This window comes from Chanodichthys erythropterus, chromosome 12 (assembly GCF_024489055.1).
Source record: "Chanodichthys erythropterus isolate Z2021 chromosome 12, ASM2448905v1, whole genome shotgun sequence".
In the NCBI taxonomy this organism is placed as follows: domain Eukaryota; kingdom Metazoa; phylum Chordata; class Actinopteri; order Cypriniformes; family Xenocyprididae; genus Chanodichthys; species Chanodichthys erythropterus.
In genome coordinates this window covers 1,249,846-1,391,017 of record NC_090232.1, presented here as the reverse complement: position 1 = coordinate 1,391,017, position 141,172 = coordinate 1,249,846, and the positions used below count along the sequence as shown (strand labels likewise).

Sequence of the window (141,172 nt, the reverse complement as noted above, 5' to 3'; positions counted from 1 at the left end):
TTTCTTTCGAATTTCTCACAGTCCTCTAGGGCTGTGAGTCAAACAGGCCCAGCGAGTTTCGTTCCGATCGGCCTCTGTTCATTGGTCGATGATGGTCGCGTTTTTCTAAATGCACCAATGTCCTCAAAGGCAGTCTTGGCACCTCGGACAAAGACACTGTCCACGTCCTTTTTCACGCGACCACAGAATGAGCTCTTACATATGTGTGCCAAGTTTGGGGAAAATATCTCATTCCGTTCAGGAATTATAGCTATTTTAGTAAAAGTGGCTCCACCCACTTTAAATGTTTTGCCGTGAATCGAAAATTAAACTTTTTTTTGATAATTACTGACAATCAGAAACTATTGACTAGTTGGCAATAGTAGTTTTTTTTTTTTTCAAAAAATCCAAAATACCTTACAATTTCGGCATGCATTTTGTCCAAGGATTCCAACGATATATAAGACACTTGAGTCTACGCCTAATGGTTTAGGAATTATGAGTGAACTTTTGAGTGCTGTAGCGCCCCCATCAGGCCGATTGGGGTGAGTCTTGGTGACGTTGTAGACGGTGTAAGTTTCAAGTCTCTACGACTTACGGTTTGGTCTGCCCAATCACTTCTAGGGCAGAATGCTGATATTTGGAAACTTTAACAATAATAATAGAGTTTCAGCACTTGAACCCCTAATAATGTATTGGTAATTTTCTGCCAGGACATTATCCAGTAATTTTACGGAAATATCTGTTAATCCTTAAACTCAACACAACACTGTAAAAAAAATATATGACTAATAAGTTATGACAATATATGTTTTTACTTGACCATGTTAAAATAAGTTAAGCTCTCTCTCTCTTTTTTTTCCTTTTTTTTTAACGTCGGTTTAATGTCATTTAAGTTGACATTATGCACAATTTTTTTTAATTATATTTTTAACCCAACAACTGGCTTTGTCCAATTTCCAATTTTTATTACAGTGTATAGGCTTTTATTTTTAAGTATGGGCTTTAATGCAATATTTTTTTTATTTTATTTTTTTCTGAAGAAATCTGGTGTATTTAAGAAACATGTTGGGTTGGTTCAACCAAAATTTGGGTAAAATATGAACAAATCCTACCGTTGGCTTCAAATTTTAATAAAATAAATTCTACATATTTTACTCAAATTTGGGTTAAAACTTCTTAACTTTCTTTCTTTCTTAAGTAGTTTTAACACCAGTTTCCACTGTGTTGGTAATGCAAATAAACGAATTTCCTGTGGTGTCTCTTGAAAAATAAGCCTAGCAAGTGGCTTGCAGTTTCTACAAGACATGCAAATTGTAAAACTTAAGTGGCTGAAGATCACATGCAAACAAAAATATGCACCTCAATAATTAAAACCCACCCTAGTTAATGTTAAAAGGACCTCAAGCAATAATTACGAGCTTGATGTTGGCAAACTTTACTACCCTACTTTTCCATTTCTGGTGTAGATCTAGCCTGAATGACAGTGATAGTAAATGAAGTGATTTATTTGTGTTGCTCTATTCTGTTCGGTTAAAACAGGATGTGTCGCAGTCGGTTTTCATGTACACCTTTAATGCTGAGAATATTACAGGCCGTCAGCGCCCTCTAGTGTTCACTACCGAACACACACGTGCACAAAGTTACCCCCAGAAATACATTTTTAACGTCGCTGTCATGTCATTAATCAGGGGTACCGTAAGACTTGGTACAGTTGGAACAGAAGGACAGCTGAAACTAACTTTCGTGTGGATCGTGAGTCCTCTCTCGTGATTTATGCTCCACACGTGCAGTAATTTTCCATGCTCAAAAATGATGCAATGTGTGGGGCAATAATCGCGCGCAAGGAGGAAATAAGGTGTTTTAACTGTCTCTCTGTTCCAACTGTGCGCTCATCCTGCAAGTTTGTGTTAAAAACTGTCTTGTTTCCGGTTTATATTGGAACCGAAAGTGATGAATTAATAAAAAATGAATTTGACTCACCGTCTACGAGTAATAAAACCCAAAAAAGGAAAGTATTGTTCCTCATACTGGTGTCGCTTCAGACCGCATCTACTGCAGCAGTGATACTGATGATGATGATGATGATGATCGGCTCGTATCGAACCTTGCACGTCACGTGATTTCTTGAGAAAGCGGGTGTGTCACTGCATAGAATTTCAGAGTGTTCAAAGGTGAACCTCAACTGAAAAGATTAAAATAATAATATAAATCATAATATAAAACGTTTGTTTAGTAAGTATGATCATTAAAATAGTTATTTATTTAAAGTATTGATTAATGGGGAGAGCATCTCTTTTAAACAATCATGCTAATACATGTATTAAAATTAGACACAAAAAAAAATGGGAATATTAAATAATGACTAAAATATTTTACATCCACATAAATGCGAGATGCGAAACTGAGCCGCGACACCAGCAGATGTTGCTCGTTCACGTACAACAACAATCACGCGCACCTCACGGAAGCGTGCAGACTGAGTTTTTTTTCTGCTTGGCTCACAGCAAATTATCTACACTTAATATTTAAGATAATGAAACGTTAAACACGCGATTCTGTCATGTTTTTCAGACATTAAAGCCGTGCGGATCTCAAACGGTTGAAGAAAATGATTCCCGCGCTTGTTTTTTTCTACTTATGTTTTTTTCCTCTGGTTGGTGAGTTTTAAATGTATTTATGGCTTCAGTTTGAGTACATATTAGATAGGCTATTGTAATAAAAATAACGTTTACGTTAGACATTTACATTTAATTTTTACCTCAGAGACTGATATAGAAGTGCCAGTGATGGCGGGAGATTCCTTCACTCTCCGCACCGGTCTGACTGAAATTCCGAGCGATGGTGATATCGAGTGGTGGTTTGGGTCGAGCAGAACCTTGATAACCAAAATAGCGAAGGGGGAAATTAAATATGGTATTGATAAGAGATTCACAGAAAGTCTGCATATCGAAAGACAAACTGGAGATCTCACTATCACAAACGTCAGTGATGAACACAATGGAGTTTATGAACTAAATATCAATGATGTATTCGCCAACAAATTCAGTGTCACTGTTTATGGTGAGTATAGTACTAAATCGTTTTCTTGGGTTTGTTTATTTTTTGTTTACCTAGCTTATTTACTGTATCTTCAGCTCCTCTACCTGTTCCTGTCATCACCAAATACTCTCCTCAATGTTCATCATCATCTTCATCAGCGTCCAAAAGTGTGCTGTTGTGTTCAGTGTTGGATGTGAGTCACGTGACTCTCTCCTGGTACAAAGGAAGCAGTTTATTGTCCAACATCAGCGTGTCTGATTTCAGCATCAGCATCTCTTTACCTCTGGAGGTGGAACATCAGGATAAAAACACCTACAGATGTGTGCTGAACAATCCCATCAGCAACAAGACTCAACATCTGGACATCAGTGGACTCTGTCAGACACGCTCAGGTAGTGGTGATACCTACTCACTTTCTTTTCAACAAAACTTTCGTTTTTTACACAAGTGACCATTTCTTTCTACAGACAGTGACCATGACTGGACCGAAGCCGTAATCCGATTGGTCATCGCTGCAGTGATGGGCGTGGCTGCAGTTGCTGCTGTTGTTGTACTGGTTTATGACATCAGGTCCAGAAGAATTGAACTGGAGTGGAAAATTAAGTTCATCAAACAGTAATAAAACAGGAATAAACAATCTCTCTTTCATTTGTTTTAACATTTTATCACAGAGAATATCAGTGTTCATAATGATAATTGTGCATTACTTAATTTTAGATTCTGATACTAATCCATTATAAGTGACAACATTTAATAAAAGTCGTAAAATAATCCTTTGCAGTGCCATTTTGTCTTATAAGCAGTCTGTAACAGCGCTCGTCACGTCAAACGTCAATGTTTGAGATGACCAATTAAATCAAATAAGGTGGACTAGACTCTAAAAATGCTGGGTTAAAACTTAAAATCAACCATTTATGGGTTATTTATTTGGACAGACATAAAAACCCATTTGCTGAGTTGTTTTCTGATGGGCCAGTCAACCTGAGATTAAAGATTTTTCATTTAAAATAATAAATATACACTCTAAAATCTGTTATATGTGATCCTGGAGCACAAAACCGGTCATAAGTCACACGGGTATATTTGTAGCAATAGCCAACATTACATTGTATGGGTCAAAATTATCGATTTTTTTTTAAGCCAAAAATCATTAGGATATCAAGTAAAGATCATGTTCCAAGAAGATATTTTGTTAATTTCCAACAGTAAATATATCAAATATTTATTTTTGTGAGTGGATATGCATTGTTAAGGACTTCATTTAGATGATTTTAAAGGCGATTTTCTCAATATTTTGCTTTTTTTGCACCCTCAGATTCCAGATTTTCAAATGGACGTATCTTGGCCAAATATTGTCATATCCTAACAAACCATATTAATGGAAAGCATTTTAAAAAATTGCCCCTTTTAACTGACTGGTTTTGTGGTCTAGGGTATTTAGTAAATGTTTTAGGATGTAAGCAGCAAGAGCAGCCAATGGGAATCTGTGGAAAGAAAACTGGTAAAAACTGCCTCAGATAATACTGAAGAGAAAAAATAACAACTCTACCAGTTTTAGCTGTGTGTTCAAAGGTAAAAGCACTAAAAATTAGTCATAGCCTTTCTTTGGAAATAAACAATAAACACAGGTTACTCCTTGGAGGTGTTATTCAAAGTCAATGAATAAAAACATGGATGCGAAACTGAGGCACGACATTAGTATTTCAGCTGTTTTGCTCTTATCAGCGCAATGATTGACTGAGGAGTTTTCACATTGGATAGGTATATCAGGGAATTAATCATTTGTATTGACAGTAAAAATGACCGAGCTGCTAAGTTACAGAACTCAGCACCTGGGTAAAAATATCAAAAAATAACCCAATAAAATTACCAAACAGGTTGAACCCAGCAAAATAGTTTTATTGTTTGGTCACTAGGGGGCGCTCCAGCGTCAAATCTGAGGTCAAAAACCGTGTGAATGCAGTGTAATAAAAATACTATGTAGTTTCATATGTTTTTAAACAAAAACCGTAGATATAGATAGATGGTTCACTCCTATTACATGTGAATGGGAGAAACTGCAATGCACAATATGGCAGAATAGGTTCCGCCTTCTAAGTAAAAGAGCCAATCGCTGATTGGTAAAGTCATTGCATCACTGCAGCTGCTATTAGAAGCTCCGGTTACCATAGAAACCTGAGACAAGCGCTTAGGACTGCACATGCACATTGGCTGGTCTAGCCTGAAAAATGCTTTTTTAACATTATTTGAGCATAAGAAACAACATTTATGGGACAGTTCTTGTCGGATTTTATTATTTAATTGTGAGTTCGGCTAGCGGTTTTTGAGATTCCCCCATTCAAATAGGTCAGACTTTAGTTGCGTTCCAAATGACGCACTATGCACTTATACACTATGTACTTACGCACTATGAACTCATCCATGTAGAGCGTGAATTGTATAAGGTTATTTTGTCATTTAACATCAATACCCCCTCCCCCTCCACTACATAATTAAAGCTGCGACAGTTGAGTGCATGAAGTGTCCATCATTCCACACTTTGTTTTTTCCGTTAATTTAGTGCATCATCCGGGTATTTAAAGTGCACTTTTTCTTTTTGGAATTTTCAGTGTGAACGCACATCATAGAATAGTGCATAAGTATGCAAATTGGGAAACATCAATTGCAAATATGTGCAGTTGCAATATGCCAAGTAACAGACTTCCTCAAAAGGGACTTTGTTACAAATCATAATATAATAAGACACAACAAAAAATAATAAAACTGTACGATAGTGTTGTTGTCCCCCCAGAAATGAACAATAAAAAATAGTGTGCAGAATATCTGGCCTGAGTGATGAATTCAATATTAATAGGCAATGAATACACCATCCGAACGCTAAAAGCTCACTAAATGCTTGATAACAACGTTAAGGGTCACTTTGAGTCTGCTGAGATACTGTCATCATACGTCTCTACAGGATGTGGTCTTGTTGAGAGGTTTTGTTAATGCTATTGTTGCCTAGCCAGGGTCTATAACTGCAATGAACAGATGCTGAAATTAGGAACCAAGACAATCTGCAGATTTCGATAGAGAACAGATTTACTTTTAAGATGACTTACATACAGTGAATGTTAATCTTTAAACAATTCTAAACATGGTTTGTTTGGACTATTGGAATTTAAAGTGGGAAAAAAGAGAAATGAGAAGCAAAATAAAGAACCGAAAAAATACAACACCACAAACGATTACAAAATAAATGTCTGGTGTGGGTTGCCATGTTTCCACATCAAAACCCGCCCAACTGTTACTTAAAACTCTCCCAATCGCATTTTAGCTTTTTGGTGGATTTCCCTCAGGTAAAATTCGCATTCCAGGGGCTAAATATCATCCCAGCTAACACACGACGTAACAGTTACGTAATGTATTCGTACTTTTTGGTAATGTCATGACTTACTAACTGACAACGTAACTACGACGTCGCATGCCAGTAATTTCATTACCTTCAGATTACCATCTCACAACGTCGTCAGTACGTTCTCCTAACGTTATAAGATTACCCAGAACGTTCCAGATACGTCCTCTATTCGTAATATATTGGTAATTCCATGACTTAATAGTAACGTAACTACAACGTTGTATGCCCGTAATAATATTACCATCAAATTACCATATCACAACGTCGTCAGTACGTTCTCCAAACGTTACAAGATTACCAAGGACGTTCCAGATACGTCCTCTATTCGTAATATAATGGTCATTCCATGACTTACTGGCAACGTAGCAGCAACGTCATGTGCTCGTAATTTCATTACCATCATTTACACATTCTTTATATGTTATTATTACCAGAATTTGCAATATAAAACGTGTAATTAAATGTCAGACACAAGACTGAAATGTCCCCTTAAGAAAAAAATGTTTCTTTTCACCAAATCAGAGTATGGATGACTGCTTTTTATATATAGTGACGTGACATACAGCGCGCGCCTCCACAAATGTAGTGCGCGCGTGCCCACAGTATGTTGATAAGAGTGTAAAGTTAATTTTTCTGAGAGGAGAATTTATTTTTCCGAGGTGACAACGAATAAATGGCTTTTATAAAAATGTATAAAGTTAACTTTAGAAAGACGCAAAACCTTTTTTTATTGTTATGTTTACGTTAGTGCAGGTGGCGTTAGAGTTGCCATGGCAACCGGGAAAACATTCAAGCTGCTGGAGAGGACAGCGTCGACGTTTCTCCGTGTTTCTCGTCAGTTTTATAGCAATAAAGTTCAACAACTGCGTCAGATTGGTTAAGTAACATTACCCACAGTCTACTTTAAGTACTTTTGTTAATATTTTTACCTTTGTGATTTCCTTGATCGTCTGAAATATATGTTATGCAAAATGTTACGTTAGCATAGCATATGTTTTTAATGATACTGAGAGCAAAACGTCTTGAATGGTTTTATTTTATGTTTCGCTGTAGGCTATATGTTTTTATTTATAGTTTGAGTGTATTTCATTATTTTTATTTGGAGTTTTGTTCATGTTCTGTGTGTTTTTCAAAATAAATGAATTGAATTCATTTCGAGTCTGCATTCATCGTTCACAGCTGTTGGAATAGCCTTTACATTAGTTTGGGCAAATGAGGACATAAATTAGGTTAAACTACTGCATGTCCGCCCATAGAAAAATAAATAAATATAAGAATTACCAACTGATGACCAACACACAACTATTGATACACAACGTTGCCACGACGTCGCAGTTACTAACTGGCAACGTCACAAAGTTACGTTGTGGCGACGTATAGGCACCTTTCACTTTTCCGGTTGCCGCCACGACGAAAGTTTGGTCACCAAATTACGTTGCAGTTACGTAACAGTCACGTATTTTGGTTAGCTGGGATGTTATTTAGGGTTTATTCAACCCGCGGACTTGGCAACACTGGCTATCATTGAATCTCAAGATATGACTCCCCATCAAACCAGCTCAAAATAAAACAATCAAATAATACTGTTATTATTCTCATGCAAAAAATGTCTTGTTTCCACTAGCAGCTCAGTGTCCGAGTCAAACCGAAACCGCGGCTGCGGTCTGAGTTTAACTCAGGTTAGTTTAGTCAAGGTTGCAACCTTTAGTGGCTGAGTGACCCAAATGAACGTGGTTTCTCTTGAGTGGACAGCGTCTTGCTCCTGTTTACAACTGCATGTGTGGTTGACTGCAAATGGCATTATTTTGCTTTAAGTCACATTTCCGCAGATTCACTGTAAACATAATGCAGTGACTAGCAACTGACATCTGATTTGTGCATCCTTGCAGGGCTCTTATTTCTCTCAGATATATAGGCTATATCAAAATATATTGCCTAACACAGCTACAGTAGATCGAACCAAACAAACAAACAAACGCTGCAACATTCTGAGGAGGAGAAAACAACAACAACACAGCAACTTGTTTTAGTTGTGTTCAAAAATAGTCGGCATAGGTTTTTTAATGGAAACAAGCGATAAACACAGGAGTTTACTGTTTTGGGATGATATTCAAAGTTAAGGAATAAAGACCAGGATGCGAAACTGAAATACGACATCAGTATTTCAGCTCGCTCTTATCAGCGCGATGCGCGTGCATGTACACATCCGCGCGAAGCGAGCAGATGAAGGAGTCTTCCGATTGGCTGAGGAGTTTTTCCCCCCAGTTTGGCTTCAAACCGCAAGTTATCTCCAAATATTGTGTTTAAGATCATGAAACAATATAAAACACGCGACACCGTCGTGTTTCAGTAAATCAACCTGGATTCCATTCGACGGATTTACCTCAGAGCGTTGAAGAAAATGATTCGCGCTGTTTTGTGCTGTTTATGTTGTTTTCTTCTGGATGGTGAGTTGCGAATGATGTGTACAGGATCATTCAGGTGATTTTGATTGTTTTTTATGTTTATGTAATGTTCTTCAGGAGTGTTTGGCGTTGAGACAGATGAGATAGAAGTGGCAGTGATGGAGGGAGATTCCTTCACTCTCCGCGCCGGTCTGACTGAGATTCAGCGCGATGATGAGGTCGAGTGGCGGTTTGGATCGAGCAGAACTCGTATAATCCGAATAGCGGCGGGAAACGTTACTAGATATGATGACGATAAATTTAGAGAAAGATTGAAGCTCGAAAGAGAAACTGGAGATCTCACCATCGCAAACGTCAGTAATGATCACAATGGAGTCTATCAGCTGAGCATCATTATCAAGAATAAGAAAACAATCAAGCGATTCGCTGTTACCGTTTATGGTGAGTCTTCACTTGTGTTGTAATTAACACTATACTAATTATTTTTAGTTTATGTTTGATTGTCTTAAAGGATTAGTTCACTTTCAAATTAAATTTTCCTGATAATTTACTCAGCCTCATGTCATCCAAGATGTTCATGTCTTTCTTTCTTCAGTCGAAAAGAAATTTAAGGGTTAGTTCATCCAAAAATTCTGTTATTAATTACTCACCCTCGTGCCGTTTTACACCCGTAAGACCTTCGTTAGTCTTCGGAACGCAAACTGAGATATTTTCGATGAAATCCGATGGCTCAGTGAGGCCTAAATAGCCAGCAATGACATTTCCTCTCTCAAGATCCATTAATGTACTAAAACATATTTAAATCAGTTCATGTGAGTACAGTGGTTCAATAATAATATTATAAAGCCACGAGAATATTTTTGGTGCGCCAAAAAGAACAAAATAACGACTTATTTAGTGATGGCCGATTTCAAAACACTGCTTCATGAAGCTTCGGAGCACAAATGAATCAGTGTATCGAATCATGATTCGGATCGCGTGTCAAAATGCTGGAATCACGTGACTTTGGCGCTCCGAACTGCGGATTCGACACAAAAGATTCATAACGCTCCGAAGCTTCATGAAGCAGTGTTTTGAAATGTTTCGAACTTTTTTTTGGCGCATATATATTAATATTGAACCACTGTACTCACATGAACTGATTTAAATATGTTTTTAGTACATTAATGAATCTTGAGAGACGAAATGTCATTGCTGGCTATGCAGGCCTCACAGAGCCATCGGATTTCATCAAAAATATCTCAGTTTGCGTTCTGAAGATTACTGAAGGTCTTACAGGTGTGGAATGGCATGAGCGGGAGTAATAAATTACAGAATTTTCATTTTGGGGTGAACTAACCCTTTAAGGTTTTTGATGAAAACATTCCAGGATTATTCTCCTTATAGTGGACTTCAATTGCCTCCAAACGGTTGAAGGTCAAAATCACAATTTCACTGCAACTTCAAAGAGCTTAAAACGATACCAGACAAGGAATAAGAGTCTTATCTAGCAAAAAGATCAGTATCAATCAAGTGTATATGCTTTATAAACACAAAATATCGCTTTCTGTGTTCTTCAAAAAGCTTATGTCCTACACCTTTCCTATTCTATTTATGGAAAAAAACGGAACTGGCGCTGCGTTCATTCCGTAAGTAGAATAGGAAAGGCGTAGGACTTACAGCGTAAGCTTTTTGAAGAATACGGAAAGCGGAAGTACGTTCAAGGTGATCATTTGTGTTTATAAAGCATATACAGTTTTTTTCAAAAATGACCAATCGTTTCACTAGATAAGACTCTTATTCCTCGTCTGGTATCTTTTAAAGCCACTTGAAGCTGCACTGAAACTGTAATTTTGACCTTCAACCGTTTGGAGGCCATTGAAGTCCACTATATGGAGAAAAATCCTGGAATGTTTTCATCAAAAACCTTAACTTCTTTTCGATTGAAGAAAGAAGGACATGAACGTCTTGGATGACATGGGGGTGAGTAAATTATCAGGAAAATTTAATTCTGAAGTGAACTAATCCTTTAAATTTCTTGTGATGTATAGCTACTTTGCCCACTCCTGTGATCTTCAGTGACCCTTCACAATGTTCTGAAAGATCAAGGATTGTCCTGTGTTCAGTGCTGAATGTGAGTCATGTGACTCTCTCCTGGTACAAAGAAAACGGTTCATTGTCCAACATCAGTGTGTCTGATCTCAGCATCAGCATCTCTCTACCTCTGGAGGTGGAACATCAGGATAGAAACACCTACATATGTGTGATCAACAATCCCATCAGCAACAAGACTCAACAACTGGACATCAGTGGACTCTGTCAGACACGCTCAGGTACACTGGATCCAGTTTGGTGGATTTTTGTGAATTTGTGTTATGCAAATTTTTAGTGCTAAATTTATTGTTTTCCCTCAGACTGCGACCTTTGTTTTGACACCACTGAAGCTGTGATCCGATTGGTCGTCACTGTTCTGATGGGCGTGGCTGCTGTAGCTGCTGCTGTTCTCCTGATTAATGACATCAGAAGAGCTGGAAGAACACATAAAATCAAACAGCGATGTACCTGATACTGTATAGCAATAATAAACAGTAACTGACTTTTTAAACTTTTTTTATTTTTCACACTTTTCTTCTAAAAAATGGGAAGAAACATATATATATATATATATATATATATATATATATATATATATATTAGAAATATCTATATTGGTGAATTCAATGTTATATTCTGATGCCTTTTAGGTTAGAGTTAAGTGAGGTATATGGAACTAATCAGTTACTCATAATAATAATGAAACATTGTCCTGTCTAATCCTAAAACATTGTCTAAAAAAAGTTTTTATGCAGTTTATTTTGGTCTTACTAATGGAAATTACTCTGCATCTTTAAGACCAAAAAAGGCATTCAGGCCATAAGAACCCTTGTGATAAATTAGTGACTGGAAAAGATAAGAGATGCAAGTAAAAGAAAGCAACATATGTATTAATTTTTATTCTCATTTATATATATCATGCTCAATTACAACAGCTGGACGAATATTATTTTCAATATTAATCAGTGTTTTTACTTTATTGCTGAAATGACCAGTACAGAGTCCCTCTGAATTCTGCTCACATTTAGGATTTCATGTTTATATCTGATCAAGTAATAAAGGGAAAAACAGAAAACACTGTCAAGACAATTGTGTTTATGGTTTTCACATTTGTCTAGTTTTTAGGCAGAAGACTGAAAGCTGCATTAGGCATGACATGTTTTTCTCACTGCAGAACTATTTCTATAAAGCTGCTCTGAAACAAAGCACATTTTATATATGATTATGGGTCAAAGACATTTAGATGTCCGCATCAATAGAAATGTACAAAAGTGATGTTATATACATAAAAAGCACATTAAATGCAAGTAAAACGTCTACTTTTATGGTTTCAAATAAGTTTTGGGAGAATAAAATGTGACCATGAGCCACAAAACCAGTCATAAGGGTCAATTTTTTTAAATTGATATTTATACATCATATGAATCTAAGGGTGCAATTGAGAAAATCGTCTTTAAAGTTGATCAAATTAAGTCCTTAGCAATGCATATCCACTCACAAATATATATATATATATATATATATATATTTTTTTATATATATATATATATATGTACAGTTGGAAATTTACAAAATATCTTCATGGAACATGATCTTAATATTCTAATGATTTTTGGCATAAACGAAAAATCAATCATTTTGACCCTTACAATGTATTGTTGGCTATTGCTACAAATATACCCGTGTGATTTATGACTGGTTTTGTGCTCCAGGGTCACAAATGTCAAAATGTGGGTGAAATAATGTTCCATTATCATTCAGTGTAACACTTATATTTATGTAAAAATCAAACAACATACTTATTCTGATCTGTGCATATTAAAATACAGCTATGGAAAAAATTAAGAGACCACTTAACATTGATTTCTGAACTTGGAGTGGTCTCTTAATTTTTTCCATAGCTGTATATAAAAGAATAAGTGAGCATACTAAATTGTATCGCATTTGAAATGAGTAAAAAATTCTTGCTGACAAATTGGTAAAGTCTAGGATAGTGGCAAAGTTTAAAAATGTAAAATGTTAAAGTAAATGTTTGGAACAACAGAGATACAGCAAGACATTAGGCACCATAAACAACCACCAGATGGCATTATAATCACTTACGAAACATTTAAGTGTCCATTATTACAGTATTTGTTTTCATATTTTCATTCTGTGGATTATTATTCTCTGTATGTCAGCAGAGTTTGAGATGTTGATATATTCCTTATTTGCATTCCTGTAACGGACAGCTGAACATCATCACCTAGTGACCTGATGCCACATCATCATATTCATCTGCGTGCGGCGGGGTCGTCTGCTCTCTCCTCTTCTGATACGATCTTCTGGATCTGATGTCATAAACCAGAACAGCAACAGTAGCCACGCCCACCAGAGCAGAGGCAGCCAATCGGATGACAGTTTCGGTAAAACCACAACAGTGCATGCGGCCTGAGGAAAGACAAGAAGCCACTGAAAAAAGTTCAAGATCAGAATGTTTGATACAGTTCTAGTGTCAGAACTTGTGTACCTGAACATGGCGGACAGAGCTGAGAGATGTCCAGATGTTTGGTCTGGTTGGTGAATGAATTGTTGATCACACATCTGTAGGTGTTTCTATCCTGATATTCCACCTCCAGAGGAAGAGAGAGATTGATACTGAGATCAGATGCACTGATGCCGGACAATAAACCGGTTCCTTTGTACCAGGAGAGAGTCACGTGACTCACATTCACAGCTGAACACAACAGTGAACAATTCTGGCCTGATGATGATGATGAACACTGAGGAGAGTCTCTGCTGATGACAGGAATCGGCAGAGGAGCTGGAAAACATGAGTGAATGGAGAAAAACCTTATTAAGAATATAGTTTACAATGACATAAAATTATCCCATGATTTACTCTCCCTCAAGCTATCCTACGTGTATATGACTGTCTATATGTATATGATTTCTTCTTTTAAAAGAACACAATCTGAGATATTTTTTAAAAATATCCTTCATTTTCAAGGTTTATAATGGTTGTGAATGGCTGCCCAAGTTTTAAAACAACAACAAAAAAAATGCATCCATCCATAATCAAAGTAATCCATACAGCTCCAGGGGGTTAATAAAAAAAAATAAAAAAAAATTAAAACTTTATTTTAAGATACTTAAACGTATTTAAAACTTTATAAACTCAAATAATTAGCTTCCGGCGGAGAACCGTACGCATACGGCGCAACTCAACTCAAATGAGTAATCAATGTTGCCAAGTTCATGGTTTTCCTGCGGAAAATTAGGCTACTTTAACACTGTTGTCGCAGCTTTTTTTTCATGTCCGCGGGTTGAAGCGACACCAAATAACGTGATATTTACCCCCTGGAATGCAAATTTTACCAGGGAACCCTGCCAAAAATGGGGATTTTACCTCCCTGAACGTGATTTTTACCGGTAGACCCCCCCCTGAAACTCAATTGGGCTAGTTTTGAGTAGAAATTAGGCAGGTTTTGTTGTGAAAACCTGGCAACCCTGTGATCCTCTGACGTGATGTATGACGTAGGATGCAGGAGTATTGTAATAGACGCGTCTCGTGGTTCAAATAAATAGGGCTGAACAACAAACTCAAGCTCCTCTTCTCTTATATCGAAATCCTCTGACATTTCTCTTTAAAATTTCTCATTTTAGACTTCTAATTCGTGACCGGTGTTTTGATTTGCTCTCTCCTCCAAGCTTCCGTGTTCATCATTGCATTCGGGTCAAACATTGCTCTTCCGCCCAAATTGAGCAGGAACCTGCTGAAAACCAGTTTTATACTGAGTCAGGCCCAATTGTTTTTAATCCTTTTCTGCTCAAAAATATAAATAAATAAATGAATAAATAGATTGAGTTGTACAGTATGCGTACGGTCGTCCGCCGGAAGCTAGTTATCTGAACTTATAAAGTTTTAAATATTGATATTTTTCTTACAAAAATGCATCACTTTGCTTAAAAGGCCTTTATTAATCCACTGGAAGATGGATGCTTTTTTTTTCTTTCTTTTTTTTATGTCAAAATACCATTATAAACCTTGGACGACTAATATATTTTAAAAATATCTCAGATTGTGTTCGTCTAAAAGTCACGTACACCTAGAATGGCTTGAGGGTGAGTAAATCATGGGATAATTTTCATTCTCTTTTTTCTCTCTTTATTGTTAGTGGCATTACTGTAAATAAAGTTGCATGCTAAATATGAGCAAATATACATACTGTTGTACCTGGACATGGATGACAGAGTCCACTGATGTCCAGATGTTGCGTCTGGTTGCTGATGGGATTGTTCAGCACACATCTGTAGGTGTTTCTATCCTGATATTCCACCTCCAGAGGTAGAGCGAGACTGATGCTGAGATCAGACGCACTGATGCCGGACAATAAACTGCTTCCTTTGTACCAGGAGAGAGTCACGTGACTCACATTCACGGCTGAACACAACAGTGAACATTCAGACACTGATGACCCTGATGATGAAGAGCACTGTTTAGAGTCTCTGCTGATGACAGGAACAGGCAGACGAGCTGGAAAATCAAGTTAGAATAAACTAAATAATGCTAAATAAGTGTTTAATTGTGCACAGTACAAATAAAACAATACGAAGAACACACCATAGACAGAAACTGTGAATGTCTCGTACGACTGATGTCCCGTATCACTGATGATCTGAAGCTGATAGCGTCCAGCATGCTCAGTTCTGATGTTTGTGATGGTCAGAGATCCAGTGCTGTAGTCCAGCTCCAGTCTGCCTGTGAATCTCCCATCAGCACCATCAAATGTTTTAAAGACTCCGGCTTCCATCTTGATTTCAGCAATGAGAGCCTCTTGATCTCCAAACAACCAAAGTAGCTCCTTATCTCTCTGCGGCTCAATGTTTAGAGTAACAGAATCTCCCTCTGTTACCCTTTTGATTTCACCTGTTACACCAAACACACCTGGAAAACAGATTTTGGTCCAAACTGGTCATTATCTAAGCTAGTAGACCAGTAATAAACCACTTTAAGGTGGTTTTTGTGAAATATCAAATAGCTATTGGCAAGTTTGGACCTGGTCGATAAACAGTATCTGTATTCTTTACCACAGGTTTTTCTTATTTCTCCAACATAAATAACTTGTAACCTAAAAACACGAATAACTTACCAAACTGGAGTTCATAACACAAACAGAACCAAAGAAATGCATTCATTTTCTTTGACTGAGAGGTCGCTTGACGTTTCTGGAAAATGACCGCAATAACGAATTTCCTAAAACTTTGCGGAAGATGGTTTCCGTGGGTTTATTAAGATATTGAATCTATTATAGTACCTAATTTAAAACCTATTTGGATTAAAAAAAAAACAAATCTTGAAGCTTCGTGATCTGTAGCGAAATAACGAACTTCGAAAGTCTCGAGTCGGATAAAATGAATTTTCTGCGCGCCTCCGCGAGTGTGCGCGTGCCTGTGATCGCGCTTTATATAGCTACTAGGCTACAAAAAGTCATCATATCAAGACTTACCCGTACAGAAGACGTCTTAGTGTTTTTCTTGTGAAAAATGGTTCCACTGAATGCATTATTTCCCCCTCTACAAGTTCAGGTTCAAGTCATAACGAAACCTGATGTGGTCCGAGTCCTTTAGATCTGGAAAGAAATGTGGTTTTGGTCTGATAGATGGACAAACATCAAGAGTTTCTGTGAGCCTATAGCATGAACCACACAGAGTAACAAATACTATAGTGTTAAATGGGTCAAAGGCAAATGAAGACGTCGAAAATAAAGTCTATAATCAATAGTGAACTTCATTTGCTGATTAGTTTAAGGTTTGAGTTGTGTGAGATGTGTAATGTGGCATTTTGTGAAACCGACTCATGATTTAACATTACACAGTGAAAACTGCAGAACTCTGTTGTTGTAATGATGTGAATTTGAGTTTCTCACAGATATTGACAGACAAAAACAGGATATCATGTCCTTTTCTTGGGGATTTTATGATTTAACATGTGAATCCAAACTAATCTTGCCATAAATGATTTTTAAGAGATTTACTAACCTTTACACACAGTCATGAGGGTCTACAGGGGTCCTATCTGTGATGTCATATCCTTTTTTGAGGTTGTCTCATTACAAAAGAATAGCTTCCTGTATTGTTTATACCACAGTGACTCTCGGGCAACAGACTGCTTGAGAAGTAAATACTAACATCAAAACTACAGGTGTGTCTGTTGATTTCAGAACATTTTCAGCTGTAGACTAAAATAAACATTCATTGTAATGGTTTTCCAATGGGTTTTGTTATATGGGGCATTGACAAAATATGCCAAAGTAGGCCTATTTTATTTTGAACATATTATAAATGGGTTTTTATTTATAATTTTTTAATATATATATATATATTATTGCATTTTAAGATTAAAGGGAGGCTTCCAATTTTATTAAAGATATAATTAGGAATAAAAAAACATAATTTCTAATTTCCAATTTATTTTAAACACATTAATAGTGTTATGAACATTTACCACTTCTAGTCCCTCATCACTTCTTCAGTTGGAAATCACTGATTTGATTATGAGACCTGTTTTTACATATAAATTCGAGGAAATTTTTATTGGCAGATTTAGCAGTACAATCATTCACATATAAAGAAAGTGAAGGATACACACAAAACGAGAAAGACCTTCCGCTATAGAGAGGAGATCTTGTCTGTTGTCTGGTTATTTTTTGTTAAATGAAAACCTAAATACTTTATTTGTGTCTTTGATTGAAAATCCTTCAAAAACCCTTCAACAATTTAAACATTGTAAAATGAATAATGGTCTTTATGTGTTAGTGCAGTTAACCAGGCCACTTAATTTACATTATATTTATTAAAAAACAAACAAACAAACAAAACCCATCAAATTCACATTAAATGATTGTGTCTGACATTCAGCTTGCTGTAGCTGATTATGTCCAGTTCACAGGTCTCTACTAAATCAAATGACAGTGATGGAGCGCCACCTAGTGGCTGTTAAGCTGTAATATCATGATATGGAAAAATAAAAAAGTACTACTGTTCCTATTAACTCAACAAAAAGTTTGCTTAATTAATCAGGTTTGTTGCCTTTATAAGCAAATGAAACATGTCCTTCATTCTTCTGCTATCTGGACAGTTATTCCACCCATCAGATCAAACCACACAGATGTAAATAACACAAAAGGTTTCGACTCATAATCTGAGCTGCTAGTGTATCACATCAATTCTGCTATTCGATTGATAAAAGTGTAGAACAGAAAAATACAAGCTCACTAAAACTATTAAAAGTCACCAATTTCCTCTGAAAGAGTCATTTCAGGGGTGCATCAGACGCAATCGCTTATAAAATCACTCTATGGCATAGATAATTATTATTTAGTTTGGCGTTTAGAGCCATGTATTTTCAGATCAATCAAAATCATATGCATATACAATCAATAAATGCCAAATAATCTGTTAATAAACAGCAGTGCAAATACAGAAAATCTTAATGCATGTTTTATTTTTGGGTTTACACCAGCAAACTTCAGCAGACATATCTGGAACTAACCCTTCTGCTCATTTCATACTGACGGGCTGATTTTACTCTGTGAGCCTGACGGTGATTTCTGCTCTCTTCTGTTCTGATCAGCTCACTTCTTGTGGATCTGATGTCATAAACCAGAAAAGCAACAGTAGCCACGCCAACCAGAGCAGAGAGAGCCAATCGGATCACAGTCTCATTGAAACCACAACAGTGGATGTTGTCTGAAAAAAAGAAAATGTGCATTTAGTCGTTATTTTTTTTTTGTTCTTGCGCACAAAAAGTATTCTCGTCTCTTCATAACATTAAGGTTGAACCACTGCAGTCACATGACTGTTTTAACGAACTCTTTAGTTCCTTTCTGGACCTTGAAAGTGTTGAAATCTCTCAGATTTCATCAAAAATATCTTAGTTTGTGTTCTGAAGATGAATATATATACAAGTTTGTAGGGATGCACTGGTATGACAATTTTGGTCGATACGATAACCGATAATTATTTATATTTGAAAGCCGATAACCGATATATTGGTTGATAACTCTAAATCAAATTTTTTTATTTATTTTGAGAGCCTGATTACAAAAACGAAAGTCTCAAATTTTTAGCCGATACATATAATGCTTTATATTTGAAAGACGATAACCGATATATTGGCCCATAAATCTCAATTTTTACATAATTTTTGAGAGCCTGATTACAAAAACAAAAGTCTCACATTTTTAGCCGATAACCGATAATTCTTTATATTTGAAAGCCGATAACCGATATATATTGGCCGATAAATCAAAATTTTTGTTATAATTTTTGGAAGCCTGATTACAAAAACAAAAGTCTCACATTTTTAGCCGATAACCGATAATTCCTTATATTTGAAAGCCGATAACCGATATATATTGGCCGATAAATCAAAATTTTTGTTATAATTTTTGGAAGCCTGATTACAAAAACAAAAGTCTCACATTTTTAGCCGATAACCGATAATTCTTTATATTTGAAAGCCGATAACCGATATATATTGGCCGATAAATCAAAATTTTTGTTATAATTTTTGGAAGCCTGATTACAAAAACAAAAGTCTCACATTTTTAGCCGATAACCGATAATTCTTTATATTTGAAAGCCGATAACCGATATATATTGGCCGATAAATCAAAATTTTTGTTATAATTTTTGGAAGCCTGATTACAAAAACAAAAGTCTCACATTTTTAGCCGATAACCGATAATTCTTTATATTTGAAAGCCGATAACCGATATATATTGGCCAATAAATCAAAATTTTTGTTATAATTTTTGGAAGCCTGATTACAAAAACAAAAGTCTCACATTTTTAGCCGATAACCGATAATTCTTTATATTTGAAAGCCGATAACCGATATATATTGGCCAATAAATCAAAATTTTTGTTATAATTTTTGGAAGCCTGATTACAAAAACAAAAGTCTCACATTTTTAGCCGATAACCGATAATTATTTATATTTGAAAGCCGATAACCGATATATTGGTTGATAACTCTAAATCAAATTTTTTTATTTATTTTGAGAGCCTGATTACAAAAACGAAAGTCTCAAATTTTTAGCCGATACATATAATGCTTTATATTTGAAAGACGATAACCGATATATTGGCCCATAAATCTCAATTTTTACATAATTTTTGAGAGCCTGATTACAAAAACAAAAGTCTCACATTTTTAGCCGATAACCGATAATTCTTTATATTTGAAAGATGATAACCGATATATTGGCCGATAAATCAAAATACATTTTTTGTTATCATTTTTGAAAGCCTGATTACAAAAACAAAAGTCTAAAATCTTTAGCCGATAACTGATAATTCTTTATATTTGAAAGCCAATAACCGATGTATTTGCCGATAAATCTAAATTTTTATGCAATTCATTGCAGATCAATTATAATTCAGAAATGGAAAATATTCCCCAGAAGCCTTTTGTGTCATGTATGAATTATCAATCAGAGGACAGAAGGCATGAATTAGATTGTGTACGACAGGTTTTCAGCAAAGTTTTGGTTGTATTGATTATTTATAGGCCCTAGAATATTGCATATTAAATATGATCCATAATATATCCATAAACAAGCATTATACTTATTGTTCAACAGAATTATGAGAGAATAAATGTTTTAAAAATGTGGCTATAATGATGTAACACAAGTTGCTAAATAAGCATTCTGCTTTCAACTGACCAAACTGGTGACATATACTCAGGGATACAAACATTTATAGACAGATTATGAAAAATGTAAAATTTAAATTCATAAACTAAACAACAACTTTGTAAACACGCATGTCCCCTACAAATATTGTAAATATGTGAAATATATCAACTTTTATTTGAAGGTGAGTATTTCCTACTACAGATGGCTATGCTGTTTTTAAATGCTGCCCGTGAGCTAAACAAAGACTGTATGAACGAAGTTACCAGATATTCAGAACAAACTCTTTCAACATGAAAGCGAGAAATGAGATCTACACTTTCCCTGCCTCTCAAATATTGCAGTGTGTTATTGTGTGATTCTTTCTCCTATTACTTTTTTAGCCTCAAGCTCTAAAGCAAACTCACGCTCGCGCTCATCTGCGGTCAGATGTCTGTTCCAGTGAAATCACAAAAGAGAAAAACAAAACAAATGCACTTAAGTGCACAATCTTTCTTTCTCTGTGAATGCATGAGCTGATCAAATGTAAACCTTGAATGCAATGTTAAGATGCTTTGGATAAAACAACCTGCCAAATGCATATAAAAATCTTGCTATTTTAATTGTTTTATGTGATTGATTGTTTAACACCCATCAGCAGTTACATAAAGCAACACCTTTGAATGTGTTTCATGTGTGGTTTCCATTCTCACTTCAGTCTGACTTTCAGTTTTACAAAAATAAATATCACACTTACTGAACACATTTATCAGAGTATCATATCATGAGTGAAGCACCTGAACATGGCTGATGGAGTTTAGTAATGTTGGCATCCTCAGTTTGGTTGATGGTTAAATTATTCACCGCACAGCTGGACGACAAAAAAATGGTGCTTGATGATCTTTCTGGTGATGAAGTACTTTGTGGCGGCGATTCTGATAATGACGGAAACTGTGATGTTAGTCTCATAACACACATTTAGGATCTTCATTTATCCATATCTTAAAGAAATGGAGCAAGAGCAAAAACATTTCAATATATTATTTCTGACTCACCGTTGACTGTAAGATTGAATCTCATGTAACTGGTGTCTTTGCTGATAACTGTTACTGTATAAAGTCCAGAGTCTGTGGTTCTGGTGTTTGTGACGGTCAGAGATCCGGTCTGATCCAGCTTCAGTCTGTCTCTGAATCTCCCATCAGGACCGTCGTATGTCGAGTTGGTTTGTGTGAGTCTGTTGACTTCAGCGATTCTTGTGTTTCCAAACTTCCACATTATCAACAAATATTTCTGTACTTCAGTGTTTAAAGTGACAGAATCTCCCTCCATCACTGACACTGTCTTCACTGCATCTGTCACATCTGCAGAGGAAACGGAACATATTTTGGACAGACTAAAAAAAAAAAAGTTTGTTATTGATAAACAAACCTATAGTTATCAGTTATTGATTCGTATTATGCCTTTTTTTTTCACGAATCGATAGAGATGAATGTCAATAAAAGTTCCATGTAATTTTTCTCAAGCACTCAGATCTGAAAAATAAACAATTAGACTGATTTAAAACCTGCATATGAATTTCTCAGCAGGTCAAAAAAAACATTAATAAATTACATTTGTAAAGTTATTAAAGAAATTAACTTCTTAGAAGGCACGTTGTAACTTAAACACACTCATAACTCTTACCATATAGACGCCACATGCACACAAAGAACAAAATAAAAGTGTTAATCATAATCCTTGAACGTTTGTCAACCTCTTTTAATCACGCAGAACCTAAAAACATCCTGTTCTTTGTCACTGCATGCCGCCAAATGCATACAGGGTCTCTAGTAGGCGTTATTGAGAACGACATCAGGGGATTTCATGATTTGATGACTTTAATACGTTTTCTTAAGTAGCTTAAAATAGAAATGTACGATAGTGACGTAGCTACTGAGTAGGGGCAATGCTTACAGGTTGGGAAACGCCATGGAAATTGAAACTGGATTGTGCCCAGCTTCCAGGTTTTCAAAACATAATCCGATCAATACTCAAAACTAGGTGCATGCATGGGCACGAACGTGACCGCGACAGTCGATCATGAAAATGATGATCGCTCTGACTAATCAAAACACACACTTGAGCCATTACAGGAAATACGTCATGTACTGTCAGACAGTAGACATGTGCAAAGACATTTTGACAGGGCATGGTGAGGCTCTGGGATGACAAACACTAAGGAGATTCAGCGGAACACAAATCCCATTCATAATCTTTATTAAATTAATTTTCTTTACAGCGCATCATAAACATACGGAACATGTTACTGCTCTTCCTGATCTTCATAAACGGTGAGTTTAACTTAACTTTCGGTTTTTCGGTTTAACTTTTAATGATCATCTCTACGTTAAAGGCATGGAAATTGACACGGAAGAATTAACGTTTATGAATAATGAGGCAAACGGCTGTTTTTATATGCTATATGATCTTGGTAAAATCGCATTTTTACTCAGTAACTTGCTAGAAAGTTGAGGTGTTTACATTCAGACGACCAGTTCATGACAGAAAAAGAGCATTGCTGTATATACACGTAGTTTCTCTGTTTTATTTATTTTTCTTTGTAGAATTTGTTCATTTCAAGGTCTAGCAAATTTTACCATAAAGTTGACTTTATTCCTGAACATCATTAGACGACCTGTGGCTTAGAGGAGGGTTTTTCCTTTGATGCTTTCGATGCCAAACACGATGATAAAAAGTTTTCCCCGCCTGTTTTCTTAGTAAACAGCGCGTCTTGGCAATTTTCCAGAGACAGTCTCTTAAAGTAGTCAATGAATTATCAGTGCCTCTCCCTTCCTATGCTCCCTTCATGTTTGGCATAACGTGGCACGCCCATCTCAAATCTTCCTAGTTGTAAACATGACATCAGAGAGCATTCATGTGCATTTTTTTTTTACCTATGACCTAGTTATTTAAAGACACAGCTTGACTTGATATGGGATGATTTTAGTATCATAATGATTAATAAATGCGTGTAAAATTATCCTTGAACTTTATAACTGTTGCAGATGTTTTACTATCCACAAACAAATGTGCAAAATTCAGAATTAAATGAATGTGCAGCAGTTTGTACAAATAGAGACATTTTTGTGAATACAAATGCTTTCATTTGTATTTGTGTATCATAATTTGTTCATGCAACAAGAAAGATTTGCCATTGTGGATCAGGAGACACACATGCATTCAATTGACTTGTTTCTGAGTCGATCATATTTGATTCATTTGGATTTTGAGACTTACTTTTTGTGGTTTTCAAGCATTTCACAACCCACACACAAACAACCACCAATGAATAAGCCTGGCGCTCATTATTAATGTGTGCACAACTACCAAATGTGCAAAACTACATTAATACTTTACAACTTGTGTGTGCAAAATCCAGATTTGCCTATATACATACAAATAGAGACATAGTTGTTAATACAAAATCAAAGTTTACAAACTCTATTTAAACTGTAGGTCAGAATTTGTGCGTACAACAAGTAAGATGTGCGTTTGTATATCCGGTGACGTGTGCATCTGAGTCAATCCTGTTTGATTAATTTGGATTTAACACTTTCATTTTGCCGGTTTAGCCTAGAACGATCCACACATAGCTGAAGGCCAACGTATACTTTGTTTTTTACATGCACAGTCGAACGCAGTGTTTTTAAAGTATACTTCACTTGACTCGTATGCGTACACAGGTGTTCGACGCATGTGCAGTTTTGAGCAATCTCTCGCCACGAGTTACAAGCCCAAAAATGAACAAAAAACATTAAATGCGCATGTGTGACCATGCGTGGTTACAAAAATCGGACATTTCTGATGACAAAATTTGCGTACGCTGACCCTTGCGTATGCGTAAAAAGTGAAGTAGCTATACTTTGTGCTTTAGAAAACCTGCTAACACTAGATGGCGGCATAGCCTGCTGAAACAGACAACAGCACCATAATCAAGCGTTCTTCCCCATATAAGATGCTTAAAGTGGCTTAAGAAAGTGATTTTGAAGCAACAAATTCAGTACACACCTTATTAATGAAACATAGCTTACCTTGTACAGACAAGCAGAAGAATGTGAACTGACTGGCTTCAGTTGAATCTGTCTGCAGAAGTTAGCGTGGTATAACTAACACTGTTTCTGCTTGTTCTCCAGGTGTGTCTGGTGAATCTGAGACGGTGTCAGTGATGGAGGGAGATTCTGTCACTCTAAACTCTGACCTCACCGAAATAATGAACAAAGATACGATACTGTGGATGTTTGGACCTAAAGACTCTCTCATAGCTCAAGTAGGGAGAACGGACGATTTGACCAAATTTTTAGTCCCCGATGTCTTGGCATTCAGAGGCAGAGTACAAGTGAACAAAGATACTGGATCTCTGACCATCAGAAACACCAGAATCAGACACTCGGGACAGTATAAACTCACCATCTCTAGAGAACAGACAAGGATCAAGATATTCAATGTCACTGTCCAAGGTGAGGTTTAGAATGTTTCTTGCTGTTTTGTTTTAGTAATTGTGGGTATTCAGGTTTCATGATTTCAAGTGTAAACCCTGAGTTAAAGGACTTTGGATTGATAAACATCATGTTTTTATGTAAAAGGCATTTATTGAGTTTCAAGATTCATGAACTTGAGAAATGTATTTCCATTCTGCTTGTTTTCCAGTTGTGGATGGTGAGACGGACGGAGTGAAGTCGGAGTCAGTATCAGTGACAGAAGGACAGTCCGTAACTCTACACGCCGATTCTGAAGCACACAAAGATGCTCTGATGTTGTGGAGGTTTGGAGATAAAGGCATCCTCCTGGCTAAAATCGATTTAGAAACAAAAAATACTTCATTGAATGAAGATGATGAGAGATTCAAAGACAGACTTGAGCTGGATAATCAGACCGGATCTCTGACCATCACGAACACCAGAACTGAACACGCTGGACTGTATGAAGTACAGATGAGAGGCAGCGAGAGCTCACAGCGATTCCTTCTCTCTGTCAACGGTGAGTTGATGAAAAAGCAAGACTTTCAATATTATGACATGTATATTTGAGTATTGACTGACACCATCACTGTCTCTCTTTAGCTGATCCAGATCTTTCTCCGGGTGCTATAGCAGGGATATGTGTTGGTGTTGTTTTTGTTGCTGTTCTGCTTCTGGTTGCAGTTGTGATTTACTATCGACGCAGAATCTCCAAATTACAACAAATAGGTAAGTATTATATACTTTTAACAGGATTTCCATTTCCTTTATTTAGATAGACAGATTTTATTAAGGCTTCAATTCTTAGTCTGTGTTTTGCATATGTATTTTTTTTCTTTCAAAAATGTGTGTGAGACTCATGAAGATATTTTTAATGTCAAATCAAAATAACCCTCATTTCTCCACCCCAAAGCTGAAGCGTATGAAGAGGTGAAAATATCAGCGATGGAGGGAGAATCTCCAACTCTGTTCACTGGACTTACTGAACCACATGATGAAAACATACAGTGGTGTTATGAAGATGAGTCCAATCTCATCGCTGAAGTAAGTGAAGAGAAGAGTAGCACATATGATGGAGCTGATGGGAGATTCAGAAGCAAACTGAGGCTTTATGATTCTGGAAATCTCACCATCAGTAACATAAGGACCATTCACTCTGGACACTATTTACTCAAGATCAGCGGCAATAAAAGAACCGAATGCAAGAGACTCTTTCTGAACGTTGATGGTGAGTAGATCATTGATGATCATTTACTCAAAGTGCACAAAATTAAACCAAATATAAATAACTTGAATTACTTTAATTATTGTAATCAGTGTTATGCAACAGAAAACAATGCATGAGCTGGAATCATAGAGCTAGTGTGTGGTTTGAAATTCAGATTTATTTTGGTTAAATTTAGGTGATGTCATCCTCTGCTCTGTACAAAAGAGGAATAGGGCCAAGCGATAATAATAAAACAAAAACATCTCAAGGTTAAAGTCATTATAATGCAAGATTTACTTCATTAAACTGAGAATAAAGTCATGTTTTAAGAAAAAAAAACGTAAAATTTAGAATAAAATCATTAATTTTCGAGAAAAGTCTGTATGTTTTGAGAAAAAAGAAAATGTTGAGAATAAAGTCGTGTTTCAGGGAAAAACAAACGTTACATTTTGAGAAAGTCGCAATAAAATGTTGAGGATAAAGCCGTGTTTCGAGAAAAAACTTTTTAAATTTAGAGAAGAAAGTCGTAGTTTCCAGAAAAAAATTTGAGAGAAAAGTAGTTTTGAGAAAACTCATGAAATTGAGAAAAAAAGTTGAAAAAAAAAGATGAATAAATGCATAAAATGTTTAGAATAAAGTCATGGTCTTAGAAATTTAAAGAAAAAGCCGAAATAAAATGTTGAGAATAAAGTTGTGTTCTGAGAAAAAACTTGGTAAATTTAGAGAAAAAAGTCAGTTTCCAGAAAAACCTCATGAAATTTCAAGTAAAAAAGTTGAAAAAAAATTGAGAATAAACATTAAATTTTGAGAATAAAGTTGTTGCGTTTCAAGAAAAAATGTGTTAAATTTTCAGAAAAGTCATTTTGAGAAAAAAATCATGAAATTGAGAACAAAAGTTGAAAAAATTTTGCATTAAATTTTGAGAATAAAGTCATGCTTCGAGAAACTTCAAGAAAAAGCTGAAATAAAATGTTGAGAATAAAGTTGTTTTGAGAAAAAAAAATTATGAAATTTCAAGTAAAAGTTGAAAAAAATGTGAGAATAAACATTAAATTTAGAGAATAAAGTTGTTGCATTTCAAGAAAAAAACGTGTTAAATTTTCAGAGAAGTCGTTTTGAGAAAAAAATCATGAAATTGAGAACAAAAGTTGAAAAAATTTTGCATTAAATTTTGAGAATAAAGTCGTGCTTCGAGAAACTTCAAGAAACTTCAAGAAAAAGCCGAAATAAAATGTTGAGAATAAAGTTGTGTTCCGAGAAAAATAATCATGAAATTTCAAGAAAAAAAGTTGGTAAAAAAAATGTTGAGAATAAATTTATGTTTATCTGTCTGTTTCCATTTGCACATTTACAGTAAAACACATCAACGCCCCTTTTTTCATTCTTGAAGTGAACTTGTTGCCTTTATGGAGATTTGATTCACTGTTTTGCACTGATGCAAAATGTAATAGTAATGTTTATTCTTGACATTTTATACTTTTTTTTCTCAAAATGTTACGATTTTTTTTTTCTCGAAACAACTTTATTCTCAAAATTTAGTTTATTCTCAACATTGTATTTTGACTTTTTCTCTCTAAATTTAACGAGTTTAATCTCGCATTATAATGACTTTAATACCGAGATGATTTTATTTCTGTATTACTGTTTGGCCCTAATCCTCTTCCATAGCTCATCTATCAGACTTCTTTGATATTATTTTTTTCAGCTTTATTCTCGACTCAGAGAAATATCAAAAAATGTCTTTATTAAAGTAAAACGCCTATTGTTATTCTCGTCAATTCACTACAATAGCTATTAACCCAGTTTGACATTATATTTTCTACATTAGCTATTGTAATATCTTCAATGTTCTTTGAATAGTTCTTGGCCTGAAAACTGCAGATTTCTTGCTACTGCTTCAAAATACAACTCTGAATATCTTTAACACATTTGATTTCATGTATTCTGTCTTCTCCATTTGTGTTTTTCTGTGTGCTGCTGTGACATGAAGTAAAGAAAGTGGAAGTGGCGGTGGGAGATCCCGTCCTTCTCAAGAATGATGCTGAAATTCAGACGCGTTCTCTGTTGCTCTGGACGTTTGGAGCTGAAAACAGTCTCATTGTTACAAATGCTACAAGCAAAGATCAAACTGATGAGAGATTCACAGGCCGAGTGGAGCTGGACGAGAATACTGGATCTCTGACGGTCAGAAACATCAGAACCACAGACTCTGGACATTATAAACTACAGATCATCAACAGGGAACAGACCACATTCAGGAGATTCAATGTGACCATCACTGGTGAGTAGAACAACATTACTATAATGGCTTTATATTTATATATATGACCAAAATAGTTCATGAATCTGAAAAGGCGATCTTAGATGATTAAAGGATTAGTTCACTTTCAAATAAATTTTTCCTGATAATTTACTCTCCTCCATGTCATCCAAGATGTTCATGTCTTTCTTTCTTCAGTCTTAAAGAAATTAAGGTTTTTGAGGAAAACATTCCAGGATTTTTCTCCATATAGTGGACTTCACTGGGGTTCAACGGGTTGAAGGTCCAAATGTCAGTTTCAGTGCAGCTTCAAAGAGCTCTACATGATCCCAGACGAGGAATAAGAGTCTTATCTGGAGAAACCATCTGACATTTTCTAAACAAAAATAAAAATGATATACTTTTTAACCACAAATGCTCATCCTGCACTGCTCTATGATGCGCCACGCATTACGTGATCATGTTGGAAAGATCACATGTGTAAACACTGGATTGGTACTTCCGCCTACATCAAAGCGAACATGTAAAGACTAAGTCAAACGCCCTTTACAAACGATTTTGAAGTTGGAGGAGAAAATGAGATGTTTCACCCTATTGCGGTACTTCTTTCCAACATGATTACGTCATGCGTGGAGCATCACAGAGCAGTGCAAGACGAGCATTTGTGATTAAAAAGTATATAATGTTTATTTTTTTAGAAAATGTCTGATGGTTTCTCTAGATTAGACTCTTATTCCTCGTCTGGGATCATGTAGAGCTCTTTGAAGCTGCACTGAAACTGACATTTGGACCTTCAACCCGTTGAACCCCAGTGAAGTCCACTATATGGAGAAAATCCTGGAATGTTTTCCTCAAAAACCTTCATTTCTTTTCCAATGAAGAAAGAAAGACATGAACATCTTGGATATCATGGGGGTGAGTAAATTATCTGGAAATTTTCATTTGAAAGTGAACCAATCCTTTAAATCCCATTGTATGTCCAGTGAATATTTAGGGCCCGAGCACCGATGGTGTGAGGACCCTATTGGAATTGCTCAGCCAATTCTTCTTATTCTCCAAAATGAATCACATTTTTGAGGACCTAAACGTTCTCAAAAACTCATGAAACTTTGCACATGCGTCGGATGTGGTGAAAATTTACATCTGATATGGGTTTCAGAATTAGGTGTGGCAAAATGGCTCGATAGCGCCACCTACAAAATTTCAATTAAGCGCCCTTCGTGCTACGTTTCACGTACAGTTATGAAATTCGGTAGACAGATGTAACAGCCCAATACCTACAAAAAAGCCCCTGGGTGCAAAGTTTGTAAACCCAACAGGAAGTGAGATATTTTGAATTTTCTCTACAAAATTTTGGCAGTTTTTGCCATTTCCACATGTTTTACTTTAACGAACTCCTCCTAGAGCTTTAATCAGATCAACATCATATTTGGTCAGTCTAATCTAAAGGCCTTTGAGACGTTAAATTGCGAAGATCTAGAGTTTTCGCTGAAGGGCGTGTTCGTGGCGGCCTGGCAAAGTTCGATGGTTTGCCATGAAACAGGAAGTTGTTGTAACCCGGGCATACAATGTCTGATCTGCCCCAAACTTCACAATGTTTTATTAGAGTCCTGACCTGAAGACATCTATATGACAATATTCAGTTACAGTCATAGCGCCACCTGGGGGCAACAGGAAATGACATGTTTTACACTGTGATTAACTCCTCATAGAGATTTAACCAGAAGCACATCATATATGGCCAGTCTAATCTTAAGGCCTTTGAGATGTTAAATTGCAAAGATCTTGAGTTTTCGTTGAAGGGCGTGTCCGTGGTGACCGCCAAATCTGATGTTTCGCCATGTAAGGTGAATCACTTTTTTGAGGGCCGAAACATACTCGAAAACTCATGAAACTTTGTAGATGCGTCAGAAGTGGTGAAAATTTACGTCTGATATGGGTTTCAGAATTAAGTGTGGCAAAATGGCTCGATAGCGCCACCTAAAAAATTTCAACGAAGTGCCCCTGACACTACGTTTCATGTACAGGTATGAAATTTGGTACAAACATCTAACAGCCCTATACCTACAAAAAAGTCTCTTGGAGTGAAATCTGAAAACCAACAGGAAGTCAGATATTTAGAATTTTCTTTGCAAAATTTGTGCAGTTTTTGCCATTTCCAGACGTTGTACTTTAACAAACTCCTCCTAGAGCTTTAATCAGATCAACATCATATTTGGTCAGTCTAATCTAAAGGCCTTTGAGACATTAAATTGCGGAGATCTAGAGTTTTCGCTGAAGGGCGTGTCCGTGGCGGCATGACAAAGTTTGATGTTTCGCCATGAAACAGGAAGTTGTTGTAACTCGGGCATACAATGTCTTATCTGCCCCAAACTTCACATGTTTTATTAGAGTCCTGACCTGAAGACATCTATATGACAATATTCAGTTACAGTCATAGCGCCACCTGGGGGCAACAGGAAATGACATGTTTTACACTGTGATTAACTCCTCATAGAGATTAAACCAGAAGCACATCATATATGGCCAGTCTAATCTTAAGGCCTTTGAGATGTTAAATTGCAAAGATCTTGAGTTTTTGTTGAAGGGCGTGTCCGTGGCGGACTGACAAAGTCTGATGTTTCGCCATGAAAGAGGAAGCTGTTGTAACTCAGGCATATTATGTCTGATCTGCACCAAACTTCACATGTGTGATAAGAGTCCTGGCCTAAAGACATCTATATGACAATATTCAGTTAGCTATAGCGCCACCTGTTGGCAGCAGGAAGTGTGGCACTTTTACATGATTTTGCCATAATTCTCCTGTATTTACTCGCTTACATGCATGTCGCCCACTTTTCACTGTTTTCCTGAGGCCAACAGGTGGCGGTGAGCCCGGGTGCGAGGGCCCTTTCATCGCTGCTTGCAGCTTTAATTGCAGTTGTTTCTCTGCATTTAATTGGTCAGATAATAATCATTGCTGTTTATATTATGAGTTTCTTCTTATTATATATTTAAAAGAATAAGAATAATTTTTCAGAATGTGTTTTATATGTGTTACATTAGGAAAAATGTCATTACAGCAAAATAAATCCCAACAGTTTTCACACATTCTGTGAGCATGTCTGTCAATCTCTAAAACTGAAAAAAAAAACATCCTAAGAGTTTAGTAATTGATCAATCCAGAAGCCTTAAGATCATTTTTTGTGAGGAACAGACTCAGATTTAAATTTTCATTAACTGATAATCGTCTCCTCTATCTACTTTCTCTGTTGTTTTTTTAAGGAAAAACATCTCTTGAGATTCATATTGCAAAAATATTTTATAGCAAAACTGTTTCTTCTCTTTATCTCTTTTAAATTTCTGTCTCTATTTTCTTTCAGAATCCTCAGGAAACACCGTGAATGATTCAGTGACTGAAATAGACCTGCTGTTGAAAGACAATGTGAATGGAGAGAGCCATCAGACGAGCTCCCTTTAATGAGATTAGACACGCCCACCAGTGTCAATCAGTGACATCATCAACACATTTCTGCTTTTATCAAAGTGAGAAATGAAGCCTTGTCTGCTGAGTTGTTAAACTTCTGTGTAAAAACACTTTGTTTTTATATGAAAAGGGAAACAAGTTGGTGAAATGCATAATTCATTTTCTATGATCAAGTAGGTGGAAGTAAACAGAACTAAAGACAGCGGCGTGTTTAAAGCTACGTTTTCGCCATATCGTAATTACAGTAACTACGAGATTCTGCCTCGTAAAAAGCGTTCACGTCCTCATTGAGCTTGTAATTACAGTTTGTAAGATATGTGCCATAGAAACGCATAATTCCCAGTCCAAGGATGGGAAGAGCTCCCGAATATAACCTCACGTGTTGTCATCTCAATATTACGGTAATTACACGGTGGCGTAACCAGACACTAATGTCACAGCTGAAGAGGTACTTGAAATAAACTACGGTGCTACAATTACCAATAGGTATGAAATGATTACCGGTTTCATGATAAATTATTATTAAATTTCCCCACGTTTAGTATTATTCTTTCATTTTTTAATTATTATTAAAACTGTATTCGATTACCGCGATTTGAACAACTCGTGATAAATAAATACTGTCCAGCATTATTAAGCTACAGTCTCATGCATGCGCACAGAGCGGTTTCGTTCTGCGTGAGAACATGGCAGAAAGCTGAGAGGTTTTAAAAGTGTGATAAGAGAAATTATATGAAATTATATGAATTAATTATATGAATGTACCTCTGAAGGTTCTGTCTGTCTTCAGAAAAGTTTCGATGGCATTTTGTTTTCATCTTCACTCCATGTATTGCCTGTAGTGTTTATAATCGCAGTGCTTCTTTGTTTGAATTACGGAGGTTCACGTTACAAGAAACGGCTCTATTTCTGCGTTTCCATGAGCGCCACCCAGTGTCAGATTTAGTTTTTCTCTGGCCAAAAAACAGACAGTATTTGCATGAACAACTAAACATTTTAACAACTAATTGTTGTTATATAGCTCAACACGTTTAGGCTTATTGTTTGATTTTTTGCGAGTACCGTGCTTTACCATGCCTCAGAGAAAAACACTATTTAGTGAAGTAGCTAACATAGCATAATCAGATGCAGCTTTATTTTTATTAACATCACTACAGCATTTTCTCCATCATACAATATGTTTTAAAATGAATTGCATGTCATTTATCAACACAATCATCCAGCATTTAATCTGATATTGTAAAATGGATCTATCTTACTGCAGTGTGTAACAGTGTCTCACAGCAGCCGCCGGGCGAACGCACAGAGTAACGTTATAACATAATTTTCAACACTCTCAAATGTATCTAATATGATAAACAGAGCTGTGTTACCTCATACTCATGACCGGAAAAGCGGAAGCGGCGCCAGCGACTGTGTCATAATAAAAGTCCCGCTGCTCGTGAGGCGTGTTGATCAATCACTCCAGCTCCTCGTTCAGCTCCACAACACTCGCTCCTGCTCTGCTTCACACTACAGTAACGTTAATAATCACATCCATGAACATGATTTCTTCCCGAGTCCAATCCCTATTCTTTTGCACCGTCTGTTGAGGTGGAGATCACATGTCCCAGGATTCCGCGCTCAAACTTGCTGTCATCAAGCTACGCCTTTGTTTTGAATAGACCTCTAGCGGACAGAAATCTTACATGCTGCACCTTTAAATGTAAGGTTTACCGTTTTATGAAATGTTTTTCAAAGTTTTATTTGAACGTTTTGTATGTTATTAGATAATAGTTGTCAGTCATGTTGTCATTTGTAAATCAGGATGTTTTTAGTGTTTTTTACAAATAGGATGTACTTTTATTTGTTGTTTGTTTATTTTAAATGTAAAACTTGGTGAAATTATTTACATGTCAGTACTTTTTGAAGAATTCCAGCACATTTTAACAATACTGTGATAACATTGATAATTGTGATTTAAGAAATTTACATACTGTTTCATGTCTAACTAGATAAAAAATTTTGAGGACAAACTTTAAGTTGGCTTGAAAAAGCATAGCCAGAAAGTTTGAAGAAGTTTTAAAAGTTTGAAGTTTGAAAGTTTAAGTTTTATTAGATAGATAGATAGATTGGTAGTTGTCACAGATGGATACTATGGAGTTTTTATAGAGTTATTAGCATGTTCTTAGCCCACTTTAGCACTTAGCTAATCACTATTAGCATGTAGATATTCACTGCTAGCATGTTGGAAGTCCAGATTGCTAGCATGAGTCAAAAGAGCCAACCGCCATGTCTCTACGATGTACTGATGCAGAGATATAGATTTTGCAAAACTGTTGCTAGGGTACTCTGTTTGGTTCCTAGGGAGTGGCTTGGCAGCTACCAGTGATGATACTCGAAAGGCTGCTTGACAATATAAACCAACCCCCATGTCTGGACGATGTTCTGATGCAGAGATACAGATTTTGCAAAATGGTTACTAGGGTACTGTTTGGTTGCTAGGGAGTGACTTGCCAGCTACCAATGATGATACTCCAAAGGCTGCTTGACAATATAAACCAACCCCCATGTCTGTATGATGTTCTGATGCAGAGATATAGATTTTGCAAAATGGTTGCTAGGGCACTCTGTTTGGTTGCTATGGTGTTGCTATGCAGTTGCTAGGGTACTCGGGGTGGTTGCTAAGGTGTTGCTATGCGGTTGCTAGGGTACTCGGGGTGGTTACTAGGGTGTTGCTATGCGGTTGCTAGGGTACTCGGGGTGGTTGCTAGGGTGTTGCTATGCGGTTGCTAGGGTACTCGGGGTGGTTGCTAGGGTGTTGCTATGCGGTTGCTAGGGTACTCGGGGTGGTTGCTATGCGGTTGCTAGGGTACTCGGGGTGGTTGCTAAGGTGTTGCTATGCGGTTGCTAGGGTACTCGGGGTGGTTGCTAGGGTGTTGCTATGCGGTTGCTAGGGTACTCGGGTGCTAGGGTGGTTGCTAAGGTGTTGCTATGCGGTTGCTTGGGTACTCGGGGTGGTTGCTAGGGTGTTGCTATGCGGTTGCTAGGGTACTCGGGGTGGTTGCAAGGGTGTTGCTAGGGTAATCGGGGTGGTTGCTAAGGTTTATCTATGCGGTTGCTAGGGTACTCGGGGTGGTTGCTAGGGTGTTGCTATGGGGTTGCTAGGGTACTCGGGTGGTTGCTAAGGTGTTGCTATGCGGTTGCTAGGGTACTCGGGGTGGTTGCTAGGGTGTTGCTATGCGGTTGCTAGGGTACTCGGGTGGTTGCTAGGGTGTTGCTATGCGGTTACTAGGGTACTCGGGGTGGTTGCCATGGTGTTGCTATGTGGTTGCTATTGTATCCAGGCTGTACACTGTAAGACTGATGAACACATTATAACTGTATTTGCTGCACTTTAACACTCTGTTTAATTCAGTTTAATTTATAAAACAAAAACACATTTAAAACTATTTATTCTAAAAAGTAAAAAGTATTCTCACCACAGACAATAACAATGAATGTCGCACTTGAGGCTCCAGTGCTGTGATCGAGCCGTAGTTCATAAACTCCAGAGTCTGTGATTCTCGTGTTCTTGATGGTCAGAGATCCAGTCTGATGATTCAGCTCCAGTCTGTCTCTGAATCTATCATGTTTACCATATGAGATCTTATTTCCATAAATTTTAGCAATGATTGAGAATGAATCTCCAAACCACCACTGCATTCGTTTAAATTTCTCTCTTAAACGAGGGCCTAGAGTGACAGAATCTCCCTCCTTCACTGACACTGACTCTCTCTTCACTCCATCTTCATCAGCTCCAAACACTGCAGAACAAACACAAACATCAATCCGAGATTAAACTCAGAAACACTGCTGCTGATGTTACTGTACAGATGTTACTCTGATCATAATCTACTCTGATAAACTCACATGCAGAACAGTCAAAGTAATATGAGATCTGATATGATCTTATTTTAGTCAAATCAATTTATCTTTATAGTGATTTATACAATATAAATGATTAAAAGCAGCTTTACTGTGATGAATTCTGAGGAATGACAGAAAGTCTTTATAATCAAGCTCTCAATGTGTTTTTCCTCTTTGGAATAATGAATATTTGCTTGTTGAACATTGAATCTGGTTTATTTCCTAAAACAAAACAAATATGAAAATCTCTAATGAAAAAAATATTCTTACCATGGACATTAACAACAAATGTCTTATTTGAGGTCCCATTGATCTCTAGATGATAAACTCCAGTGTCTGAGATTCTCATGTTGTTGAAGGTCAGAGATCCAGTCAGATGATTCAGCTTCATTCTGTTTCTGAATCTCTCATCAGGATATGAGATCTTATATCCATTAGATTCAGCAATGATTGAGTATGAATCTCCAAACCTCCACGTTATTAGATCAGATTCCTCTCTGAAACCAGTGTCTAGAGTGACAGAATCTCCCTCCATCACTGACACTCTCTCCACATCATATCCAAACACTCCTAGGAACTGTAACATGATGGTAGTTGAACAAACTCAGGGTTATAGGATGAGTTTCGAGTTGAGAAAACCAAACCAGTCCAATCCGGCTTTGTTGGTACCATGATGCTGATCATCAACTTTCTCTATCAACAGCTTATTTATAGTACATATGATCTGTATATATTAACATTAATTTAAACTAAATGCTTAATAATAACTGTTAAACTAAAATTGTTTGTGTGTAATGTATTAATAATAATATAGATCATATACTAATTATATAAATCATAAAAATAATTGTAATTATCATTAAATCCAGACAATTTCATCTTTAAATGTTTGTTTTTTACTATATAGTCAAACTGGGGGCGGGACTTTAACGTGTTGGATGTGTCACTATCACTTTGCTCACATCTGATTGGTCCAATTTCGGAGTTACTATGGTGATGAACACCGCTAAAAGCCAAGACACTGTCATGGTACCGAAAACCCAGGATTGGCGCAAACGAATCTGAAATTTACCCGGCTAGCCAGCGAATCCAGCTTCATGGTACCTGAACAAACACAAACAGCCAATCAGAGATTAAACTCACATCAAGAATCAAGACAAAAGAGCTAACAGACAAAAACATTATAGATATTTTGACAGAGAAACATGGTTCAGTGTTTTTATTTTGTTTTCTAAATCACTGAAATACTTATTTTAGGATGATATTTCCATGTGTGAATATGATATTTCTCCAGTTGTTGTTGACTCTTGCTGATATAGTCACTAAACTGACATGGTCTATACAGCAGTTACAGAATGAGTGAACAAGTGAACAACTGCTCCGACTGTCTGTCAGATTTTAAAATGCTGCTTTGAATGAAGGTGTTTGAACTGAATGTGCTGTTACATGTGCTTAAAAAGCGTCTGTGTCTTTAAAAACTTTAAGTGAACAAAACAGCAAATGCAAAAGTGCTCAAAGTCAACAGAAATCACACACTTACCACAGATTATTACCAACACATATTGTTGTAGATTCCAACTAAATCTGATTTCTCTATTAATTACTGAGCCACACCCATCCGATTGACCAAATCCTGAAGGCAGATTCTTCTTCTTCTTCACACTGGATCTGAAAATTTAGTAAAGCATTACTGCCATCTGTTGTTTACATCGACTCTTTTCACTCTCAGATTCAGTGAAGGTAAAGATAAGAAAAATATTAAATATTTTATTTATTTTTAAGATAAGGTTAAAAAAATAAAAGAGGTAACTGAAGCTTAATTTAGAAAAGTGTAGAAATGCACATAAAAAAATAAAATAAAATAAATACAGTATGTACATTAATTAATTCTGTGCACTTCTATAACGGTTTGGTTTGGGTCAGCCAATAATATAAAGAAAATATATACAGAAATTTCTGATATGAAACTGCAACAATACAAGCATTAACTTCATTATTGTTCAGTCATGTGATCGTTGAAATAATTAATGTAGGTCAAAGGGTCAAAAATCAATCATCATACACACACCATAACACTCTTGATCTATTAGCCTGTTAAATTAATGGAATTAATAATTTTATTCAGCAAGGATGCATTAAATTGATCAAAAGTGACAGTAAAGACATTTATAATGTTACAAAAGATTCTATTTTAAATAAACACTGTTCTTTTGAACTTTCTATTCATCAAAATATCCTGAAAAAAAATATTATACACAAATATTTTGTACTATTGTATACAATAAATGTTTCTTGAGCAGCAAATAAGAATATTAGAATGATTTCTGAAGGATCTTGTGACAGGGTTGAAAAATAAAGAGCTGATTTTGTAATTTATTTTATTTTTTTTGTACAGAGAACCAAGCAAAAAAAATGACTGAACACATGTTTGATGAATCAGAGGTGGGCTGATCAATATAAGGCTGTCTATATAATACAACTAAGATAAAAATAGGATTTGAATATGAGAACTTTGTTTTAAATGAGATTCGACTCGGATTCATGACAATAGAATCCAGACTTGACTCAGACTCAAGTCTGTAATACAGTGATAAAGACTTTCTCTGGTTTGAATAACATATTTAAGCGTAATTAATTCATATAGACCTTTTTCCTGAATGTGGAAGTCACATGAAGTGATGGTGCTTTATGTAACGTTCTGTAATGTAAGTAACAAATACCATTTGATATTTGTGCTGGCTACTGTATACAGTCCACCAGGGTACCATACAGATAAAGTCCTTGTTGGTGGTGATTTTAATATCCATGTAGATAATGATAAAGACGCATTGGGATTGGCATTTACAGACATTTTAAACTCTATTGGTGTTAGACAACACGTGTCAGGACCCACTCAGTGTCGTAATCATACTTTAGATCTAATATTGTCACATGGAATCGATATCGATGCCGTTGAAATTCTGCAACAGAGCGATGACATGATCATTATCTAGTCTTGTGTATACTACATTTAGTCAAGGCTGCAAAACCGTCTCCCTGCCACAAATATGGTAGAACTATCACTTCTACCACTATAGATTGCTATATAAATAATCTTTCTGATCATCGCCTTAGCATACCAGACAGCTTAGAAGACCTCAATGTTGCAACAGAAACTACTGACTCTCTCTTTTCCAGCACACTAGACTCAGTTGCTTTGTGCTTAAAGAAGATTAAAGAAATTAGTTCAACACCGTGGTACAACGAGCACACTCGGGCCTTTAAGAGAGCAGCCAGAAAAATGGAGTGCAGCTGGAAGAAAACGAAACTAGAAGTGTTTCGCAGTTCGTGGAAAGAAAGCAGTTTTGCCTACAGAAAGGCCTTAAAACTGCTAGATCTACTTATTTTCCAAATCTCTTAGAAGCAAACAAACACAAGTATTTATTTGATACAGTGGCTAAATTAACCTGAAATAAAGCTTCAACTTCTAATGTTTCAAAGAGCACAGCAGTAATGACTTTATGAACTTCTTTACTTGCAAGATTGACAATAGAAAATTATAACCATGCAACCATCTACTACAGTATCGTGTCAGACAGTGCACTGTAGTGTCCCTGAGGAAAAATTCTATTCATTCGCTGCTTTAGGAGAGGAAGAATTGTCTAAATTTATTAAATCATCAAAATCAACATGTATGTTAGACCCAATACTGACTAAGCTATTGAAAGAGATGCTTCCAGAGGTCATAGATCCTCTTCTTAATATTGTTAATTCATCTTTATCACTAGGATACATACCAAAAAGTTTTAAGCTGGCTATTATTAAACCTCTTATTAAAAAAACACAACTTGATCCTAGAGAATTAGTCAATTACAGGCCGATCTCAAATCTTACTTTTCTGTCAAAAATACTAGAAAAGGCAGTATCATCGCAACTACGTTCCTTCTTGGAAAGAAATGGTATCTGTGAGGATTTCTAGTCAGGATTTAGACCCTACTATAGTACTGAGACTGCTCTCATTAGAGTTACTAATGATTTGCTCTTAGATAGATCCTTAGATCCTTTTCCTTTTTAGCACCTAAACTCTGGAACAATCGTCCTAGCATTGTTCGGATGCAGACATACTCTGTCAGTTTAAATCTAGATTAAAAAATGCATCTCCTTAACCTGGCATACACATAACACATTATCAATTTGTGTTTTCACATACGTTAAAGGATTGTTAGGCTGCATAAATTAGGTCAGCTGGAACCTATAACACCAGATGTACTCGTTACATCAGAAGTAGAATAGCATCTATGCTAATATTAGTCTCTCTGTTTATCCCGAGGTTTACCGTTATCAGCCGGATCTGGGCCGTATCTCACGACACAACAGCCAGTGCCACAGATTCCCAACAAACCATGAATATGATCTTCAACTAGAACTGGAACTGGATTAAATATTTTGACTGTTGCGATCCCAGTCGGACTTATGACCTGTAATGCTGCCTGAATCATAATCGCGCACTGTTCGCTGGTCCCCTGACTGAGCCTGGTTTCCCCCAAGGGTTTTGTTTCTCCATTTTTGTCACCTGTTGGTCACCTGTTGAAGTTCCTTGCCGCTTTCGCCTGTGGCTTGCTTAGTTGTGGACACTTGATATTCAACAATGTTTCTGATCTGCCTGCATTGACACCATTGTATGCAATCCATTGGATGCTTTACATTTCTGGTCTCTGGTGTTTCTAGACAAATTAGCATATTTTTTATGCTAAACCTATTAAAACAGTTTAAAAAGCACATGGCTCCATAGCACCATTAACTAAATGTTTTCATGATGCACTAAGTTGTGGGCTGAACTCTTGCTCTATCCGGATCTTCTTTACTCAACAGCGGAATCTCTGAAGTCTCCGATTCATTTGCATTTTTTCCTGTGGAACCTGAAAGGAAAATACAGGAATAATCATAGAGAAGATGTGGAGGTCCTAGAAGAATTGATGCTGTTCTTAAAAAAATCAAAGAGGTCATACAAAATATTAGCATATAGAAAGAGAACAGTGTTAGTTTGAGCTACATGTGATAGCTAGATGAGTTATAAGTTTATCTCACAATTCTGACTTTTTTCTCAGAATTGCGTAATTTAAACACACAGTTGAATTTTATTTCTCACAATTGCGAGTTCTAAAGTCAGAATTGCGTGATATAAAGTCACAACTGCATCTTATGAACCCATAACTTTTTTTCCTCAGAATTGGACCTTATAACTGCAAGTTATTTACAATTGCAAGTTTATATCTCAAAGTTTGGAGAAAAAAAAAATCTGAATTGCAAGAAAAATGTCAGAATTGCATGATATAAGCTCGCAAATGCAAGAAAAAAAGTCAGAATTATAAGCTTTTATCATGCAATTCTCATTTTTATGTCTTGCAATTGTTAATTTCTTTATATCTTACATTATTTATATTTTTATATATATTTTGCATACATTATATCATACATATTATTATCTTTATAATATAGTTTATATCTCTCAATTAAGAAAAAAGTAAGAATTTCAAAAAAAAAAAAGTCAGAATGATGATACAAACTCACAATTATGAGAAAAAACTCACAATTGTGAGAAAACTTTTAAAAATTTGCACCCATGCACCGTCGAATTGCATAAAAAACTTAATGTTTTTCATTTTAAAAGTGTGTCATGTAGAGTCCTTATTTTATATACACTCAGACTTTAAGTCTGATTAAGTCATGATTAAATTGACTACATCTTTTTCTCTCTGTACCGAGAAAACTGAGCTTTCTGAAGATGTTCTTGCTCTCCAAAGTGAATACATTTGAAAACAGTTTTCAAGCTGTTGCTTGGGCTGTAAAAATTTAGTTATTTGATGATGCATGCGACACATGGAGTGCCTGTTGATCACTTGCTTTTGAAAATAAATGTTAGCTTGTACAATCTTCATTTTATATTCATGTAACTGCTGTCTTGCAGCAAAACATGAAATTTTTAATGGTGTATTTTATCAGTAAAATGAAGCAGGAGAACAAAGTGAAAACTTTATTTTTCTGTATCATGAGATGACTTAAGTGTTTAAAACACAGTTTTCACGTTGTGGACTGTAAAAATGGAGGTATTTGATGATGTATGATTTGTCACGTGACGCATGTGTACCCATAGATATTTAAGGCTGTAGCAGCATGTTGTATCTGGTATTTAAGAGGTTCAGTTGCTGTTCAGACGTCAGAATGAGAAGAAAATCTGAAGTAATTTTGACCATGATCCACTTCAGCACAATAAAGCTCATTATTTTTCTCTTGCTGTATCAGCGGTAATACTCACGGTTTTGCCTTTCTAGTTCAGAGATCTTATGGTGATAGTATAAAACAGCAGAAACTGCAGCAGCAGATAACACCAGCAGAACGACAACAACTATTCCTGTTACATCACCTGGAGACAGAGCTGGATCTGAAACAGTTAAAGGCAAACAGTCATTAGTTTCCACAGACATCTGATAAACAATCATTACTTTAAAATACTTACAGTAGCAATGAATATCTATCATAAACTACTCTGATTGGCCACGAGGATCTTATTTCATATAACAGCACAGGAACGTTTATCATAAACCTGTTTATGTTCAATTTCATTTCCTTATTCTACAGAACGACTGATTCTGCTTTGACTTGTTTTGGAGTTATAACTACTGGTGGCATGAAACTAAAAATATCTGCTCATAATGTGTGTGAAATCAAATGTAAGTCAATCACTGTTCATTTTTTATAGTATTTTGGTATAAAATTCACTTGTTCTGAATATCAGTCATGTGATCACCTGCGGTCCAATCACAGTTGTGATTATATACAGAACAATGAACACATTATAACTGTATTTGATGCACTTTAAAACTCAGTTTAATTCAGTTTAATTTATAAAACAAAAACACATTTAAAACTATTTATTCTGAAAAGTAAAAAAGTGTCCTCACCATATACATCAACAATGAATGTCACAGTTGAGGTCCCAGCGCTGTGATGGATCCATAGATGATAAAGTCCAGAGTCTGTGATTCTCGTGTTGTTGATGGTCAGAGACCCAGTCAGATGATTCAGGTTCAGTCTGTCTCTGAATCTCTCATCATTAGTATATGAGATCTTATTTCTATCAATTTCAGCAATGATTGAGGCTAAATCTCCAAACCTCCACTTTATTAGATTAAATTCCTCTCTTAAACCAGTGTCTAGAGTGACAGAATCTCCCTCCATCACTGACTCTCTCTTCAATCCATCTTCCTCATCACCAAACACTGCAGAACAAACAAAAACGATCAATCAGAGATTACATTCATAAACACTGCTGCTGATGTTACTGTACAGATGTTACTCAGACCATAATCATGTTTGATAAACTCATTTTGACTTACATTCAGAACGTATAAGTTACTATTGTAACCTCCGTTCCCTGAAGGAGACATTATGTCGATACTGACATAATGGGGTCTCGCCTGGGAACCCAATCCCCTCCAAGTGGTACAAAACGAGCCAATGGGAATTGGCCAGTGAGATTTACATTCTGGGCCACACCCCCAGCATCCGGGTATAAATAAGACCGGCATTCTCACTTCCATTCATATTTTGCTGAGGAGCTGAAATAGGTACCCCGGCCGTTCAGCAGTGACTCGGGGCTATGGCAAGGGGACATAACGTCTCCATTCCTCCTTCAGGGAACGTCGATACTGACATAATGGGGTCCCAATGGAAAACGGCATAGCGAACTGAACCACGTTACGAGTGTTGGGGAAGCAGACGCTCTGGGAACCAATGCAAGTGCTACCACAGATGTTGTAACCTTCCAGCATCCGGAGTAAGCCCAAGGAAGTTCTCCAAACCAGCGGGATAGAGTGGACAGGGCGTTACTCAGGGGATAATCAAGAGTGCTTCGGGACTCAATTCCAAATTGACCAAAATGCCAGGGATGCAGGGTTCGGTGTCGCCCAGCCCGCAGCTCTGCAAATGTCCACCATAGAGGCACCGTGCACCAACACCCCAAGCAAACAATAAAAAAAAAAAAAAGTAAAAATCTGCTCACTCCACTCGGGGTGCAGGGCTCGCCTTGGGACTGGTATGCCAAGGTGATGGCATCCACTATCCAGTGGGCCAACCTCTGTTTGGAGACAGCCTTTCCCTTCTGCTGACCTCCAAAGCAGACAAAGAACTTCTGAAGGTCTGTGTGCAGTCCACGTAGACGCGCAGAGCACAAACGGGACACAGCAATGCTCGGGCTGGGTCTGCCTCCTCCAGGGGCAGCACTTGTTCACCAAGTTCACCACCTGGTACCGGAAGGGAGTGGTGGGAACCTTGGGCACATATCCAGGCTGGGGTCTCAGGATAATGAGACAAAGCTGGTTGAAATTATAGCCATGATTCGCTGACCGAAAATGCTTGTAGGTCCCTGAAACTCTTAAAGGAAGCAAGTGCAGTCAGGAGCACTGTCTTGAGAGACAGATGTTGAAGCTCGACTGACTCAAGAGGTTTGAATCGAGCTGCCTGTAGGCCCGCAAGGGAGGGAACAAGGCGAGGCCTAGGAGGATTTAACCCCCTGGTGTCTCTCAAGAAACTGATGATCCACATAAACCTTCAAGGTTGAGGTGGACAGCCTCTGCTCCAAGCCAACTTGAAGGAAGGAAAGCACAAAACTGATCGGGTATTTCTGGGGGTCTTCCTGGTGGAAAGAACACCACTCAGTGAACAGACTCCACTTCATGCCATAAGCACACCTCATGGAGGGGGCTCTGGCCGAAGTGATAGTGTCAACTACCACTGGCGGTAGGCTACTTAAGTCCTCGGCGTCCCATTTAGAGACCACACGTGGAGGTTCCATAGGTCAGGACGTGGGTGCCATATGGTACCCCATCCCTGAGAAAGCAGATCGTTGCTCAGGGGAATCCACCAGGGAGGGGCTGTCGCGAGGAGCATCAGCTCTGGGAACCAGGCTCGGTTGCGCCAGTAAGGCACAACTAGCAAGACCTGCTCTTCGTCCTCCCTGACCTTGCACAGAGTCTGTGCGAGAAGGCTCACTGGGGGAAATGCATATTTGTGTAGGCCCCGGGGCCAGCTGTGTGCCAGTGCATCCGTGCCAGCAACTCAAGGCAACTGATATGCCACTGCAGTTGAGGTCCTGTCCGGGAGCCCAATGCAGCATGCCCGTTGCACCCCAGCCAGTGGTGGAGGCATCTGTTGCCAGTGCTCAAGCGGTCTCATATAAAGCAATCCAAGCGGTGTGACCGCGGCTGCGGATGCCATATGCCCCAGGAGCCTCTGAAATTGTTTCAGCTGTTTTCTGCGAGAAAGAATTCAGGCCGTTCAGCACTGATTGCGCGCACTCATTGGTGAGATGTGCCGTCATGCTGACCGATTCCAGCTCCACACCGAGAAAAGAGATACTCTGCATGGGGGATAGTTTGCTTAGGTGCCTAAGCACCAAGTACCTGTGTTTGCACAACTGATCTGGAGACAGCCAAGATGAGCAATTCATTGGACATGGAAGTATGCATCCTGAATGAGAGCTGGTGAAGGGCCTGAATCTAGTAACGCAGATCCCTGACTTCATCTTGGCTGGAGGGACAGGCTCTATTGCGTCCTTCTCCAGCAGGGCCGCAATTTCTCCCCGCAGGACAGGGGTGTTCTTGCCTGCCACCAAGGTGTACAGGACGCGGCTGAATCTGGGAGGACGCCTGGCGAACTGAATCGCATAGTTGAATCTGACTGTTCGAATGAGCCAAGGGGACGGGTTGGGGAGCCGTAGCCAGGCCCCCAAGCTCCGAGTGGCACCATCTTGACAGCAGAAGTACCTGCTAGGGGGCAGGGTAGAGCACTGAAGCCCAACCCGGGAGGCTGAGCGTCCCGCACTAGAGGCAGCGAGTGGGATTTTCCCTGGGGGACGGGGCAGGGAGGCATGGGGAGTATGTGCGTCCCCAAACCACCAAAGCCCTGCCGGTAGCGAAAGAGGGTGTGGCTGAGAGTGAGGGAGCAGTGCATCACCCACTGTCAGCACGACCCTGTATGACCCAGAGATTTTGCAAAATGTCTCTTGAGAGAATATGCGAGAGAATGTGAGCTTGCGCACTGCGTAATGGGTGTCAACATTGCACTGCGCATGTGCCCCAGAGACTTCTGAATATGATTGAGAAAGTAGTCGGATTCCAGCGTTTACATGGTCATTTTTTTGCTGTTGGATCAGATTAGAAAAGGAATAAACCATCCATTCCAATCGAAATTTCATTCAGATCAAGTTAGCTCAATTGGATCGATTAAGGTGTTTACATTAACGTTTTTCAATCCGAAGTCCTGATTTTGTTCTTTTGCTATTAGAGCAAATGGGAACCCAATATATTATCCATTTACTACTTCTAAAAAATAAGGAAAGGGTCCATAAATAATGAATATTTGCTTGTTGCACATTTAATCTTGGTTTAATTCCTAAAACAAAATAAATATAAAAATTTCTCAAATAAAAAAAAGCATTCTCACCATAGACAGTAACACTGAATGTCTTATTTGAGGTCCCAGCGCTGTGATCGATCTGTAGATGATAAAATCCAGTGTCTGTGATTCTCATGTTGTTGATGGTCAGAGATCCAGTCTGATTATTCAGCTTCAGTCTGTCTCTGAATCTCTCATCATCAGTATATGAGATCTTATTTCTATCAGTTTCAGCAATGATTGAGTCTGAATCCCCAAACCTCCACTTTATATGATTAAATTTCTCTCTAAAATCAGTGTCTAGAGTGACAGAATCTCCCTTCATCGCTGACTCTCTCTCCACTCCATCTCCATCAGCTCCAAACACTGCAGAACAAACAGTCTATCAGAGATTAAACTCACATCAAGATAGGGCTGTGACAATAAACACATTACCACAGTATAATGAGACGCCTACCGCGGTGTTGAGGTAATCACAGTCACACTTTTTTATTTTATTTACAAACCCGATTCCAAAAAAGTTGGAACACTGTACAAATTGTGAATAAAAACAGAATGCAATGATGTGGAAGTTTCAAATTTCAATATTTTATTCAGAATACAACATAGATGACATATCAAATGTTTAAACTGAGAAAATTTATCATTTTAAGGGAATAAGTTGATTTTAAAATTCATGGCATCAACACATCTCAAAAAAGTTGGGACAAGGCCATGTTTACCACTGTGTGGCATCCCCTCTTCTTTTTATAACAGTCTGCAAACGTCTGGGGACTGAAGAGACAAGTTGCTCAAGTTTAGGAATAGAAATGTTGTCCCATTCTTGTCTAATATAGGCTTCTAGTTGCTCGACTGTCTTAGGTCTTCTTTGTCGCATCTTCCTCTTTATGATGTACCAAATGTTTTCTATGGGTGAAAGATCTGGACTGCAGGCTGGCCATTTCAGTACCCGGATCCTTCTTCTACGCAGCCATGATGTTGTAATTGATGCAGTATGTGGTCTGGCATTGTCATGTTGGAAAATGCAAGGTCTTCCCTGAAAGAGACAACATCCGGATGGGAGCATATGTTGTTCTAGAACTTGGATATACCTTTCAGCATTGATGGTGCCTTTCCAGATGTGTAAGCTGCCCATTACACACGCACTCATGCGACCCCATACCATCAGAGATGCAGGCTTCTGAACTGAGCGCTGATAATAACTTGGGTTGTCCCTGTCCTCTTTAGTCCGGATGACTTTTTTGTCCCAGTTTTCCAAAAAGAACTTCAAATTTTGATTCGTCTGACCACAGAACAGTTTTCCACTTTGCCACAGTCCATTTTAAATGAGCCTTGGCAAGAGAAAACACCTGCGCTTTTGGATCCTGTTTAGATATGGCTTCTTTTTTGACCTATAGAGATTTAGCCGGCAACGGCGAATGGCACGGTGGATTGTGTTCACTGACAGTGTTTTCTGAAAGTATTCCTGATCCCATGTTGTGATTTCCATTACAGTAGCATTCCTGTATGTGATGCAGTGCCATCTAAGGGCCCGAAGATCACAGGTATCCAGTATGGTTTTCCGGCCTTGACCCTTACGCACGGAGATTGTTCCAGATTCTCTGAATCTTTGGATGATATTATGCACTGTAGATGATAACTTCAAACTCTTTGCAATTTTTCTCTGAGAAACTCCTTTCTGATATTGCTCCACTATTGTTGGCCGCAGCATTGGGGGAATTGGTGATCCTCTGCCCATCTTGACTTCTGAGAGACACTGCCACTCTGAGAGGCTCTTTTTATACCCAATCATGTTGCCAATTGACCTAATAAGTTGCAAATTGGTCCTCCAGCCGTTACTTATATGTGCATTTAACTTTTCCGGCCTCTTATTGCTACCTGTCCCAACTTTTTTGGAATGTGTAGCTCTCGTGAAATCCAAAATGAGCCAATATTTGGCATGACATTTCAAAATGTCTCATTTTCAACATTTGTTATGTTATCTATATTCTATTGTGAATAAAATATAAGTTTATGAGATTTTTAAATTATTGCATTCCTTTTTTATTCACAATTTGTACAGTGTCCCAACTTTTTTGGAATCGGGTTTGTACCTCAGCGTTTGTCCTCAATTCGACTATCAGTTTTAACACTATTATGTGAAAAAAAGCTTAAAAAATTAAATATTTATTGTGCACTTAAGTTTAGATTAATTGAATAAAATGTGTATTTTCACAACTGTGTTGAAATCATTGACGTGTGCACTGACTGACAGCTGCTGTGATTATAAAGGTCATTCATTCACAAGAAAAGTTATTGTTTTTCATGAGATTTTCTGAGTACTTCATACTTCACACTGACAAAGTGTATTTTTAAACCTAGTTATTTTATAATGTTTAAAGGTCCCGTTCTTCGTGATCCCATGTTTCAAACTTTAGTTAGTGTGTAATGTTGTTGTTAGAGTATAAATAAAATCTGTAAAATTTTAAAGCTCAAAGTTCAATGCCAAGCAAGATATTTTATTTAACAGAAGTCGCCTACATCGAACGGCCAGTTTGGACTATATCCCTCTACTTCCTTCTTTAATGACGTTTTTATTAACCTCCGCCCACAGGAATACACAAGAGTTGCGGTATACAGATAAGTAAATTATGTGAAAAATACTGTGTTTTTTTACACGCGAAACATGAACACGTTATATTGCACACTATAAACACAATCAAAGCTTCAAAAAAACACGAAAAACGGGACCTTTAATATTTAGTCAAAAACGAAGTAAAAAATGATTAGATGAAATGGCTGATATATGCGCAAATAAATGTTACCTTGCCGCCACCTGCTGGTTAAAGTGGTAATTATTGTCTTTTTTATTTTTAAATATGTGTTTACTATCAAATGTTGAATTTCCTACATTTTTAAACGTTTGGTTTTACAATGAGGACAATCTCTGAAGGATGAACAAATGTTTGTAGTCATCACATTAAAAATAACATTTGAAGTGCTGGGGAAATAATGTGTGTCTAATTACAGACACTGCATTTTTAAATGGTCCTAATAGCTTCATCTTTATTGCAATCAATAAAGTCCAGAATAAGAAAGTACGAAAAAAATCCCATACCGTCACAGCCCAACAAATAGGTAACAGACAAAAACATTAAAATAAATAAAAAATATTTTGACAGAGAAACATGGTTCATTTGTTTTCTAAAACATTTTAAGATCTGAAATACTAATTTTAGAATGGCTTGTCTTTTTTCCACTTATGAATATGATATTTAGTCAGATTTTAAAATGCTGGTTTGAACGAATGTGTTTTTACTGAATGTACTGTAACATGTGCTTAAAAAGCGTCTATGTCTTTAAAAACGAATGCTAATGAACTACAGCCAATTAAGTGCTCAAAGTGAAAGTCAACAGAAATCACACACTTACCACAGATTATAAATAAAAACACGGAGATTTTTGAATGGTTCTTCATTCCAACTAAATCTGATTTCGCAGCATATTGATACTATCACACACTTATCTGACTGACGACGACAGAGAAGCTTTAATACCAGCAATACATGACTAATGAATTTACATGACGACTGAAATACTGCTGAAGAAGAGAGAGAGTTTATGCTTCCAGAATGTGAAAGACTGAGAGAAACAAATCCTGATGGGATTATTATTATGGGAGATTATATTTCTTCTTCACACTGGATCTGAATCTTTAGTAAAGCATTACTGCCATCTGTTGTTCACATCGACCCTTTTCACTCTCAGACTCAGTCAAGAGATATAGTTAAGAAAATGACTTTTTAAGATAAGATTAAAAAAAAATAAAAGAGGAAATGAAACTTAATTTAAAAAGTGTAGAAATGCACATAGAGAAATTAAACAAAATACATTTTATTTGCATTAAATAATTAAAAACTCCTCAAATTATGACTTTGTATGAACATTTTGATGATTCAAATTCTTCATTTATGAATTTTGCATAATTTTAGCATTCTTTCTATACTAAAAAAATGAACAAAAACAAATTTTAATAAACTAAACATTAATCATGGCAAATGGGTCATCAAATTTTAACTAAATGAAACAATACAGAATCATAAATACTGTTTAAAAATATTTAATTGGAATAACAGGTCTTTTTATGCCTATCATAACATTACAGGACAAATATGATACATCACACAGAGAAAGATGTTGATCAGGGGATATCATATGAAATGTATTTTTTCTTTTTTTATCAGGGAATAATATTATAAAAATAGAAAAATACTGCTTTACAAAATCAAGCTGAAACATTCACATAGAACACATGAGATAATAGGATATTTACATTTACAATTTCTGATATAAAAGTGCAATAATACTTCTCCATTATTGTTCAGTATAATTGTTAAAATAATTAATGTAGATCAAAGATTCAAACATCATACACATCTGTAGTATCTTGATCTATTAGCCAGTAACTCAGGATTTCATGATATATTTTTTGTGATTAAAATGTAGTGGTAATTTCCAGAAATTTGTAAAAAAATTTGCAGTGTTTTTTATTTTTTTTATAATTAGGTTAATATTAGGCTATAGCTTACCCTGTGCTCCAGAAGTTAATGCTGGTTCTGATAGAAAGCTGTCAGTTTGTTGTGTGTGGAGCTGCATAAATAAAGATGACTTGACCTGACTTGTAACAGGAAGGATGCTTTACATTTCTGCTCTCCAGTGTTTCTAGTCAAATTAGTGTATTTTCAGAGCTTATAATGTAACGTTAAACCTATTAAAACAGTTTAAAAAGCACATGGCTCCATAGCGCCATTAAAGGATTAGAATCGACTGAAGAAAGACATGAACATTTTGGATGACATGGGGGTGAGTAAATTGTCAGGAAATTTGAATTTGAAAGTGAACTAATCCTTTAACTAAATGTTTTCATGATGCACTAAGTTGTGGGCTGAACTCTTGCTCTATCCGGATCTTCTTTACTCAGCAGTGGAATCTCTGAAGTCTCCAATTCATTTGCATTTTTTCCTGTGAAACCTGAAAGGAAAATACAGGGACAATCATAGAAATTAGAGAAGATGTGGAGGTCAGTTATAGTCCAGTTATAGTCTAGAAGAATTGATGCTGTTCTTATAAATCAAGGATGTCATACAAAATATCAACATATTCAAAGAGAACAGTGATAGTCTGAGCTACATTTGACATCTAGATGAGTTATAAGTTGTCTGTACCTTCGCTGCAGGGTTCGATCTGTAGTTTATAATCTCCAGAATCTGTGTTTTTTTGTTTTTCATCATCAGTGACAGATTCTCCTGTCACAGCAGCACACAGAAACAGAGAAATTAAAAGATTATTATGGTGAGTTTGCAGTTGAACAACATAGAAGAGCTAAACAGTTTGTGAATCTTGTTGTTTCTAGTAATCTTTTCATCATGTGAATTACTTTTTTAAAATAAATATACATTTAACATCAGTTCTGGTAGACATAAATGGCAAATTCCAAAGAAATATAAAATTTTTTAAAAAAAAACTAACGGTACATTTACACGACAATGATGGAAAGTGTTTCCTTTGCACTGATGACAATATTGTCAGAAAGATCACTGTTCATGCAGATCCACAAAAATGATTAAAAACGCAGTATTGTGCTGCCAGGCCAGTAGATGGCGATATCATTTTGTAAAGAAACTCTGTGTCTGCACACAATCTTTTACAGAGCTCTCGCGTTACACACATATCTGGAATAAACAGGTAATAAACCTGCACATGATGTGAACGTTTTCAAAAATGTGCGTTTTTTATTTACATGGATGGAATAACTACGGAAGCCTGTTTCTGCCATTAAAAAAATAAAAATAAAAAGGGTAATTGTGACTTTTTATCTCACAATTCTGACTTTTTTCTCACAATTGCGAGTTCTGAAGTCAGAATTGCGTGATATAAATTCGCAACTGCATCTTATAAACCCAGAATCAGTTTTTTTTTCCTCAGAATTGGACCTTATAACTGCAAGTTATTTACAATTCCAAGTTTATATCTCACAATTTCAAGAAAAAAAAAAATTGCACGAAAAAATGTCAGAATTATAAGCTTTTATCCTGCAATTCTGACATTAGGTCTTGCAATTGTTCATATCTTTATATCTTACATTATATATATTGCATACATTATATCTTAGTTTATATCCCTCAATTAAAGGATTACTTCACTTTCAAATAAAAATTTCCTGATAATTAACTCACCTGCATATTCTACTTACGGAAAAAATGGAACTAAAAAAAACGGAAGTTCCACTATAAGGAGAAAAATCCTTCATTTCTTTTCCACTGAAGAAAGAAAGACATGAACATCTTGGATGACATGGAGGTTAGTAAATTATCAGGAAAAGTTTATTTGAAAGTGAACTAATCCTTTAAGAAAAAAGAACTTTGAAAAAGCAGAATTGCAAGTTATAAAGTCAGAATTGCATGATACAAACGTTACAATAACCTTTTTTTTCTTTCAGTGGCAGAAGCTTCCATAGATGACAGTATCATTTACTTGAAAGCCATTTTCAAAAGATTGTTTATTCAGGGCCTCATGCACCACTGAAACACATGAAAAGTTTAATGTTTTTAATTTGAAAAGTGTGTAATATAAAGAACCCTTATTTTATATACACTCAGACTTTAAGTCCACATTAATCATGATTAAACTGACATCTTTTTCTCTCTGTACAGAGAAAACTGAGCTTTCTGAAGATGCTCTTGCTCTCCAAAGTGAATACATTTGAAAACAGTTTTCAAGCTGTTGCTTGGGCTGTAAAAATTTAGTTATTTGGTGATGGAGTGCCTGTTGTTCACATTCACGTGCTTTTGAAGATAAATGTCAGCTTGTACAATCTTCATTTTTCTCTTGCTGTATCAGCTGTAATACTCACGGTTTTGCCTTTCTCCTTTACAAATCAAACAGCAATAGATAACACCAGCTAACACCAGCAGAACGACAACAACTATTGCTGCTATTTCACCTGGAGACAGAACTGGATCTGGATAAAATGGTCCTGTAATGATAAAGACAGACAGTCATTAGTTTTCACAGACATCTGATTAACAATCATTACTTTAAAATACTTACAGTAGCAATGAATATCTATCATAAACTACTCTGATTGGCCACGAGGATCTTATTTCATATAACAGCACAGGAACGTTTATCATAAACCTGTCTATGTTCAGTTTCATTTCCTTATTCTACAGAACGACTGATCCTGCTTTGACTTGTTTTGGAGTTATAACTACTGGTGGCATGAAACTAAAAATATCTGCTCATAATGTGTGTGAAATCAAATGCAAGTCAATCACTGTTCATTTTTATAGTACTGTGGTATAAAATCAAAATGGGTTGTTCTGAATATCAGTCATGTGATCACCTGCGGCCCAATCACAGTTGTGATTATATACAGAACAACAGCATGACTGTGATATTGAGAAACTACAACACTGTAAGACTGATGAACACATTATAACCGTATTTGCTGCACTTTAAAACTCTGTTTAATTCAGTTTATAAAACAAAAACACATTTATTCTGAAAAGTAAAAAAGTATCCTCACTACAGATGAAAACATCATGTTTCTCATATGGCTCCCAAGAGTCTTGATTGAACTCTATTTCATAAACTCCAGAGTCTGTGATTCTCATGTTGTTGATGATCAGAGATCCAGTCTGATTATTCAGCTTCAGTCTGTCTCTGAATCTCTCAGTGTCATTGAGAGGATATGAGATCTCATTACTATCAATTTCAGCAATGAATGAGCCTGAATCTCCAAACCTCCACTTTATACGATCAAATTTCTCTCTTAAGCGAGTGTCTAGAGTGACAGAATCTCCCTCCATCACTGACTCTCTCTTCACTCCATCTTCATCAGCTCCAAACACTGCAGAACAAACACAAACATCAATCAGAGATTAAACTCAGAAACACTGCTGCTGATGTTACTGTACAGATGTTACTCTGATCATAATCTACTCTGATAAACTCACATACAGAACAGTCAAAGTAATATGAGATCTGATATGATCTTATGTTATATTAATTTATTTTTATAGTGATTTATACAATATAAATGATTTAAAGCAGCTTTACTGTGATAAATTCTGAATTTTTAGTTCGGTTCAATAACTGTGTAAAGATCATCAATTATTAATTTCATTAATTTCATCTATAAAGCAGCTCTGGAGAAAACAATCAGATCAATAATATTGCTGAATATTCACAATTATTCATTTAACATACAGTTTTACACAAAGATATTTTCAAATAGGAAATATTTAAATGAGTGAAACTGATTGTTTTTGTTTAATTTCACTAATTTTGGATGATAAACAACAGAACAGAATTGATTCACTCACTAAAATAAAAGCATCTGTTTCTCTTTGGCTCATTTTTCTCTTATTTTATGTGTTTATTTTCATGTGTTATAGATCTACAGTTGAACACGAGCCTGAAATCAAGCTATCATCATCTGGACCTGTTTGATGTGTGAATTTGTACACAGATTAATCTCTGAATAACAGTCATGTGATCAATCACAGCGGAGATGATTTTGAGAACAGCAGGACTGTGATATTGAGAAACTAAAACTGTTGGAGGCTTTTAACAGACTGTGATCATGTTTATTAACATTGTAAATCTAATCTACCAATGTTCATGTTTTCAGTAAGATTTCAGTAAGTTGTACTGTATATTTTAACATACCTTCAGATGTTCATGTTTATTTCACTGTAACTGGTATTAAAGCGGAGGAGAGGATGATCACATGCTTCTCTTTAACTGAGGCGCTAAAGCGATCCGTCACGCCACATTAAACAGCGCCAAAACGGTATTTATTTTTAATATGATGGACGTCATTTGAAATCTGAGACTTTGCTTCATATCAAAAGTAACAAAGATTATTGTGATTTATTGGATGGAGGAGCTACATATTCTGCTCATTCATCAACTGAAAACAGACTAGACTAATCGATTCTTGGGATTTAAGAATCAATATCGGTTCATAAAAATGAGAATCGATTAAAATCAAGAAATCAATATTGTTTACCCAGCCCTATTCAAATGGAGTGACAGAAAGTCTTTATAATCAAGCTCTCAATGTGTTTTTCCTCTTTGGAAAGTCATCAAAACTTTCACAGAAGCTCAAGATTTTGTTCTTTTGCTATTGGAGCAAATGGGAACGCAATATATTATCCATTCACCACTATAGAAGTTTACCAAACTTCTTCTGAAAAATGAGGAAAGGCTCCATAAATAATGAATATTTGCTTGTTGAACATTGAATCTGGTTTAATTCCTAAAACAAAAATATGAAAATATCTACATTTATCAAATGAAAAAGTATTCTTACCATGGACCGTAACACTGATTATCTTTAATAAGTCCCACTGTTTGATCTTTAGTTCATAATCTCCAGAGTCTGTGATTGTCATGTTGTTGATGGTCAGAGATCCAGTCTGATGATTCAGCTTCAGTCTGTCTCTGAATCTCTCATCAGGATATGAGATCTTATATCCATTAGATTCAGCAATGATTGAGTATGAATCTCCAAACCTCCACGTTATTGGATCAAATAACTCTCTAAAATCAATGTCTAGAGTGACAGAATCTCCCTCCATCACTGACACTTCACCTCCATCAGCTCCAAACACTGCAGAACAAACACAAACATCAATCAGAGATTAAACTCACATCAAGAATCAAGACAAAAGAGCTAACAGACAAAAACATTATAGATATTTTGACAGAGAAACATGATTCATTGTTTTTATTTTGTTTTCTAAAACATTGAAATACTTATTTTAGGATCATATTTCCATGTGTGAATGTGATATTTCTCCAGTTGTTGTTGACTCTTGCTGATATAGTCACTAAACTGACATGGTCTATACAGCAGTTACAGAATGAGTGAACAAGTGAACAACTGCTCCGACTGTCTGTCAGATTTTAAAATGCTGCTTTGAATGAAGGTGTTTGTACTGAATGTGCTTAAAAAGCATCTGTGTCTTTAAAAACTTTAAGTGAACAAAACAGCAAATGCAAAAGGGGAGAACTTGAACGATTTCATGATATGCTAATGAAGTACAGCTAATGCTAAGTGCTCAAAGTCAACAGAAATCACACACTTACCACAGATTATTAATAAAAACACGGAGATTTTTGAATAGTTCTTCATATTGTTGTAGATTCCTACTAAATCTGATTTCTCTGTTAATACTGAGCCACCCATCCGACTGACCAAATCCTGATGGTGGCAGATGATTCTGCTTCTTCTTTCTGCTTTCTTTTCCTTTTCCTCTTCTTTTTCTTCTTCCCACTGGATCTGAAACTTTAGTAAAGCATTACTGCCATCTGTTGTTTGCATCGACCCTTTTCACTCTCAGAGTCAGTCAACATTTTTCATAACATCTCCTTTTGTGTTCAGCAGAAGAAAAGTACAGAAAGGTACTAAAGACATCGTTAAAACAGTCATGTGAATTTCGTTTACAGTGTTCATCTGTTTACCGTGTCACACGCTGGACGCTCGCTGCTGCTTCAGCCATCATATGAATATCCAAATAAATATATGTGCTCTGAGAGAAGTCGATTCATTTATTTGCTGGAAACGTTTAAATGATGCTTAAACGAGCATATTGAATAGGCCTACAACTGTTGTCATTGTAAATATTCATTTCCACGATCCCAGAGAATCAGAGATTATGGGCAAAAACTATAGAATAACACAAGATGCGTCACTCGTATTGTTTTGAATGGGAGAAAGTGAAACGCGCAATATGGCGGAATAAGTCCCGCCTTCTAAATAAGAGCCAATCGCTGACTGGTAAAGTCATCGCGTCACTTCAGCGGCCGTTAGAATCACCGGTTTCTATAGAAACAGTCAGACGCGCGCCTCCGAAGAGACGCGCATTTAGGTCTGCGCATGCGCATAAGCTTGATCCAGCCTGAAAAATACAGGTTTTTTTGTCATGATTCGAGCGTTTAGAAACTAAATTTATGAGCCGGTTGTTGTTAGATTTCATTGGTGATTTCAAATATGAAATTTAATCGTAAGGTTGGTGAACAGTTTTGGAGAATTTGATGTTTCCCCATTCAAAGAGATTGCATGATGCCCAGGATGCCCGAGAGGCGTTTCAAAGATGGCCGCCGAGTGAAATGACTTGTCTTAAAGGGACTCTGTTATGGGTCAGTCAGCGGACAGACGGACACGAACACTGTATTTTTATATTTATTTCAACAAATGACAACCAAAATCAAAACCCTAGGAGCTTGTCAACAGTTTAGTAGTGACTCCCTGCAAGGGCACATTTTAAAAACGCTGGCTTAGTGTATTATGACATTATATTAAAAGATGTACAGACGAGCCCTGAATATGAATGCAGCACGTTCTCCACACAGTATGCTTTAACAGATATGTACAGAGTTTTGTGTTTGTCCTTCTTCTTCTCCTCTATTTGAATTCCAGCAATGTAGACACTGCTAAGTGTATTACTGCCCTCCACAGGTCAAAGTTTGAACTAATTTTTATATGCAATATGCTAGTTCAATAGTATATAACAATTAGTTCAAACTTTGACCAGTGGAGGGCAGTAATACACTTAGCACTGCTGGAATTCAAATAGAGGAGAAGAAGAGAGCTAGTTCAAGATGAGCATTTATGATTAAAACTTATATAATTTTCAATTTTTTTCAGAAAATTAGTGATGATTTCACTAGATAAGACCCTTATTTCTCATTTGGGATCGTGTAGAACAATTTGAAGCTGCACTGAAATTAATTTTGACCTTCAACTGTTTGGTGCCCATTGAAGTCTACTATAAGGAGAATAATCCTGGAATATTTTCATCAAAAACTTTAATTTCTTTTCGACTGAAGAAAGAAAGACATGAACATCTTGGATGACATTGGGGTAAGCAAATTATCAGGAAAAGTTTATTTAAAAGTGGTCTAATCCTTTAAGTGAGGATGGGGATGCATTTCACACATCTGTAATCACTTTTGAGCACTTTGCTTTCAAATCTGCTCACGTTCAACGAGAAGGCGGACCACAGAAACACCCACAGACGCCAGCCCTGTCTCAGCTCATAGCACTTTATATATTTGACATCTTCTGTAAAGATGTAAACAACTGAGACCACAGCAAGTTTCAATTCTACTCGCAAACTTACCTGCAAGTGTGAAACCAGTAAATCTCACATCCACACAACTGCTGTGTGAATCATATCGTTTTATGACATTATAAAAGTACAGTAGAACAGACATAAAAACAAGATAAACTCTGAATCAGAATCATGCCTTCAGGTGTCAGTTCTGTGAGTTATTATCAGGAGTTCAAGCATCCATTGGGAAGGCAATGTGATTTCCCTGAACACAGTTGTGCTAATATCATCAGTGATGTACCTGAATTATTCTCAGTTTGACTGACGGTTGAGTTGTTCACCACAAAGCTGGACGCCACACGGTTTGAGCTTGATGATCTTTCTGGTGATTTTAGTAAAGACACACTTCTGATCTTTATTTACAAAAATGTGTTTCAATATAATTAAAGTAGCCATTATCATAAAATGTGGATGTAAGGAAGGAATATAAGACACACTTTAAAATATCACAATGACAAATAACCTATATAATTTAAATGAAGGTTTACGCCGTAACGGTTTACTCACCGTTGACTGTAAGATTGAAACCCTTGTATTTGGTGTCTTTGCTGATAACTGTTACTGTATAAAGTCCAGAGTCTGTGGTTCTGGTGTTTGTGACGGTCAGAGATCCGGTCTGATCCAGCTTCAGTCTGTCTCTGAATCTCCCATCAGGACCGTCGTATGTCGAGTTGGTTTGTGTGAGTCTGTTGACTTCAGCGATTCTTGTGTTTCCAAACTTCCACATTATCAACAAATATTTCTGTACTTCAGTGTTTAAAGTGACAGAATCTCCCTCCATCACTGACACTGTCTTCACTGCATCTGTCACATCTAGAAAACAAACATATTTTATCACAGACTGTTCACAAAGCTGATAACTACAAAGATAACTTTATTAGTGTTCACACCAACAGACCAGCTGTGACATAAAATGACTCAACAAGGATGTTCAGTATAATTGAAACAAACATTTTATTGAGATCTTCAATCATATAGACATAAATTGAGGCTCTGAGGCACACACAGCATATTAAATCACACACAATAATCAAGGGCTCCAATCCATAAAACATATGTACAATAAATATCCTGTTTATTAAAAGATATATGCTGTTTATAATGAGACTGCAGCACTCAGTCGAACTGTTTTTGTGGATCTGAAATGATTTGTTCCCATTGCGATTCTTCTTGAGTGTCACGTGATATTTCTTCAGCACTCATTTTTGTGTGCTAACAGAAATGAAACAAAACTGATTTAATTTTATTCACTTGACAAGTTATAATTAAATTTTTATACTGAGAAAATTAAATGTGATAAACCACCTTAAATTAGCTTAATGTCTTTTGAAAACATGTTAATTTTATGACATTGATATCAATTGTGAATTTCCAGAGTTTTACAAAAGATAAACTGTTTCGGTATATTTCTAGTTCAGCGAAATTACTCACTACACTAAAAAATAATAAATAAAATTAGCCTACTTTTGTAAACATATGTCTGAGAAAGGTTTTATATGATAAAATAAAAAACATGGTTATTTTGAAGTTATTCCAAACACAAATTAACAATGGATTTGTTACAAAAAAAATAATTTAACTAGGTTTTTTTTATGGTTATACACTAATGGTAATCAATACGCCAAAAAAAAAAAAAAAAAAAAAATTAAAAGAAATAGTTTTACTAGGATATAATATTGTAACATTTTTGAAACAGCAAGAAGTAAACTCATAAAAATACATTCATAACTTACCGACCAGACGACACAAGCACAAACAGAACCAAACTAAAGCGTTAATCATATTCCCTGGCCGTTTGTCCAGCACTAATAACTGTAGCCTATATGTCCCGACTTCAGTCGCTGCATGTCGGCAGTGTCCGGAGAGTTCGGTCGCTAGAGGGCGTTCCCGCTGCTGGTGACGCTTATGAGTGACAGATGTATGTCATGCCGTGTTGTTGACATTGAATATGTTTTCTTACCGCTAAAAATAAACATTTTGAAATTGGAAAATGATATATAAATAGAATAAGTCCATAAAATACTTAATATCAAACATGAACTAAAAATAACATCTTTAACATTGTTCATTCAGAACACCCTCATCAAACAGAGTTTTTGAGTTATGATGGCATAATGTAACATATTATAAATTAACATACTATAATGCACCAATAGCGATTAAATGATGATAGATGAATGAAAGTGACAAATTTAGCTACTTCCTTTAATGACAAATAGGGGCAAAAATATATAAAATCCTATCCACCTTATTCCTCATGAGCCTACTGTGTTTTGAATTATGGGTGGAACTTCCGGTTTGTGGAACTTCCATTCAAAAAGACTGAAATGAATAATTTCAAATCATAAGGTTGGCCTTCAAATAAAGCTTATCCATCAGTTAAACTGAATGAGCTGTCAAATTTCCTTTCATGTTTTATTTTCAGACATCATGAGAATAACATAACACTTGATATTTAACAAGAATATCTATGGCAAGAGCTCTTTTCAGTCGCTGCTTTCTATCCTCGTGATTATTTTCTTTTGTCCCTTTGCATACCGCTGTAATAGTATGAGAAATTAAGGACAACATGTGGTCTGTTCTCCCGATATAATTTATGATATATACCGTTAATAATTCACTGGAATGCAAGAATCTCTCGTTTTTCTCCCCAAATCCAGATTTGTTTTCACAAACCTGTAAATACAATTTATTATCTGTAAAAATTATGGAAATCACTTTGAAATAGTATCACGCAATGCTGAAGTTCATGAACATTTTTTATTAAGGCAACGTATTTTACATAATACAGATATATATCACTATATTTTTATTTAACCTGTCCATTATTGCAATTGAGACAGAGCGCAACATGTCATATCCTCTGAGTGCTACGGCCACTGGAGGGGAATGTAATCAGAGACGGGAAATATAATATATAAAACTAATTATTGGATATTTGACTTACAGTGTTTACAGCACACGATAGCATACTGAGAATCAGGATCCCACAATTTTTATTGTCTGTATCCATTTTTGTCTCTTTGAAGGCTGGTTTTTCCGGATCGGCAACTTCTAAAAACTTAGTTCTGTTTTTTAGCTTGTTTGCTGTACACCCTGTCACACAACAGCTTTGAGGTATTGTTCTGTCTTTTGTTAGGGACAAGAAATGACAAGAAAGCAGCTTCACACAATACAAAGTCAATGGAGAGGGTTGGATTATTTCCCCCCGGTGTTGTTGTGGCCTAAATGCGCTCTGTCTCTATACAGTGTAAAGTATTTTCTCTGGCTCTTTTTTTCAGTAGCTTGTTCTGTTGTTGTGCTTGTTGTTGATATCTGTTGGTGCTAAAGGAGTGAAGGACAAATATACCACTGACCAACCTGCACATCATGCTTGTACAGCAGCAACAGAGATGACAACAACAAACATAAACAAAATCATTTTACACTTTGACACGTACAAATGCGCTATTTACAAGACGGGAATGCAACTGGCTTTTAAATGGAATGGGAGAAGAGACTCTGACAGGTTTATTGCACGTTATGCCCAAAACACACCTATTACTCGTTAGAAGAACAGGGACAAGACCATGCACTGGGCATTTATCCCCTCGTTAAACTAGCAAAAGTGGATTCGGACACGCCCTAAGTGCACTTTGCGCTTTAGACCATGAGCTTAGATCGTTAAAATAGTCGAAGTTAAGTTTGGATTATTTTGCCTTTGTTTTATTTTGTTGTTTGCAATGCCAAATGGAAAATAAACAATACAATAAGCATCCATGCTATAATTTCAAAATCCGGACATTTTCCGAGAGATGAGAAGAGATATTCTGATGTGTACAGAATTTATCCGACAAAGGTTTGTAAACATACGTGATTATTTAACCACAAGGTGTCAGAATCAACATATTTATTCATTTGAATTAAATATTTTAATCATTATTATTCTGCGTCATTTTTCACTGACAGTCATTTCGCTGTACTTAAGCCTACCACATTATTAAACTTCTGTAAGCCAGTTAAGGCGCATTTATTCATCTTTTTTAATACGAAAATTAACCATAACCACAAAACACAATGGTTAAACCATGGTAACCAAAAATCAACCATGGTATTTGTTGTAAAACTGTGGTAGTCCTAATCAACCCGCGAAAAAAAACATATTTTTTTCTATTATATATAAAACCTTTCGAAAGGGAGCCCAACAGTCAAATTAATTTAAAAATGTAAATTCAACAGGTATGAAATACGATCAGTAAGAGAAAAACACTTAATGAGAAGACAAGTATTGTTAGTTGGGAAATACATTTATTTGTGGAGACACGGACCAAATGCTGAAACGTTACTTCACAGTTCTCAAAATCATCTCAACTGTCATTGGTCCACAGGTGATATTCAAACCAAGCAGCTGCTGTCTGCGGAAGCAGTGTTTGCTTCAAGAAGTTTACAGCAGCGGCATGCGACGAGAATTATCTCAAGGATAAATTTACTTGGTCTTCAAGTGTCATTCTTACCGTTAGAAATATAGACAAGTTGTCGTCTTTCTGTTGTTTTTAGGACTTCTTCACATTTATGTCAGTCGGTTTGGGTGCGGTTCAAAAACAACTAGACATTCATCGAAACACGATAAATTATCTCCATATACATTATCTTTATTAAGTCAGATTCTACAAAACTCTACAACAACGTGCAGAACATGTTATTCTTCTGTCTATTCTTGTTGTTCGAGGACGGTAAGTGATGGATTTCTGTAGTTTCGGTTTTATTTGATCTGAGGGATACGACGCCGGCGAAATAGACCCAAACTGCGCGTTAAATGGTGAATCGCATGCATACCCAGCACGATCTCATAGTTTAGGCTATGCATTTAAAAATTGTTGTAGGGGAGAACCGGGACAAAGGTAACAAAACGATTTTTTTTTCAGAGCTCTGACTACATTTGCATTTCAAGTTATGACAGGTTAGGTCCGGTTTTCGAGTGCGGTAAATAAAATGCTGAAGCGGTAGGCCTAATTTTTTTTCTAATTACAAGTTGTGTTTCTCGTTTCATGCGTCGCAATGATGATCAATCTACAGGTTGTTTAGTGCTGTAACACATCCTGAAGTTTGACTTGTCAGTATTTTTCAGAAAGTAACTCGGGTTTAAATGTCAGATGTTCCTGTCCCACTGCTAATGTGGCTTTCTCTGCGTTGCAGCATTTATTAAAACATGTTCATGCTGTAATATACTAGCAGAATATGCCAAGAGTGAGGGTCAGAAAGACATACAGAGGTCTGATTCAGCCAGATGTTTATGAGAGGGCGTTTCTGGACTTTTGCTGATTTCTGTATGTCTCCATTTATTCACTCAATCTGTTTACATTTACCATAGTCAAATTTAGTTTTTAGCCAAACCTTAGCTTTTCCAAACCCCTCTATGAATTTTCAGTGTTTCTATTCAGATGTTCTTATGCATATTCTGAATTTATGTACAAAAACATGACTGGAAACATGACTACTGCTACATTTTAAGAATTTATATTATGCTAATTTAATTTAATTTTCATATTGTTCAAACTGTTGAAAAAATGTTTTATAAAATAAATTGACACTGCCCCCCAAAAAATATTCTAAACAATTCATGTTTGTACTGTCGGGTTACTTTTGAAACATTTGATGAAACTGAAATTCTAAATTTAAAATGAAAATGTAATTTAATATATTTTTTTTTTTTTTGCAAAGATAAAGGACAAAATATGTTTGCAGTTACTTATTAACAAGGTCATGGTCAGGTATATTTAATAAAAACAAGACTAGCACAAAAATCAAATCTAGCTTGTATTGTTGAGTTACTTTCGTCCCACCTGACAGGGTCGAAAGTAACAATGTGCAACTTATGTTCAAAGTGAAATTATACTTTAAGCCGTTCTACATTTGTACAAAATTCCACCTGGTATTGATAAACCAGACTTGTGAGTTATTGACCACAGCAAAAATGTCTAAAATATTATCTTTTAAAATGACATTTTTGTGAAAATAGGTACATTCGTGCCTCCCCTAACTCATATTATTTCTGGATTGGAATTTGTTAATTTACAGGGTCTAACTGATTTTAATACACCCAATAAATTGTATAGTTTGGACGCCATTCCTGACGCCAGGAAAAAAGTAGAGCCTGATATGTGTGTTTGTAAAGCTGATTGTCTCTGCTTTAGGTGTGTCTGCTGAAACCGAGTCCGTGATGGAGGGAGATTCTGTCACTCTACACACTGATATTACTGAAATACAAAACGATGATACGATACTGTGGCTGTTTGGACCTAAAGACTCTATCGTCTCGCAAATAACGAGAAAGGCGGGTTTTACTTCACTTTTTGTCACCGATGATATGAGATTCAGAGGCAAATTGCAGGTGGACCAAAAGACTGGATCTCTGACCATCAGAAACACCAGAATCAGACACTCGGGACAGTATAAACTAAGTGTCTCGAGAGAACAAACTACAATAAAAATATTTAATGTCACCGTCTTTGGTGAGTATCTCAAGTTTTTAATGAAGCAAACTGACGTCACTTCAATCTGGACCTTGAATTTGGTAGTTGCGTAGACTGTCAATGGAGGGACAACTTTCATTAAAAATATCCTCATTTTTGATTTAAAGATGAATCTTACGGTTTGGGAATGACATGAGGGTGAGATAATAGTAACAGAATTTACATTTTTTGGTGACTGATATGTTTAATTTATATTAAAGACTTAAAAAAATATGTTTTTTAATCGAATTAATTACATGATGATGTGATTAATTAATCAAATTTGGTTGAGAAATTACTCCTAAAAGATCATTTAAAGTCATTATCGTGTAAAGCATCAAATAGACAATACAAAAAGTAGCTTCAGCAATAAATATTTTATTTTATTCAACATCAATTTATTACATATAAGAATTAGTAACGAATTAGTAAATCGTGCGCACAATTTAATTATTTTTTTCTTGCATGTCATGTGCGGGGCTCCGTACTATGGAAATATGAAATAATTTTTTTGAAATTAGTGATTAGTAAATTATATTCTAAAACTGCCAGTAGGTGGCAGTAAATTGAGTCATTCATTCATTTGATTCGTTTAAACAGATGATTCATTCAGGAGTGAAGTAAATGGTTCTCTTTATGAATGGTCCATTGAATCAAAACGCAGATTCAAATGCCGCTGTGTGTTGCTCAGAGACGAAACAGACAATATTGCGTCTAAAATAACTGTTTCGACGTGTTTCCCAGGCGTGGTTGGTGAGACGGATGAAGTGAAGTCAGAGTCAGTGATGGAGGGAAAGTCTGTCACTCTGTGGAATCATGTTGAAGTTCAGAGAGACGATCTGATAGTCTGGAGGTTTGGAGATAAAGGCATCCTGCTGGCTAAAATTTACGCGGAATCTAATGAAATCTCATTAAACAATGATGACGAGAGATTCAGAGACAGACTGCAGTTGAATCCGAATGGATCTCTGACTATTCAGGACACCAAAACTGTACACACTGGACTTTATGAGCTGCAGATCAGAGGCCGTGAGAGCGAACAGCGATTCCTTCTGTCTGTCACTGGTGGGTAACTCTAATAAGGTACAAGTCTTTCAATGTAATGTATGATTAGATCAGATATTTGGATCTTTAATCAGATCAAGGATGACATCCATGTTTACTCTAAAATCTTACTCTTATTGTGCAAATTAAAAATTACAATTTATCCTGACACATTCACTCTATAATGACTGTTTCTCTTCAGCTGTTCCAGGTCTGTCTCCAGGTGTCGTAGCAGGGATTGTTTTTGCTGTTTTTCTGGTGTTTGCAGTTCTGGCTGCTGTTGTGATTTACTATCGCCGCAAGATCTCTAAACTAATGGGTAAGAGTTACAGCTGATACAGGGAAAACAATGAGCTTTATTTATGCTACAGTGACAATATTTATTAGCTCAAAAGGGGAAATATTAATAATTAGTCATAACTCGCTATGATTAATTATAAATATTTGAATCAGTTAATCAAATTATCTTAATGTTGCTGAATTAAAATTACAATCAATGAATCTGTTCAGCCAGCGAACACTCAGTTTGATCGTCTATCGTCTAACTTTTATACAATAAAGCACCTTTGTTAACAAAGGGGTTCAAAATCTTAATACTAAATCACCGTTTAGTGGTCAAACGATACTTGCAAATGCCTTAGCTGTCCAGATCTGCAGGTTCAGGAGAAATCCTTGAGGGTTCAGTCCAATGGTATAGAAGTTGTAGTCAATATATTCTGCATTGAAGGAAGAAAATGACCATGAACTCTGTTGGTCGAGGCAGTTGTTCGTGGCTTGAAAGGAAAAGGGAGGCCTATTAGCCCGGCTCGGGGGTCTCACATGACGCAATCCTAATTCTGAGTGAACTGATTAATTTGCCTACAAGTCATATTAGATTTCAATATATCACAAGGTTTATGCAGCTGAGTTTATATTTAAAACAATTTTAAAAAAGAAAAAAACAACAACAACCCCACAGTAAATCAGAATCTGTGATTTGTTTATTCTCCTTAACCTTTATTTAATTGACAAAAGTACAAAGTAAAAATGTCCAATGTTTAACCCAACTGCTGGGTTAAAACAACCCAATTTTAGAGTGTACACTCTAAAAAATGCTGGGTTAAAAACAACCCAAGTTGGGTTGAAAATGGACAAACCCAGCAATTGGGTTGTTTTAACCCAGCGGTTGGGTTAAATGTTTGCCCAACCTGCTGGGTAGTTTTATTTAAACCAACTATTGTTTAAAAATTGCTATATGGCTAGCTTAAAATGAACCCAAAATAGTTGTGAAATTAAAAATCAGATGCTATTAGAGGCAACAATAATAGACAAAAGGTGAATGTTTATTAATAAGCTTTAATATTTTATTAATATAAATTTAATAGTTTATTAATATAAATTTATTAATAAGAAATTTAATAAATGTTTATTGTTTAATAATTATTCATTGAACATTAATAAATGTTCATTTCCAACATACTTTGGGTTAATTTTAATTAAGCAATACAGTAATTTTTAAACAATAGTTGAGTTAAATAAAACTACCCAGCAGGTTGGGCAAACATTTAACCCAATCGCTGGATTAAAACAACCCAATTGCTGGGTTTGTCCATTTTCAACCCAACTTGGGTTGTTTTTAACCCAGCATTTTTTAGAGTGTAGCATCCTAAATTCCCAAACATCTCATGAACACATCTTTCATGTCTGTTTCTATGTGCTGTTGTGACGGGGTGAAGTGAAGAACGTGCCAGCGACAGAGGGAGGTTCTGTCCACTTAAAGGCTGCTCTTACGGAAAAAGAGAAATATGATACGATACAGTGGTATTATGAAGAAGAGAACAATTGCATTGCTGAAATCACAGCAGGAAACAGAAGTCCACCATTTGAATTTCCGGGAGCTGATGGGAGATTCAGAGGCAAACTGAACTTGGATGTTCAGACTGGAGATCTCTCCATCACAGACATCAGGACTATTTACTCTGGACTCTATATACTAAAGCTCAGCAACAGCAGAAGAGCCAAAAACAAGAGATTCAACGTTTCTGTGAAACGTGAGTTTATCAATTTCTTACGTGTTTTAATGGTCGTGCGCCGTGTGAACAATTTACATCAGAAATTAACTTTTCAAAGCACTCAAAATTAAATTAAATTTTAATTACTTTAAATTTTAATTAGTACCATGCTCACATTGTCAAGAATAAAATCATAATGATATGAGAATGAAGTCATTCAATTCATTCAGTTTTTTTCTGCTTTTCTCTTGTTTTATACACCTGAAGTTAAGAAAATGCTTGCGGTGAAGAGAGGATCTGTCATTCTCCGGCCTGACCTCTCTAATGCTAAAATTGAAAAAGATGATCTTATTCTGTGGACGTTTGGAGCTGAAAAGAGTCTTGTTGCTACAAATGCTGTAAGGCTAGATAAAACTGATGAGAGATTCAGAGGCCGAGTGGAGCTGGATGAGAAAACTGGATCTCTGACAATCAGTGACATCAGAGATAAAGACGCTGGACATTATAAACTACAGATCATCAACAGCAAAGAGACCAAAGGCTGGAGAGTAAATTTGATTGTCAATGGTGAGTAGAACAACATTATTATATTAATTCACCATACGGTATATTGATTTATTCAATATTTCTGTTCCTCAAATCTGATTGGTCGAGCAGCGTTCCAAGAGTGTGTCCTCTTGTTTGCATGTTCACGTGAGTGTTGTGGAGCACATCGAAAATCTGAACTCATTTCATCCTGGAATAAAGATTTAAGATTTTGAAAAAGTTCTTGTAATGAGAAATCTAGTGTTCTCAGATTGCCCACTTTAAATACAGTTGTTATTTCAGTGTATTTTTTTAAAGTAGTAGTTCTGTATTAATTAAAGGGGCCCTATAATGCCCCTTTCACAAGATGTAATATAAGTCTCTGGAGTCACCCCACATATAATTAAGTAATAGCTTGTTAAAATTGCCCCATTTGGGTGTGAGCAAAAACACACTGTTTTTGTGTGTGTCCCTTTAAATGCAAATGAGCTGCTGCTCCCGCCCCCCTTTCCAGAAGAGGGCGGAGCTTTAACAGCTCAACAACAACAAAGCCGGAGAATCTCACGCAGCCAAAATGAGGAAAGTGTTCAGCCTTACATTGTTCAAACCGGAGTCGACACTGATGGAGAGACTCAGGAAGAAGTTACAACTTTTAGACGTTTCTGAATGGTTAGTGGATAAATTGATGTAGTTGCTGTGGAGTTGATTCAACTCATCCACTAGCATGTGCCGTCATGTTCATCTTTTGTGTTGAATTGACCCTCGTTTGTGAAGCAGTCCGGCGTAAAATGACGGCATGTCGACAACACTCGACTACAACAACTCTTCCTCTTCTCTAAAGCTGCCTAACATGGCCCCGCCCCCTTTGTTGTGTGTTCTTGGGGGCGGGGTTTATGTAAATGTTAGGGTTTGTGATGTCACTAACCCAGGAAGAAGCTCGTTGTAGTCCCTATAAGCCGTTTAAAAAGTGATTTCTGTAAAAGAAAATATCTCCTTTGCATTGAACTTTGAGTGTCGTAACTTTACAGATGTTGTTCATGATCAAAAAGCAACATTACACACTAACTAAAGTTAAAAAAAGTTAAATCACAATAAAGGACCCCTTTAAGTAAGGGAAAATATACAGGTACAGTCAGTCATTATAGCAAAATAATCTCCGGCAGGAACGGTTCACATTCAGTAAAAGCATGTCTGTAAGATTTTAAAATGGACAAAACACCTTATAAATGTTATAATTCAATAGTCTTATGATGTTTTGTGAGAAACAAGCTAAGTAATAAGCAGAGTGTGCGTTGTGCACTTGTCTAGGGGCGCATATTACTTACACGCTCTTTAAATAACCAAAAAATACTGTGAAAAATACTTTAGACAAGGTTTTTGTTGGTCAATGCCGTTTTCAGTTCCTGAAAATAGCAACATGCCAACAATGCACCTGAACACACCTTGTTTTCAGACCAGCAGGATGTGAAAATGATAACTGCGTCCAGCTGAAACTAGCGAAACACACTTGCCGTTGCATTGCGCCGGGTGTATGATAGGGCCCATAATGTTAGTATGATTTTTACATCAAAAAATGGTCATAATTTAGAAATAAATGGCTATTTTCAACCCTGTTCCCTCTGATTTGAACGCTCTGTTTGAAGGGGCGTGTCTGCTGTGACTTCCGTGTAAACGCCCACTGCTGTGATTGGCTGACATCTTTGCATATGAAATAGATATTACGTGTGGGACTCTCTAGAAAACACTATTACAGCTGTCGAAATGAAGGAATCAGGAAGTGTTGATTATTGCATTACATTTAGACCACAAGAAAGGTTACAGCACTGAGCAGATTGTGTGAATGCAGAGATCTCGTCAATTTAACTCGATTTCTGCACACAAAATGCTTTGATTGCTTTCTGTATGTAATTTAATCATTTAAATAACAGATTAATTTCATGCTACTGAGAGAAACAATGAGAAGTTAATCAAATTCATATCGTACGAGTCTGAACATTTCTACTGAACTGTTGCATCTTCTTTTTGTTGTGTAGCTCATCTGTATGTAGATGAATATGTGACAACACTGTCATTGTATTTCAGATTCCACAGGGAATGAATCAGCGACTGCAGAGACACATCTGTTGCAAAATCAAGGGGAGGCATCGACTTCAGTTTGAGATAAGACACACCCACCAGTGTCAATCACTATGAGATCATCAACATGTGAGCACCATATACAACACCAAAAACACATTTCTTTCCATCTTGTGAAAGTGAGAAACCTGTTTCTGTCGAGCTGTTAAACGTAAAAAGCTTCTTTGGTTGGTGGTTGATGAAACTCTTTCATACATCATTTCACTAATGTTACATGTCATGCTTGTTGCTTTATTAACAAAATACTGCTTTGATTCTCACATCTTTGATATTGTGCAATTGTAAACTGTGAGATTTCATATAAGATGTGGGAATCAGTGAATGTGTTGCTTTGATGAATCAAGGAGTGGGCAGTGCAATGGGGATTCTTGACTGAGAATTGAGTGCAATGGTCAAACATGTCCGTCTAGTGAGTGTTTACAGAGAAAAACTATGAAAGAGCAGCAGAGATGAGCTCTATGAACTAGCCTTGAGGCTTAGAAACTCCTGCAGACACTAAACTCACTGATGAAGAAGTGTTTATACAGCAAAAGAGATGTAGATGACTACATCCATCAGGAGACAGACTGTAAGATCTCACATTAGGCAGTTTTTGGTCCAATAATCTGTTTGTTTCTAAATTAAGCAGATGGAAATCACTAGTTGTTAAGCTGGTACCGTCTATGCAGTTCATTAGTGGTAGATTTCATCAGGCCTCGAGGGAATATCAAGCTGAGGATCATCAGTGAAACAATAAATGCAAACCAGATTTCTCCTGAAAATGTCTCCAATGGGAAGCGTGCATTAGAGTGAGAATAGATTTTATTTATCTCTTTCATATTAATTACACTGATTTACATCTGTATACGTACAGTATGTATTAGCCTACTTTTGTTCTGTTACTGTAGTTTTGTTGCCTTTATTAGTTAATGATAATGTAAATTCTCCATTTCAAGGTTTTTAATTGTCACTGGACAATAATGTGAAGCAGTAATTTTTTACCATTGCCTTTGCTATAATGTATTAACTCTTGTTGATTTTCCTTACCAGCACAAATTAAACTAATAACTAATATTATTCAATAAACTGCTCATTTTGATATCACTTCTTCTCCTGCCTCTTATTGATTGATTGATTGATTGATGTAGTAATATATTAAATGGAGCAAATATCACAGTGAGATAGTGGTTAAAAACAGAATGTGTTTTCATATTCAGTCACAAGAGGGAGCTGAAATGGCACATTAGGAGATTTATTTATTTGTAAGATTTCATTGGTTATTTAAATATGAAATTCAATCGAAAGCTTGGCCCCATTCAAAGAGAGGCGTTTGAACTACGTGTGACGTCACACTGATCAGGCCCCGCCCACGACCGCTGATTGACAGTCCTGCATCACCACAGTTTACGCCCTCAGCGAGTTGTCCGCCATTTTATCCGTGTTCGAGCAGATGGAGACAACAATGTCTGGTGAGTAATTGAGATGTTTTGTTGTTGGAGCAAGAGTGAATGTAAAAGTCTTCATTTACTGACATCTGAGCCGCTGAACGCAGTGGGTTAGTTTTATTTTTGAAGGGAATGTGCCACAGATCTAATATCACCTGTGATTTCTGTAACTTTGTCTGCTGTTTACGATCACAGACACTGACTGTGTTTATGTGAACTGAGTGTGTTTTTGACAGAATCTTGTGTGTATTTGACAGTTTAAACAACAAAATTGAAAAAAGACTTGACAGCTGTGTGTGCTTCAAAAAACTATCCATTAGAATTTAAAACACATGGAAATAATAAACTTTAATGTTGATGAAACATTATGATGTTTGATGATGAAAGAAGAACTGGTGATCACCGTATAGACCTTATGTAGCTCCGCCCCTTTTCAGCGCTGCGCTCGTTGTCTTTTGACTTCCGGTTTGTATTTCCACAGTGATCTTACGTATTTATGAATGAACTGCTCATTTTAAAATCTTCCCGGTCTACTGACATTTGTTAAGACCTCTGCTTTAAACATAACAATGCTCACGATAACTTTCATGAACTCTACAGCAGGTAAATCCACTTTACCAGCTAATTATTCTTCAACAGCGATGCCATAGAAATATATAGGGCTACCGCAAAAACGGAAGTTCAAAGACAATATTCTAAAGATGGCGGCGCGCTTGTTTCTCTGGTAAATAAGGTCTATAGATGATAATCAAAACCAAGCAGATGTCTTGTTAGTATTCGGCAGAGAATCCGATTGAGGCGAGAGCTGTGATGTGGAGAGGGGGCGGGGCACAGCGGCTCATTTGCATTTAAAGGCACATGCTTGAAAACAGCCAGTCAGAAATGGGTATTTACAACATGGATTTATAAATTATCTCTGGGGTATTTTGAGCTGAAACTTCACAGACACATTCTGAGGACACCAGAGACTGATATTACATCTTGTGAAAATGAACATAATAGATTTAAATCTGTCCACTAGAAGACATTAATAATCAAACAGAAAGATCATAGTCATATATCAATATGTTTATGAACATTTTATTCAAACGACTTATAGAGGAAATAATGCATACAAGTGAATAATTCAAAGGTTCTTTAATACTGAACAAATGTGCAAAAAACAAAAAAACAAATGCATTTTTGGTAGAAGTGCAGTAAGGCCGAGTTCATCAGTCAAGTGCTTCAGAGTGAATATAAAGGCACTTTCCATTTACATTCATGCATTCTCCAAACAGGCAGAGAAACAGTCCATCACAAGACTCTCACACACAGAAAAACACATTCACATTTAAACTCAAATGTAGTATTTCCAGTTGAACAATCCTGAATGTCTTTGGTCTGATGCATCTGTTGCAAACTCCACATAAAACATCCTCCAGACTCATAAACCGAGGACCTTGTCAGGACATTTGTTTGAATAACATATTTAAGCATAATTATTTCGTATAGACCTTTTTCTGAACATGAAAGTCACGCCTGACTTGTAACAGGAAGGATGCTTTACATTTCCGGTCTTTGGTGTTTCAAGTCAAATTAGTGTATTTTCTGAGCTGATAATGTAACGTTATTAAAACAGTTTAAAGGCACATGGCTCCATAGCGCCATCACTTTACAGTGTCGCAATGACCGTCTTTTGTCACTGACGTCGACTCACTGAATGTGGCACTTGATGGTCATGAACTCTCTTATATACAGTCTGATAAATTAAAACTTGTCATGTCATTTCAAACCTTTATGAAACAACACATGCACTTCATAGTGCACTTATGGACAAGCCTTAACGTACTGAACTCATTATTCATTATTCATTATCTATTATCTCCAGACTCTGTGGTTTTCAGAGATCCAGTCTGATGATCCAGCTTCAGTTTCTCATCATCAGTCTGTTTTTCAGTATCAGTCTTTAGAGCGACAGATTCTCCCTCTTTGTTGGATTCAGTTTTCTCTTCATCTGTCACAGAAACACAGAAACAGAGACATCAGGAGATTATAACTGAGTTTGAAGATGAACATCAACACAGAAGAACTGTGTGAATCTTCACATTTACGTAATCTTTTCATCATGTGAATTACATTTTCTAAATAAAAAGTTTGTTTATATACATTTAACATCAGTTCTGATAGACATAAATTGCAAATTCCACAGAAATATTAACATGAAAAGAACCTGAATTGGCACATGAGAGAAGTGTTTAAAACTTTAAAACTCTAGTGTTTTGGGGGAAAAAAATGAATTTGAAAACAGTTTTTGTGATGTGGACCGTAAAAATGGAGGTATTTGATGATGTATGTTTTGTCATGTGTACCCATAGATATTTAAGGCTGTAGCAGCATGTTGTATCTGGTGTTTAAGAGGTTCAGTTGCTGTTCAGATGTCAGAATGAGAAGGAAATCTGAAGTGATTTTGACCATGATCCACTTCAGCACAATAAAGCTCATTATTTTTCTCTTGCTGTATCAGCTGTAATACTCACGGTTTTGCCTTCGTCGTTTACAGATCTTATGGTGATAGTATAAAACAGCAGCAGCAGAACGACAACAACTATTCCTGTTACATCACCTGGAGACAGAACTGGATCTGGATAAAATGGTTCTGTAACGATAAAGACAGACAGTCATTAGTTTTCACAGACATCTGATTAACAATCATTACTTTAAAATACTTACAGTAGCAATGAATATCTATCATAAACTACTCTGATTGGCCACGAGGATCTTATTTCATATAACAGCACAGGAACGTTTATCATAAACCTGTCTATGTTCAATTTCATTTCCTTATTCTACAGAACGACTGATCCTGCTTTGACTTGTTTTGGAGTTATAACTACTGGTGGCATGAAACTAAAAATATCTGCTCATAATGTGTGTGAAATCAAATGTAAGTCAATCACTGTTCATTTTTATAGTACTGTGGTATAAAATCAAAATGGGTTGTTCTGAATATTAGTCATGTGATCACCTGCGATCCAATCACAGTTGTGATTATATACAGAACAACAGCATGACTGTGATATTGAGAAACTACAACACTGTAAGACTGATGAACACATTATAACTGTATTTGCTGCACTTTAAAACTGTTTAATTCAGTTTATAAAACAAAAACACATTCAAACCTATTTATTCTGAAAAGTAAAAAAGTGTCCTCACTACAGATGAAACATCATGTTTCTCATATGGCTCCCAAGAGTCTTGTTCGATCTCTATTTCATAATCTCCAGAGTCTGTGATTCTCGTGTTCTTGATGGTCAGAGATCCAGTCTGATTATTCATCTTCAGTCTGTCTCTGAATCTCTCATTGAGGGGATATGAGATCTCATTACTATCAATTTCAGCAATGAATGAGCCTGAATCTCCAAACCTCCACTTTATATGATTAAATTTCTCTCTTAAACGAGTTTCTAGAGTGACAGAATCTCCCTCCATCACTGACACCGTCTTCACTTCATCTTCATCAAACACTCCTGAGAAACAAACACAAACATGATATGATCTTATGTTCAAATCAATTTATTTTTATAGTGATTTATACAATATAAATGATTTAAAGCAGCTTTACTGTGATGAATTCTGAGGAGTGACAGAAAGCCTTTATAATCAAGCTCTCAATGTGTTTTTCCTCTTTGGAAAGTCATTAAAACTTTAATAGAAAATCAAGGTTTTGTTCTTTTGCTATTGGAGCAAATAGGAACACAATAAATACTGAACAAAATTATAGACGCAACACTTTTGTTTTTGCCCCCATTTTTCATGAGCTGAACGTAAAGATCTAAGACTTTTTCTATGTACACAAAAGGCCTCTCAAATATTGTTCACAAATCTGTCTAAATCTGTTAGTGAGCACTTCTCCTTTGCCGAGATAAATCATCACCTCACAGGTGTGGCATATCAAGATGCTGATTAGACAGCATGATTATTGCACAGGTGTGCCGTGCGTTCACACCGGACGCGAATGAAGCGGTAAGCGCGAGTGATTTACATGTTAAGTCAATGCAAAGACGCGAATAGACATCCGGCGGCGCGAATGACGCGATTCGGGCGTTTGACGCGATTCACGCGAATCGCGCAAGTTGAAAAATCTGAACTTTGGCGAATTTCCGCGACGCGTTAACCAATCAGGAGTTTGCTCTAGTAGTGACGTGACGTTGCGAGCTGAGGCAGAAATTCGAAACAACAATGGAGGACAAAATCATCGTCGCTGTACATCTTCATACATTTATAGAAACAGAAATAAAAAGGATCGTGTTTGAAAGAAAGTGAGTGAGGAGGTCGGACAATCTGATAAGTTGTAAAAAACGGTCTTTACTCAATTTGAGCTATATATATATATATATATATATATATATATATATATATATATATATATATATATATATACATACATATATATATTAAGACTACAAGCCAACTAAAGACGACCAATTGAGCTTATTCGCTGTAATTTACAATTATTTCCCCACTGACAAGTTGTGTTTATTCAGAGGAAGTGTGCAGAAAGCAGTGGGAGAGTCTGGGACACATAAAGGAGCGGGAGAGCCCCTCTCATGACGCGAATTCGCGTCTGTTGTGAAGGGATTTTCACGCGCGAATGAAGCGAGTAAACTCAAAACGCTGCACTTTTCTGTGTGGTTCTCTTTATGGCACTGGTTTGACGTGGGGGTGGAGTCAAGAAACGGGGGTACGCCCCCGCAAAACACGTCATCGGCAGGAGACGCAGATCGGAACAGAACAGATCAAGCATAGAGACAGAATCTGAAAACCACGCCCACCGGGGGATAAACAATCCAACCGTCTCCAGGCTGCCTTCTTGTCTTTTCTGACTCATTACAAAAAACAGAACAATGCCTAAAAGCTGCTGTGTGACAAGTTGTACAGCTAACAAGCTAAAAAACCCAGAAATAAGTTTTTATAAGCTGTCGACCCCAAAAAACGAATGTTTAAGGACACAAAAGTGGATACAGGCAGTGAGACAGAGCACAACAGGTCATATTACTATAAGAAATGCATTGGAGGGGGTCGTAATTGGCGACAACATATGCTAAACAAACCAACAAAAACAAACCATTATTTTTAACCATGTCAAAGAATTATTTCACCTGTCGCCGTTTACGTTCCCCTCCAATGCATTTCGCAGAGGCGTGCCCCCGTTTCTTGACTCCACCCCCACGTCAAACCAGTTCCATAAAGAGAACCGCGCAGAAAAGTGCAGCGCAAAGGAAAACCGGTATCGTGAGCGCACGCTTGACTGAAACGCAGAATAAAATCAGCGTTGCAAATGATTTAGTAGGTTTGAGCATGAAAAATATGTGGCAAAGATAAAATAGGATTACAGCTGTCATTGATTTTATATATATTTATATATTTTTATTTTTGCACTACTTTATTTTATTTTGCAATTTATTATTTTTGTTTGCAAAACTTATTTTTTTTTCCGCTCAATACTTTATTTTTCCTTTGCAATTCTTTTTTTTTGTTTGCAAAACATTTTTTTATTGCTCAATTCTTTTTTGTGTTTTGCAAAACTTTATTTTTGTGCAAAACTTTAAGGCATTAATTTGACTCCATGTACATCACATTTACAAAGTGTAATAATTTCTAAAAATTTTCCATCAAAAATACGACCTGAGGAGCTTTAGCACTCAGAGAAACAATCCCGAAAACATGGAGTTGCTTTATTTTATGAAATATGCGGAGCTAAATATGGATATCAGTCCGTTGAGAGACGAGACGTGCTGACAGATAAAATAATTACATTAATTGTGATAGCCTACGAATATTTGTCTGATTTCTTCAAGGGGTCGTATTTACCATGTTTACTATGGTAATAGCGCGCATAGTCTTGGTGATCAGAATCCACATCGGATCACAAACAGAAGTTATTTCAAACACTGGCTGCTGTCTGAAAGTAAGTTTTGAGCTAAAATTATTTTAAAAGTCTTTAATGCTGATGTTAGCTTGTAACCTACATGTAATCATCGGCGCCTCCATCTCCACACACAAATAAACTCCGCCTTTGTTCGTAACCACTCCCTCAAGCACGAGCTGGCCCGCTTTGGACCAAGGTATTCAGCGGGCCGAAAAACCCGGGCCGTTGGCTCCGAGGAAGCCCCGACAAGGCACGATCAAGCCCCGGAAGTGACAGCGGAAACGCGACTGGCCCTGGCACGCGCTAGCACGCCCGCTTTAGGCCCGACAGTGGAAACACGGCTATTGAGCATGTTTGGGATGCTCTGGATCGACACATAAGACAGCGTGTTCTAGTTCCTGCCAATATCCAGCAACATCGCACAGCCATTGAAGAGGAGTGGACCAACATCCCACAGGCCACATTCAAGAACCTGATCAACTCTATGTGAAGGAGATGTGTTGCACTGCGTGAGGCAAATGGTGGTCAAACCAAATACTGACTGGTTTTCTGACCACCCCAATACAGTAAAACTGCAATGGCGATTCTTGACTGAGAATTGAGTGCAATGGTCAAACATGTCCGTCTAGTGAGTGTTTACAGAGAAAAACTATGGAAGAGCAGCAGAGACGAGCTCCGTGAACTAGCCTTGAGGCTTAGAAACTCCTGCAGACACTAAACTCACTGATGAAGAAGTGTTTATAGAGTAAAAGAGATGTAGATGACTACATCCATCAGGAGACAGACTGTAAGATCACTAACACAGATTTGTGTTAGTGAAAATGAGGAAAGGCTCCAAAAATAATGAATATTTTCTAGTTGCACATTGAATCTGGTTTAATTCCTAAAACAAATATGAAATTATTTGCATTTCTCTAATAAAAAAGCATTCTCACCATGGACAGTAACAATGAATGTCCTAAATAAGAGCCCATAGTTGTGAAGATCCATAAATAGATGATAAAGTCCAGAGTCTGTGACTCTCATGTTGTTGATGGTCAGAGATCCAGTCTGATGATTCAGCTCCAGTCTGTCTCTGAATCTCTCGTCATCAGTAATGAGTGAGTCTGAATATCCAAACTTCCACTCTATTACATTAATCTGCCCTCTTAAACCAGTGTCTAGAGTGACAGAATCTCCCTCCATCACTGACACACTCTTCACTTCATCTTCATCATCTCCAAACACTGCAGAACAAACACAAACATCAATCAGAGATTAAACTCACATCAAGAATCAAGACAAAAGAGCTAACAGACAAAAACATTATAGATAGTTTGACAGAGAAACATGGTTCAGTGTTTTTATTTTGTTTTCTAAATCACTGAAATACTTATTTTAGGATGATATTTCCATGTGTGAATATGATATTTCTCCAGTTGTTGTTGACTCTTGCTGATATAGTCACTAAACTGACATGGTCTATACAGCAGTTACAGAATGAGTGAACAAGTGAACAACTGCTCCGACTGTCTGTCAGATTTTAAAATGCTGCTTTGAATGAAGGTGTTTGTACTGAATGTGCTTAAAAAGCGTCTGTGTCTTTAAAAAACTTTAAGTGAACAAAACAGCAATTGCGAAAGTGGAGAACTTGAACAATTTCATCTGGATGAATGTTTTTATTTGCTAATGAAGTAAAGCTAATGCTAAATGCTCAAAGTGAAAGTCAACAGAAATCACACTTACCACAGAATATTAATAAAAACACAGAGATTTTTGAATAGTTCTTCATATTGTTGTAGATTCCAACTAAATCTGAAAGACTGTGGAGAAAAACAGAAATCTAGATGCTGCTTCTTTTTCTTCTTCTTCCTCCTCTTCTTCTTCTTCACACTGGATCTGAAACTTTAGTAAAGCTTTACTGCCATCAACCCTTTTCACTCTCAGACTCAGTCAAGGTAAAGATAAAGATTAAAATAAGATAAGATTAAGTTAATAAATAAATAAATACATTAATTAATTTAAAACTCTTTCCATACTAAAAAAATTTACAAAAACAAATTTTAATAAACTAAACGACTTTAATAAAAAAACAACTTTATTCAACCATATCTAGTAATGGGCGATTTCAAAATACCGCTTCCAATCTTTATGAATCTTTTGCTCCGAATGAAATTGTGAAATGTAGATCTTTTTTAAAGTGGGTTTAACAAAAATGTGTATATTAATTATTAAATCATTACAAATTGAAGCAAATAAATAACAAAAAATACCATAAATCCCCCAAAACTGCACAACTTTACAATATTACGTTTGTTTAAAAAACTTACATTGCTACAAAATCACATTTTATTGTCTGGTTATGTAAGCTCGTTGGACAGAAATGTGAATTGTTGCACATTGTGTAATAGCATAGCATGCATCAATGCATAACAGTGACAGGCCCTATATTTTATTATTTGCTTAATATTATTATGATATGAGTAATAGCTGCATACATGTCTTTATTTTTTGCATGTTTCCCCTCTTCTCCTTTTTATTTATCTACTTAAAATGGCCTCCGGTGCCTTAATCTGCCACTGACTGGTTTTACGGAAAAAGGTAGGCTACTCAGCTAAGTAAATTTGACCGCTTCAACATTTTCTAGATCATCCATATTTCAACCCAGAGTCATGACAACACGAGGGCCGGCGGCCAAAAAAACAGACTGGCCCACCCGGGAATTCTCCGATTAGCCAATCCGGGCCTGACTGAAACATCATCTGTACTGTATGTAGATGAATATGTAACAACACTGTCATTGTCTCTGTATTTCAGATTCCACAGGGAATGAATCAGCGACTCCAACAACACCGCTGTTGCAAGATCAAGGGGAGGAGTCGAAAGTTTGAGATAAGACACACCCACCAGTGTCAATCACTATGACATCATCAACAACACCAAATAACACATTTCTTTCCATCTTGTGAAAGTGAGAAATCTATTTCTGTACTAAACGTAAAAAGCTTCTTTGGTTGGTGGTTGATGAAACTCTTTCATACATCATTTCACTAATGTTACATGTCATACATGTCGCTTTATTAACAAAATATTGCTTTGATTCTCACATCTTTGATATTGTGCAATCGTAAACTGCAAGATGTGGGAATCACTGAATGTGTTGCTTTGATGAATCAAGGAGTGGGCAGTGCAATGGGGATTCTTGACTGAGAGAATTGAGCGCAATGGTCAAACATGTCCGTCTAGTGAGTGTTTACAGAGAAAAACTATGAAAGAGCAGCAGAGATGAGCTCTGTGAACTAGCCTTGAGACTTAGAAACTCCTGCAGACACTGAACTCACTGATGAAGAAGTGTTTATACAGCAAAAGAGATGTAGATGACTACATCCATCAGGAGACAGACTGTAAGATCTCACATTAGGCAGTTTTTGGTCCAATAATCTGTTTGTTTCTCAATTAAGCAGATGGAAATCACTAGTCGTTAAGCTGGTACCGTCAATGCAGTCCATTAGTGGTAGATTTCATCAGGCCTCGAGGGAATATCGAGCTGAGGATCATCAGTGAAACAATAAATGCAAACCAGATTTCTCCTGAAAATGTCTCCAATGGGAAGCGTGCATTAGAGTGAGAACAGATTTTATTTATCTCTTTCATATTAATTACACTGATTTACATCTGTATATGTACAGTATGTATTGGCCTACTGTAGTTCTGTTGCCTTTATTAGTTAATGATAATGTAAATTCTCCATTTCAAGGATTTTAATTGTCACTGGACAGTGTTGTGAAGCAGTAATTTTTTACCATTGCCTTTACTATAATATAATAACTCTTGTTGAATTTGTGCTGGTCAGGAAAATCTGACTGAGCAAACATGGACAAATAGCTAATATTATATAATAAACTGCTCATTTTAACTATCACTTCTCCTGCCTCCGACTGATTGATTGATTGATTGATTGATTTATGTAGTAAAATATTCAATGGATCAATTGTCACAGTGGGAGAGTGGTTAAAACAGAATGTGTTTTCATATTCAGTCACAAAAGGGAGCTGAAAGTTATTTCTCTTTACAAATTCACTTCCACAAATTCAGTGGTTCAAATTCGACAGAAAATTCAACAATGGAGATCCTTAATAAACTTAATAAACACATGACTAAGTCAACCAATGGGCAAGTGACACAAGGGAACACAAACAAGAATCAAGCTACAAAATAAAAGACATGAAATCATGAACATGAACATGAAAACAAGAACATGAACATTGATCGTGCACTTATGGACAAGCCTTAACGTACTGAACTCTTGCTCTATCCGGATCTTCTTCACTCAACAGTGGAATATCTAAAATTCATTTGCATTTTTTCCTCTGGAACCTGAAAGGAAAATCATAGAAATTAGAGAAGATATGGAGGTCATATATAATCCAGTTATAGTCTAGAAGAATTGATGCTGTTCTTATAAATCAAGGAGGACAGACAAAATATTAGATTTAGTTGAATTCATTTTTTAAACACCTCAAAAATCTTAAAAGGGGGTGTACTGATTTATGCTGTGTGTTTATATGTGAATAAAAGTGTAAATTAAATCTGTTCATCATCAAAGCAATCATATCTCTTCACAAGACCTTTATGACCTTTCTGGATCTTCAAAGTTTTGGTTGGATGTCGATGTACAACTACTCACCATGTGTAATACATTTGAATTCATTGTATTTGGTTTCTCTGCTGCTGCTGATTTCAGAAAAAAAGAAAGAAAAAAAAGTCACAATTGCAAGAAAAAGAATCAAAATCTTTTATCATGCAGTTCTGATATTATGACTTGCGATGGTTCATTTCTTTATATCTTACATTATTTATCTTTTTCACATTTTTATCTTTATATTTTGCATAAATTATACAGTATCTTACATATTATATCTTTATAATAGTTTATCTCTCAATTAAGAAAAAAAAGTCAAAATTTCAAGGAAAACAAAGGTCAGAATGAGTTATAAAGTCAGAATTGTATGATACAAACTCGCAATTGTGAGAAAAACAGAATTACGAGATAAAAAGTTACAATGACCTTTTTTATTTATTTTCATTCAGTGGCAGAAGCAAGCTTCCATAGATAACGGTATCAAAAGATTGTATATTCAGGGCCCCATTACACTGCCGAAATACATAAAACATTTAATGTTTTTAATTTGAAAAGTGTGTCATGTTAAGAGCCTTTATTTTATACACACTCAGACTCTAGATCCACATTAATCATGATAAAAATGACAACACTTTTTCTCTCCGTACTGAGAGTCTGGGGTCCCACAGGGCTCCATTTTGGGCCTGTTCTGTTCTCTCTGTTCAGTATATGCTCCCCTTAGGACATATTTTTAGGAAATTTAGTGTTTCTTTTTATTGTTATACAGACGATAAACAAATTTATCTGCCTTTGAAACGAGAAGATACTTGTTCTTTAACGCCTCTATTGCAGTCTTGAGGAAATTAAGGGCTGGATGGCACTAAATTTCCTTAATTTTACTGAACAGAAAACAGAAGTTGCGTTGTTTACACTGGGGGGTCCCTGTGAGTCAGTAGATTTGAACCACACTATAATATGCTGTTATACTCCATATAACTCCATATAAAAACCAGAAACTAAGCATTTTTTTGCACAATCCTATATAAAGGGTTAATGGTGCCACCTGGTGATCAACTGTAAAAATGACAAATTTTACCTCTTCCCAACAGGGAAAACCACCAACAATCAGAATGCATGATTATATGGTGTCATGGCTTTGCAATCAAAAAATGTCATTATAATGGAAGTCAATGGGGCAGAAACAGCCACGAACAGCGAATGAGGGAGAAAAATTCAAATCTGATGCTGCACAAAAACTAACAATGCATCAAAGCCAATGTTTTTACTAATCTTTGACACGCCCAAGACTGTGATAAAAGGTAAAAAAATATCTAGTCCACAATCACTTTTCATATTGAAAATAAGTAATTTTGTGTGTTTTTTCCCCCAAATCAGTGACATCATTTATGAACTTGGCAATTAAAGAGTAAAAATCCTGGATTTTTTTTTTTAAACATTTTGATCAGGACTGAGGTTGATTAATAGATTTATGCAAAAAATTAAAAAAAAATAAATAAATCTAATTACGCTTTTACAGCAGTTTAATTTAGTGGATGTTTTCATCCTGAACATAATGAAAGGGTAGTAAATTTGCCCACAGTGTATTTTTCAAAGCATTTCCCCAAAATATGTATCAAAATAAGATTTGTCACCAAAAATCATTCCATTTGCTGAAAGTTGTGGCCAAATTAAGACTCAAAAACACCCCATAGTGAATGAAAACATCCCCAACAACACATAAGTGTTAAGAGGTTCAGTTGCTGTTCAGACGTCAGAATGAGAAGGAAATCTGAAGTGATTTTGACCATGATCCACTTCAGCACAATAAAGCTCATTATTTTTCTCTTGCTGTATCAGCTGTAATACTCACGGTTTTGCCTTCGTCGTATACAGATCATACAGCAATAGATAACACCAGCTAACACCAGCAGAATGACACCAACTATTGCTGCTATTTCACCTGGAGACAGAACTGGATCTGGATAAAATGGTCCTGTAATGATAAAGACAGTCACTAGTTTTCACAGACATCTGATTAACAATCATTACTTTAAAATACTTACAGTAGCAATGAATATCTATCATAAACTACTCTGATTGGCCACGAGGATCTTATTTCATATAACAGCACAGGAACGTTTATCATAAATCTGTCTATGTTCAGTTTCATTTCCTTATTCTACAGAACGACTGATCCTGCTTTGACTTGTTTTGGAGTTATAACTACTGGTGGCATGAAACTAAAAATATCTGCTCATAATGTGTGTGAAATCAAATGTAAGTCAATCACTGTTCATTTTTATAGTACTGTGGTATAAAATCAAAATGGGTTGTTCTGAATATCAGTCATGTGATCACCTGCGATCCAATCACAGTTGTGATTATATACAGAACAACAAAAAAAGTGTCCTCACCACAGACAACAATATTGAATACTGTATATGGGTTCCAAGAGTCTTGATCGATCTCTATTTCATAAACTCCAGAGTCTGTGATTCTCATGTTCTTAATGATCAGAGATCCAGTCTGATTATTCATCTTCAGTCTGTCTCTGAATCTCTCAGTGTCATTGAGGGGATATGAGATCTCATTACTATCAATTTCAGCAATGAATGAGCCTGAATCTCCAAACCTCCACTTTATACGATCAAATTTCTCTCTTAAACCAGCGTCTAGAGTGACAGAATCTCCCTCCATCCCTGACACCGTCTTCACTTCATCTTCATCTTCATCAAACACTCCTGAGGAACAAACACAAACAGTCAATCAGAGATTAAACTCAAAAACAGAACAAAGAAACATGAGATCTCATATCTCAGATTTTGTTCTTTTGCTATTGGAGCAAATGGGAACGCAATATATTATCCATTCACCACTATAGAAGTTTACCAAACTACTTCTGAAAAATGAGGAAAGGCTCCATAAATAATGAATATTTGCTTGTTGAACATTGAATCTGGTTTAATTCCTAAAACAAAACAAATATAAAAAAAATATCTACATTTCTCAAATAAAGAAAAAGCATTCTCACCATCGACAGTAACAATGAATGTCCTAAATAAGCGCCCATAGTTGTAATTGATCCATACATGATAAAGTCCAGAGTCTGTGACTCTCATGTTGTTGATGGTCAGAGATCCAGTCTGATTATTCAGCTTTAGTCTGCCTCTGAATCTCTCATCTTCAGGATATGTTATCAGATCTCGAATAAATCCAGTAAGGACTGAGTCTGAATCTCCAAACTTCCAATTTATTAGATTAATCTGCCCTCTTAAACCAGTGTCTAGAGTGACAGAATCTCCCTTCTGCACTGACACTATCTTCACATCACCTCCATCAGCTCCAAACACTGCAGAACAAACACAAACATCAATCAGAGATTAAACTCACATCAAGAATCAAGACAAAAGAGCTAACAGACAAAAACATTACAGATATTTTGACAGAGAAACATGGTTCAGTGTTTACTAAGTTCTCAAAGTGAAAGTGAAAGTCAACAGAAATCACACTTACCACAGATTATTAATAAAAACACGGAGATTTCTGAATAGTTCTTCATATTGTTGTAGATTACAACTAAATCTGAAAGACTGTGGAGAAAAACAGAAATCTAGCTGCTGCTGCTTCTTCTTCCTCCTCTTCTTCTTCTTCACACTGGATCTGAAACTTTAGTAAAGCTTTACTGCCATCTGCCGTTTGCATCAAGCCTTTCACTCTCAGAGTCAGTCAAGGTAAAGATAAAGATTAAAATAAGATAAGATTAAGTTAAGAAAAAGACAGGAAGAAAAATACATAGAGAAAAAAAATAAAATAAATAAATACATTAATTAATTAAAAACTCTTGGCAAATTCTTTCCATGCTAAAAAAATTTTACAAAAACAAATTTTAATAAGCTAAACATTAATCATGGCTTACAACAAACACTTTCTAACAAAATATAACACAATACAGAAACATAAATGCTATTTAAAAATATTTAATTGAAATAACATCTTTTTGTGCATATAATCAACTTCAGAGACTGGGCGGCAGGGCAGTATTCCAACATGATAACGACCCCAAACACACCTCCAAGACGACCACTGCCTTGCTAAAGAAGCTGAGGGTGAAGGTGATGGACTGGCCAAGCATGTCTCCAGACCTAAACCCTATTGAGCATCTGTGGGGCATCCTCAACAGAAGGTGGAGGAGCGCAAGGTCTCTAACATCCACCAGCTCCGTGATGTCATCATGGAGGAGTGGAAGAGGACTCCAGTGTAGTGATGGGAAGTTCGGATCATTTTACCGACTCGGACTTTTGAGTCTCGTTCAACAAAATGAACGAATCTTTTTTCGAGTCATTTCGTTCATCTCGTTCATTTTAGCAAAATGTAATTAAAATGTTACGTGTTACTTCCCCAACACATCTACTACTTATGCAAACGTTGATCCCACTACAAACAATACAAAACTACAATGCTATAAGATTCAGAAATGATTAATTAATTCATTACCTGGGTCTTCAGTTTATGACAAGCTGATTAAGCTCACCTCACCTCTTGTCTGACAAGTCTTCGGGTTTAAGTCATTCCTTAATGACGTGACAGACAGTCCCATGATGCTAAACCAATGCAGTCTGAGCCGGAAAGAGAATTGATTAGTTCATCTCATGGGTCTTTAGGGGTTTTGAGTCGTTCCTTAAACACGTGACAGACCCATACGCTATTTCTGACATTTCTGTCACTGTTTCTTGAGGATCTGTGGTGTGTTATTATAAATAAAGCCCTGTTATAAATAAAATATTGATTAATTTATCTTTTTGACTGTCTATCTGTAAATAAACACTAGGCTATATAATAATATAATAATCCAAGCCTACAATACAAAGTATTTATAGCCTAGTTTGTTCATTTTTACTCCAATTTTGAGTTTGCTGTTATAATAATTGCTTTTCCTAGGCAGACTTGACATATTGGTCTAATATATGTATAAGAAGATTGCTCAAAAAGGACATAATGACATAAATTAAAAGCAAATAACATTTTGAATTTGAATTATTAATGTTAGTTTAAAACATCAAGGTTATGATAACTTCAGCTTTAACAGTTGTAACACAAACTCAAACAAAACTGGAGAGTTAACGTTATTTACTAATAAATATAATGTGCTTGGGTCACACAGCATAGCGTATGGGTCTGTCACGTGATTAAGGAACGACTCAAAAACCCGAAAGACTCTAATCAATTCTCTTTCCGGCTCAGAATGAATTGGTAGCGTATGGGTCTGTCACGTGATTAAGGAAAGACTCATGAAATGAACTAATCAATTGAATCATCAGGTGAACTACTACTAGCAGTACAGAACCTGTAGAATATTGCACATGCGCGACTGAACGAATCACCCCCCGAGACGATTCGTTCTTCCCGAGTCACATTAAAGATTCGTTCAAAATGAACGAATCGTTCAAGAACGACACATCACTACTCCAGTGACAACCTGTGAAGCTCTGGTGAACTCCATGTCCAAGAGGGTTAAGGCAGTGCTGGAAAATAATGGTGGCCACACAAAATATTGACACTTTGGGCCCAATTTGGACATTTTCACTTAGGGGTGTACTCACTTTTGTGGCCAGCGGTTTAGACATTAATGGCTGTGTGTTATTTTGAGTGGATTTACACTGTTATACAAGCTGCAACTCACTACTTTACAACTAACTTTTAAGCTGGATATTATTAAACCTATAATTAAAAAAACACAACTTGATCCTAGAGAATTAGTCAGGACGATCTCGAATCTACCTTTTCTGTCAAAAAAATACTAGAAAAGGCAGTTTCATCACAACTTTGTTCCTTTTTAGAAAGTAATAGTATCTGTGAGGATTTCCAGTCAGGATTTAGACCGTACCATAGTACTGAGACTGCTCTCATTAGAGTTACTAATGATTTGCTCTTATCATCAGATCGTGGTTGTATCTCTCTATTAGTGTTACTGGATCTTAGTGCTGCATTTGACACTATCGATCACAATATTCTCTTAAACAGACACGAAAATGATGTTGGCATTAGTGGAATTGCATTGTCATGGTTCAAATCATACTTATCTGACCGTTATCAGTTTGTAGTAGTAAACGATGAGATATCATATCAATCACAAGTTAAATATGGAGCACCGCAAGGCTCAGTACTAGGACCGTTGCTTTTCACTCTGTACATGCTACCCTTGGGAGATATCATTAGGAAGCATGGCGTTAGTTTTCACTGTTACGCTGATGATACTCAGCTCTATATTTCTTCACGCCCTGATGAAACTTACCAATTCACAAAATTAACGGAATGCATATCTGATATAAAAAATTGGATGACCACTAATTTCCTACTACTAAATTCAGGAAAAACAGAGATTCTTTGTATTGGATGAAAAACTTCTTCACGTAATAATCTAGAATACTGCCTAACACTTGATGGCTGCTCTGTTAAGTCTTCGTCGTCAGTTAGGAACCTGGGTGTGCTCTTTGATACCAATCTTTCATTCGAAGGCCATGTTACTAGCATCTGTAAAACCGCATTCTACCATCTTAAAAATATATCTAAACTACAACATATGCTCTCAATGAAGAATGCAGAACAGTTAGTTCATGCGTTCATGACCTCAAGGCTAAATCAAGGCCTCAATCCCTGTGAAGGCCTCATCGACACGACAGTCAGTGCCACAGTTCCTCAACAAACCATCCATACCGGCGTGATGAATACGATCCTCAACTGGATGGAACTGGAATAAGTGCTGTGACTGTTGCGATCCCAATCGGACTTACAAAAGCTGCCTGAATCATAATAAACCACTGTTTGCCTTAGGAGAACTGGCCCCCGACTGAGCCTGTTTTTTTTTCACAATGTTGGAGCTTGGGTTCCTTTGGAACCGTTGGGTTCCTTGCCGCTGTCATCTTTGGCTTGCTTAGTTGGGGACACTTGATATTCAACAGTGTTTTGATCTGCCTGCATTGACACCATTGTATGTGAACTGAACTGAGATGGATGGTGACACCACTGTTTACTCCAGTGCTAATATATATATATATAAATTAAATTAATAACTATTGATTCTTACAACGGAATGAATTGTGCAGTCCTGTTTATTTTACTCCCTAGATTTTATTGTTAGTTTTTCTCGGTTCACAGAAGCGCTGCAGGTGTGTGATGTGACGATGTGTCAGTCTTCATGTTTTTTTGTTTATGCTGCTATTTGAGCATGAAAATCTAACACCCTAAAAAACATTGTATTTTAATGGGTCACAAACACCCATCTATTCTAATTTAATTTTAATTTGACATTCTAATTGTCACACGGTGTTGCTGTAGAGATGAGGCGTATTCGGAAATCCACAAAATAAGAGCTTTTATTTATACAAAGGAGCAGATACACAACATAGAACCGACAAAGGAGTGCAGGGAGTGAGTCCAACTTAAAGGGAGTGCTGACGAAGACAACAGGTGCAGGGAATCCAGGGAAATGGCGGGAAGGCTGAAGAGGGAAGTGAGTTCAGGTGTGCAAACAAAGAGGATCATGGGAACTGGAGTCCAGGAAGGCGTGGTTGTAACACTAATCTCAACAGTTTATGATTGACTAATGAGCTTTGGTTGTTTGTCCTGTAAATAATCTAAAATGATCACAATGCTCTCATTACAATTCTCCAGCAAACGTGCGTACACGAGTTGAGACCTGACATGAGATTTGATTGTAGCCACCGCTCACGTCTATATTGATACATTTTGAGTGGAAACGATCATACGCACAGTTTTCTGACGTACGATCGTTTGATAAATGAGGGCCATGAACATTTAATACTGTTTATGAACATTTATTCAAATAACTTCTAGAGGGGATAATACAAGAAAGTGAATAATTCAGTGGTTCTTTAATACTAGCGTTGAACAAATGTGCAAAAAAATGCATTTTTGGTAGAAGTGCAGTAAGACCGAGTCTATCAGTCAAGTGCTTTAGCGTGAATATAAAGGCACTTTACATTTAGATTCGTCCATTCTCCAAACGGCTTGTCCTCTGTAGTGTTGTAGGGACGCTGGAGTCCGACCCAGCATCTCGGGTCGAAGGCAGAGAAACAGTCCATCACAAGACTCTCACACACAGAAAAACACATTCACATTTAAACTCAAATGTAGTATTTCCAGTTGAACAATCCTGAATGTCTTTGGTCTGATGCATCTGTTGCAAACTCCACATAAAACATCCTCCAGACTCATGAACCGAGGACCTTGTCAGGACATTTGTTTGAATAACATATTTAAGCATAATTATTTCGTATAGACCTTTTTCTGAACATGAAAGTCACGCCTGACTTGTAACAGGAAGGATGCTTTACATTTCCGGTCTTTGGTGTTTCAAGTCAAATTAGTGTATTTTCTGAGCTGATAATGTAACGTTATTAAAACAGTTTAAAGGCACATGGCTCCATAGCGCCATCACTTTACAGTGTCGCAATGACCGTCTTTTGTCACTGACGTCGACTCACTGAATGTGGCACTTGATGGTCATGAACTCTCTTATATACAGTCTGATAAATTAAAACTTGTCATGTCATTTCAAACCTTTATGAAACGACATGAGCACTTCATAGTGCACTTATGGACAAGCCTTAACGTACTGAACTCTTGCTCTATCCGGATCTTCTTCACTCAACAGTTGAATACCTAAAGTTTCATTTGCACTTTTTCCTCTGGAACCTGAAAGGAAAATAAAGGGACAATCATAGAAATTAGAGAAGATGTGGAGGTCAGTTATAGTTCAGTTATAGTCTAGAAGAATTGAAAATTCTTAAAAATTAGATTGTTGAATTCATTTTTGAAACACCTCAAAAATCTTAAATTAAGATAAAAATCTTAAAGGTACTGATTTATGCCGTGTGTTTATATGTGAATAAAAGTCTAAATTAAATCTGTTCGTCATCAAAGCAATCATATCTCTTCATAAGACTTGGATTAAATGTTTTTGACTTTATGACCTTTCTGGATCTTCAGAGTTTTGGCAGCATGTCCAACTACTCACCATGTGTAATAACTTTGAATTTCTTGTATTTGGTTCCTCTGCTGCTAGTGATCTGTAGTTTATAACATCCTGAATGTTTGCTTTTGATGTTTGTGATGGTCAGAGATCCGGTTTTCTCATCCAGCTTCAGTGTGCCTCTGAATCTCCCATCAGGACCATCAAATGTCTCTCTGGACGATCTAGACATTAGTGCAATGACACTGTCTTGATCTCCAAACATCCACAGGATCAGATCAACTTTCTGTATTTCAGTATCAGGGTTTAGAGTCGCATGGTTTCCCTCCTTCACAAATATAGTCTTCTCTTCATCTGTGACAGCAGCATATAGAAAGAGAACAGTGTTAGTTTGAGCTTAATTAGACATCTAGATGAGTTATAAGTTGTCTGTACCGTCGCTGCAGGGTTTGATCTGTAGTTTATAATCTCCAGACTGTGGTTTTCAGAGATCCAGTCTGATGATCCAGCTTCAGTTTCTCTTCATCTGTCTGTTTTTCAGTATCAGTCTTTAGAGCGACAGATTCTCCCTCTTTGGTGGATTCAGTCTTCTCTTCATCTGTCACAGAAACACAGAAACAGAGATATTAGGAGATTGTAAGTGAGTTTGAAGATGAACATCAGCACAGAAGAACTGTGTGAATCTTCACGTTTCTAGTAATCTTTTCATCATGTGAATCAATTTTCCTAAATAAAAAATGAATTAAAGTTTGTTTATATACATTTAACATCAGTTCTGGTAGACATAAATTGCAAATTGCACAGAAATATCAACAGGTTTATCATTTTGGGGTCCTCAAGCAAAGTCAGGATCTCAGGCCTCCATAATTCCACTCTCCAACATTTTACTCTGAATTGCACAACAGTAATATTGAATAGAATTAAGTGAGACGTGTTAAAAAATATTTATTTTAGTTTTAAATTGCATAAATATAGTCTACACTTTGGCACTTGCTCCCTTCAGCTTTAAGATTTAAATGTTCTTGGTTTTGGATTCATCAAGAGTCGTAATTTTGTTCATTTTTGTCAGTAGTGTTGTCAGCACAGAGAAATAGGAGATCATTAGCAGTTTTCATCATTATCATTTAACTTATTTGATAACTTTATGTACAGTTTGCTAAATCTTCATCTCTCCTGTAATGATCTGATATTATTCTTCATGCTCAATCTTGTGTTTCGTGTTTCACTTTAAGAACAACCAATGCCAATTACCATCAATCATTATGATACAATTATGGTGCTTTATTTTTGACAGGTTTGATCGTTTATTTTGACTGTTGCAAAGAAAAGTGCTCCGTAAGATTACATTTTTGCCTACAGTCACCCTTTAAATGTGCATTAATAACTAAAACTAATGAGCAGGTAAGAGGTGATAGATTCATTGACTACAGTAGATGTACGAACACTCTCATTATTATTCTCTCAGTCTGGCTGAGTGTATATGAGGAGCAGAAGCAGTCCAGATAAATGAAAATGGCCGAAGGTCCGCAGGATTGTGATTTTAGTCCAGCTGGTGCTTTATACAGGAGTTCATGGAGATTCAATAGCAGATGAATAACTCAACATGAAACAAACACATGATCAGTGTGGCTGTAAATTCAGCATTTTAAAAAGACAGATTTAGAAGTTATGAAATTCATATCATGCAATTGCAGCAGCACAATACTATCACAGACACTCGCAATCAGAACTTGTGGTTAAAAAAAAAATATATATATATTTATACAACAGTTCTGTCTGGTTCTCGAATCTGATTGGCTGATAGCCTTGCGATATTTCAGTGATAACAGCACTCCTACTGCCTTTTCACCGTTTGTATCACTCCGCTTGAAGTGACCGTCATGGCGGCCGATCAAATCAACCGTAATTTTTACAAATACTACTTCTTGTACCACGAACTGTAGTTTTAATAGTTTTTTAGGCGAGAATGTAGTTGTTTAGACCTGAAATATGTGACTCATATTTAATAACAGCGCCTATTTTACAATTTGTTTTGACGTTTTCGGAGATGCGATCTCGAGTGCGTCAGCGGCCGTTCAGTGCTTCTGTAACCGCCGAGAACAGCTTCATCTCGGCCAGTGACTCGGGGATTTGCCGCTGGCTCTTATAGTGGTTAAACACGAGACATTATTCAATTTGAGTACATAGAACGGGCAATCTTTGGTCTTATTAATCTATTATTTGTTCCTGAGCAAGTCCAATTGTGCTATATTAAATTTGATAATAATAAACGTTACGTTAAATCCTTATATAGCACATTGGCTACAACTAGACGGGACATATCAGACTCTTCTCTGCTTCAAATATGTAAAACATTAAACTTTATAAACATATGGTTTTTTGAGTAAAGAAAACGCTTTACTTTTTTTTTTTTCAAACATCAGATGTACAGTTCAGTCAAACATAAAGCACTAGTTATTAAAAAAAAAAAATAGGTCACCATTTACGCTTGTATGTAGGTTTTACAAATATTTAACGAATGAAAAGGATTTTAAAGAGCTTGTGACAAAACCTCCCAACTCCATTGGATCCTCAAACTGTCAATCAAGCCTCATTAATCCGCCTCCCCTCTGAATGAAGTGCGCACGCAGTTTGGACATCTCTGTGCAATGCAAAGGTAAATAAAGATCTGATGTTTGAAAAAAAAAAAAGTAAAGCGTTTTCTTTACTCAAAAAACCATATGTTTATAAAGTTTAATGTTTTACGTATTTGAAGCGGAGAAGAGTCTGATATGTCCCGTCTAGTTGTAGTCAATGTGCTATATAAGGATTTAACGTAACGTTTATTATTATCAAATTTAATATAGCACAATTCGACTTGCTCAGGAACAAATAATAGATTAATAAGACCAAAGATTGCCCGTTCTATGTACTCAAATTGAATTATGTCTCGTGTTTAACCACTATAAGAGCCAGCGGCAAATCCCCGAGTCACTGGCCGAGATGAAGCTGTTCTCGGCGGTTACAGAAGCACTGAACGGCCGCTGACGCACTCGAGCTTGCATCTCCGAAAACGTCAAAACAAATTTTAAAATAGGCGCTGTTGTTAAATATGAGTCACATATTTCAGGTCTAAACAACTACATTCTCGCCTAAAAAACTATCAAAACTACAGTTCGTGGTACAAGAAGTAGTATTTGTAAAAATTACGGTTGATTTGATCGGCCGCCATGACGGTCACTTCATGCGGAGTGATACACACGGTGAAAAGGCAGTAGGAGTGCTGTTATCACTGAAATATCACATGGCTATCAGCCAATCAGATTCGAGAACCAGACAGAACTGTTGTATAAATATATATATATATATATCAGTGGCGAGGCCAGAAATCTTAAAGTGGGTGGACCTTGATGAAATAGGGTGGACCTCTATTTTTTGTCTAATGTGTGTATATAATATATATATATATATAAAATTCACTTAATTTTATTATCACGGGAAATGACGTGGACAATATGCATCTGCCGCTGCAATAACGCCGCAAATCTCTTAGAGACAATGACAGATTAATCTAGTTTATTTTCTTATTATTTCTCTTGTAGCCCATAGTGAGAAAAAATAGTATTTTTCGTGAACTGATTAGTATTTCGTGTTAAACAAGTTGTTGAGTAGTAAGCTATCTTACTAATATTTTATTGTCCTCGAAGCGCGTCGGTTATGCGGTGATGTGCTATGATATACCTGGCCAAAAGAATTGCAATATTAATTTAATAATAAAAGTAGCATGATAATAAGAAAAAATAATAAGGAAAGGATTAACGCGAGGTTCGGGCACGGCATCAAATCGATTAGCCTAACATTTTTACCCAAATCCACATGCCGAGTCTCTCCTGTCCCATGATGTTTCTCATTATGTTTCTCATGTGTTTTCAGTCGGCGCAAATATTTACTAGAGTGTGGACTAGCTTTGACTCTCTGCGCAGACTAATTTTTATGACCATGGACGGTTCATGCGCTGAACGCGTCTTTCCGCGCTTATGGGCAAGAATTGCACTCTTAACTGTGCGCGAGACGGAGGGGAACGTGGGAAATGAAGCATACCCGGGCCTTAACCGCTCCAAATTAGTGGACTGGAGCTGACGGATCACGTCAGGAAAAATATGGGGGGCATTTGCTTGTTTGGAGAGTTACCGTCTTAATGGTGTGGGGGAAGCTAGGAAACAATACTGAACCAAAGCTCGATTTAATTTCATTGTCATCACTTCAATTTTTAATTTTTTTACACATAGGTGACTATGTTACCATAGAATAAATTGTTACTGTAGAATAAATAGGCTAATCACAGTAGAAATGAAACAAACCGGCACACATAGTCTATTATAAGCGCAAGTCATGGACGGTGACGCACGCCGCATAGAAACAGCTGCTGTCGCGACTCTGGAAAGCTGAGTTTACCGGCGCAAAATAAAAACACATTATGTATTTTTAATAATACATTTTTCAAATTATATATAGGCTTTCACAACAGATATGACTATTTCCAGGCCAAAGTAGTGTCTGGAAATAAAATGAAATATTCTGGCACCTTTGATTGGGTGGGCCAGCCATCAATCTGGGTGGGCCAGTGCCGCCCTGGCCCTTCTGTAGCCTCGCCACTGATATATATATATATATATATATATATATATATATATATATATATATATATACGTAGGGCTGGGCGATGTATCGAATGCTTTTGTCACGCGCATTTCTTCAGTAAAGCCGGTTCCCTGATATATATATCGCGATATTGCGTGTCTTATCAGTGAACTACGGCTCTGTCTATTAAATGCCGCTTCATTTGAAAGCAGGTGATGGCGATTTAGCGGCAATCAGGGAACCGGCTTTACTGAAGAAATGCGCGTGACAAAAGCATTCGATACATCGCCCAGCCCTATATACACGCTTAAAATGCAAAAGACGTTATACATTTATAATAAGGCTTCTTTTTCTATTGTTAAATGAGATGTAATAATTACCCAATAAACATTTTAGATCACAGATTCTGTGTCGACAGTAAAAAACACCAGCAGCAGAAAACACCAACAGAACGACAACAATTATTCCTGCTTTAACACCTGGAGACAGAACTGGATCAAGAACAGATAAAGACTGTCATCAGTGTGAATGAGTCTGATCTATAACAAACTCTATAAACATCAACTCTATATAACCTGACTGAAGATCGGATAAGTAGATCTTTATGTTAATGATTGTTAATTAATAACATATAAACATTCAGTCATTTTAGACAATTCACAAAAATCAGTTTTATCTAATTAAAGGTCTGTGGAAGAAGTTTTGCTCTCTGAATGTTACAGTATGACGTCAATGTACAGTTATTTGTTCATTTATAGTTCATAATATGAGCTCTATAATGTAACATCATCTGAATTATTCAATCATTACTTTAAAACTAAAGTTTCTCACCAATGATGGTGAAAATTAACAGATTTGTAAATATTAACTCTAGTGGAATGAAACCAAACAAGATATCTAACCGTACTGTGTGTGAAATGTTCAGTTTCTGTTCTGAATATCAGTCATGTGATCACCTGCGGCCCAATCACAGCTGAGATTGATAGTGCATGAGTGTGATACTGTGAAACTGTGATGAAGAACAAACTTGAAAACAACTTATTCAAATAATAAAAGTGTCCTCACCGTAGACAGTCACACTGAATGTCACAGTTAAGAGCCCTTCAGTGATGTGATCGATCTGTAGATGATAAACTCCAGAGTCTGTGATTCTCGTGTTGTTGATGGTCAGAGATCCAGTCTCATCATTCAGCTCCAGTCTGTCTATGAATATCTCAGTGTCAGTGAGGGGATATGAGAACTGCTGGATATTTTCATGCATTACAGCAATGCCATCATCTCGAAGCATCCACAGTATCTTATTAATTTTATGTTTTTCAGTAACACCAGCGTCTAGAGTGACAGAATCTCCCTCCATCACTGACTCTCTCTTCACATCACCTCCATCATCTCCAAACACTGCAGAACAAACACAAACATCAATCAGAAATTAAACTCACATCAAGAATCAAGACAAAAGAGCTAACAGACAAAAACATTATAGATATTTTGACAGAGAAACATGGTTCAGTGTTTTTATTTTGTTTTAAATACTTATTTTAGGATCATATTTCCATGTGTGAATATGATATTTCTCCAGTTGTTGTTGACTCTTGCTGATATAGTCACTAAACTGACATGGTCTATACAGCAGTTACAGAATGAGTGAACAAGTGAACAACTGCTCCGACTGTCTGTCAGATTTTAAAATGCTGCTTTGAATGAAGGTGTTTGTACTGAATGTGCTTAAAAAGCATCTGTGTCTTTAAAAACTTTAAGTGAACAAAACAGCAAATGCAAAAGGGGAGAACTTGAACGATTTCATGATATGCTAATGAAGTACAGCTAATGCTAAGTGCTCAAAGTGAAAGTGAAAGTCAACAGAAATCACACACTTACCACAGATTATTAATAAAAACAGGGAGATTCCTGAATAGTTCTTAATATTGTTGTAGATTCCAACTAAATTCTGATTTCTCTGTTAATACTGAGCCACACCCATCCGACTGACGACATTTACAAACAAAACCTGCTGAAGACAAACGGAGAAGTTTAACAGTGACTGAATAATGAAGTTACATGACTGAAGAAGAGAGAGAGAGTTTATGCTTCCAAAACCTGGAAAACTGAAACAAATCCTGAAGGAGATTCATCTTCTTCTTCTTCACACTGGATCTGAAACTTTAGTAAAGCATTACTGCCATCTGCTGTTTGCATCGACCCTTTTCACTCTCAGAGTCAGACAAAGTAAAGATAAAACAGGGATTTTTGTTTTAAAGATAAGATTAAAGAATAAAAGAAGAAATGAAACTTAATTTTAAAAAAGTGTAGGAATGCACAGAGAAATTAAATAAAAAAATGAATAAATACATTAATTATAAACTCTTTAAATGATGACTTGGCAAACTCTTTCCATTCTAAAAAAATGTACAAAAGAAATTTTAATAAACTAAATATTAATCATGGCTTACAACAAATGAATCAACACTTCCTAATGAAATATATCACAATGCAGAAACATAAATGATATTTAAAAATATTTAATTGGAATAACAAGGTATTTTTGTGCCTATCATTAACATTACAGGAGAAATATGATATATCACACAGAGAAAGATGTTCATCAGGGGATATCATATGAAATGCATTTATAATCAGGAAATAATATAGTAAAAATATAAAATTACTGCTTTACAATATTAAGCCGAGACATTATTTAACACAGAACACATTAGACAATATTATCTGATTTTGCAGATAGTTTGTTTGATCAGCAATTTCTGATATGAAAGTGCAATCATTAAGTTCTTCATTATTGTTCAGTCATGTGATCGTTGAAACAATTAATGTAGGTCAAAGGGTCAAAAATCAATCATCATACACACCATAACAGTCTTGATCTATTAGACAGTCCCTCCAGGATTTCCCAAATTTATTTATTGTTTTTGTGTTGTTGTTTTTTTGCGATTAAAATGACATATTTTGTGGTGGTGATTTCCAGAAATTTGCAAAAAATGTTTTTTTTTTTTTTAATAATTAGGATAACACATTTACCACATTATGTTACTCACACATGACAATAAAAACAAACAAAATGCACAAATCTCGTTTAATTTGTTATCTTACTAAGGCTAGTCCATCTTTAATAACATGATCACTTGAAAATATGACCAAAATCTTACAATAAACAACTGCATAATGTACATGAATAATGTCTGTATTCTTGTGAAAATAATTATTACAGCTTTAAATAAATTAGGGATAATTCAAAAAGTGTTACAAAATACCTTAAATAGAAAGAAATGGTCATGAATCTTGTACAGCTCAGTGTGAGTCAATGTGCTTTATTTTAAACATCATATTAAAATGTCAGGACACAAAATATATTATTATTTGCTTACTATTATTACTATTATTTAAAAAAAGGTAGGCTACTCGGCTAAGTACATTTCGCACAAACATATTTTCTAGATCATCCATATTTCAGCCCAGTGTCATGACATCACGAGGGTGTTGTAAGATTATATGTGTTTTCATATTCAGTCACAAGAGGGAGCTGAAATGGCACATTAGGAGATTGTTGTAAGATTTCATTGGTGATTTAAATATGAAATTTAATCGAAATCTTGGCCCCATTGAAAGAGATGCGTTTGAAATGTTACAAAATAAAAAACATAAATACTGTTTTGGCGCTCTTTAATGTGTGCTTCAGTTGAAGAGAAGCAGCAGCATGAACCGATCCTCTCCTCCAGTTACAGCGTGAAATAAACATGAATGAACATCTGAAGGTATGTTAAAAGATACAGTATAACTTGACGAAATCCGTATCATGGCTTGTTCAGTGTTTCAACCGCGGAAAGATGTTAATAACAGCTTGTAAACAATGTCACGTAACGTCACATTTATCTCCGAAAAACATATTCAGTGACCATAATCTCATTAGTCATCTAGAAAAATGAACTCTCGAGAGGAGCATTTAGCTGAAAATATGCAACATAATACAATTTTTAATGTTCTTTAATAGCCTATAATGCATGTTTGAATAAATCCGTCAAGTTGACAGCCACCATTTAAAGGTACAATTTGTGATATTTTTTTCCGCTAGAGGTCGCTAGAAGCCTATTCAAAACAAAGGCGTAGTTTGATGACGTAAAGTTTTAGAGCGGAAACTTGGGACATGTGGTCTCCATCTCAACGGACGGTGCAAAAGAATAGGGATTGGAGTCTGGAAGAACTCATGTTCATGGATGTGATTATTAACGTTACTGTAGTATGAAGCAGAGCAGGACCGAGTGTTGCGGGAGCTGAACGAGGAGCTGGAGCGATTGATCAACACACACCTCACGAGCAGCGGGACTTTTATTATGACACAGTCGCCGGCGCCGCTTCCGCTTTTCCGGTCATGAGTTTACGGGAGCTGTCCTTGTCGACAGAACCAGCGGCAGATGGTAAACAGTAATTATGTTCCATAAATAAGTAACACAATCCACCATAAAACGTGCAAGAAGTAAATAAGGAACTGCTTGAAGCAAGCTTGTGGTTTGCTGGACGCTAGACACTACTTCCGCATTTGTCCACGGCACTGTTGTCATGTGGTTTCTACGTCAGTAAAGGCGGTAACAAAGGTAACTGACGTCATTGACAGGCGACTGCACTGCCCCGTGTCACTGTTTAGAATGGGAATTTTCTCATGATTTACAAGTAGTTGAAAACATTAGAGATATTGTTAGTAATCAGCTGAACAAAATATATAACACTAGCCTAGTGGTTTTTGGATATTTTACTGCAAAAATTTTAAAAATTGTACCTTTAAATGTTTATATTTTTGGAGTAGAAATAATTTTTTAAAAAAAATGTTTTTTAAAAAAGCCTATTATAACTTTTGTAGCCTATTATAAAAATGTCCTTAAAGGTTTATCCTTACATTTTTAATTTTTTTTATTTAAGTTTGTATACAAATCAGTTAATTTTAACCTTCAATATTACTGTAGTACCAACTGATTCCCATGTATATTTTAAAGCATTAGCTGAGTTTTTTTTTTTTTTCTTGAGAAAATTTGCCTTGTACTGTACCAGATATACAGTATATCCATAAATAACTGATATCGAATCGAATTGCAAGTTAGTGAATTGAAATGCCTAACTATGATGACAGGCATGGTGCAAAACCTTCAAGATAAGAAAAGCTTCAGATAAGTGCGCTTGAAAACTAAGTTTATTAATGCCAAATGTTTTTGAAATAAAAAGCTTGTTGAATTGCATTAATTGAAAAAAAAATGTGCATTGCATTAACCATGCTTGCATTTTAATGTATTTTTAGGGCTTGTATTTTTATAGGCTGAAATTCAACGTGGTCGTATTCATTTACATTTACATTTATGCATTTGGCAGACGCTTTTATCCAAAGCAATTCAAAACGTTTTCAATATTAAAAACTTGAAGATTCATATTCACCTTTCAGATTTCACTTTCAACATTTTCAGTCTGTTTAAAAATACAACTTAAAATATTCAACAAGTTTTTTTTCGCTCCATCATGATCTCCATCTGCTGTTAGTCATCCTCACCAGCAGGTGTCACAAGCGGCTGTTAACAAAGACCAGAGCAACCACATTACATTATCAATACATGACAAAGGAACACATGACTAAGACAACCAATGGGCAAGTGACACAAGGGAACACAAACAAGAATCAAACTACAAAATAAAAGACTTGAAATCATAAACATACGGAGCCCCGCACGTCACCCATAGGAGAAAAAAAACTATCCGTTTTGCAATCCGTTCCCTCAGTTTATAAACCGTACCCACGAATTCTTAAAAACTGTTCCCTCGGTTTAACAAATCGTGCCCACGGATTAATAAACCGTACCCACGAATTTCCAATCCGTGCGCTCAGATTTTGCAAACCGTACTCTCGGTTTTTAAATCCGTTCCCACAAATTCATAATCCGTTCCCACGGTTTTGTAAAAACTGTACTCACGGATTCATTTTAGAAGAAGAACATAGTACAGGCCTACTTTACTACAGTAAACTGCAGTGTATATTGTAGAAAACTTAGTTCAATATCGGGTAAAGTAATTGTTTATATTACTAGTTGTTATATTATCACAGCAACTATAGAATTACCACAATAAATTAATTCAGGTACGTTACTATATATGGTTAAAAAACACTATAGTATTTACTATAAATTACTATAGTATTTTTTTCACCTTTTTTCATCAACGAATCTTATTGTTTTATTGTGTATTATTCATCAAATTATATTAACTGCAGTGATTCTCTATAGCAACGGGTAGCGGAATACAACGATTTTATAAGAATTAAAATCTTGTGTTTATTTGTGATAATCTTAGCACTTTATTATTATTGCCCAATAAACCTGGAATTGTGTATTATGACTGACTTTTAATTTCTTTGTTCCTCTTTTCTTCTAAATGCATGTAGCCTAAATGTAACATAGGCTAATAATAACAACAACAACAACTATTATTATTATTTATTGTATTTATTATTTAAATGTATTTTTTTATTAATTATTTTAATTCATTCCTTATTTTTTATTATTTATGACTATAAATGAGTGCACTTAAGACAGTATGTTTATCATAAAATAATTAATGAATGCTTTATTTAAAAAAAAAAAAACTTTTTACAGTTTTAGAAATGTTTGTGTACTATTCAGTCTTAACATGAAGACTTGTTTTGGTGGTTTTATTATACTAAGCTTTTTACCCAAAATGGACTTTAAAAGATAAAAATAACGGAAATTCTCAAATGAATTGTGAATGGAAGTTCAGGAAATTCTCCATTTTGTAAAATAAAGTAAAATAAAGTTTATTGCATCCTGGTTGAATCTGCCGGCAAAGATTGGAGGCGGGGCGACAAATCCGTCAGTTTTTACAAAACCGTGGGAACGGATTGTGAATTTGTGGGAACGGATTTAAAAACCAAGGGTTTGCGAAATCTGAGCGCACGGATTGGAAATTCATGGATACGGTTTATTAATCCGTGGGCACGATTTGTTAAACCGAGGGAACAGTTTAAGAATCCGTGAGCACGGTAACTGAGGGAACGGATTAATAAACCGTCGGCACGGATTGTTTTTTTTTCTCCTATGGGTGACGTGCGGGGCTCCGTATAGCCTAAACATGAACATGAAAACAAGAACATGAACAAAACCCAAAACTAGACAATAGTAATTCACCCAGAGACGGTTGCACTCACACCATTTATCACACTTATTTAGTGTTTTCAACACATGTTTATTTCAGGTTTCAGACATTTAAATACACAAGTACTAGTGACAATACATGGCAACAAACATGGCGGCGCCCATCGCGTATATAGCATAGCATATGACTACTAAGACGATTATTAAGGTGCTTACACAACAGTGTCCTGACGATTGTTTTTACACTTTACAATGCGATATAATCCTTCTTTAATACTAGTTTACAACATTTATTTCAAATGTCCATTTAATCTTTAATATTTGACCCTTTCTTTACAACAGAAATGCTACAACTACTATAATTTCTTGAACAAGAACATGTGGACTTTTATTTTCATTCTGCTACATTTCTTCCATTGCAGAGCTTCTGTTTCAGTATTGGCCGGCGATACATTAAAGACACATATGAAGCAGATAACGATGCGATTAAGGTGCAGTGCGATCCGATTTCGATTCGATTCAACACAACGTGATTCAGTGCAATACAATGCAATGGAAAAAAAATATGATGCTATGCAACTCATTTTCAATTTTTTTCCCCGCAAATTACTGTTAGAATTATTATTATTATTAGTACTAGTATAAGCAGTAGTAGTAGTAGTAATAGTAATAGTAGTAGTATTACATTAAGACATACATTATACCATACGATAGTAGTACATAGTTTCTTTGGTTCAGAAATCATAAATTAAGTGCCTCTGATTTCTAACGCATGGCCCTTTCACAAACACTGTAGTGTCATGTTAATCTATATTCTGTGACTCTCAGGACTCGCCTCGGTCTCAGTAGTGTTGTGTGATGAGAGAACACGCTTGAGAAACAGTTTACAGAGGAGAAATCAATCTACGTATAAATTACTGGTCACAAATTATTGTCACTTTCTAAAGTATAGCGCATCTACTAATAATTATATATAAATAAATCAGTTTTTACTGATGCAAATATGTTAGAAACGATGCATCGCGATACAAATGCCGACTTGTATCTGATGCACACATTTTTATACCGATGTGAATCTGTGAAACTTACCAGTACTGCCTATGTGTGGATCAGATACCCTCGGATCTCATCAAAAATATCTTAATTTGTGTTCTGAGGACAAACAAAGGTCTTAGAGGTTTGGGACGACATGAAGGTGAGTAATTAATGGGTGAACTAACCTTTTAAATTGTTTAAAAAGCACATGGCTCCATAGCGCCATCACTTTACAGTGTCTCAATGACCGTCTTGTGTCAGTGTTTCACCCGTCAACGTTTAATGAGTGTGTCGACGACATGAAGCTACACTGAAAACAGATGAACGGGTTCCTATGGAGACCGGAACAGGAGAGCATCCAATCAGAAGTTATCGTTTACTCTGGAAAAATGTCTATAGAAGAAACAAAAAAATAATTGAAAAAGTATTAAAAATATCAAAATACTGTAAGAATCTGAACTTAGACGAGAAGTTTATATAATAAGTGTAACATACATTGACTGAATTTGGCACTTGATGGTCATGAACACTTATATACAGTCTGATAAATGAAAACTTCTCTTGTCATGAGTGTAAAAATGACTAAATGTTTTGATAGGGCACTTGTGGACAAGCCTTAACATACTGAACTCGGATCTTCTTCACTCAACAATGGAATCTCTAAAATTCATTTGCATTTTTTCCTCTGGAACCTGAAAGGAAAATCATAGAAATTAGAGAAGATGTGGAGGTCATATATAGTCCAGTTATTTCCTAAAAATCAAGGAGGACAAACAAAATATTAGATTATGTTGAATTCATTTTTGAAACAAACATCTTAAATTAAGATAAAAATCTTAATCTTAAAAGGATATGTACTCATTTATGCTGTGTGTTTATATTTGAATAAAAGTCTAAATTAAATCTGTTCATCATCAAAGCAATCATATCTCTTCTCAAGATTTGAATTAAATTAATTAATTTTACAACTTTTCTGGATCTTCAGAGTTTTGGCAGCATGTCCAACTCACCAACTTTGAATATCTTGTATTTGGATCCTCTGCTGCTGCTGATTGGTAGTTTGTAACATCCTCTTTGGTGGATTCAGGCTTCTCTTCATCTGTCACAGCTGCACACAGAAACAGAGACACAAGAAAAAGAACCTGAATTGGCACATGAGAGAAGTCTTTAAAACTCTAGTGTTTTGGAAAAAAATTGAAGAATTTGAAAACAGTTTTTGTGATGTGGACCGTAAAAATGGAGGTATTTGATGATGTATGTTTTGTCATGTGTACCCATAGATATTTAAGGCTGTAGCAGCATGTTGTATCTGGTGTTTAAGAGGTTCAGTTGCTGTTCAGACGTCAGAATGAGAAGAAAATCTGAAGTGATTTTGACCATGATCCACTTCAGCACAATAAAGCTCATTATTTTTCTCTTGCTGTATCAGCTGTAATACTCACCGTTTTGCCTTTCTCCTTTACAAATCTTACAGCAATAGATAACAACAGCTAACACCAGCAGAATGACAACAATTACTGCTGCTACAGGACCATGAGACACAAATCCTGTATAGATAAAGACAGACAGTCATTAGTTTTCACAGACATCTGATTAACAATCATTACTTTAAAATACTTACAGTAGCAATGAATATCTATCATAAACTACTCTGATTGGCCACGAGGATCTTATTTCATATAACAGCACAGGAACGTTTATCATAAATCTGTCTATGTTCAGTTTCATTTCCTTATTCTACAGAACGACTGATCCTGCTTTGACTTGTTTTGGAGTTATAACTACTGGTGGCATGAAACTAAAAATATCTGCTCATAATGTGTGTGAAATCAAATGTAAGTCAGTCACTGTTCATTTTTATAGTACTGTGGTATAAAATCAAAATGGGTTGTTCTGAATATCAGTCATGTGATCACCTGCGGCCCAATCACAGTTGTGATTATATACAGAACAACAGCATGACTGTGATATTGAGAAACTACAACACTGTAAGACTGATGAACACATTATAACTGTATTTGCTTGTTTAATTCCGTCTAAAAACATGTAAAACTATTTATTCTGAAAAGTAAAAAGTGTCCTCACCTTCGACAGCAACTCTGAATTTCTTGTTTGAGGTCACATAGTCATGATTGATCTCTAGATGATAAACTCCAGAGTCTGTGATTCTAATGTTGTTGATGGTCAGAGATCCAGTCTGATTATTCAGCTTCAGTCTGTCTCTGAATCTCTCAGTGTCATTGAGGGGATATGAGATCTCATTTCCATCAGATTTAGAAATGAATGAGTATGAATCTCCAAATAGCCAATTTATATGATTAAATTCTGTTAAACCAGTGTCTAGAGTGACAGAATCTCCCTTCTGCACTGACACTATCTTCACATCACCTCCATCAGCTCCAAACACTGCAGAACAAACACAAACATCAATCAGAGATTAAACTCACATCAAGAATCAAGACAAAAGAGCTAACAGACAAAAACATTATAGATATTTTGACAAAGAAACATGGTTCAGTGTTTACTAAGTTCTCAAAATTAAACTCAAAATCAACAGAAATCACACACTTACCACAGATTATAAATAAAAACAGGGAGATTTTCGAATAGTTCTTCATATTGTTGTAGATTCCAACTAAATTCTGATTTCTCTATCTCTATTTCTCTATTAATACTGAGCCACACCCATCCGACTGACGACATTTACAAACAAAACCTGCTGAAGACAAACGGAGAACTTTAACAGTGACTGAATAATGAAGTTACATGACTGAAGAAGAGAGAGAGAGTTTATGCTTCCAAAACCTGAAAGACTGAGACAGAAATCCTGACGGGAGATTTCTCCTGGGCCCTGTCCCAAATGGCACACTCCGGACTTGTGGCCTTCCTCAGAGGCCACACTTTGGTGACGTCATGCAGTGCAGACCTATAGGGCCCTTGGCGCGACTCCACGAGGGCGCATTGAGAGGTATTTTTTGGGACAGACTCGATCGTCACGCCGGAAATAACGCTCTGGTTGTTTTTTGACAGGAGCTGCAGGTTCGGGGAATATGCTGCTGCCTATTGTTGTTGTTTTTACCACTGTGTTTGCGAGATGGCTTGCCATGCAGAGAAATCATATTTTTGCGCTCCGAAGTCGTAGTAGAAGAGTCCCTTTATTAGATAAATATCACAAATATCTAATACAAATATTATAATATTTAGCATTGAGAACAGGCAAAATATTATCTCCATTTCAACTACACAGCCTGCTTTTGCTTATGCCACCTGGGCATTAGACAATATATACATGCTTATTTAAATAATGTATACAGTTGTAATAATACATAATGTTCAATTTGAGCTAAGATTACAATTTTAACCCATAATAAACATGTGCGTGAGTTTCAGATGAATCTACAGGTTTAAATATAAATACTTGACTCAGTAAAGCCCTGACATTCGGTTCTATTTATTTAAAGGTGCCATAGAATGGAAAATTGAATTTACCTCTGCATAGTTGAATAACAAGAGTTCAGTACATGGAAATAAAATACAGTGAGTCTCAAACTCCATTGTTTCCTCCTTCTTATATAAATCTCATTTGTTTAAAAGACCTCCGAAGAACAGGAGAATCTCAACATAACACTGACTGTTACGTAACAGTCGTGATCATTAATATGTACGACCCCAATATTTGCATATGCCAGCCCATGTTCAAGGCATTAGACAAGGGCAGCCAGTATTAACGTCTGGATCTGTGCACAGCTGAATCATCAGACGAGGTAAGCAAGCAAGAACAACAGCGAAAAATGGCAGATAATAACTGACATGATCCATGATAACATGATATTTTTAGTGATAATTGTGAATTGTCTTTCTAAATGTTTCATTAGCATGTTGCTAATGTACTGTTAAATGTGGTTAAAGTTACCATCGTTTCTTACTGTATTCACAGAGACAAGCAGCGCTATTTTCATTTTTAAACACTTGCAGTCTGTATAATTCATAGACACAACTTCATTCTTTATAAATCTCTCCAACAGTGTAGCATTAGCCTTTAGCCACGGAGCACAGCCTCAAACTCATTCAGAATCAATGTAAACATCAAAATAAACACTGTACTTACGCGATTAGACATGCTGCATGACGAACACTTTGTAAAGATCCATTTTGAGGGTTATATTAGCTGTTTGAACTTTGTTTATGCTGTTCAAGGCAAGCGCGAGCTCCGTGGGCGTGGAGCACGAGATTTAAAGGGCCACACACCCTGAATCGCCTCATTTCTAATTATGCCCCAAAATAGGCAGTTAAAAAAATTAATAAAAAAAAAAATCTATGGGGTATTTTGAGCTGAAACTTCACACACACATTCAGGGGACACCTTAGACTTATATTACATCTTATAAAAAATTCTAGGGCACCTTTAATGAATTATAATGCGATCGAATTATTCAACATGCTATTATTATGTTTGAGATATCAACCACTGTGTTATAATGTTTGTATAAACTGTAGCAACTGGTAAAATGTACATCTAGGTTTTACAAACCGTAATGATACCTACACTATTCTCTTCTCAGCCATGTCATCAATTGCTCTTGAGCGAAATCTCCTCTCATCCGTTGTCTGATTGGCATTTCGCAAGGATTCCTGGGTAGTTAAAGTGTGCGGAGCCTGAATCTAGGCGGGCTTCGCGGAAGACCGCTTCAAGGGTACAAAGGGGGCGCTGCTGAGCACACTTCAGAGCGCTAAAATGCTGAATGGAACGGCCTACGGACTCGTAGACTCGGTGAGCACACGCAATCTAAGTCCACGAGACCGAAAGTCCACATGAAGTGCGCCATTTCGGACAGGGCCCTCCTCTTCCTCTTCTTCTTCACACTGGATCTGAAACTTTAGTAAAGCTTTACTGCCATCTGCTGTTTGCATCGACCCTTTTCACTTTCCGAATCAGAGTCAGTCAAGGTAAAGATAAAGATTACAATAAGAAAAAAACAGGGATTTGTGTTTTAAAGATAAGGTTAAAGAATAAAAGAAGAAATTAAACTTAATTTTTCAAAAAAGTGTACAAATGCACAGATAAATTAAATAAAAAATGAATAAATACATTAATTATAAACTCTTTAAAGGTGCCCTAGAATGTTTTTTCACAAGATGTAATATAAGTCTAAGGTGTCCCCTGAATGTGTCTGTGAAGTTTCAGCTCAAAATACCCCATAGATTTTTTTAAATTAATTTTTTAACTGCCTATTTTGGGGCATCATTAAATATGCGCCGATTCAGACTGCTGCCCCTTTAAATACATTAAAGACATTAATACTGGCTTGTCTAATGCCTTGAGCTGGCATATGCAAATATTGGGGTCATACATATTAATGATCCCGACTGTTACAGTCGGTGTTATGTTGAGATTCGCCTGTTCTTCGGAGGTCTTTTAAACAAATGAGATTTATATAAGAAGGAGGAAACAATGGAGTTTGAGACTCACTGTATGTCATTTTCATGTACTGAACTCTTGTTATTCAATTAAGCCAAGGTAAATTCAATTTTCAATTCTAGGGCACCTTTAAATGATGACTTGGCAAACTCCCATTCTAAAAATGGAAATTTGAATAAGCTAAACATTAATCATGGCTTACAACAAACACTTTCTAACAAAATATAACACAATACAGAAACATAAATGCTATTTAAAAATATTTAATTGGAATAAGGTATTTTTGTGCACAACATTAACATATCATTAACATTAAACAACAGCATATTGTACGTGAATAACGTCTGTATACTTGTGAAAATAATTATTACAGCTTTAAATATATTAGGGATAATTTCAAGAAGTGTTACAAAATACCTTAAATAGAAAAAAAATGGTCATGAATCTTGTACAGCTCAGTGTGAGTCAATGTGCTTTATTTTAAACATCATATAAAAATGTCAGGACACAAAACAAGCGTAATAAATAGTTAATTCTTTGGTTTCCACAGGAAACTCTCCATCCTCTCGCTCAGACACACGTCTGAAAGCTCTCTTTAGTCTCCATCAGTGACTCCATTACTGCTGCTAGATGTCGTGGTACAGCAGATCATATTTGGGAATGTTTCTCGGGTCTATCGGGCTTCGGACGATCAGTTTTCCTCTCATGGCGCCGCGATAAATCACTTCAATCAGATCCATGAAGTCCTGTTTGGTTTTGAAGCTTCCCACAAACTTGGTGTGATCTGGAGATCTGAATGTGTGGAAATACATCAAAATCTGAGAGGAGTGACATTAATAACCGGATTCAATTATGATATGTATGAAGAGGAAACTAGATGAGGAAACTGTGATGTTGGCTTGACAAAGCCTTTTCTGAAAGTCTGAATTCACTTTGAAAAGCTTGAAGTTTGAAGATTTTACTCAAAGATGATTTTACTCAAAGTTGCAAACATACTGAAACACTTCTAACGTGTTTTTCCAAGTTGCTAACATGTTGCTATCATGATTTAACACATCGAAGGCATGTTTTTGACATGAATGACCAGATTACTAGCATTTTACATGTTCCTATTATGATTTAACACATTGTAAACATTGCTAACATGTTTCAACATGTTGCTGGCATGATTTAATATGTTTTTCTAACATGTTTCTACCATGATGTAGCACATTGCTAACATGTTTTAACATGTTTCTACCCTGAAGTAACTGCTAACATGTTTCTAACATGATTTAATACGATGCAAGCATGTTTTAAACATGTTTCTAACATGATTTAGCATATTTCCAACATGTTTCAGCACACTGTCAGCATGTTTCTAACATGATTTAACACGTTGCTAACATAATTTAACATGGTAATAACATGTTCCTAATATGATTTAACACATTGCTAGCATGTTTCTAACATGATTTAGCATATTTCCAACATGTTTCAGCACACTGTCAGCATGTTTCTAATATGATTTAACACATTGCTAGCATGTTTCTAACATGTTTCTACCATGACGTAACAATGATAACATGTTTTAACAGTGCTACTATGTTTCTACTCTGATGTAACTAACATGTTTCTAACATGATGAACTCATTGCTAACATGTTTCAGCATGATTTAACACGTTGCAAGCATGTTTCTACCATGATTTAGTATGTTTCTTCCATGACGTAGCACACTGTTAACACGTTTTAACCCTGCTTCTATGTTTCTACCACGATGTAACTGCTACAATGTTTCTAACATGTTTAACACATTGCTAACATGATTCAGTATGTTTCTAACATGTTTCTACCATGATGTAACTGTTAACATGATTTAATACGGTACAAGCATGTTTTAAACATGTTGCTAACATGATTTAGCATATTTCTAACATGTTTATACTATGATGTAATGCATTACTAACATGTTTTAACAGACAGCTAGTATGTTTCTACCATGATGTAACCGCTAACATGTTTCTAACACGATTGACATTGCAAACATGTTTTAAAATGTTGACATAATTCTACCATGATTTAACACATTGCTAACATGCTTGTTAGCATGATTTAATATGTTTCTAGCATGTAACATGTTTTAACATGTTACTAACATGACTTAGTATGTTTTTGTACCATGTTTCTACCATGATGTAACACATTGCTAACATGTTTTAACACACGGCTAATAAGTTTCTATCCTGATTTAACTGCTAACATGTTTCTAACATGATTAACACATTGCTAAAATGTTTTAGCATGATTTAGTACAGTGCAGGCATGTTTTAAGTATGTTTTAGAATTATTTAGTATGTTTCTAGCATGTTTCTACCATGATGTAACTGCTAACATGATTTAATACGGTGCAAGCATGTTTTAACATGTTGCTAACATGATTTAGTATGTTTCTAGCATGTTTCTGGCATGTTTCAGCACATTCCCAGCATGTTTTAGCATAATTTAGTATGTTTCTAACATGTTTCAACACATTCTCAGCATGTTTTAACATGTTGCTAGCATGATTTAGTATGTTTCTAGCATGATTCCGACATGTTTCAGCACATTCCCAGCATGTTTTAACATGTTTTAGCATGATTTAGTATGTTTCTAGCATGTAACATGTTTTAACATGTTGCTAACATGATTTAGTATGTTTTTGTACCATGTTTCTACCATGATGTAACACATTGCTAACATGTTTTAACACACGGCTAGTAAGTTTCTACCCTGATTTAACTGCTAACATGTTTCTAACATGATTAACGCATTGCTAAAATGTTTCATAAACGGAGGGCAGATGATGATGTTTTGTCAATCCTCACCCGTAGTCGACCTTCATGTGCTGCCCGTTGAAGAAGAACACTGTTGAGGGAATGAAGCTGATGTCGAAGTATCTGGTATAAACCGGCGCCGTGTCCACATCCACCAGATAAACACTCGCCATGTTACTCAGATCATGAGCCGTCTTTGACAGCTGTCAATCAACACGAATTATTTACTGTAATACTCTACATGAGGTGATATATAGAGCAAGTAAGGCAATATAAAGATCATATTAACTCACGATCTCGTCCAGCTGTAAACACACGGAATCTTCATCTCTGCCGAATCGCAGCACTAAAACTTTCTCAGCGACTGTTTTAATCGCGTCATCGATGTCTTTTTTACACGACAGTTTAGGAAGGAAATAGCTCATGACGATTAAACTTAGAATTATAAACAAAATTAACAAGTTTAACGCGCGTGAACTCTAGCGGATGTTTACTAGTGTGTGATGGTGCACCACTAAATATGAGCCGACTAGAAACCCCATCAATAGTTCCTACATCCTTTGCAACGCAACATAAATGTGTTACTATTAGTGATAGTAGTTATTTTACTATTTTAAATAACATGAATAACTTCACATTATGGCATTCAATCATCTTTTACAATATCAAATTATTAAAGATAAGCGAAAGGACATCAGCACGGTCTTTTTTTATTGTTGCACACAGACATCCACATGACAGCAGCAGCGTGTGTCCTTACTGACTTCTGAGGGAACATACAGAAATACTGCTGATGGTAAATTGATTTTGCTTTTGTGATATGTGTGCATGTTATAATAGATGTAGAGGAGATCGTGGCTAGTTGTCACAGTTCTGTTATATCGCCGTAAATGCTGAATTTTCACTTAATTTCAAACGAGTCTTGGAATATTTTTGTGAATTATACCCAAAAACAGAACAGTATTTTTGCGTGATATCTTGCTGTTTTATAATTAATAGTTATTTTTATTGTCATTTTGCTGTTTAAATGTTTCTGTTAAGTCTTTATTATACATTTTTTGCGCCAATCGCATTTTACTGATGTGACAATTTAACTAAACGAACATCCAGTTGTTTAAATGTTCTAAAAACGTTAAGGGAACATTACATTGTATCATTCTTCAAACATTCTGGAAACCGTTACTTTTGAATGTTCTCTGAACGTTCTGAAACCAGCAGCAACATTTAAGGCGAGACAAAAAAAATAACTAATAGATATCACTATACTTCCCCAGCTTATTGGTTACATTAAAAATTGCAACTTTTTTTGTATTACAAGTTATGTTTAAATATGTAAATGAGGTGTTATCTAATTAAATATGCACTAATTTGCATACATTTCTAGAACGCAAATCTGAAAATTGGATGATGTCAGGTTCAAAATTCTCATTACATTTTTTTGACATATTAAATTCAAACGGAAATTGGATATCTTTCAATCACTCCATAAATCAGAAAATTCTATCAACAGCCAAAAAAAAAATAATAATTTTCACCATTTTTTTAGGAATAAAATGTATAAAATCAGGCAAATTATATATATCACCAAATCCCTCTGTAAAAATCTTCAGAATATAGACAGAAATAAAACTGTAAAGTTCTGCTGAAGTGGAGATTTCTGACTCAGAGCAGGAGAAAAAACTCATTTCGAGAAAACGGCCTTTAAAGATATTTACTGTAATTTAAATCTGTTGATACAAATTGATAAAGTGCTATAAAATAAACACTTAAAAGTGTATTTTGGATGTTTTCTTTCCACCAGTCTGAAAAAACACTTTATGAAAAGCCAAAAAGTGAAAAATTTGTAAAATAATGACAGGTGTCTGAAAAAACAGTGTTTTTGCCTTAATGTCCCCCCCTTAAAAAAACGTTATTCAAACGTTCAATGAACGCTCCATGATGCTTTTGTGCTCGCATTTAGAGAACATTATTAAAGACTACTTTCACCAAATGTTCTATTAATGTTAGTGGAAGAACTTTGAGAGAACCTAGTTGCATGAACTGCTTAGACTAGTCTTACAAGTTTGTCATCTAAAACCAAGACTGGTCAAGACTTAAAGTGGACCTATAATGCTCCTCTCACAAGATGTAATATCAGTCTCTGGTGTCTCCAGAATGTGTGTGTGAAGTTTCAGCTCAAAATCCCCCACAGATCATTTATTATAGCTTGTCAAATTTGACTCTATTTGGGTGTGAGCAAAAACACACCCTTTGTGTGTGTCCCTTTAAATGCAAATGAGCTCCCCTTTCCAGAAGAGGGCGGAGCTTTAACAGCTCAACAACAACAAAGCTGGAGAATCTCACGCAGCCAAAATGAGGAAAGTGTTCAGCCTTACATTGTTCAAACCGGAGTCGACACTGATGGAGAGACTCAGGAAGAAGTTACAACTTTTAGACGTTTCTGAATGGTTAGTGGATAAATTGATGTAGTTGCTGTGGAGTTGATTCAACTCATCCACTAGCATGTGCCGTCATGTTCATCTTTTGTGTTGAATTGACCCTCGTTTGTGAAGCAGTCCGGCGTAAAATGACGGCATTTACAAAAACAACTCTTCCTCTTCTCTAAAGCAGCCCAACATGGCCCCGCCCCCTTTGTTACATGTTCTCGGGGGCGGGGTTTATGCAAATATTGGGGTTTGTGATGTCACTAACCCAGAAGCTCGTTGTTTGTTGTAGTTCTTTAACAGAGAAAATATCTCCCTTTGCATTAAACTTTGATCATCGTAACTTTGCAGATGTTGTTTATGTTCAAGACTTCATATAGTGATGGTGTTTGTAACGTAACTCCGCCTCTTTTCCTGCTTCTTCAGGTGATCCAGGCATGCGTGATGTTTCTGCGCTCGTGTTCGCTGGCCGTGAGACGGAGCTGCACTCAGACGCTCCTCACCGTCAGACCCATCAGCACCACCCGGACAGCCAGGAAAGATGCGGCCGAGAAGCTGGACCTGGACGCGTGGAAGTCCGTGATGAAATCTCAGGCGCTGGATCCGAGTCCGTCAGCGCTGGACGTCAACCGCGAGCTGGTGGAGATGTGGCATCAGGCCGGGAAGTTTGTTCCGAAGAACATCACGGACGAGCAGCTGGAGGATCTCGCCGCGCTGACCACCAAATCCGCCAAGAGGAAGTTCCTGAAGTTTCTCGCTATTAAAGAAGCGCACAAGATCTCCAAGAAGGAGAAGCGGGATAAGAAGAAGTCGGAGAGGGACACGGACGCAGAAACAGAGGAGCGAGAGGAGCGAGAAGGACTCAAGAACACCTTCCTGATGAAGTTCTGGAACAGCTCCATGGATCGGCTGCAGAACTGGCGGGCGGCGCAGGCCATGCGCTTCGGCCAGCCACTGGTGTACGACATGAGCTACGAGCAGCACATGACGCGGCGGGAGATGGAGAACACCGTGTCGCAGCTGCTGGAGACGGAAGGCTGGAACCGCCGCGCCGCAGACCCGTTTCACCTGCACTTCTGCGGCCTGCAGCCGGGGGGCGCCTATCACCGCGAGCTCCTCAAACGCTACGGAGAGGAAACCTGGAAACGGCTGCTCATCACGGCCACCGCGCGCCGCCCCGTGGACGTGTTTCCCCGCGAGGATCTGGTCTACCTCACGGCCGACTCGCACAACGTCCTGCGCACCTTCGAGCACGGGAAGGTGTACGTCGTGGGCGCGATGGTGGACCGCTCCATTCACTCGGGCGTTTCGCTGGCCAACGCCAAACGCCTCAAGCTGGCCACGGCGCGCCTCCCGCTGGACGAGTATCTGGACTGGGACTCGGGCGCCAAGAATCTGACCCTGGATCAGATGATCCGCATCCTGACCACGGTTAAAGACACGGGCAGCTGGAAGCAGGCGCTGGAGTTCGTGCCGAAGAGGAAACACTGCGGCTTTCATCAGCGCCAGAAGACCGGAGCGTTTGTGAGAACTGTAAAGACTCAATCCGTCCGTGATGAACCTGCTGCTCCTCGAGGGCAGAAGAATAAAACTGACGGACACAAAAGAAAGGAAAGAAAGATGTGGTGGGAGGAAGAAGGTTAAGAATGTAATACTGTTTATTTCCCTTTAATTGAGTTATTGTGAGTCAATAAAAATGATTTCAGGTGCCTCTTATTTCATATGGTTGATTTATTATTTTATTTTATTTCATATGGTTGATTTATTATTTTATTTTATTTCATATGGTTGATTTATTATTTTATTTCATATGGTTGATTCAACCGAATTGTGCTTATATTTCACACCAAAATCAGAAGATAAAAATAGGAAATTTATTTACATAAAGATGATAAAGCCTGTTTTTCGGAGTATTAGGGCTGCAACGATTAACCGCGATTAATCGTTTGCAAAATAAAAGTCTGCGTTTACGTAATATATATGTGTGTGTTCTGTGTATAATAATTATGTATATATAAATACACACACATACAGGTATAAAGTTTAGAAATATATGCATGTGTTATAAATATATATATTTATATATATTTTATATTACATATAAACAAATATTTTACATATAAATATAAAATTTTTCTTAAATATATACATGAATGTGTGTGTATTTATATATTCATAATTATTATACACAGAACACACACATATATATTACGTAAACGCAGACTTTTATTTTGCAAACGATTAATCGCGATAACCCCTACGGAGTATTAACATGTTTTGCATTTTGACATTATTTTCATGATGATTAAATCAAATTGGCAGAAAAAAAAAAAAAAATTATGATTTATTTATTATTCTTATCTAATTATTAATTTCTTATGAATTTATTTCTGGTTATTAATTTAATATATTAAATTCTTAAATATTAATGAATTTTTAATTATTCCTAATGTAATTTCTTATTACATTTTTAATTTCTTCTTACAGTTTGATGAATTTCTAATTATTAGTTTCTTACTCTAATTTCTTATTTTTAATCTATTAAATTCCTACAAATTAATTTCTAATAAATAATAAATTATCTAATTTTCAATTTGTTCTTAAGAAATTCATAATTAGAAATAAATTCATATTTTAATGCAAATTAAATTCTCACAAATTAATCAAATTTCTAATGATTATTTCTTATTCTAATTTATTATTAATCTAATTGTTCATTTCTTATTATGAATTATTATTCAATTATTTCTAATTATTAATTTCTTATTAATCTAATTTTTAATTGCTTACGGTTTAATGAATATCTGTTATTTCTTTAATTATTAATTTATGAATTCTTATTCTAATTTCATATTTTTAATCAAATTATTTTCTTCTTACGAATGCATTTAATTATTAATTCCTTATTATTGTAATTCATTACTATTACTCTAATTATTAATTTATGAATTAATGAATGTCTAATTATTCTGTATTATAATTTATCTAATTTTTTCTTATGAATTATTTTCTAATAAATTTCATATTATAATTTCTTATTTTTATCTAACTAAATTCTTACCAATTAATGCATTTCTAATGATTAATTTCTCATGATAAATCAATTAATTTCTAATTATTATTCTAATTTATTACTCATTTTAATATATCAAAGAATCAAGAATATAATTTTCAAATAGCATGATGGGTAAAAACAAGAAAAGAAAACCGTTTCACTCCAAAGTATTTATTCTGGTAAAGGGAAATGATAGAAAATGCTTTAAAAACAAAGATTTTATCCACTCTGGTCCAGAAACACTTCAGATTCATATTGATGAAGTGTGAAACAGTCACGGTTAGTCAGCATCACATGAACACATCCTGCACTGCGTTCAGACTCACAACATCTCACAGCGTTTACATCTTAAAATCAGCAGAAGAATAATCCACTATAATGAATTTTGTCATTGTCAGTGTCACTTTCACTGCACAGCATCTTCTGAGTGAAGAAATATAATCATGCAGGTGAAACACGTCCACATCTGATCCACGAGGGTTTGTCTGGCGTCCATCAGAGCACCGTGAGCTCGCCGCTGCAGCGCTCGCAGCAGTTGAAGGTGATGTTCTCGTAGCGCGTGTACGGGTGGAAGCGGCCGATGCTCTTCTTACCGGGCAGGAAGGGCGAATGAGACGGGTCAGACGGGGACGCGGCCACTTCCTGTTCAGAGCAGGAAATGGGGTCGAGACTCCGCAGCACCTGAACGACAACCAGGATCATGAAGGCTTTCAAACATCTAAACTAACAGCGAGAAGCTTCTGCAATGTTTCGTCAAACAGAATAATTAATAATTATTAAGTTCTGATGAATTAATTTCTAGTAATTATTTGAGAAAGCACCTTCTCGGCCATCTTCTCGGCCGGCGTGTTGCAGAGCTCTGAGCTCCGGCTCTGGTTCTGGTTCTGGATCCGGCTCTGGCTCTTCTTCGGGCCGCCGCTGCCGCTCACGTTCCCCAGCAGGTGTGAGTTGATGGCGTCTGCGAGCTTGTGATTGGCTGCGGCCAGTTCTCCGGTGCTGAGCGGCTGCGCGCTGGGATAATACGTCTGCTGTCGACCCCACTGCAGAGACACCAGCAGCTGCTCCAGAGACCTGTCAATCAAACCCACACTGTCAATCACACTGATTTCGGCTGACGATGGCAGCTCTGTCTGAAGCAGTACCTGTGCGTGTGCAGCATGTCTCTGGAGAACTCGTCTCTTTCTCGCAGAAGATCCTGAATCGCACACTGAGCGTCTCGCGTCTGCCGCTGCAGAGCTGCTCTGGCATTGGTCAGTTCCTCCGCCATCACGCTACAAGAACAAACACACATGAGCATTTTCACATGAACATCCATTCCTATAAGATGAACTCCAGCTTCAGTCATCATCATCGTCAGTCTCACCGGCTGGCGAGGAACTTGCTCCTCCAGACGTCGCACTGAATGCTCATGCGCTCCAGCTGCTCGGCCGTGTGCGTCAGGCTCCGCCCCAGAGCCTCGTTCTCCAGGATCAGGTGGTTCTTCTCTCGCGCGAGTCGCTCAAAGTGATACTGCAGGTCGTCGCCCACCGACGCCACCAGCAGCTTCTTCAGCTCCCGGTTCACCTGAGGACGTCATCAACACACGCACACATGAGGGATTGGAGAGACTTCTTTCTTTACAATATTTACTGAACTCTACTGTAGTTCACATCACACAGGAAACACAGAATCGCACTGAATCGAACTAAAATCTCCACTGTGTATAAAGTCAGAAACACATTGTATAAAACTGCATCGTACTAAACACAAAGGTTTAAAACTTTATAAAATATCATTAAAATGCAATAAAATGCTTAATACAAAAAATTGTTTTATTACATTAAAAATAATTAATCTTCATTAAAACACTAATAACAAAAATGGTTTCATTAAAAATAATTAAACCTTAATTAAATTTGCTAAATGCTATAAACAAAAAATTATTTAACTATATTATTGATAATTGTAACTTAATTAAAACGTAATTAAAATGTAATGCTAAAAACAAAAAAAAATGTAATAATATTAAAAATTAACATTTCATTAAAATGCAAAAAATATTTAATTATATTAAAAAGAATTAAAATTTAATTAAAATGCTAAAAGCACAAAAATGGTTTAACTGCAATAAAAAATAATTTGAAAAAAATGTATATTTAAAAATAGTTAAAATATATATATATATAAAACATTTATTTACTTAATAATTATATTAAAAATAATTAAAACAATTAAAATGCAAAACAAAAATATAAAAAAAAAAATATTTAAATATATTAAAGACAATTAAAACCAAGGTGTGTTAAAAAATGTATATTAATTATATTAAAAATAATTAAAACTTATTTAAATGCATAATTAAAACTTGATTACAATGCTAAAAATACAAAAAAAATAATTTAAATATATTAAAAACAAAATGATACCAATTAAAATGCAAAAACATCAATTATTTATGTTAAAAAGAATTAAAATAATTAAAATACTAAAACATAATAAATAATTAAAACTTAATTGAAATGCAAAAACTTTTTTTAAATATATTAAAGATAGTTAAAACTAAAATGTGAAAAAAATTAAATATCATTTAATTATATTTAAGATAATTACAACTTAAAATGTTAAAAACACATATGGTTTAACTGTATTAAAAATAATTAAAACTTCTTAAAATGCAAAAATATATATAAATGAAGATAATTAAAGCTCTATTAAAATGCTAAACAAAACAAAAAAATAATTATATTAAAAACTAAAACTTAATTCAAATGTTAACAACAAGATATTATATAATTATGAACATGCTGGATCAACATGAACCACTCCAAATTTTATCATTTTTAACATGTTTTCAATCCTTCTCATTGGTTCTAGCTTATATTAACACATTGTTTGCTGAAACTGACAGTCATCTCTGATAACAGATCACTCTACAGTGTAATGTTGATGTATTCTCTGTGAAGCTGCTGTGTAACTGTATGTATTGTGAAAAGCGCTATACAAATAAATGTGAACTGAATCATATTAAAGCTAACAGAAATGGTCAGATCAAGCTGGCCTGACCTCTGTCTGGACGCGCAGCTGGTTGGACAGGCCCTCTTTATCCTGCAGCAGGCGGCGCTCCGAGTTCTGCAGCTTCTCCAGGGCGCTCCTGTAGTCCAGCGGCTCGGGTGAGGGAGGACGCTCGTCCCCGTGCTGAGGGGACCCTCGGTCTTCAGCGTGAGGCGCCGCGCGAGCGCTCCGGCTGATGGCGGAGCGGGGAACCACGATCCTCACGGCCTCCAGCTCCGTGCAGGCGTCCCTGCTCACCTTCCCCAGGTGCAGGACTCCCGGCGCCGCGGCTCTCGGACTGCGCTTCGGAGAGGCCAGCTTCAGGAGCGGAGCCTCCACGGACAACTCAGGGGCCGCCGGAGGCTTGTAGGTCTCCATGCCGTCGCCGGGGCCGCGGACAGCCACATCTGAGACAGACGTGCGACAGAAGATCAGCTGATGACCTGACTTACTGTGAACATCACATGATGATGGACAGATGGACTCACCTTTGATGATCACTTCAGCCGACATGACTGTCCTTCACGATCTACCGCCTGAAAACACATTTCACACAAATGTTAGATTTATTATTAAAATGTTAGGCTGCAGCATTCTAGACGACTCATGCACAGCAAATATATTATATATATATATATATATATTTTTTTTATAATAATAACATTTTCAACATATTAATAAACCTTTTTTTTTCTTCAAATTTTATACACAAATGTACTTTATTAGCATGCAAGTCCAGACCCCTGCACAAAATTAACACTGTAGTAAGTTTTATTTTAAAATTGTATAATAAATAACATTATAATAAACAAATTTTGCATTTTATAACAAAAATAAAATTAATAAACTAATTTAATGTTTTACATTTTATAATAAAAATAACATTTTAATATTTTTTTTTAAATTGTATAATAAAAATTAAAAATACACAAATTTTTAAAATTTTAAATTAATAATATATATAAACCTTTTATTTTTTACGTTTTACAGCAAAAAATAACATTTTAATAAATAAACGTTATATTTTACATTCTATAATAACATTGTAAAATAAATTGTATATTATAATATCATTTTAATAAACATTATTTATTTTTTACATTTTTAATAAAACATTTGTATAAACAATTTTTGCTTTTTATAATAAAAATAAGAATTATTTTTTTTTACATTTTATAATAAAAATAACATTTTAATAAACATTTTTAAAAATGTTATAATAAAAATAACATTGTAAAACAAATTTTACATCTTAAAATTTATAATAAAAATAAGATTTGAATAAACAAATGTTATTAAATAAAATATATAAATTGTACATTTTTACATTTTAAATTAAAAATAATATATAAAGCCTTTATTTTTTAGTTTTATAATAAAATAACATTGTAAAAAGCAAATTTTATATTTTAAACATTATAATAAAATATCATTTTAATAAAGATTTTATTTTTTCATTTTATAATAAAAATAACATTTTAATAATCATTTTTTATGTTTTATAATAAATTACATTGCAATAAACTAATTTTATATTTTACAATTTACAATAAAATATTTTAATAATTTCTGTTTAATTTTAAAACAAAAATGTATAATTGTATTAACATTTTATGACGCAAGTCCATTTTAATAAACAAATACAATGATAGATAGATAGATAGATAGATAGATAGATAGATAGATAGATAGATAGATAGATAGATAGATAGATAGATAGATAGATTAACACATCGGAAATTTTATTGTTCACTGGTGTGTGGTTTAAATATGAATATCTATAACAAATCAAACGATAAGAAATAAATAAGCATTAGTTAGTCAGGATTAATCCAGTAAAGCTGGTTTATTGTCTTGACCTGATCAAACCTGATTAATTAGTCATTAATATGTAATAATGAAAGAGGTTTACATCAGTTAGCTCAACACTAGTTAACTCACCAGAGAAATCAGTTTCTTCAAAACATGATAAACAAATAAAGATAAACAGTCTCGACCTTTGTGTAGTTTATCTCTGTTTATCAGGAGTGTGTCACACAACAAACACTCGCTTCTGATGATGGCAGGTAAAGCCGCGAATCTCATTCAATCACGAAGATATTAATGAACGAACTAAGTAATAAAATCTTGTATTTGTTTCATATAAAATTTTGCCACGTACCTCACAGTGTCGCGCTCACGGAATCCATGATAAAAGCGGAAGCAGCTGATCGCGGCGGAACCGATGAGCGGCGGAACGGAAGTGCTCAGTATGTGTTTCCAGCGGACCGGATGTTATGGTTCAGACGCTGTAAGCAGCAGGTCTGTGTGTGATTTTTATAAAATATCATCATTTAAACATCTGAACAATGAATAATAAACAATCCCATTATAATCAAAAATAATAGATTCATCACCACTTTATTGTTGTTGTTGCGGTTTTGTATTTCTACAGCGTTTGAGTAAAATTTCCAAATTGTGACACACCAAATCATAATTATGATATAAAAAGTCAAAATTATAACATCCTAAGTCATAATTATGAGGTAATTATTATGTTCTAGGTCATAATAATTATAACATAAAAAGTCGGACAGTTTTTGACTTTTTGTCTCACTGTTATGACTGTTTAATCTCATAATTTACATGGTTTTCTCAAAATTTTGACCTTCATTCTTACTTTTTTCTCTCATAATTTTAATTTATGTCATAATTTTGACAGGGCTTCTCACGGTTCTGCTTTACACTGTGTGAAAGTTGATGATGATGATGATGATGAAGATGTTTTCCTGCTGTGGTCAGGTGTGATGGGAGTTCATGGACTGTGGAGGCTCTTGGAAAGCACGGGAAAACCCGTCAATCCCGAAACTCTGGAGGGGAAGATCTTGGCTGTCGGTATCCTTTCCTGCAGGATTGACTCTCTTCTTCCCTAAATAAACACTACAGCAAATACACACATAATCAAAGCTGCAAGCAGCATTTACCGGGGTTCAAGCACTTTAAGGCCTTTAAGCACATAAAAAGTCATTATATTTTATTCAGCAAGCATGCAAACACTTAGATCATAGATGCAAAAGACCTTTTACAGCCAATACAGGCAATTTAATAAGGAAAAATATGTTTTAAAGGTTTTTTGATAGTTATAGTGCCACCTATTGCCCGATCGCCAACACTTTTTTAGGTGTCCTCAGAGTGTGCCCATACACGTGTGTTAATTTCGTTTTTAAGTTATAGATGCTTATATATATGAGAGCATAAAAAATGACCCAAAAACATCTTTGATTGGATTTTTTTGCCACTTCCTATCAAAATTTTGAAATTTGGGCTTTACCATATAGTAAACCAACTTAGGTGCCGTGTTTCCTACGGTGGTTTCGTCTCGATCGGATAAACAATTTTGAAGATATTCGCAAAAGTTTTTAAAGCGCCAAATCACAACGTTGCACAAACCATAAGCCAAAACCTGGCAAGTCTGGTATCGTTGGACTCGGCAAGGATTCAGGAGTCTAAAGACGTGACTCCCGTGAATATAAGTCGACCACACCCAAAGTTATACACATTCTCATCCAAAACCATTAAAAACATATGTTTTTTTAAAGATTTTTAACAGTTATAGCGCCACCCATTGTCCGATCTACACAAAAATTGGCATGCGTCTTTAGAGTCATATGTTGCATGTGCTCACCTATTTTCGTGAAGTTCTGGGTTTTTGTTTAGGTTTAATATGCTTTTTGGCGTATTTAGCCACACCCATTTTCTAAATGACCCAGTTATAGCGACCCAAAGGGTAAAGTTCAACTTTTTTTTGATAATTATTGATCTAGAAAGTCCAGAGAATTGACCTGCACTGGTTTTGTTCCGATTGGGCGAAAAACCTAGGACTAGTTCGCAAAAGTAGTTTTTTCACATATTTACGAATAATTAATGAACGATTTGATTGACAGCATTGGTTCTTGAGGCAAAATTGTTCAGCATGAGGAGATCTATCAAATGATAGGCATATTGTGTGGATCTGTGAAACTCCATATGTTTACTGAGGCGTAAAACTCGTTAGCGCCAACTTGTGGCCTATTTCTTTCAAAATTTTTACAGACCTCCAGGCCCATGAGTCAATCATGCCCACCGAGTTTTGTTCCGATCAGCCACCGTTAACCTTGTCCAATAGGTGCTCAAACTTCATTTTCAAACTTCATTGGCCGATGGCGGCCATGTTTTTTGAGATACGCCAATGTCCTCATAGACTATCATGTCCCCTTGGACCAAGACACTGTATGCCAAATTTCAAGTCGATCGGACTAACGTTTGCATAGTTACAGCTGTTTTCATGTTTTTTTTCAAGTTATACCGCCACCTAGTGGCCAATAGACACAATTTTGTATCGTGACCAAAGACTGAGCGAGTGCAAATATCTAATTTTGTTCTCGAATTATAGCCATTTTAGTAAAAGTGGCTCCGCTCTTATCGGTCGTTTTGGCGCCCCTTAGTGACCGTGAACCAAAATTTCAATTTTTTGTTTTGATAACACACACTTATATATACACACATTCCCCCAAATTCCCACGACTGTAATGCAATGAATGAAAATGACTCTGATTGTATTAAACGGTCAGCAGCATCACTGGTCAGTTTGTATCCGTGACTCACTGGTGACAGACATCAGTATCTGGCTGAATCAGGCGGTCAAAGGTGTTCGGGATCGAGACGGGAACGCGGTTCAGAACGCTCATCTCCTCACGCTCTTCCACCGGCTCTGCAAGCTGCTGTTCTTCCGCATCCGGCCCGTGTTTGTGTACGACGGAGACGCGCCGCTGCTCAAGAAACAGACGCTGGTGAGCTTTAAATCTGTGTGTGAAACATCTTCTGAGATTCACGGAGGAATAACAACAATCTGAACCCGCTCAGGCCATCCGGAGACAGCGGAGGGAGGAATTGAGCCGCGAGTCCCGACAGACCAATGAAAAACTCCTCCGGACGTTTCTGAAGAGACAGGCCATCAAAGCAGCTCTCGGGGATCAAAGGTACGAGCTTTAATTCACGTTCGCAGCTCAAAACATGTTCAAAAACGTGCTGTTTTTCTTTTCCCGCAGTCAGGAATCAATTCCCAGCCTGTCGTCTGTGAGACGGGATGATCAGGATGACTTGTACGTTCTTCCCGCGCTTCCTCCGGACGAGGACCAAGACAAGAGCAGGTGAGGTCAGGGACATACAACACATGATGATGATGATGATGATGATGAAGGAAAACGTCTTCATTTGAATCTTTATGAGTGTAGTTCGGAGGAGGAAAGAGACGGAGACGAATCGACCTTCAGCAGATTCCAGGTGAGAGGAATCACATCCGAGCTGTTTCCAAGCAGCTTCACAGATGTTAATGCTTATATACCGCGTGATTTCTTTCTTCAGGAAGAGATCTATGACAATCCTAACTCTGTAGACATCAACTCGGAGGAGTTTTCCCTCATGCCTCCGGAGATCAAACACGAAATCTTGAAAGAACTGAAGGAATTCAACAAGAGGCGACGTACACTGTACCACAAACCACCGGAGGTAACGCCCGTCACAAACATCCTCAGTGTTTCTGTCTTGTTTATCAATGTCTTTAACTCCGACCGCTGGTCTCTCAGAGGTCAGGCGAGTTCTCGCAGTATCAGCTGGCCGGTCTCCTGCAGAGGAACAAGCTCAACCAGCGTCTAGAGGGAGTGGAGCAGGAGATGAACCAGCGCGGCACTGGAGGAGCGGAGAGCAAAGATCATGACATGGAGGTCCGCCGGCTCGTGTCTGAGGACTCGTCCCACTACATCCTCATTAAAGGTCTGGGAAAATCCTGTCAAATGGCTTTTAGTTCACATCTGTAGCTTTGAGTGTTCAAAAGTTTGGGATCGGTACGATTTTTAAAATGTTTTTACTATACTTATTTGATCAAAAATACAGTAAAAATAGTGAAATATTATTACAATGTAAAACATCTGGTTTCTATGTGAATATTAAGTAAAATATAATTTATTCCTGTGATCAAAGCTGAATTTTCAGCATCATTACTCCAGTCTTCAGTTTCACATGATCCTTCAGAAATCATTCAGATTTTTATCTCGTAATTCTGACTTTATATCTCGCAATTCTGACTTTTTATCTCGTAATTCTGACTTTTTATCTCGCAATTCTGACTTTATATCTCGTAATTCTGACTTTGTCGTAATTCTGACTTTTTATCTCGCAATTCTGACTTTGTCGCAATTTTGACTTATCTCGCAATTCTGACTTTATATCGCGCAATTCTGACTTTATATCTCGCAATTCTGACTTTATATCTTGTAATTCTGACTTAACTCGCAATTCTGACTTTATATGTCGCAATTCTGACTTTATATCTCGTAATTCTGACTTTGTTGCAATCCTGACTTTTTATCTCGCAATTCTGACTTTGTCGTAGTTCTGACTTTTTATCTCGCAATTCTGACTTTTTATCTCGCAATTCTGACTTTTTATCTCGCAATTCTAACTTTATATGTCGCAATTATGACTTTATATCTGGTAATTCTGACTTTGTCGCAATTTTGACTTTATATCTCGTAACTCTGACTTTGTCGCAATTCTGACTTTTTATCTCGCAATTCTGACTTTTTATCACGCAATTCTGACTTTGTCGCAATCCTGACTTTTTATCTTGCAATTCTTACTTTTTATCTCGCAATTCTAACTTTATATGTCGCAATTATGACTTTATATCTGGTAATTCTGACTTTGTCGCAATTCTAACTTTATATCTCGTAATTCTGACTTTGTCGTAGTTCTGACTTTTTATCTTGCAATTTTGACTTTTTATCTCGCAATTCTGACTTTGTCGTAGTTCTGACTTTATAACTCGTAATTCTGACTATAACTCGCAATTCTGACTTTATATCTTGTAATTCTGACTTAACTCGCAATTCTGAGTTTATATGTTGCAATTCTGACTTTATATGTCGCAATTCTGACTTTATATCTCACAGTTCTGACTTTATATCTCGTAATTCTGACTATAACTCGCAATTCTGACTTTATATCTTGTAATTCTGACTTAACTCGCAATTCTGACTTTATATGTCGCAATTCTGACTTTATATCTCGTAATTCTGACTTTGTTGCAATCCTGACTTTTTATCTCGCAATTCTGACTTTGTCGTAGTTCTGACTTTTTATCTCGCAATTCTGACTTTTTATCTCGCAATTCTGACTTTTTATCTCGCAATTCTAACTTTATATGTCGCAATTATGACTTTATATCTGGTAATTCTGACTTTGTCGCAATTTTGACTTTATATCTCGTAACTCTGACTTTGTCGCAATTCTGACTTTATATCTCGCAATTCTGACTTTTTATCTCGCAATTCTAACTTTATATGTCGCAATTATGACTTTATATCTGGTAATTCTGACTTTGTCGCAAATTTGACTTTATATCTCGTAACTCTGACTTTGTCGCAATTCTGACTTTTTATCTCGCAATTCTGACTTTTTATCTTGCAATTCTGACTTTGTCGCAATCCTGACTTTTTATCTTGCAATTCTGACTTTTTATCTCGCAATTCTAACTTTATATGTCGCAATTATGACTTTATATCTGGTAATTCTGACTTTGTCGCAATTCTAACTTTATATCTCGTAATTCTGACTTTGTCGTAGTTCTGACTTTATAACTCGTAATTCTGACTATAACTCGCAATTCTGACTTTATATCTTGTAATTCTGACTTAACTCGCAATTCTGAGTTTATATGTTGCAATTCTGACTTTATATGTCGCAATTCTGACTTTATATCTCACAGTTCTGACTTTATATCTCGTAATTCTGACTTTGTTGCAATCCTGACTTTTTATCTCGCAATTTTGACTTTTTATCTCGCAATTCTGACTTTGTCGTAGTTCTGACTTTATAACTCGTAATTCTGACTATAACTCGCAATTCTGACTTTATATCTTGTAATTCTGACTTAACTCGCAATTCTGACTTTATATGTCGCAATTCTGACTTTATATCTCACAGTTCTGACTTTATATCTCGTAATTCTGACTTTGTTGCAATCCTGACTTTTTATCTCGCAATTCTGACTTTGTCGTAGTTCTGACTTTTTATCTCGCAATTCTGACTTTTTATCTCGCAATTCTGACTTTTTATCTCGCAATTCTGACTTTATATCTCACAGTTCTGACTTTATATCTCGTAACTCTGACTTTGTCGCAATTCTGACTTTTTATCTCGCAATTCTAACTTTATATGTCGCAATTATGACTTTATATCTGGTAATTCTGACTTTGTCGCAATTTTGACTTTTTATCTCGTAATTCTGACTTTGTCGCAATCCTGACTTTTTATCTCACAATTCTGACTTTTTATCTCGCAATTCTAACTTTATATGTCGCAATTCTGACTTTATATCTGGTAATTCTGACTTTGTCGTAGTTCTGACTTTTTATCTCGCAATTCTGACTTTATATCTCACAGTTCTGACTTTATATCTCGTAACTCTGACTTTGTCGCAATTCTGACTTTTTATCTCGCAATTCTAACTTTATATGTCGCAATTATGACTTTATATCTGGTAATTCTGACTTTGTCGCAATTTTGACTTTTTATCTCGTAATTCTGACTTTGTCGCAATTCTGACTTTATATCTGGTAATTCTGACTTTGTCGTAGTTCTGACTTTTTATCTCGCAATTCTGACTTTTTCGCAATTTTGACTTTTTATCTCGCAATTCTGACTTTGTCGTAGTTCTGACTTTTTATCTCGCAATTCTGACTTTTTATCTCGCAATTCTAACTTTATATGTCGCAATTATGACTTTATATCTGGTAATTCTGACTTTGTCGCAATTTTGACTTTTTATCTCGTAACTCTGACTTTGTCACAATTCTGACTTTATATCTCGTAATTCTGACTTTGTCGCAATTTTGACTTTTTATCTTGTAATTCTGACTTTTTTTTGCAATTCTGACTTTATATCTCGCAATTCTGACTTTTTTCTCGCAATTTTCACCCATTCTGAGGTTTTTCCTCAGAATTGTAAGTTTATATCATGTAATTCTGAGAAAAATAAGTCAGAATTGTGAGATAAAAAGTCACAATTACCTTTTATTTTTTATTCAGTGGCAGAAACATAATCTAATGCATCATTGATGAATAAAATAATACATTTCTTAAAAAAAAAAAATCTGCTAGTGTCCTACTAAAATACGGCAAAACTTTCTTATTCTGATCTTCAGGGTCTCAGAAGAAGCCCAGCGCTCCAGAGAGTCAGTCGGCTCCAGCGCTGTGGTCCAGCTGTCCGTGGGAACGCAAAGGGAAGCCTAAAGGAAAGCCGGAGCCCTTGTGGCGGCCCATGACAGAGGAGGAGGAGAACAAGCCTTCCTCCTCATCCTCCTGTGCTGAGGAGGATCTGTTGGCGTCAGGAGGAGCACCGGCATCTCCTCGCACGCTTCAGGCCATCCAGAGCGCCATGGTGGACAGCAGCTCTGAGGAGGAAGCCATCGATACCAGAGGACACAAGACGACTAGATCTGATGAAAAAGACGGAAGTGCGTCGCCTCGAACTCTACAGGCCATCCAGAGCGCCATGATGGACAGCGGCTCTGAGGAGGAAATCCAGAGGAAAACCAGAGGACGCAGGACGACTGGATCTGATGATGAAGATAGAAGTGTGTCACCTCAAACTCTACAGGCCATCCAGAGCACCATGATGGACAGTGGCTCTGAGGAGGAAGCCGGCAAAACCAGAGGATGCAGTGCGACTGGATCAGATGATGAAGATGGAAGTGTGTCACCTCGAACTCTACAGGCCATCCAGAGCCCCGTCACGGAGCAGACGGTCCACAAGCGCAGGGCGTACGTCATCACGAGCAGCTCAGAGGACGAGGATGAAGCGGGTGCGATCGTTTCCTCACAGGAAGAGTCTTCAGAACCAAAGCCTCAGGCCAAATCGCCTCTTATTCCCGGTTCTGCAGTAGAGACACGTGAGCCACGAGACGCCACAGTAAATCTGCATCTGAAGCAAAGACACCCGAACACTTCCTCTGATCATCTAACTGTGAATACAGACAGAACGGAAGAAAACAAACTCAAGAGTGAAGATGATGAGGAAAGCAGCTCTGAAGGTACAAATTCACAGATTGATTCAGTAATAAACAGAATCAGTGATGCAAACTTCATCAAATGTGAGACGCATTTAAATTCAGACAATAGAGTCATTATTCAGTTCAATCTGATAGTGTCAGTGCAGTCAAATCAATAATAGCGGAAGGGTCCGTGTACGTTTTGATAGTTTGTTTTCCAATTTGAAATGAAATACGCAGAAACGAGGAAACGGTCGTTTCCCGTTTTTTCATTTGTTAAAAAAAACGGAAAAACAAGATTTTGACTCGATTTTCGTTTTTTCGGGTCACGGATAGAAAATGGAAACACAACTTCAAATCTCGTTTTCCACATGTGGGCGGTCATTACACGCCCCTTTCAGCCGATTGGTCAATCAAATCTGAGCCAGTGACGCCATCTTCAGTTCGTTCAACAAAATAACAGTCCTCTGCCGCTATATCAGTATGTCATAAATCGGCTTTCTTCTGTGCAACCTAACGCGTATTTCACAGAAATATGTTTGCACAGATAAAAAAAAGTTTTAAAAAACCTACAGTAAATTTAATTAAGTCTGTTTTTAAGCTGTTTTTAAAATGTAAATGCCTCTACATCTGTTACTAAGCGCATGACATCCTTTGGGCTACTACCACCGATCAATAGGCTATACATAATGACAGACTATTATCTATTATAGATCAGTGGCTACTGCACTCATTTTTTTTCTTATTTTAATGTTTTGTTTACATTTTATACATTTAAATTCAATAATTTAGCAGACGCATTCCTTGCAGTAGACTATACAGTCATATTAGAAAATAGGCTATCCACTAGGTGGCAACACCTAATAACGGTATCACCATCGGGGGGCTTTTTAGTTTTCCTTAGCTTATAAATGGCCATACAGATTTTATCTCTTAAATTAAACACTTTTATTAACACAGTGAACATTACTATTATATGTCACAGTTTACTTGCTATCCTCACTTTTTCTGTCTTTCCTTCGCTTTTGAATGAATTAGCTATAAATGGCCCTGAACATTTTACTTTCAATTTCGATTTAACGGCTATTGGCGATTCTGCGTCAATTGCTTCAGTGGACAACAGCAAAACAAAAACTCTCGTATATTAAACATAGAAGTTTTATTATCTTTGTAATTATTTTATTTTGTAAATATTCGTGGCTTAAACAGCGGGAAAATTTACTGTATGCAGTTCTGTGGATGTTTTGAAAAACTTAAACTAAACGAAAATTATTGTTGCCTTGTCAATATAATTTCTGTTTTTTCCCCCTGACTTTCAACTGATGCGATCATCGTTTCATTAACCGATAAAATTATATTAAATTAGAATTAAACGAAATTTGATAAATGTCTGTGAATCATTAAAAAATTCCAGGGGTTTAGTTTTAGCCTACATAAACAAATAGCAGAATAAACAACAGAACATGAGGATTCATTATCATCACGCACCTGCAGCGCTTCTGTGAACGGAGAACAAAGGATTCAAAAAGGAATAGGCTAAATAGCCTATGTCTATGCGCAAAATTTATTTCACTTAAGTAATTAATATTACCAAAATGAAAGGGGAAAAAATGCGACAATATGAGTGTCGGTTTATTTTTGAGAAGTTCACAGAAAGGAAACCAATACGGCAGAAAATTTCTTTGTTTATTTTACGAGCAATGTTTTGTTTGTGAGTGTACAAAAATAATAGGCCTATTTAACCTTTCACAGATTCGAATGGTGTTACATATATTTGACCATAAATGTCTAAGTATTAAGTTGTTTCCGCTTTTATAAGAAAATTCAAGTGAACGCGCCGGCGCCTCACGCACACACAACATCAGTTTTAGGAACTTGACGCCACAGCCTGTTAACTGTCAAAATATGTACATTCAACCAAATATATAAAACGTTATAGGCCTACTGCTCATTTTAAGTAGTCTGTGTAGGCTACAATAAAAGCGTTTAAATAATAAATATAGTTTAGCCTCCAAATCGTGAATATTGAAACATTTGGATTTGTGTCAAATTAGAGAGGTAGTTATAACGCCGGTTTCTGTTTCAGTTCAGCTTTAAATTAATTCGTTTTGGCTTAACATTTATATATTATTTTTGTCATAACTAAAAAGGCTATGTAGCTGTAATTTTGATCTTTAATGTTTGATCTTTACATATTCCCTCAATCTTTTAACCAAAGGGTTATTAACATTTCAGCAGGCAATTAGGCTATATAAAATAAATAAATAGAGATGAGCGATTGTTCGTTTTTCAAAATTGCTATTTATTTATTGTGATTTATTCTATTTATTCAAAATAGAATAAAATAAAACCTGTAGGTTTTTTTTTTTTTTTTTTTTTTTTTAATCTCTGCTTTTCATCCGCTCCTCTGTGTGGGTAGTTTCACTATTAAACTACAAACAGCATTACAACAGTCTGTGTGCTGATTAACATTTCTGAAATAAATATTTCTGTGAAATACGCGTTAGTTTGCACAGAAGAAAGCCGATTTATGACATACTGATATAGCGGCAGAGGACTGTTATTTTGTTGAACGAACTGAAGATGGCGTCACTGGCTCAGATTTGATTGACCAATCGGCTGAAAGGGGCGTGTAATGACCACCCACATGTGGAAAACGAGTTTTGAAGTCGTGTTACCATTTTCTATCCGTGACCCGAAAAAACGAAAATCGAGTCAAAATCTCGTTTTTCCGTTTTTTTTTAACAAACGAAAAAACGGGAAACGACCATTTTCTCGTTTCTGCGTATTTCATTTCAAATTGGAAAACAAACTATCAAAACGTACACGGACCCGGAAGAAGCCTAAATACACTGATTAGTGTGAAACGCTGTTTCAAAACATTTATTTGTTTGTTTGATCCTGACGAGTCTGACACAACAACACCGATTCAACCAATGATGTGAGTTTGGGGCGGGACTATCGGTTCATTCAACCAATGGCAGACAGGGGGCGCATATATCATTTTTAGTATTTTATTTTGATTGTTTTTAAAAAAAATAATAATAATTTTACATTTTTATGAATCAATTTTTTTTTTAGAATTTTTTTTTTAGAATTATTTATTTTATATGAATGATTTAATTCTTTTTTAGTATGTTTTTTATTTTAGAATTGTTTTTTATTTTTTGATTGTTTTTATTTTAATTTTACATTTATGAATTCATTGTTTATTTTTATTGTTTTAATTTTAGAATTATTAAATTTTTAGGATTTTTTTATTGTTTATTTTAATTCTACATTTTTATAATTTCATTCATTTTTATTAAGTGATTTATTTTAATTGTTTTTATTTTAGAATATTTATTTTAAATTTAAATTATTTTTGTTTATTATGTTTAGTATGTTTAAATTTTTTTAGAATTATTTATTTTATGATTTTTAATTTGATAGTTTTTATTTTAATTTCACATTTTTATGATCTAATTTCTTAATTTCTGTTAATTTCTATTTTCTAATTTTTTATTAAGTGATTTATATTAATTGTTGTTATTTTAGAATATTAATTTTAAATTTAAATGATTTTATTTTTACTACATTTTATTTTGATTTGTTTTAGAATTATTTATTTAATTTTTTATGATTTAAGTTTTTATTGTTTTTATTTTAATTTTAAATTATGATTTAATTCCTTTTTATCAAGTGATATTATATATTTTTTAGCATATTTATATTAAATTTTAGTGATTTAATGTTTAGTATGTTTTATTTTTTTCTTTAGAATTATTTATGATTTTTAAGTTGATTGTTTTTATTTTAATTTCACATTTTTATGATCTAATTTCTTAATTTCTGTTAATTTCTATTTTCAAATTTTTTATTAAGTGATTTATTTTAATTGTTTTTATTTTAGAATATTTATTTTAAATTTAAATGATTTTATTTTTACTACGTTTTATTTTGATTTATTTTAGAATTATTTATTTAATTTTATGATTTAATTTTTTATTGTTTTTATTTTAATTTTAAATTGATTTAATTCCTTTTTATCAAGTGATATTATATTTTTTGTTTTAGCATATTTATATTAAATTTTAATGATTTAATGTTTAGTATGTTTTATTTTATTTTTTTAGAATTATTTATTTAATGATTTTTAATTTGTTTTTATTTTAATTTCACATTTTTATGATCTAATTTCTGTTAATTTCTATTTTCTAATTTTCTAATTGATTTATTTTAATTGTTTTTTTTAGAATTATGTAATTAATTATGTAATTTAAGCATTCATCAGCTCACGAACCCCTGGCTTAAAGGATGTTTTTAAAAGAGGTTTTTACTGGAAAACAAAAAACAGCGATGGAGTGATTTGTTCATTTGGTCTCTGCAGAGAGTTTTATTGAGGTGTCTGATGTGGAGGAACCACCTGAAACACAGCAACCTCACGTCAAAGCAGAAGAAGCAGCCGATAAAAGCCCCTCAGAAGAGAGCGAGGAGGAAGAGGAGGAGAGCAGAGAGGAAGAGTCTGGCATTCAGAGCTCAGATAAGAGTGATGAAGTCAGCGAGGCCGTAGATGAAGCTCCTGCTGCCGCTAGCGAGTGGGATCACATCGACACGGTACATCTCACAGGATCCTTAGACTACACTCAACTGCATCAAATTTAAGGCCATAAAAAGTCTTCAATGGTATAAGAAAAGTCCGAATTAAACCCCCTGCGACACCCTGACTGTGACTGAAGCCATCTGTGTGTGTGTGTGTGTGTGTTGCAGGAGGAGCTGCTGCAGCTGGACAGACACCTGCAGGATGAGCAGACGAGTCTGAGAGAGCAGCAGCAGCAGCAGGAGCGCAGCAGCACCAGCGTCACGGGTCAGATGTGCCAGGAGAGTCAGGTCAGCCTCGCCACACCAAAGCCAAGATTTCAGATGATGCCAATGTTGAATCGACAGGCAAAACATTCATATATTATCCTGATATTGTATTGTGTGTATAACACGATTGTTATATGCTTGTTTCTCTCAGGAGCTGTTGCGTTTGTTCGGCGTGCCGTTCATCGTGGCGCCCATGGAGGCTGAAGCCCAGTGTGCGGCTCTGGACCGCCTGGACCAAACGCACGGCACCATCACCGACGACAGCGACATCTGGCTCTTCGGCGGCCGGCACGTCTACAAGAACTTCTTCAACCAGAACAAATACGTGGAGCATTACCAGTCAGCTGACATGCAGAACCAGCTAGGTGAGCGAAATCACTTCAGTACTATCATAATTATTAATATTTAGAATTTTATTTTTATATTTTCTGGTTGTGTTTTCATTAGTTTATAATAACCCTGATCTGATTGATTTTTTTTTTTAAATCAGTGAAATTTACAGTAAAAAAAGTTTTGGATGAGGAAATGACAGAATCTGCAGCGGTGCCATTTTAATGCTATCGTAGTTATTAATATTTATAATTAGTTTAGTTACATATTCATTAGTTTATAATAACCCTGATCTGCAATACTGTACTGTAAAAAAAAAGAAAGAAAAAATATACAGTAAAAACCTTTACTTTGAAAATACGGTAGAAACATTTTAAGCTTTATGTATTTTTAAATTTACAGTAAAATAACATATTTCATTAACTGAGATAATGCTATTTATTCCAACCTACTGAAGTACTAAAATCATTTTTTTTTACCCGTTTAATACTCAAATTAAAAATATTAAAATAAACATTCATTTAACAACATAAGATAAAACCCTAATGTACATAACTGATGAGAAAAACTAAATTATTTCACTGAAACACCATTAAATGTGATTGTGGGAATGTCAAGATTGTTCATTTTCACTTCCAAAAACTGTCATTTTAATAGTGTTTTACTGTTAGTTTTTCACAGTATATAGTAATTTTTACTGTAGTATTTTTACTGTTAATTTTTTTACTATGTGTTAAAGGGATAGTTCACCCAAAAATGTAAATTATGCATTAATTTACTCTCCCTCATGTTGTTCCAAACCTGTATTAATTTCTTTATACTGTTGAACACAAAACAAGATATTATGAATAATGTTTGTAACCGAACAGTTCTTGGTCCCCATTCACTTTCATAGTATTTTTTTCTATACTATGGAGGTCAATGGGGACCAAAAACCCCTTTAAATGATTACGCATGTTGATGATGAGGGAAGAGACACAAACCCTACTTGTATCGGTCTGTAGGTCTGGACCGGAGCAAACTGATCAATCTGGCATATCTGCTGGGCAGCGATTACACCGAGGGGATTCCCGGAGTGGGATTCGTCACAGGGATGGAGATCCTCAATGAGTTTCCCGGCGCTGGATTAGAGCCGCTCCTTCAGCTCAGGTCAGAAACACACTTATAAATCACTCACAGTGACAAAGATGCTCTGGGTTTTACTGATATTCGACATCTTTCGACATGATGTTAGAAGTTTAGCTGATAAAATCTGTGAAGAGTGTCAAAGGTTTCTTTTTACAACATGTTTTTGCATCGTTGAGCATTTTAGCCAATCACAGACAGGTCTGTTGAGCATGTGAAGGAAACAACTAATCAGAGGCTTTTAAATTACTACGTTTTTTATAGGAAGATTGTGCTTTTTGTATAATTTTGTATTTTTTTTTTCAAATGTGTGTGTTCTGTGTGATGTAGTGCGTGGTGGGCTGAAGCTCAGGAGAACAAGAAGCTGTCTGCCAATCCCAAAGACACAAAAGTCAAGAAGAAACTGAGGAATCTTCAGCTTCATCCTGGTTTTCCCAACCCTGCCGTGGCCCAGGCTTACCTGCAGCCCACCGTCGACCAATCAGACGCCGCGTTCAGCTGGGGCCGCCCACACCTGGAGCTCATTAAAGAATATCCTTCATGTCATTTACAGTGTGATAGTTGCTGTTTATCACACGTCATGTGTGACTGCAGGAGATTTTCTTAACCAGTGTAACGTTCTGCCTGAACCGCTTCGGATGGAACAGCAGGAAGACTGAAGAAACGCTACAGCCGGTGCTCAGACAGCTCCAGACGCAACAGGTCATCTCCACTACTGAAGATCAGCTTTAATGAATATAAAATATAGATATTAGATCAAAAATAATAAAATAAAATAACTAAAACTTAATTAAAATATAAATATAAGGCTCATAAATTCAAATTATTACGATTTTTTTTTTAATGTTTTTAAAAGAAGTCTCTTCTCACCAAGGGTGCATTTATTTGATCAAAAATACAGTAACAATATTGAAATATTAAAATACAGTAAAAATATTGAAATTAAAACTATCCTACAAATAATAAAAATATTATTAAAATGCATTTAAAATTATTAAAATACATTTATTAAGATACAGTAAAAATATTGAAACTAAAGCTATATAAAAAACTGATAAAATGACAAACTTAAAATGAAAAAAAAAACATAAAAGCTCAAATTATGATTGCCTTATTGTTTTTGGTATCTTCTGCTCACAAAGGTGGAATTTATTTGATCAAAAACACTGTAAAAAATATTGAAATTGTATTATTAAAATACAGTTATTAAATATTATTACATTATTAAATATTGTATTATTAAAATACAGTAAAAATATTGAAATGAAAGCTATCCTAAAAATATTACAATTATTAAAATACAATTAAAATTATTAAAATACAAATAAATTATTAAAACAGTAAAAATATTAAAATATTACTATAATACAGTAAAAATACAGTAAAATATTGAAATTAAAGCTATTCTAAAAATATTGAAATTATTAAAATACAATTAAAATTATTAAAATGCAGTAAAAATACAGTACAAATATTGAAATTAAAGCAACAGAAAAAACTAAAAATGGAAATATATGAAATGAAAATATATACTTAAAAGCTCATAAATTATGATTACGATTAATTAATCATGATTTTTTTTTTTATGTTTTTGAAAGAATCTCTCCTCACTAAGGCTGCATTTATTTGATCAAAAATACAGTAAAATATTGAAGTATTATTAAAATACAATAAAAATATTTAAATTAAAGCTATCCTAAAAAATATTGAAATATTATTAAAATACTATTAAAATTAGTAAAATATAATTATTAAAATACAGTAAAAAATACAGTAAAAAATATTGAAATTAAAGCTATATAGAAAAACTAATAAAATGACAAAAATAAACATAAAAGCTTATAAATTATGTTTATGATTAATTAAGCTTTTTTGAAAGAGCACGAGAGACTGCATTTATTTGATCAAAAATACAGTGAATATATTGAAATATTAATTCATCACAGTTTAGTGTATTGATCAAATAAATGCAGAACAGACTTTCAAAAACAAAATCTGAGTGTTACTCTATATTTTGTCAGTTGTTATGATTGTCTTACTCTTATTGTGTGTGTGCAGACGCAGCTGCGCATCGATTCGTTCTTCCGTCTGGAGCAGCAGGAGAGGCAGACGATCCGCAGCCAGCGCCTGCGCAGAGCCGTCACCTGCCTCAAGAGGAAAGAGCGAGAGGAGGAAGAGGACGAGGAAGAGGCTTCTCCGTCTAAACAGGGCAGGACCGAGGCCTCGCCGTCAGCCGCTGCGGGACCGTCAGCAGGAGGATTCATAGGGTCAGCGGTTCACGCAGACATACAGGACGAGACCAGGGGCGGAGAGGTGGGCGGAGCTACGCAGCACAGGATGCTGATGTCATCGAGGGCGGAGTCAAGCAGCTCCAGCTCAGATGACGATGCTGAATGTGGGAGGGGCGTTGCTATGGTTACAGCTCGTTCTGTGTTTGATGGGAAAACTAGAGGAAGAGGGAAACGAGGAGGAAGAGGAAGGAGCAAAAACAGATCGTGACGACAAACGCATTTATGAACGATAGCATCAGAGAGATGAAAAATATCTTGTATTTATACACTGCTGCTGTAAATAACATTCTGTGATCATGTAAAAAAAGTATGACATCAACAATAGATCTGAGGACTATTGCTACTTTTCTATTTCTATTTTTTACTATCTTTTGATGAATTTAAGAAAAAAGAACAATACATGTCTGAAAAAACTAAATGTGTCTTCATTCTACAGATTGTTCTAAAGCAGCTTAAAAAAAATATTTTTTTAATTTATATAAAAAAATTTATATAAATTAAAATATCTTGTTTTGTTTAGACATATGTATGAACACTTCAATTGCATTTTTTTGCCCCTTACTATCAAATGTTTGACATTGGTCGTTGACTATAGGCTAATGACCAAATGTTTCCGATTTTCCTACAGTGGTTTCAAAGATATTTGTGAAAGTTGTTTAAATGCTAAGAGGTTCTATGGGCTGCAATAGACTTCCAGAGTGGAAGAAGAAGAAGAAGAAATATATCTGCAAGCAGCCATTAAGGGGTCAAGCACAAAGAAGGCACAATAAGTCATGCCATCATAGCTGGAAGCATCAGAACAACTGCAACAATGAACAATTAAAGACATATTAAGATGATTTTAGCCAAAATGCCTGAACAATCAGTCACTATTAGAGATTTAAAAGTTTATGACAAATGCAAAGTTTGGTGCCAATATGACAAAGCAGTGCAGAGATACAGTCTCAGAGTCATTTTGGCATCATGCCTCAAATTTGTCGCTGCGGCATATGAAAATGGTTTCACGACACGAAATCTATAACTTTTTGTCGGCACAGTCTGAAGATGATACCAAATTCAAAATGGCTGACGTCCAAAATGGCTGATATGGTAAAATTGGATATCATTTGACTCGACCCAAATCTAACAAGAACCTTTTTTTTTTAAAATTCAAAGTGGTGGAAATTTTCCTAAAGGAAATGACATCATAGGGTGCAATCAAGTCACCATGAGCCAAGGAATCGGAGAAAAAAATGTAACACATTCTGTTACTGTTTTCGGTCAGGGACTATTTTGTTTTCCATTGGAGGGAAGGCTTTTAGTGATTTTACTTAATGAAAGTTGCATTCAACAAATAATGAATGTCTCAATCACGACAGATGTGAAAACCAATGTTTCAGATCATTGATGGAA

At 36.0% G+C, this 141,172-nt stretch overlaps 15 protein-coding genes and 1 long non-coding RNA gene across 30 annotated transcripts in view; 6 read left to right on the top strand and 10 right to left on the bottom strand.

The window, feature by feature from the left end:
• The window catches only part of LOC137032295 (muscle M-line assembly protein unc-89-like), a 9,301-nt gene extending 7,186 nt beyond the window's left edge, over positions 1-2,115 (bottom strand). Inside the window, exon 1 of the mRNA XM_067404028.1 lies at positions 1,963-2,115. Within this exon, the coding sequence (XP_067260129.1) occupies positions 1,963-2,008 (46 nt within the window). The 5' untranslated portion in view covers positions 2,009-2,115. The remainder of the gene's footprint in view (positions 1-1,962) is intronic.
• A 9-nt stretch (positions 2,116-2,124) lies between these two features.
• LOC137032296 (uncharacterized) lies at positions 2,125-3,778 on the top strand. 2 transcript variants are annotated; one of them, XM_067404030.1, is made up of 5 exons: positions 2,125-2,214; positions 2,554-2,639; positions 2,746-3,042; positions 3,117-3,413; positions 3,489-3,778. In XM_067404030.1, the coding sequence occupies exons 2-5, from the start codon at positions 2,591-2,593 to the stop codon at positions 3,638-3,640; spliced, it is 795 nt and encodes a 264-aa protein (XP_067260131.1). In that variant the 5' UTR covers positions 2,125-2,214; positions 2,554-2,590; the 3' UTR covers positions 3,641-3,778. The 2 variants fall into 2 exon arrangements, with proteins under 2 accessions (XP_067260131.1, XP_067260130.1); XM_067404029.1 differs by lacking the exon at positions 2,125-2,214 and having other exon boundaries at positions 2,429-2,639.
• A 4,859-nt stretch (positions 3,779-8,637) lies between these two features.
• Positions 8,638-12,695, top strand: LOC137032824 (CD48 antigen-like). Its single transcript, XM_067404786.1, has 4 exons — positions 8,638-8,865; positions 8,941-9,264; positions 10,854-11,135; positions 11,217-12,695. The coding sequence occupies exons 1-4, from the start codon at positions 8,820-8,822 to the stop codon at positions 11,366-11,368; spliced, it is 804 nt and encodes a 267-aa protein (XP_067260887.1). The 5' UTR covers positions 8,638-8,819; the 3' UTR covers positions 11,369-12,695.
• A 149-nt stretch (positions 12,696-12,844) lies between these two features.
• Positions 12,845-16,710, bottom strand: LOC137031681 (CD48 antigen-like). 2 transcript variants are annotated; one of them, XM_067402818.1, is made up of 5 exons: positions 16,386-16,710; positions 15,500-15,823; positions 15,113-15,412; positions 13,406-13,699; positions 12,845-13,326 (listed from the first exon to the last, which is right to left on the bottom strand). In XM_067402818.1, the coding sequence occupies exons 2-5, from the start codon at positions 15,687-15,689 to the stop codon at positions 13,142-13,144; spliced, it is 969 nt and encodes a 322-aa protein (XP_067258919.1). In that variant the 5' UTR covers positions 15,690-15,823; positions 16,386-16,710; the 3' UTR covers positions 12,845-13,141. The 2 variants fall into 2 exon arrangements, with proteins under 2 accessions (XP_067258919.1, XP_067258918.1); XM_067402817.1 differs by lacking the exon at positions 16,386-16,710 and adding an exon at positions 16,029-16,237.
• Positions 16,711-17,480: 770 nt separating this feature from the next.
• LOC137031682 (uncharacterized) lies at positions 17,481-23,342 on the bottom strand. Of its 5 annotated transcripts, none has more exons than XM_067402822.1 (4): positions 23,195-23,342; positions 21,614-21,919; positions 21,356-21,493; positions 17,481-18,627 (listed from the first exon to the last, which is right to left on the bottom strand). In XM_067402822.1, exons 2-4 carry the CDS (start codon positions 21,885-21,887, stop codon positions 18,407-18,409), a joined length of 633 nt encoding a protein of 210 aa, XP_067258923.1. In that variant the 5' UTR covers positions 21,888-21,919; positions 23,195-23,342; the 3' UTR covers positions 17,481-18,406. The 5 variants fall into 5 exon arrangements, with proteins under 5 accessions (XP_067258923.1, XP_067258924.1, XP_067258920.1 ...); XM_067402823.1 differs by lacking the exon at positions 23,195-23,342 and adding an exon at positions 22,512-22,624; XM_067402819.1 differs by lacking the exon at positions 23,195-23,342 and adding an exon at positions 22,242-22,593.
• On the top strand, positions 22,724-42,549 carry LOC137031680 (uncharacterized). 2 transcript variants are annotated; one of them, XR_010896596.1, is made up of 8 exons: positions 22,724-22,888; positions 24,731-25,054; positions 25,245-25,574; positions 25,658-25,783; positions 25,968-26,282; positions 28,252-28,542; positions 31,884-32,046; positions 40,185-42,549. XR_010896596.1 is itself a non-coding variant. In XM_067402815.1 (7 exons), the coding sequence occupies exons 1-7, from the start codon at positions 22,858-22,860 to the stop codon at positions 31,979-31,981; spliced, it is 1,515 nt and encodes a 504-aa protein (XP_067258916.1). In that variant the 5' UTR covers positions 22,724-22,857; the 3' UTR covers positions 31,982-34,689. The 2 variants fall into 2 exon arrangements, 1 of the variants encoding a protein (XP_067258916.1); XM_067402815.1 differs by lacking the exon at positions 40,185-42,549 and having other exon boundaries at positions 31,884-34,689.
• A 7,764-nt stretch (positions 42,550-50,313) lies between these two features.
• On the bottom strand, positions 50,314-56,681 carry LOC137031562 (uncharacterized). The gene is made up of 6 exons (XM_067402594.1): positions 56,447-56,681; positions 55,668-55,967; positions 53,877-54,200; positions 53,202-53,324; positions 51,514-51,594; positions 50,314-51,319 (listed from the first exon to the last, which is right to left on the bottom strand). The coding sequence occupies exons 1-6, from the start codon at positions 56,679-56,681 to the stop codon at positions 51,222-51,224; spliced, it is 1,161 nt and encodes a 386-aa protein (XP_067258695.1). The 3' UTR covers positions 50,314-51,221.
• A 6,192-nt stretch (positions 56,682-62,873) lies between these two features.
• LOC137031559 (uncharacterized) lies at positions 62,874-71,713 on the top strand. Its single transcript, XM_067402590.1, has 7 exons — positions 62,874-63,185; positions 64,647-64,964; positions 65,709-66,029; positions 66,211-66,327; positions 67,724-68,038; positions 68,267-68,566; positions 70,607-71,713. Exons 1-7 carry the CDS (start codon positions 63,149-63,151, stop codon positions 70,681-70,683), a joined length of 1,485 nt encoding a protein of 494 aa, XP_067258691.1. The 5' UTR covers positions 62,874-63,148; the 3' UTR covers positions 70,684-71,713.
• A 1,578-nt stretch (positions 71,714-73,291) lies between these two features.
• Positions 73,292-79,915, bottom strand: LOC137032998 (uncharacterized). Its single transcript, XM_067405059.1, has 5 exons — positions 79,721-79,915; positions 78,931-79,221; positions 75,280-75,593; positions 74,601-74,719; positions 73,292-74,077 (listed from the first exon to the last, which is right to left on the bottom strand). The coding sequence occupies exons 1-4, from the start codon at positions 79,764-79,766 to the stop codon at positions 74,678-74,680; spliced, it is 693 nt and encodes a 230-aa protein (XP_067261160.1). The 5' UTR covers positions 79,767-79,915; the 3' UTR covers positions 73,292-74,077; positions 74,601-74,677.
• A 233-nt stretch (positions 79,916-80,148) lies between these two features.
• On the bottom strand, positions 80,149-86,243 carry LOC137032185 (uncharacterized). Of its 2 annotated transcripts, none has more exons than XM_067403825.1 (6): positions 86,109-86,243; positions 85,627-85,944; positions 85,010-85,336; positions 84,466-84,588; positions 82,662-82,705; positions 80,149-82,351 (listed from the first exon to the last, which is right to left on the bottom strand). In XM_067403825.1, exons 1-6 carry the CDS (start codon positions 86,152-86,154, stop codon positions 82,301-82,303), a joined length of 909 nt encoding a protein of 302 aa, XP_067259926.1. In that variant the 5' UTR covers positions 86,155-86,243; the 3' UTR covers positions 80,149-82,300. The 2 variants fall into 2 exon arrangements, with proteins under 2 accessions (XP_067259926.1, XP_067259925.1); XM_067403824.1 differs by having other exon boundaries at positions 80,151-82,351; positions 82,662-82,708.
• A 3,714-nt stretch (positions 86,244-89,957) lies between these two features.
• On the bottom strand, positions 89,958-96,676 carry LOC137032804 (uncharacterized). Its single transcript, XR_010896749.1, has 4 exons — positions 96,588-96,676; positions 92,023-92,185; positions 91,633-91,941; positions 89,958-91,310 (listed from the first exon to the last, which is right to left on the bottom strand). It is a non-coding gene; the product is annotated as an uncharacterized lncRNA (long non-coding RNA).
• Positions 96,677-97,477: 801 nt separating this feature from the next.
• On the bottom strand, positions 97,478-107,276 carry LOC137032966 (uncharacterized). 5 transcript variants are annotated; one of them, XR_010896771.1, is made up of 8 exons: positions 106,972-107,276; positions 106,485-106,805; positions 105,842-105,946; positions 105,410-105,507; positions 105,025-105,091; positions 104,585-104,792; positions 101,641-101,771; positions 97,478-97,605 (listed from the first exon to the last, which is right to left on the bottom strand). XR_010896771.1 is itself a non-coding variant. In XM_067405016.1 (6 exons), exons 1-5 carry the CDS (start codon positions 107,015-107,017, stop codon positions 105,041-105,043), a joined length of 621 nt encoding a protein of 206 aa, XP_067261117.1. In that variant the 5' UTR covers positions 107,018-107,276; the 3' UTR covers positions 104,410-104,792; positions 105,025-105,040. The 5 variants fall into 5 exon arrangements, 1 of the variants encoding a protein (XP_067261117.1); XR_010896772.1 differs by having other exon boundaries at positions 104,585-104,731; XR_010896773.1 differs by having other exon boundaries at positions 104,585-104,731; positions 105,030-105,091.
• A 2,292-nt stretch (positions 107,277-109,568) lies between these two features.
• Positions 109,569-113,146, bottom strand: txnl4b (thioredoxin-like 4B). The gene is made up of 3 exons (XM_067403206.1): positions 112,905-113,146; positions 112,663-112,814; positions 109,569-110,610 (listed from the first exon to the last, which is right to left on the bottom strand). Exons 1-3 carry the CDS (start codon positions 113,034-113,036, stop codon positions 110,445-110,447), a joined length of 450 nt encoding a protein of 149 aa, XP_067259307.1. The 5' UTR covers positions 113,037-113,146; the 3' UTR covers positions 109,569-110,444.
• A 188-nt stretch (positions 113,147-113,334) lies between these two features.
• On the top strand, positions 113,335-116,739 carry trmt10c (tRNA methyltransferase 10C, mitochondrial RNase P subunit). Its single transcript, XM_067403205.1, has 2 exons — positions 113,335-113,407; positions 115,461-116,739. The coding sequence occupies exons 1-2, from the start codon at positions 113,405-113,407 to the stop codon at positions 116,676-116,678; spliced, it is 1,221 nt and encodes a 406-aa protein (XP_067259306.1). The 5' UTR covers positions 113,335-113,404; the 3' UTR covers positions 116,679-116,739.
• Positions 116,740-118,255: 1,516 nt separating this feature from the next.
• blzf1 (basic leucine zipper nuclear factor 1) lies at positions 118,256-123,342 on the bottom strand. 2 transcript variants are annotated; one of them, XM_067404397.1, is made up of 7 exons: positions 123,281-123,342; positions 121,608-121,655; positions 121,132-121,526; positions 119,453-119,652; positions 119,232-119,360; positions 118,911-119,160; positions 118,256-118,770 (listed from the first exon to the last, which is right to left on the bottom strand). In XM_067404397.1, the coding sequence occupies exons 2-7, from the start codon at positions 121,630-121,632 to the stop codon at positions 118,585-118,587; spliced, it is 1,185 nt and encodes a 394-aa protein (XP_067260498.1). In that variant the 5' UTR covers positions 121,633-121,655; positions 123,281-123,342; the 3' UTR covers positions 118,256-118,584. The 2 variants fall into 2 exon arrangements, with proteins under 2 accessions (XP_067260498.1, XP_067260499.1); XM_067404398.1 differs by lacking the exon at positions 123,281-123,342 and adding an exon at positions 123,061-123,142.
• Positions 123,343-123,386: 44 nt separating this feature from the next.
• ercc5 (excision repair cross-complementation group 5) lies at positions 123,387-140,203 on the top strand. 2 transcript variants are annotated; one of them, XM_067403912.1, is made up of 16 exons: positions 123,387-123,420; positions 123,901-123,993; positions 125,752-125,927; positions 126,001-126,116; positions 126,186-126,287; positions 126,372-126,420; positions 126,502-126,645; positions 126,723-126,909; positions 130,341-131,228; positions 135,556-135,782; positions 135,936-136,055; positions 136,186-136,399; positions 137,369-137,513; positions 137,820-138,020; positions 138,107-138,191; positions 139,548-140,203. In XM_067403912.1, the coding sequence occupies exons 2-16, from the start codon at positions 123,906-123,908 to the stop codon at positions 139,986-139,988; spliced, it is 3,183 nt and encodes a 1,060-aa protein (XP_067260013.1). In that variant the 5' UTR covers positions 123,387-123,420; positions 123,901-123,905; the 3' UTR covers positions 139,989-140,203. The 2 variants fall into 2 exon arrangements, with proteins under 2 accessions (XP_067260013.1, XP_067260014.1); XM_067403913.1 differs by having other exon boundaries at positions 123,391-123,420; positions 123,821-123,993.
• The last annotated feature ends 969 nt before the right edge of the window (positions 140,204-141,172 follow it).

What these genes read in the sequence shown, in the direction of transcription:
- LOC137032296 (XM_067404030.1), top strand. Translation starts at nt 2,591, where the DNA reads ATGATTCCCGCGCTTGTTTTTTTCTACTTATGTTTTTTTCCTCTGGTT. An exon ending in ATGTTTTTTTCCTCTGGTTG is followed by an intron (nt 2,640 to 2,745) that starts GTGAGTTTTAAA and finishes TTTTTACCTCAG; the next exon opens with AGACTGATATAGAAGTGCCA. An exon ending in ACTCTGTCAGACACGCTCAG is followed by an intron (nt 3,414 to 3,488) that starts GTAGTGGTGATA and finishes TTCTTTCTACAG; the next exon opens with ACAGTGACCATGACTGGACC.
- LOC137032824 (XM_067404786.1), top strand. Translation starts at nt 8,820, where the DNA reads ATGATTCGCGCTGTTTTGTGCTGTTTATGTTGTTTTCTTCTGGATG. An exon ending in ATGTTGTTTTCTTCTGGATG is followed by an intron (nt 8,866 to 8,940) that starts GTGAGTTGCGAA and finishes AATGTTCTTCAG; the next exon opens with GAGTGTTTGGCGTTGAGACA. An exon ending in ATTCGCTGTTACCGTTTATG is followed by an intron (nt 9,265 to 10,853) that starts GTGAGTCTTCAC and finishes TGTGATGTATAG; the next exon opens with CTACTTTGCCCACTCCTGTG.
- LOC137031681 (XM_067402817.1), bottom strand. Translation starts at nt 16,074, where the DNA reads ATGAATGCATTTCTTTGGTTCTGTTTGTGTTATGAACTCCAGTTTG. An exon ending in ACTCTGTCATCCATGTCCAG is followed by an intron (nt 13,700 to 15,112) that starts GTACAACAGTAT and finishes CATGTTTTCCAG; the next exon opens with CTCCTCTGCCGATTCCTGTC. An exon ending in GCTCTGTCCGCCATGTTCAG is followed by an intron (nt 13,327 to 13,405) that starts GTACACAAGTTC and finishes GTCTTTCCTCAG; the next exon opens with GCCGCATGCACTGTTGTGGT.
- LOC137031682 (XM_067402819.1), bottom strand. Translation starts at nt 22,290, where the DNA reads ATGATTAACACTTTTATTTTGTTCTTTGTGTGCATGTGGCGTCTATAT. An exon ending in GTGCATGTGGCGTCTATATG is followed by an intron (nt 21,920 to 22,241) that starts GTAAGAGTTATG and finishes TTTCCTCTGCAG; the next exon opens with ATGTGACAGATGCAGTGAAG. An exon ending in ATTCAATCTTACAGTCAACG is followed by an intron (nt 21,494 to 21,613) that starts GTGAGTCAGAAA and finishes CGTCATTATCAG; the next exon opens with AATCGCCGCCACAAAGTACT.
- LOC137031680 (XM_067402815.1), top strand. Translation starts at nt 22,858, where the DNA reads ATGTTACTGCTCTTCCTGATCTTCATAAACG. An exon ending in CTTCCTGATCTTCATAAACG is followed by an intron (nt 22,889 to 24,730) that starts GTGAGTTTAACT and finishes CTTGTTCTCCAG; the next exon opens with GTGTGTCTGGTGAATCTGAG. An exon ending in CTCCAAATTACAACAAATAG is followed by an intron (nt 25,784 to 25,967) that starts GTAAGTATTATA and finishes TCCACCCCAAAG; the next exon opens with CTGAAGCGTATGAAGAGGTG.
- LOC137031562 (XM_067402594.1), bottom strand. Translation starts at nt 56,681, where the DNA reads ATGCAAACAACAGATGGCAGTAATGCTTTACTAAAGTTTCAGATCCAG. An exon ending in GTTTTTATTAATAATCTGTG is followed by an intron (nt 55,968 to 56,446) that starts GTAAGTGTGTGA and finishes TTTGTTCTGCAG; the next exon opens with TGTTTGGAGCTGATGGAGGT. An exon ending in GATCGAACCCTGCAGCGAAG is followed by an intron (nt 51,320 to 51,513) that starts GTACAGACAACT and finishes TTTTCCTTTCAG; the next exon opens with GTTTCACAGGAAAAAATGCA.
- LOC137031559 (XM_067402590.1), top strand. Translation starts at nt 63,149, where the DNA reads ATGTTATTCTTCTGTCTATTCTTGTTGTTCGAGGACG. An exon ending in ATTCAACGTTTCTGTGAAAC is followed by an intron (nt 68,039 to 68,266) that starts GTGAGTTTATCA and finishes ATACACCTGAAG; the next exon opens with TTAAGAAAATGCTTGCGGTG. An exon ending in AGTAAATTTGATTGTCAATG is followed by an intron (nt 68,567 to 70,606) that starts GTGAGTAGAACA and finishes ATTGTATTTCAG; the next exon opens with ATTCCACAGGGAATGAATCA.
- LOC137032998 (XM_067405059.1), bottom strand. Translation starts at nt 79,766, where the DNA reads ATGAAGAACTATTCAAAAATCTCTGTGTTTTTATTAATATTCTGTG. An exon ending in GTTTTTATTAATATTCTGTG is followed by an intron (nt 79,222 to 79,720) that starts GTAAGTGTGATT and finishes TTTGTTCTGCAG; the next exon opens with TGTTTGGAGATGATGAAGAT. An exon ending in AACATGATGTTTCATCTGTA is followed by an intron (nt 74,720 to 75,279) that starts GTGAGGACACTT and finishes TTATCGTTACAG; the next exon opens with AACCATTTTATCCAGATCCA.
- LOC137032185 (XM_067403824.1), bottom strand. Translation starts at nt 86,154, where the DNA reads ATGAAGAACTATTCAGAAATCTCCGTGTTTTTATTAATAATCTGTG. An exon ending in ATTCATTGTTACTGTCGATG is followed by an intron (nt 85,337 to 85,626) that starts GTGAGAATGCTT and finishes TTTGTTCCTCAG; the next exon opens with GAGTGTTTGATGAAGATGAA. An exon ending in ATTCAATATTGTTGTCTGTG is followed by an intron (nt 84,589 to 85,009) that starts GTGAGGACACTT and finishes TTATCATTACAG; the next exon opens with GACCATTTTATCCAGATCCA.
- LOC137032966 (XM_067405016.1), bottom strand. Translation starts at nt 107,017, where the DNA reads ATGAAGAACTATTCGAAAATCTCCCTGTTTTTATTTATAATCTGTG. An exon ending in GTTTTTATTTATAATCTGTG is followed by an intron (nt 106,806 to 106,971) that starts GTAAGTGTGTGA and finishes TTTGTTCTGCAG; the next exon opens with TGTTTGGAGCTGATGGAGGT. An exon ending in TAAAGGAGAAAGGCAAAACG is followed by an intron (nt 105,508 to 105,841) that starts GTGAGTATTACA and finishes TTCTGTGTGCAG; the next exon opens with CTGTGACAGATGAAGAGAAG.
- txnl4b (XM_067403206.1), bottom strand. Translation starts at nt 113,036, where the DNA reads ATGAGCTATTTCCTTCCTAAACTGTCGTGTAAAAAAGACATCGATGAC. An exon ending in GTTTACAGCTGGACGAGATC is followed by an intron (nt 112,815 to 112,904) that starts GTGAGTTAATAT and finishes GTTGATTGACAG; the next exon opens with CTGTCAAAGACGGCTCATGA. An exon ending in CACATGAAGGTCGACTACGG is followed by an intron (nt 110,611 to 112,662) that starts GTGAGGATTGAC and finishes CCACACATTCAG; the next exon opens with ATCTCCAGATCACACCAAGT.
- blzf1 (XM_067404397.1), bottom strand. Translation starts at nt 121,632, where the DNA reads ATGTCGGCTGAAGTGATCATCAAAG. An exon ending in GGCTGAAGTGATCATCAAAG is followed by an intron (nt 121,527 to 121,607) that starts GTGAGTCCATCT and finishes CGTCTGTCTCAG; the next exon opens with ATGTGGCTGTCCGCGGCCCC. An exon ending in GACATGCTGCACACGCACAG is followed by an intron (nt 119,161 to 119,231) that starts GTACTGCTTCAG and finishes TTTGATTGACAG; the next exon opens with GTCTCTGGAGCAGCTGCTGG.
- ercc5 (XM_067403912.1), top strand. Translation starts at nt 123,906, where the DNA reads ATGGGAGTTCATGGACTGTGGAGGCTCTTGGAAAGCACGGGAAAACCC. An exon ending in CGACCTTCAGCAGATTCCAG is followed by an intron (nt 126,421 to 126,501) that starts GTGAGAGGAATC and finishes TTCTTTCTTCAG; the next exon opens with GAAGAGATCTATGACAATCC. An exon ending in TGTACCACAAACCACCGGAG is followed by an intron (nt 126,646 to 126,722) that starts GTAACGCCCGTC and finishes CTGGTCTCTCAG; the next exon opens with AGGTCAGGCGAGTTCTCGCA.